General features: G+C 40.0%; 6 protein-coding genes across 11 annotated transcripts; 3 read left to right on the top strand and 3 right to left on the bottom strand.

The window, feature by feature from the left end:
* Positions 1-42,319: 42,319 nt before the first annotated feature.
* Positions 42,320-70,133, bottom strand: nnt (nicotinamide nucleotide transhydrogenase). Its single transcript, XM_029444449.1, is given in 22 exon segments — positions 42,320-44,884; positions 45,793-45,908; positions 46,325-46,443; positions 48,565-48,646; positions 50,491-50,650; positions 50,945-51,124; positions 52,159-52,319; positions 52,919-53,152; positions 53,766-53,961; positions 54,118-54,263; positions 57,141-57,251; positions 60,794-60,955; positions 62,065-62,218; positions 64,157-64,348; positions 64,427-64,560; positions 64,887-65,074; positions 65,515-65,603; positions 65,766-65,853; positions 65,977-66,194; positions 66,475-66,602; positions 66,605-66,703; positions 69,980-70,133. Coding segments are annotated over 22 exon segments (3,261 nt in total). The 3' UTR covers positions 42,320-44,734.
* Positions 70,134-76,148: 6,015 nt separating this feature from the next.
* On the top strand, positions 76,149-82,162 carry ccdc80l2 (coiled-coil domain containing 80 like 2). Its single transcript, XM_029444451.1, has 11 exons — positions 76,149-76,212; positions 76,933-77,106; positions 77,234-77,385; positions 77,635-77,958; positions 78,153-78,393; positions 78,551-78,707; positions 79,597-79,733; positions 80,191-80,342; positions 80,503-80,606; positions 81,174-81,254; positions 81,384-82,162. The coding sequence occupies exons 1-11, from the start codon at positions 76,180-76,182 to the stop codon at positions 81,683-81,685; spliced, it is 1,857 nt and encodes a 618-aa protein (XP_029300311.1). The 5' UTR covers positions 76,149-76,179; the 3' UTR covers positions 81,686-82,162.
* Positions 82,163-84,126: 1,964 nt separating this feature from the next.
* Positions 84,127-99,786, top strand: fyb1b (FYN binding protein 1 b). Of its 3 annotated transcripts, XM_029444339.1 has the most exons (20): positions 84,127-84,346; positions 88,076-89,003; positions 90,763-90,898; positions 90,990-91,066; positions 91,476-91,498; positions 91,911-91,972; positions 92,331-92,463; positions 92,606-92,765; positions 92,947-93,067; positions 93,435-93,454; positions 93,558-93,630; positions 93,776-93,862; positions 94,318-94,358; positions 95,125-95,203; positions 95,342-95,441; positions 95,528-95,690; positions 95,845-95,878; positions 95,979-96,010; positions 96,126-96,157; positions 98,867-99,786. In XM_029444339.1, the coding sequence occupies exons 1-19, from the start codon at positions 84,344-84,346 to the stop codon at positions 96,146-96,148; spliced, it is 2,295 nt and encodes a 764-aa protein (XP_029300199.1). In that variant the 5' UTR covers positions 84,127-84,343; the 3' UTR covers positions 96,149-96,157; positions 98,867-99,786. The 3 variants fall into 3 exon arrangements, with proteins under 3 accessions (XP_029300199.1, XP_029300200.1, XP_029300201.1); XM_029444340.1 differs by lacking the exon at positions 98,867-99,786 and having other exon boundaries at positions 93,791-93,862; positions 96,126-96,357; XM_029444341.1 differs by lacking the exons at positions 93,776-93,862; positions 98,867-99,786 and having other exon boundaries at positions 96,126-96,357.
* A 126-nt stretch (positions 99,787-99,912) lies between these two features.
* On the bottom strand, positions 99,913-112,482 carry pde6b (phosphodiesterase 6B, cGMP-specific, rod, beta). 4 transcript variants are annotated; one of them, XM_029444337.1, is made up of 25 exons: positions 112,329-112,481; positions 110,837-110,885; positions 110,003-110,254; positions 109,506-109,817; positions 107,842-107,994; positions 106,732-106,821; positions 106,492-106,632; positions 106,316-106,390; positions 106,113-106,177; positions 105,715-105,781; positions 105,559-105,606; positions 105,291-105,440; positions 104,926-105,069; positions 104,638-104,703; positions 104,335-104,484; positions 104,145-104,252; positions 103,793-103,902; positions 103,498-103,585; positions 103,314-103,414; positions 103,080-103,187; positions 102,940-103,003; positions 102,734-102,808; positions 101,888-101,971; positions 101,495-101,639; positions 99,913-101,185 (listed from the first exon to the last, which is right to left on the bottom strand). In XM_029444337.1, the coding sequence occupies exons 3-25, from the start codon at positions 110,159-110,161 to the stop codon at positions 101,136-101,138; spliced, it is 2,553 nt and encodes an 850-aa protein (XP_029300197.1). In that variant the 5' UTR covers positions 110,162-110,254; positions 110,837-110,885; positions 112,329-112,481; the 3' UTR covers positions 99,913-101,135. The 4 variants fall into 4 exon arrangements, with proteins under 4 accessions (XP_029300197.1, XP_029300195.1, XP_029300196.1 ...); XM_029444335.1 differs by lacking the exon at positions 110,837-110,885 and having other exon boundaries at positions 112,329-112,482; XM_029444336.1 differs by lacking the exon at positions 110,837-110,885 and having other exon boundaries at positions 110,003-110,252; positions 112,324-112,481.
* A 3,370-nt stretch (positions 112,483-115,852) lies between these two features.
* Positions 115,853-117,664, top strand: rbp4l (retinol binding protein 4, like). The gene is made up of 4 exons (XM_029444933.1): positions 115,853-116,331; positions 116,434-116,570; positions 117,006-117,118; positions 117,208-117,664. Exons 1-4 carry the CDS (start codon positions 116,215-116,217, stop codon positions 117,429-117,431), a joined length of 591 nt encoding a protein of 196 aa, XP_029300793.1. The 5' UTR covers positions 115,853-116,214; the 3' UTR covers positions 117,432-117,664.
* Positions 117,665-129,191: 11,527 nt separating this feature from the next.
* On the bottom strand, positions 129,192-137,013 carry LOC115016920 (keratin, type I cytoskeletal 18). The gene is made up of 10 exons (XM_029445028.1): positions 136,885-137,013; positions 135,214-135,486; positions 134,929-135,054; positions 134,369-134,451; positions 133,784-133,940; positions 132,360-132,524; positions 131,859-131,984; positions 130,800-131,017; positions 130,433-130,461; positions 129,192-129,307 (listed from the first exon to the last, which is right to left on the bottom strand). The coding sequence occupies exons 2-10, from the start codon at positions 135,475-135,477 to the stop codon at positions 129,192-129,194; spliced, it is 1,284 nt and encodes a 427-aa protein (XP_029300888.1). The 5' UTR covers positions 135,478-135,486; positions 136,885-137,013.
* Between the last annotated feature and the right edge of the window lie 7,166 nt (positions 137,014-144,179).

Genomic DNA, 144,179 nt, shown 5'->3' with positions numbered 1-144,179 from the left:
GTACACATGGCAAACATGGCTTCCTGGAGGATAAACACTGTCTTTTATGTGATAACAACAAAGACGAAACAGGCTTTAGAAATGGCCGACACGCACATACGCACGCACGCAGAGACACACTAGGGTGGCTGGGTGTAGAGGTGTGTGCATCAGTGTGGTCCAGCAGCTGGGAAAAGCCTCCTCCTTGACCTTACTTGTCTGAAACCTGTTGCTGTGCCCCCACCCCCGAGATAGAAAGACACATGGAGCAGGGCATATGGTATAACGTAAATATCACTCCCTTGTTTATCACCTGATTCTAATTAACTATGATGTCATGTTTTCTTTAGTCTTCTCTCGCTTTCCCTCTCTTTTTCATAAACTCCCTCTCGTGTTGTTGCCGTCTGGGTCCTGCCATTTTTTTCATTGTTTTTCAAACTTTTGTCATGTCTTGGTAAAGTTCAGAAAGATTCCAGCAATTAGCGGGATCAGACCTGGAGCAAGGTTATCACACAAACACACACACAGACTTCCTCTGCCCAGGGCTGCAGCAGTTGTAATTTGTTCATTGCATCCATCACTTTCAACTCTCTGCCATCTGTTTCTGTGTGTGTGTGTGTGTGTGTGTGTGTGTGTGTGTGTGTGTGTGTGTGTGTGTGTGTTTGTGTGTCTGTGTGTGTGTGTGAGGTAATTTCTGAGTTTGATGGAATCCACCAGAGTCCGTCTTTCCCGCTGTGTTTATTACTAAAAAAGGTCCTAGATCCTCTTTTTGTGATCAAGAGTCCTCAATGCTTAACACTCGTGTCAAAACGTGAGTAAGTCTGATGCATCAGAGGGAGATTCAAATTTCCTTTCATCCTCCCAGGGCATCTAGTCCTTTGTTTATATGATTACTTGGGTGTTCTGTAAACGACATATCAAGTACAATTACTTTGAAATGTGTTCAAGACACTGATCACCCCCCCTCTCCCTCCCTCATAAAGTTCAAGGGCTGGCATTCCTAAGCCAAGATTATGGTTTAACGTCACAGATCTACCTATGTAAAACTTCACGTACAGTATAAGTCCTCATTAGAACATGGGACTATGGAGTCGAAATGTTGATACAAATTTGTCCACTTGTTCATTCAGGGAACTTGGAATCAAGTGTATATATCATATACCTCTTGGAATATCTCAATGTATTTTTATTGCAACTTTAACATGACTTAATGTGCTCTTGCCTTTACCCGTAATGCATAACAAGGCCAGACTTTAAAAGCAGGATATTTATCCAACACAGATGTTTCACACTGATTATCAACCCAAATGACATCTGAATTAATCTGTTCAGCGGCACCAAGCCACGCATCATTTCTCCCATTTCTACAGTGCGCCTAACATGTTTCTCAAAACTGTTTGCCAATGTCATTTTTTAGTGTTGTGCTTGGGTATGTTTGGTTAGTGTTTGGTTTGTTGAGGCATGTGGCGAAGCTCAGTATGCGGTTTCTGTTTTGACTACATCAGGAACTATCGGACCTGTGTCGGACCTCAAATGAAACGTACACCATCGGCTTCACACGTTCACAGCTCCTCTGTTTGCTCAGAGAGTCTTGTGGCCGTGTGACCTGACCGCAGCAGCAGCTGTGAATATTTTACTTCCCGGGGAGAGAGAGAGAGAGAGAGAGAGAGAGAGAGAGAGAGAGAGAGAGAGAGAGAGAGAGAGAGAGAGAGAGAGAGAGAGAGCGAGAGAGAGAGAGAGAGTTTGCGAGCTCTGAATTGGAGAAGGACGTGTGGGTTTGGAGGAGAGGTGAATAACTGAAAGAACCACAGTCCTGGGGGCATTTACGGCAGTCGAGGGGGGGGGGCGCGAGAAAGAAAGGGAGGAGGGGAGATGTTTGCTGAGAGGGCAGCAGTTTGGACGGGATGCCAAAGGGTGGAAGGAGGGGGAGAGTGGTTGAGAGGAAGAAGGGGTGATGGGGGCGATTAAAGGAGTTGCCAGAAGATTTGGGGTTGGAGGGTTGGCGGGTGGTTTGAAGGGGTATTTGCAGAGGTAAAGAGGGTTGGGGGGCAAAGGGGATTGGGGGCAATTATTGGAAGCAGACCAAGGGAGTTCCTGGAACCCAGGAGGTGAACCAAGAGCCCTCCTCCTCCTCCTCCTCCTCCTCCTCCTCGCATGTTCAGCTCCTTTTACTTAATTTCTTTTTTTTCCACAGCATTTAGTCCTTCATAGCTGGACCATTTGTCATCGTCTTTCTTATCAATAGCACCTTTACCCCTTGCAAGAAAGCTGAATAAATGAATAATTTGTTCATTTAACAATGAATCACTATGTGTAAAGTAAATGGGGTTGCTTGTACTGACAAACCCACAGAGAATTATCACAAAACTCTGGAGCTCCAAACTGCTTTTTAGCCTCACATATCTCACAGTTTTCGTCTCACCGCTCCAACCAACACAGTTTAAGACAGACACACTCACACACGTAGTAGTTCACCCCCTGCCTGTTTTACACAAACACACAGCTTTTCTGTCACCCTTTCTGTTCTGGTTCTGAGGCGACTTATACCTGGAGCACAGCTCTAGCTCCATCTTCACATCTCCTGAGGGCTTCAAGTTTCCTGCAACAGGTGGCTCAAACATTTGCCTTGGCCTGCACTGAGGTGAGGCCTCTGTTTATCAATTCGGAAAGAGCGAGGAGAGTTAGGGGAGGGAGGGAGGGAAAGACCGAAATAAAAAGAAAGAGGAAAAAAAAAAAAGGTAATACCTGTCAGCAGGAGAGAGAAATATTCAGGAAAAGTCACAAAATGTGAGCCACTCAAGTAAAGTGTTTCATGTTAATGCATTTGCTTCATGGAGATAAAAACAAGAATGTAAACATGTATTTTGTACTAATATTTAAGTCAGGGCTTTGATAAACCTATGAAACATTTTCCAGAGCCTGAGCCAGAGCAGCTAAAATGAGTCTCCTCTCGCATGTTTCTCTCATCTCATTCCTGCCTCACTTAATTCAATTTGTTTCTCCTTTCTCTCCCCGTCTCTGCTTTACCTCTCCTCCTCTTTCCTCACCTTTACTCCTCCACCCCCCTACTCTCCAGAGGTATATGCCTACAGTCTAAATGAAAATATATTTGTTGTTTTTGTTGGCCTTCTTTCCTCTAACTCCACTGGCGTGATTCAGCCATAGACCCAGGGTCGCTGGAAGCGGCTATGGCAGCAGAAAGCCTCTATTAGTCCTTGATCACTGGCTGCCTGACAGCAGAGTCAACATGCAGGGCATTAGGGCCCGACATGGGATCAAATGACGGCTAATTTACTGGGTGTCTGTATATAGTAAAACCACATTAACCTCTCCCCCAGTTTTGTTTTTTAATAATTAAATTAGTAAGAAATGAATTATTTAAATGAACAAGAGTGGCAGTTATTTTTACTGAAGCATTAGACAAACAATTATTTTGTATAATATATTCTTACAGTGATTAGAGAGACAGGCAGCTGATTAAAAATGTAACATTTTATATAAATAATGATGTTGGTTGAATTGACTGCCAACCAGGTTTTCTTTTTCCAATGGAAGGCGTTTGCTGATTTAAAAGAGGATTTGGTTGAATGTCATGTTTACAATGCAAGGTAAAGATCTTGATTTGAAGCAGTAGAAGATGTTATGATAATGAATACCTTTACCATCTGCTATTCATTTATGTGGATTTCATGTAAGAAAAGTGTCATCAAATCAGAATATGACTTTTAAATGCACAGACCTCCAAACTTGACGTGAAGGTGTTTGTAGGACGGATTAAATGCATGTAGACGGCACAGCTGTAAACTAAAATGACCATTAACTTACAAAGTGATAATGCTTATACAAGGTCACTGTAATTGCAGTACCGTATCTGTTCTTCATCACAAAACAAGTACCCCGTATCAAACAAAAGTACCTCCAGTGCACCTTGTGGTTTCAATAAACTTTCTTAGCCAGAGTACCAAATATAGCCAGAAGTACTAGCTTTTATTCAAACCCCTGAAGTGTAATGGGTCCAGAGTGCTTCAACAGAAGTCGTGTGGTTACACTGGCATCTGAAACCCCCTCCTCCCACATATTTCCAATGTCAAAAAGCGGGAGTGAATGGCCAGGTGTGCAGAGGTGAGAAAGAAGGCTGGGTTCTTTTTCCCCCATCCCATCTGTCGCTTTTCATTTGTACAACCAAGTGCATCCTCATACTTGCATTAAAAGAGAAGACCGTCTGGAAATGTGTGTCGTTATCCCAATATTTAAACTAGCTTTGGCTTCCCACATTGTGAAACAGCCAAGTATCACTCAACGTGAGATTCCTTGGTCCAGCATATATGGTATCTATCCATGAATGGTACGCCCTTTTCTGTCAAAAAAAAAGATTTCTGCTATTAAGAATGTTTTGTAAAATACTGTTTTCTACCAATCATACCATTCACCAAATCTGGTACAAAACAAATTTGAATGGCATTTTTCCTGAAGGTGGTGATGCAGCAAGTTACCAAAGCTCTAATATTTCCTGCATGTACAAACAGTTTATGTACTTTAATGGGAGTCCACATCAATAACTTGTAAACCTTTTATATTATAAGATTAGGATGGTGCAAATGTTGTGGATATGTAGTTGTGAGAATTATAGCACTATGTCATTATAGCATGCGCTTTTTCTGGTCAGAGCGGTGGTAATATGAGGGGTTGCGGATGAGGTTGGTGGTTGGTATGTTATGTGTGTGGTGAGAGTGTTGTAAAGTAAGAACAGGCTGAATGTGCTCAACATGAAGTAAGGTGACATAAGGAGCAAGTGGGTTATTTTGTGGTGGTGTGAGGGAGAGTAGTGTGGTACAGGCCTACAACAGGGATGGGGCTGTGTGTGTGTGTGTGTGTGTGTGTGTGTGTGTGTGTGTGTGTGTGTGTGTGTGTGTGTGTGTGTGTGTGAGAGAGAGTGTGAGTGCTAAAGCTCTACATTTACTTGGAGTTAGTCTTATACATTGTTTGAAACTGTAAAATGCAAATACATGTGTGAAAATATTTCCCATTCCAAACACAGAAGTGCTTTTTAATGTTAGTTATTAGCAAGAAAGACACTGCAGTGAAGTTTCTAGGTCTTTTTGAACCCTGTTCCAGTTCATTTTGAGTCTGACCAAATATTAAATGTAATATATTAGTTTTTCCATCACATACTTTGCTAGTAATTACATAATGTACTTGGGAATCTCTACTGCCTATTTAATGTCTGTGTGAGTTATTAAAAGAGATTTATTTTTTCAGTTTCTTCTCTTTTACTCCCCCTTGAGCTAAACTCCCACTGGCTGTTGATACAATTGAGCTCATTCTTGGAGACTCTTGGACTACTTCATGACACACAAGCCAAGAAAATCAACACATTAGGAAGAAAAAAAAAAAGAGACTCAAGTGGCGAGTCTTGAAACCTGTCATACATGATCATTTGCACAGACTGTTGGTCCCAAGTGTCCCTCGATCCCACATTCAGCTCGACGGTTGGAATGTCTCAGTCTGCTATGGCACAGGGTTAAGATTATGTGGTAATAAGCAATATTTGGTTTTGCACTGAGAGGGGTCTGTGTGGGTTCACCACATCAGGGGGTTTAGATGGCATAATGGAGTCTACAGCCTGGAGCCTGGAGAAACATCAGCTTTGTTATGTATGCATGTATCAGGAGGGCTGTGTATCACATTGTATATCCAAAAAAAAGCAATGAAGACCAAAACTATGTCTCACAAATGAAACCGGATTTATGGTCAACGCAATGTGTTAACAGCAGTATTTACCTGCTGCGTAGTTTTCGATTTGTAGTTCAGTGTCAGATCTAACTCGTTCATAGCGGTACACTAGATGGGCATTCAGGCTGTACGGTGCTTTCATTTCATTACTCAAAACTACTGCGTTGACATTATTTAATTTACTCTGTGATACGAGCAACACTGGAAAGATCTGCCCATTTTGTTTTTGAATGAGACCATTTGGTGCAATCGCATTATTTAAGCTGTTTCACGCATTCTCCGTGAAAGATGGAGGGTGTTGCTGTGAGCAGTTCTGCAATGGAAATTGCTTAGCTGTATTGTGTGTGTGTGTTACAGAACAGGAGAAGATAATTCAGCCTTTTTTCAACATGCTTCATGCCTTCTCCAATCCAAACAATATTTCCATGCATCAGAAGTTTGAACAGCCTATGCTGACAACAATCCCTGCAAACAAGTTTTAGGAAGGCTATCATTAACTTGTACCATCAACTCAGGATTAACAAAGTAGAAACATGTGATTAAGCATTTGTTTTTGCCTCGATTCAATGTTAATACATACTGCACTCTGGACCAGGCCTGGAATTGAATAATGTAATCACTACTTGGTCTTTGGTGTTATCAATGCAAAGGCAAATGCCAGGGCAGCAAAGCCATGAAACAAAACAATGATATTCTGTCAACAGAAATAATGAATCTAATTTAAGGGTTGGGTATGATTTAGTTTTTTAATACACAATAAAACTATCAGAGAAATAAAAAATAGAAATAAAGCTGTTTATTTCAAATATTTGCGCTTCCACCATAAAGTAAGTAAGCCACGTAGTTGGATTGGATTTCGGACAATTTAAAACAATCAAAAACACACAGTCTCAACATAAACTGCTTAGGAATAGATTTGTTGTGTAGTGACCAAGATTAAATGATCTGTTTCAGCATGAAGTACCACTATAAAACCAAAAAGGTCAGGGTTAAGCCGTAAATTAACTTGCTAACCCACTAATCTTACTTGGTGAGACGGGACATGGCATCGACAAAACAACTCCACCCGTTTCTCTTCCCTCCTCTCCCCTCAGAATAAAACAACGTCTGCTTCATTTCAAACGAGCATTCTCTTGCTGGGCCTCACAAAAGGGTAATCATGGAGAAGATGAGTCTTGTAAGGGTTTGGTTTTAGTGTGTGTGTGTGTGTGTGTGTGTGTGTGTGTGTGTGTGTGTGTGTGTGTGTGTGTGTGTGTGTGTGTGTGTGTGTGTGTGTGTGTGTGTCACCAGCACAGAGCCTAACAGTGATGAGGTTTTCAGGGATCCACTTTGCCTTTCAGCACAGTAGAAGACGTCCCCTTGATGTCATAATCTGTAAATGCTCCATGCCAGTGTATCATCATAACGGATCTGCATTATAAAAAAGGTTCAAGATGCTAAGACTGACAGGGACACTTAGGGGGTCTTTATAAGAGTCGAATTCAGTAATTCATCAGGGAAAAATGTTTTGGCTATGTTGGGATCCTGAACCAGATTTGTTTACACTGACATGATAGTCAACACAGCCAAAAACCTTTTACTTGATGAATTATAAACAGACTCCAGCCATCCTCATGAAGGTGAGCCAGGACTGTAATGCCACACTATGACTTTGTTACAGTTTAGATTTTACTTTGTGTGTATCAACATCTGATCTGCACCAATTCATTACAAAAGAAAACTGTAATTTCAAACTGTAGCAACACAAGAAGGATACAATTGTGCAGCCAATTCAAGACAAGCTTTCATTTTCATTTCATAGTTTTAGTATTCATTTTACTAACAAATGATAACGGTGCAGTAAAAGCAGTGTGATCATGGCTTAACGGTAAGAGCACCCTGAGTGTACATATTACAGTAAAAGAAAAAAGAAATCTCCTTGTAAATGTGAAACACATGTTGGCTCCATATGAAAGCAATAAACAGCTTCTGGCCCCATGTCCCCAATTCCAGCCGTCATACAGTGTATGATAATAGCATTGATGACTGCCCAAAACACATTTATTGCATTTAATTATTTAGTATGGTGCTTTCAAGTCCCCAAGGTTATATGAGACACAATCATACGCCATTAATCACACGGCTTGAAATCCAAATCATAGTCATGTGTGAAAGCTTAGTGTAATCTTAGTAATGAGTTTATGTTTCCATTATATGATTGTCAGAAGTTGTTGATAGTCTTACTGGCTTTTGATGAGAAACTGCAATGCAATATTAGAATTAAAAAATGTTGAATATTCCATATTTCTTTATAGTTAATTTTTTCAATAATGCTATGTTCCACACAAACACATCTTGATCTTAACCCATAAGAACCCACGGTGACACAGATGTCACGCAACCTTCAAATGTTCTGGAAAGTTCCCTATACAGCTTTACCCTTGATTTTAACTCATGAAGTCCCTAAGTGACACATACTGAACATCCTGATGATCTGCTCAGTTCATTTAGCTGATTCAAAGATATTTAGTTAATACATTTTATATTGTTCAATTCAAAGAATATTAAAACAGACAAACAAGATGTTCTACACTATAACGGTCATATTTCAATGTCATTTCATTTATTTTCTGTAGTATGCATAAGAAGAAGCAATACAGTGTTCAGTGTTGATATGTTTCGCAAACAATGCCTAGAGATCACCCCAGAGGAGCACAACTCCATTGATGAGCAAATGGTGTCTTTCAGAGGGACTCGCAGCCCAATAAGGCAGTATGTCAAGGGCAAGCCCCACCCTTGGGGATTGAAAATGTGCGGTCGCTGCACTTCCTCTGGAATCCTCTGTGATTTTTTGGTCTATGAAGGTGCCACTGGGAAAAAAACCTCACTTGGCATGGGAGGTGACGTTGTGGTCAAGCTGTGTGAAACTCTACCATCAAACCAAAACTACAAAGTGTTTGCAGACAACTTGTTTTCTTCAGCACCACTGGTGCTCGAGCTTCTTCAGTGACAGATCTACTTTGTAGGAACACTCCGCAACAATCGCTTAGCTGGTTGTCAGCTGAAAGATGATAAAAGTCTTGCCAAGGGAGGCAGAAGATCTGTTGATGCCAGGGTGGTGAAAGAGGAACGCATGGCCAGTGTCAAGTGGTATGACAACAGATCTGTTACCCTAATCTCATCCTACTGTGCAGTTGAACCTCAAGACAAAGCTCAACGCTAGAGCAAGTCAGACAAAGCATTTGTGGAAGTCCACAGGCCACACATTGTCAAAGAGTACAACACATTCATGGGGGGCTTAGACCTCCTAGATGCATGCGTCGCAAGGCACAAGTACCACATGAGGTCACGGAGGTGGTACCTCTACCTGTTCTGGCAAACTACAATGCTGGGCCTTGTTAACGCATGGCTGATCTACCGCCGTGATCGTAAACTACTCGGTAACCACAAGCCACTGAAACAAAGGAGGTTCCAGGCAGAGATCGCAACTAGCCTTATTCTTCTGCATTCACAAAGGGGTCGTCCATCACTCAATGCTACATCTCCACCACCACCTCCCAAGAGGGTTCGTGCTGGAGTTCCAGATGATGTTCGCGCAGACCAGGTTGCACACTGGCCTGTGAAACGTGACAAGTGTGACCGTTGCAAATTCTGCAAAGTCAATGCAACCACCAAACTCTGTCAGAAATGCGATGTGCGTCTTTGCTTCACTGAGGAGAGAAATTGCTTCAAATGTTTCCATTTGGCCTAGGCTAAACTGCCACACATGCTGGAAACAATGGTCTTTTGCTCAGTTTTCTAAAAGGCACAGTAAGTTGTTAAAAAATAAAAGTTTTTTTTTGTTATACCTAAGAAGTAAAGTTACAATTTTGTGAAAATGCAAATAAAAAGACTAATCTTTGTTACCAAACATAAAGAAACTCTTAGGCTGATATATTTTCAAATAAAGAATAACGTTACCATTAACGCCCAATGTGACATATATGTAACTTTTCAGATCTCTGACACTAGGGGGGGGTATTTTGAAAACAATGTCAGAAATATGTTCTATGTGGTCTATTTAGTCTGTGTTATGTTCCTCTTAATCTTCCCTAAAGTAGAAATGGGTCCGGGTTCTTATGGGTTAAAAGTTTTTCCTTTTTAATAGCAGCCAGATTTGCAGGTAAAATCAGCACTTAGTCCATGCAGATGACTTCACTATAGCTAGTGTGCTTGCGGCTATAGTAGCAATATTGTTTCTAGGACTGGATCCGAATATTCGGAAATTTGTTTGTTGTTTATGTATTGCTTTTTAATTTTTAATTTCTTTTAGGCATTGGATATTCGTTTTTTGTTTTTGTTTATTACCCTAAAAGTAAAGCTAGAAACATTTTGTCAGCACATTCTTATATTTATACTTTTTAATTGCACTGTTAAAATGTGGAGATATGCTGTACACCAACTCATGGACGTCACGCTGTGTGGGAACACTTTAATTGAACGATGACAGGACAAAGATCCTCTGAATGCTGAAAAAAAGTGGTAAATTAATGTGTTTTATCTAATAACAAAAATACAAACAAGAATACTGTAGAATAACTTAATTGTCAGAACTCATAAAAGTTAATGTCTTAAATTAGACCGAAAGACATCTCAGCCGAGAAAGGAGAAATATCAATTCCGCAAAAACCACATCCCCCACATGCCCCCACAGCCGCGGCCAAAGCTTTGACTTTTCGCTGTCAAGTACTACCGATCCTCAGCCCTGAAAAGCCCTAGTTGTGTCCTTAGCAGACACTGGCTGGCTAGTGTCCCAAGGGTGTCCCACAGTCTGCCAACCTGATTCACACATGGACACACAAATCATCACTACTACAGCTTTAACAAATAAAATTAAGGACAAACCGTTCCAACAGTACATTCTTCATATCTTTCTAGACACTGTGGACAATAGCATCAGACATTAATTTCAGAACTAAAGCTTAAGACAAGAGAAAACAAAAGGAAAAGCCCTTCCTGAAAAGATTTGGCTTTATTAGACTGTCAAAGATGATGGCCAGCTAATAGGAACCGCAGGTCGCTGGAGACTTTGCGGCCTGAGACTAATGCAGTCAGCCTTACCGCCTTTTGTTTTTACTGGTGGTTAAGGCAGAACAAGAGTAGTACGGGCAACCACACTGTCACTCACAACACTGTGCCCAGACTGTGTGTGAGTGTGTGCTAAAAGCAACCCAAGTCTTCTACAAAAGTATGTTCCCATACAAGTAAACTGCATTCTTAATTATGTTACGAGCGCAGTGTATATTCTCCCGGATTACAGTCGCCGTTCTGAACACGTGGTTAATGTTTTATCTAATTGAAACGAAACAAAAATGCACGAAACGACTTGGCTTTTTATTTTCGGTTCAGTTATGTCAAAAACAAACTTAGTCAAAAAGTAAATTGGCAAAAGCAGTTTTTTTGTATGGGCACATTATGTGCTGGCGAAAAGGCAATTCTGTGTGTTGTAAAAGCGCTAGTGCTGCATGTACATCTGTGAGCATCGCAGTACGTGTGTGGCTCGTCTCGTCCGTCATTGCTGAGCTGCAGTGGGACGACTAATCATCCAACCGTTTGATCACTATGGCAAAGACATTGTGCAATGACAGTGGTGGTTTAGACTGGTGTTCTTCGTCTGGACCCTCAGGTCACCTACAGATCCAGATGTGAGATAGCTCGTAACCTACAGTGACTCTGGTGACGTCTTGTGGGGGACCTCCAGCAGTTCAAAGTGTTTCTAGTTTGCAGCTGCTGAATTTGGCGGGAAATGTTATTTTTCTGGAATTAGTTAACCTATGATGTGTGTGAAAGTTGAGGTTGTTTTGTGTGTGCGTGTGTTTGACATCCTTTCATGGGACCCACGCGGACTATTTCATTAAGGGCTTCTAAATGCCGGGCTGCTGCCGGCTATTTGTTTAGAGAGAAAACAAGCCGCATGAGACAGAGGAAAGAGACTCTTCAATTTCCTTATCTCTGGTTCTCCCTGGTTACTGTCCAATATCCTTGGTGTGTGTGTGTGTGTGTGTGTGTGTGTGTGTGTGTGTGTGTGTGTGTGTGTGTGTCTTCTCCTGCAGAGTCCAGTCTGTGGGACCTGCATTCACAAGCAGCCTCTTTTGCTTTTCTTTCTATATATATTTTTTTTTTTTCTTGCATGAAATGGATCGAATAGAATGGATGACGGTGCTAGTTCTTTTCCAGAGCTTTCATGGTACTTTATGTCTCACACACACACACACACACACACACACACACACACACACACACACACACAAAAATATACATTCAAACACAGACTAAGACACACACATCAACAACCAATGCTTGCTACATGTTTGGCCTGATCGTGCTCACTTCCATGTGTCTTTCATAAGGTAGACCGACCCCCGACTGTGTCTCACTCCGACTCCATCCAACCTCCCATATTTATGATCTGACGACCCTCTTTTGTACCACAGACTGATCTGAGATGAGAGTAGAAGATTTTGAAAAACTTTTAAACTAATGGTCATAACAATTGTTTTATTTTTTCAAGAAAGGTTCCTTAAAGAAAACAATATAAAGATTGTAAACAAGAAATACACTTGGTTATGCATTCTGATACCTCATCGTAATTATTTTTAAATTATATTTGAACAATATTTAAGTAGTGAAAAGTCACTAATCATTAACCCTCTTCACTTACATTTCTAGTTTCCATTTACATCCTGCTTCTTTGCTCTCTTTGCAACCAGCCCCTCTTCTCATCGCTCGCTTATTCTGCTCTGCCTGTAGCTGTCCTCATTCAGACATCTTACTGGCTCCCTCTCCTCCTTTCTCTCTCTCTCCTGTTGTTTTACTAGCAGAGCTCTCCCTGCCAGATGTACTATATAGACAAAGTTTATCTTACCTTGGCTTTAAAACTCGGTTCCTCGACATGATTAAAAAGAGACAGGGACGGAGCGCAGACTTCAAAAGAGGAGATGAGGGACCTCAGGGAGAGAAGGAGAGAGGGACGGACGGGCTAATTAGTGCCTAATGATGACGAATTATTTTCATGCGTCTATTCACTTACTGCACTGATACTACTTGCCATCACCGACAAGAAAGAAAGTAAATCTCACTTTAGAAATGCAGCATAGATGCAAGAGGTGCAGATGTTTACAAGAGTATAGGTATATAAAAACTAATGTAGTCCAATACAACAGTAGGCGACACGTTAACAGGATAAATCACTGAACCAGAGCGTCTCTGCTGAATGTTGCCGTCTGCTTTATAATCACACTAAAGTCTCTACAGAATATTGCCCATTAAATCAGTTCGTACAAGTGTTTTACCACCCCCAGAGTTGAAGGAGAGCTTTAACAAAACACTCCACAAAACAATTTATGGATTACTGCAGTGATCCATAAATCCATGCACAAGGACAGCCAGAGATAAATGGCAGGATCCTGTTATTTACGGTGCGGGAGGTACCCTCCGGGGGCTTTCCCCCCTTTGAATTGTTACATGTATGTGGCCACAAACCTTGAGGTGTCTTTGACCTATAATTAAACAAAGGTGGGTGAATGAATGGTCCAAGCCCCGCCGCCACACTGAAACTCCCCACAGGGTTGTGATGTGGTCTTGCTCCTAATTTCTGTTTGAGAACAAGTTCTTCAGGAAGAATGGAAGCAAAGCTGAACCTGGGAGTAGTGGATGAATCCCACAGCGAGTGTTGCAACTTTGTTTGTGCTCCAGCATGATGGCTCTGCATGCTGCTGTGTTGCAGTATGGCTTCAGTTAATCTTATGCTCAAGAACCAATTAATATTCAACAGTGGATTTGACTAAGAGTTAATAGCAGGTTCATATATTGCAACAAGTGAAAAACAATCTTCTTGACATTATGTGGCTTGGACAAATTCTTCACACGTCTGTTCAGATGTTGCCTGTGGATGGAGAGCTGCGCAATTAGGTTTAATTATGCCTAACACCACTCTTTGTAATGGATTACACACTTACTAAACGTAATCCCTTACACCTATTCATCTTACAAAAACAATAAAAGAAAGACTAACATTGATACAACTAAACACAAACAGACAGACCGTGAATACCACTTTGAATCCACAAAGATTCAACATGCAGCTGCATGTGCAGTATAAAAGTATTAAAAGCTTTTACAACACGTCCAATCCGCACGTGAATAATGAGGGCCAGGAGCCTGATTGTGGATTTGAAACCCAAATCCTCTCTAATGCACCAAGTAACACACACGCACTTCAGCTTACTGTAATAGGTAAATAGAGATGTTTGTTGGCTGAATATGACAGTGGTTATATGCAAATGAAGAGAAACATCTGGCGAATGTCATGTGAACTGGTGGAAGCCAAGAATATTTCTTTTGTGTGATGATGATTGACCTCGTGCATCTGTTTGTGTGTGTTCAGGTACACCTGCATGTGTTTAAGTTGTACAAATGATACCTTATATCTGATATCAAGCAATGGCTCACTCTGTACATGTGGGAAGACTGGAAGTAAAAACTGGGTTTGGAAAAAAGACCAGACTTTATTAAAAATGAACAGGCGAGAGGGTGATCATGTTGGGTAATTCTGGCCATGCTGTTGTTGCGTTAAAGAAGGTACATAAATAATATCCATTATTCCAAAGAAAATCAAGTATAGACACAAAGTGTAAACTGATCTGCTCCAAAGTCAGGAAATCTTATGGTCAACGATATGCAGCTGCATATTCAAATGATGTTCTCACTCAGGTAGCATCACAACTTGGAAAAACTGAGTGTTGAGACAGATGTGACCCCTTAAAAACTTAAGGAAACCGAACTAGGTCCTTGGTGAACTTTGTAGCTCACCTTGTTTTTAGTTTATTGTGTTTGACTTAAATGAGTATGGATCCTGGCTCTGCAGAATGTGGACTGAGAGAACAGGAGGACTGATATCGTGATGTTGTTATCCACCTGAAAGTGGCGTCACGTTAGAGACGGTTGTGGCTCTTTGGAGCACAGCATTTGGGCCAGAAGAAAACATGCTGACAAGTTTTGTCTTAGCCAGCTTTATGAAACCAGTCATTTTAAAATAAGTAAGGCTTCAATTAACAATCATTTTTCATGATTGATTAGTCTGCAGATTTCTTTTTCAGATTTAAACAGATTTCAGCATTAACATAAATAAATGTCTCCTAGGACGCTGATATGAACTTGTGTCAACCAGCAGTTTTTCCAACTGGATGAGTGCTCCTTAAAATAACAGACATGCTTAAAATCAAACTGGATGTCTTAACCTTTTTGTTTCTGGACCTTGGTTCATTTTCTTAGAGTCTGTTTCAGCTCAGGTCAGATTGGATCAGTTTTTCTGATTTTCAACTTTTCTGGCAGCAAACGACTTTTCAGAATCCTCTGTTACATATTTGCTGCAGCGCTCTGGAGAAGATCCAGTCATATAAAACCGAATATGACGCAAGGCGTGCAGACACCTTCAACAGACACAATTCTAAAACGCAGTGTGTAATATATTACATACGGTAGATAGTGATATATGAACGGGATAGAGTGGAAATAAGAGTCGATGACAGGCGACAAGTCTCCCACACTACAAGTACCACAAGCCTCCACGCAACCATACATACATCAAGTTCTCCGTATTCTTGCAGTCTCGCTTTTGACATGGCACATGAGAGACAGAAGCAATGCGTGGAAAACTACAAACACCAACGTATCATCCAAGTGTGAAGCCTCTTACAGAACTCCGCCCAGAGCCTTGGACCAACCTGCTCATCAAAGACAGAAGGGGAATTACCCTGGCCTGGTGAACACACACACACACACACCCATATACAAACACACACACACACACACACACACACGCACACATTCAGACAAACACAGACACAGGTCTAATGAGTCCCAGCTGTGAATGGTTGCGTGATACAGCAAGACAACAATTATTGTGGAGAGGAGGCAGGACATGTTGACCTACTAAACAGAGACGGAGAGAAGAGAGGGTGAGAGGGAGATGAAAAGACGAAGGAAGGTGAGAGATATGAGGAAGAGGTAGAGTTAGGAAGAAGAGCAACAAATAAAGACGTTCACATACGAAGTGACTTACTACAGTAGAAAATGATAACCGTGTGTGTCCGCAAACGGATTACACAAAGATTACTTCATATAGTCTCACTCCTCAACTGCTGTTGGTGGGATGTAAGTCAATGTCAGCTTAATCTTTCTTGATAAGCTTCATACTGAAGAGAAAAGCCACTCTAAACAGAATCATCATGTGTTATTCTGAAGGTCGTACGCAGCTCAGACGGTGAACGGGGATACGTCTCTCACAAAGCTTAAAACCAGAGAAATTAAGAAGAAACTGAAGGCTGAATGTTTGTGTGTTTGAACTTTGCATCCTTTATTTCACTGGGGTGTTGACATCTCCGAACCAGAGAATGTGCCCATATCCCCATAAAAATGTCCCTCTGTACCGACGGAGCCTGTAAAGTCAGTTTTTCATTATCTGTCAAAGGAGCAACTGTTGGCTTTGTGAGTGGAAGTTTCTTGACTTAATATTAAATACAGCAGGTTTGTGGGAATTTAATTTGAGTGTGTTTAACCTCTGTCTGGAAAGTGGAAAGGATTCTGTTCACAAGTCAGAGTGAAATATTTGGAGATTTAATTTTCCTAGAAGGAAGTGGTCAAATAAAAGTGTCTCCGCAAGAAAACAGATGACCAGTATTTTTCTAACCCTTTCACGCTACACATGGCAATCAGGTCCAACCCCATTTAATGCAGGGTTTACATGTTGTGGCATTTGGAGGCCTCATGCGGAGATTGAGGTGAAGTTACTCAACTCATTTAGGAAGTTGCCAAGTACAGTAATAGGTGAACCATTTCATGACGCATCATATTTTAAAATCTTTTCATTTTAGCCAAATTCAAAAAAGGAGCAACTGATTCGTGGCAATGCCTAAAAATAGAACAAAAAGATCACGCTTTCACAGTATTAGTATTAGTATCATTATTAGTTACAATGACCCTTAAAGAGAAGAGAATTATAAAACTGATAAAAAAATACAATGTAACTTTAACATGTTTAAAAACTCAAGCATGCTAGTTTACATCTTAGCATGTTTGCAATACCTCACATAAGCACATACACAGTACGATACCGCCGTATACCATTGTATCCGTCTACCGTTATAACCCTAAAGACCACATTTCGAGTTCGACAGCCATATCCATCTCTCTGCGTATCCATCTGAACAAGTTCTGTCAGAATGTCCTCTGGGGAGCGCTTTGGTGTCCAAGCGGTTACAGCGCAAGCAACCGCAACGTCCCTGGTCTGAATCCAGCCTTGGGTCATTTGTTGCATATCATACCTCTCTCTCTCTCTCCCTCCTATTTCTACACTGTCATCTTTCAAATAATGGTGCCAAAAATACCAAATATATCTCAAAGAAAAGAAGAGAATGTTCTCTGGACTCACTCTCTGATTGGGCTGGGGAGAGTAAAAATGAATACATTTCCTGCGCTTCAAAGAAGACAACAGGAATGTACCAGGGTAAGAGTGTTATTCTCATTGAGAAGACTGGATGTGGTTATGTCTAACTGGCAAACAAGAAGGGAAACCAGAGAATGTGGATCTCACTCAATAATGCATCGTAAAGTTGCATTTGAATGACGATGATTCAACCTGTCGGTCACCTGCTGAACGTTTCTCTATCACTGTCCATCAACAGCTAATCATACCTACTGTCATGATTTATTTCAGCAACAATATAATCAAGTAATAGCACCTAATTAACTGGCTATATCAACTAATAAAAAAAGGCCATGTTTTGAAAGGCAACTTAAAGCATAGGTCCAGAAAAAAAGCCAAGCTGCATGTATGAATGAGGAAAACTACTTGGGAAAAATGTACTTTTTTCCAACGTGAAGAAGTTGCAAGAATAGACTTGGTGACATCATTGTGCTATACTGAAAACGTTTAAATGATTGTTCTCATGGATGGCTTTCAGAGGTTTTGTCCACCACAAAAACTGTTGCAGTAATGCTATACTCTTTACATCAGAACCCATTAAAACTCTAGCAGGCCAGTAAAAGCCCTGTGTGTCCCTTAATGTACATGATAACAAAAAAAAAGGAATATGTTCACTTGTTCAAGAGAGCTCTACGATGCTTTGACTTTACACAAGGATCTCCTCCTCTTTCACTTTTTTAAAATAAAAACACAAAAAACACCAATAAGTAAAGTATGTATCTTAATGTAGCACTACACTGCACCTGTCAGCAGGTGAACACATAGCTGGCTGAGAAAAACAACTGCCTAATTACATTGCGGACTCTGTAAAACAACAAACAAATAATGCAATAATCACCTACCCACGAACATTTTAAGAGGTGAAGTCAACCACACCACAGCAGCTGGTCAAAACTGGTCTAAACACACACATGAGACATACAAGCAGGCAAGCACATAATTATGTAATCTCCCTGTTACAGGTTCTTATGCTCTCCATGCACACACACACATTCATATTTGGCCACCCAACACTCATCTAGCTAATAAAACTTTTGGGTCGCAGCCCAGAGAGGGGCTGGGTTTGAGGGGCAGGGTTTGTTTGGGGCTGTGCAGAGTAAACAGAGCTTTAAAAACAATAACAAGTCACTTGTGAAAGATTCGGAGTTTGCAGCGGCTCTGTGGACTAATAAACTTTGTATTAGCAGGTGACTTTATTGAGACCTCGAGGGAAATGTGTGGAGGTGTTTGCTTGTGGAATACAAGAGGGATTAGACAGTATGGTGCCATTACCCAGGGAGGATGATAAATACACATGCACAGTTTCAAAGCAAAGATTGCAGTGGATTTTTATCTCCTGATGCTCTCATGTTGTGTTTCTTGCTGTGACAACGCTAAACATGGTCCTTCGATAATAAGCTCAATTTGTGAATCTCCAGAAAATAAATGAGAAACATTTTGAGAATATGCAAACAAGCTGTAATAACTCAAAGCATAGCTCAAATTTGGAATAAAAAAAAGCCACACCACGCACACACGCGCACAAACGACTGGGGGAGAGATTAAATAATGTTCACACTGACAAAGAAAAAACTAACTCTCCATCCAAAGAATGAGCAGGAAAAACAGGCAAGCGGCGCAGCAAGTGAGGTGGAAAAGTATTCCTCACACAAAGAATCAGCGCAAAAGGCCCGGCACGCTGGAGACTGCAAGATGTAGCCACAGAACTCTGGCTCTGTTGATCTTTGTAGGCTAGAAATGAAAGAATATCAGCTCCAAATGTGTTTTAATGCAAAAGTAGTAAAATTAGAATGTCTGTGTAGAAATATCTGCTGTCTTTCTCCTAATCCGACAGAGCAGTGCCAATATTAATACACCTCTTAAGAGTATGGAGGCAATGTTATTTCATCTGGATGTTGAGTGTCTGCGTGCCCGAGTGCTTGCGTGTGCACGAAATTACATCTCGGAATAGCCAAAATGCCCCCGAAAGGCCAAGTTTTAAAACCACAGACACACAATGGAATCTGTGCTATGTTTGTTTTGTTTTGTTTTGTTTAATTCCAGACCCCCAGTACTAGGGCTGACAGGACAGTGAAACGGGAGCTGAACAAGGGCCAGACACAGCCAGGAATGAGACCAACAACTACTCACTCACACCTTCCTAAGCCTCGGCCGAGGTGCACTTTACCTGTCATATACAGCGATCTTGAAACCATCTCTCAGCAGAGCTTTCTTCAACAGACCGGGGCCTGGTCTGCACGAAAGAAGCTGTTTTTAAGGTCTTCTTGTGGTGCTGATTACTGAACACTTTGAGTAACTAAACCTTTATTAGGGCAAAAGTCCTTAAATAGCCCTGTTCACGGGCAGACATTTGGACTTGTCATAGCAGGAGACGCACAGGTGTTACTAATAGCATTAACAATGGTGCTGTTCTTTTCAAGTGTCCCAGTAAACCATGACAGCGCAACCGTGAGCCAGCATGTACAATACCAGGACCCTGAAACCGGAGCATCTAAATGGAATTCAGCAAACATTCATTTCATTATTCACACTTGTGCTTTTCCTCGTACGACATGTCACAATTGAGCCAAGCACACTCTTGAGCAAACCAAACTCAGACCGTCTTCACATTATGGAAGCTGAAGACAAACAACTGTAATTTCACTGGACCAAGTTACAATTTGAGGACGATTACTGAATTCCACCTGTATTTATTTGAAATGCTGTCAAAAATCATGCACAACATTTAATGAACTACTCTCTATTGCTGACACGAGGTGGTGTCTAAGCCTTCAAGTGTAAATATTTGGTGATAATCGTAGAGATAGCTACATTTATGATATAATATTTCATGTTTTTTGGCCTCTTTTCCGTCAGTTCTTGGAATTGTTCAGCTTGCAAAGGGGGCTAGCTTTGGTCCTTAGCGGTTACAAGCTAATGCAAACAACTTTGATATAATTTCAGGGAATAACCCCAACAGTTCTCAGGGTTTCTTTAGGCAAAAGCCTTGTGTAAAGTCCTGTGCAAAAAATGTTGATTTTGAACTACATGAACCGTGATTACTGATGGGAGAGCAGAGATCATCAGTGCTTCTCCACATCCAAACAGACAGGCAGGTAATTTTAGACCCTGGGAGAACAAATTGGCCTGTTTCACCCACTCAAGTCAATCAAGAGAGTGAGGGGGAAGGGAGAAAGAGACAGACAAGACTGACAGTGAACCACTGAACAAGACATAAGGGAGTGAATATCTGAGATAAAAAGATGACTGTGCTAAAGAGACATTTATAGAAAATGGGTAATCATAGACAAATGGTGAAAGAAAACAATAAGGATGGGATACAAAACGTGAAAAGAAATGTGTATCCCCAATCCTCCCACTGGTGGTCCATGTTCCCACTGTTGGTTTAATTGCCTGGTGTAGGAGTGAGATCAGAGCAGCAGTTCAGCACTAGGCTTCTATCAGACTTGAGAAACAACAACAAGTAAGAAAATTAAAGAGATGAGAGAGAAACAAAGAAAGAAAACAGACGAGTGAGGAAAGAACTAGAAAACAGTGAAGCATGATGAAAAGGCACATAAAAGCTCACATTTAGAATACAAGGAGGACGACTGAGGGCACAGAACGTGAGAGAAAGAAACAGAAACAAGGAGAGCTGGTGGTCCATTTCCTTCTTTTCGGCTATATTTAATTACCCAAGTAGGAGTAAGTTCAGTAGATCAGGAGATCAGCAGTAGGAGTAGCAGGCCTTCATCAAAGCAGCAGTCACTGCTTATTAGAATATTATTACAGAACAGCAGCAGCCAGCCAGTGGGCTGATTACTGACTGGGTCCAATGGGAGGCCTCATTTGACTGGAATGTACGGAGGCTGAAATGGAGAACAGGGATAAACACAGAAATACCATTTATAGACTACACGTTTTGATATGGTTTTATAAAAACAACTTTGTGTCCGTAGGATAAAGACTAAAAGACCGTCAATTCTTTGTCATTATACTGCAGAGCTTTTTCCATTGGCTTTCATTAATCTCTTGAACATTAAATGTTGCTTTCCAAAGTTCTTGTGAAAAGTGCATTTAGGATTCATTAAAAAAATAAAATAAAAAAAAAACAGAATTTGAAAGTTATAGCAGCAAAAATCTGTAACTTATCTTTCCAGTTATTAAATAAAGGAATATATTAAATTCCTTAAGAAAATGATGCCGATAATCAAAGGAATATTGTGTTGTTCGTGCCATAGTTTATGGGTGATTTCACGAATATGTGTATAACTTTCTTACAAGAAGTTTATGATAGCTTAACATACTTAGGAGTAATCCATCTAGCAGATCCTTAAAAGCCGCAGAAGTCATTGTTTGTACAATGACCACATTCTTTTGTAATTCATTCACTATGAAAGTTGTATGAAAGTCATGATGACTAATGTTAAATGCAGGGACGGGGTAAATATAACAGGATGAGCAATATGGTACAATAGGAATCTTTCTCATTAATGTACATACAGCCAACATTTTGGAACATGTGCCAAAATAAATGCATTGCTTAGATGATGGGATGGGAAGATAGTTACAGTGGAGTAGGGATATGTGTACATGCTTTGACGTTTTTATTTAAACCATTCTGCCTTGGCCATTTTGCTTTTTTTTTCCCTTTTACACATTTGGTTTATTTCAACAGATAAAGTCGTGCACATCCGGGAAGATAAACATTTTTTAACTTTAGTTAGACATTCGAGCCTGAACAGGGACCCGATCTAGGAATACCAATTCTGGGATGAAACACAAGTAGAACAGCATGCTGGGTAATTAGCATTACCAACAGGAATTCAGATCACATCTCCTCCAATCAGGACAGACACTGAACTCAGGTTGATTGGTTGGTTGACTGCGTGAAATTAGGCAAAGCGATGCCTATTATTTATCCTCAGATTTGATATGGCTGGCTGATACGGAGTCTACCACACAACACACACAAACACAAGTTAGCACGCAAGCCGTATGCCTCTGCAACACACACCAACACATTTCATCCCTCCAAACTCACGCGCACACGGAAACATACACACACCTAGTGTGGTCCAACCAACGACCACCGTGACTGAATGAGACACAAACACACAAACCACAAGCATCCAGTCATTCCCGACTGAGAAAATATTCATGTTAAAGTTTGATTTGGTACAATGCATAACGTGTGTGAGCATAGATTTAACACAGGGGACCGAGTGCAAGTAAAGTCACTTCTACATATTAAAACCACAGTTTTTGTTAAAGCCTGTGGTTAACAAAGGCTTTGTCTATTTGTAATTATGCTCACCGCTGATTGTACTTTAAATCTAAAAAACGCTTCAAAATATGTTTTTATATACATTTAAAAATAAATATATATATATATATGTATATGTATGTATATGAAGGAATGCCATTTAAAAAAGAAAATGCAGATTTTTATTCTTTTTTTTAAGGTCTCCTCGAGTTGGATATGTACTATTTTGCATGTTTGTACCAATATGACTTGGATCACAAGTTTAAGTCTCATCCCTGCCAAAAACCACAATGGTGTCAGCCAGGGTGGTGTGGAGGATTGTTGGAGAAATATGTCTGGGATTTCTGGAGTCCTGGGTTTAATCTCTGCAAAAATAACACCATGAAGCACATAATACAACTGAATTAAAAGCAGTACTTCCAAGGAAACTATTCAAATGTCCCTTTACTTCTTTCCTTCTTCATCTGTTTTATACAGACACACAGTGCATCATCAAGAGTACATACTCAATATGAGATGGCAGAGTGTGTGTGCATGTATGTGTTTAAAGTACAGGCGTAGAGTGAGTCAAGGTTGGCCTAATTGGAGGTTGTTTGTATGTCTGGGAGAACGTGTAAATGATGGAGGTAAGAAAAAGAAGAGAAGGGAGGGAGCAGGTGGCCTCCTTCATCTGGACCACAGCTGTACGCAGCATGACTCACACACTCCTACCTTGACCAAAAGATACACAAAAACACAGGCACGCATGTACAACACACAAAAGCATGTGCACATGCACACTCAAACACACGTCTGTGACTGCATAAAAACCCTTAAGACATCTTGAATCAGACTACGAGGACCTCCATGTCACCCACTAATACACGCTTTGATGTTGCCGAAAACACATAAAATTCATAATTGAATTACAAAAAGAAAATGCAGGTTATTCTTCCTACATAATTGCTCATTATTCAACCAGGAATGTCTTATTATGGTACGTTTCTGAAAATTACCCTCTGGAAGTGCTTCACTTTGGATTCATCGTACATTTTTCTTCGAGTGGATCTACAGTTTTATACAAACTGCGTTGGTCTAGATCTGTAAGATATGGCCATTATTTTTGCGTACCATCATCCTAAACTTTTAAAAAGTCAAACAGTGCACTTTTGCTGGGGTCTTAGCCCTATTATCCTAAAGCAAGTTGATCATTAATCTCACCGGTGGTCAGCTGTTGTCAGTGGACGGTCAAACAACACCACAAAGAAATAGTACAGTGTATAAAATACTTGATTCATGTTTACTCTGCTACCAAGTTAAAATGGCTTTAATGTTTCTTTATGTCATTTTGTTTCATTCACTTCTTCAGTCAGGCTTTACGGGCAGCTGGCAGCTCTGTTCTCTCCTCTTTCAGGTTTGCTTATGGGCTACAGGTTCATTTGCTGTGTGTGCGAGAGCGCGTACATGTGGAGGAGGGGACAGGGGGCTGCAGCCCTTCAGGGCGTAGTTAAGGTCCTTTGGAGCTCTAGCTTTTTTTCCCTCTCATTTCACTTTGATTCCTGGAACACTTAACGTTGCACATGCATGAGCACACACACACACACACACACGCACGCGCACACACACGCACGCGCACACACACGCACACCCACACCCACTTTGGGCAACAGCTCAAACGCTGTGACACACTTACTTAACACTCCCCCCCTTTCTTTCTCTGATACACTGGGAACTACGTGAATGTTGCTTTGATTTTAATCAAATTTGTAGGATTATAAAATAAAGAAGGCATAAGAAATTCTGAATTGCTATGATGAATATATTATGTGGTACAAAACAGTATCACTTAGCTTAGGGGATGGGCTGAGGCAGAGGTGCATGCCGTGTAAAATTAACAGGAAGTAAATTATAGTAGTTTGGCCCATTTATCAAGATGGTCAGTACTTTAAAACTCTTAGCGTCAGATTAACGCAATTTTGGTAATTCTCTGAGTCTTATCTTAACACACAGACAGTATATTTTTAGATTCAGTGTGAGCAATATCCCTGCACTGGTCTTCATTGTTTCTTAGTGGCCTGGGTTTGGCTGGGGTTAACGTCAGGGTAACCCCCTGCTGCTAGTAGATAACATAAAAGTTAACACAACGCTGAACCAACATTTGTGTTTGCGTTGCGTATTTTAGTGTAAAACCGGGCACAGTGCTCCTCCAGACCTTCTCTGAAGATTCCTTTCTTTCTCCTGGTAGACTTTTTGTCTACTTATTTTACGGTCTTCCTTTTCTACATTCTTCATGGCTTGTTGAGATTCCATGTCATGGATTGTGGTTTCCCCTTTGCCATGATGGTTATTTGACTGAACTTGGCATTGCTCATATTCTGAATTCCTAACATGCCCTTTTCATGGCGGGAGCATTAGAGAATGATTGTATTTTCCATTGTTACAGCAAGCCAATGAATGCTTGTTATGAACTGTGTTTTCCCTTCTTTGAGAAAGGGCAGGATCTTAAAATAATTGGAATTTGTAGTAATTGAGGCACCATTAGTCTTCTCATTAATGAACGTGGTAGCATGGGCCAAGATAAAAAGCTCGACAACCTTCTTTACTAACATCACACTGATAGAACTCTGCTGATGTTGATTACATTTACAGGGATGCTGCTGCATTTTCTTACTGATTGGCCAAGGGATGAAAAGGACGACATGTAAACTTATTTAACCTGGAAAATTACAATATAAACAAAACAGATATAAGTGAAGATATATAAAAGAGTTTATGTCTAGCTTGCAAGACAAAACTGTATGACAACATACAGATATGAACAAGAAAGCATGTGCATAACACGATAATATAGACTTGGCAGCCAAACACTCCACCCAAGCCTGGATATACTCAAGTTATATACAGTGACATTAAGGAACACAAACAGGCCAGAACAGCACCACCAGGAATGTAAAGATACGGAACAGAGAGCCACTATTATCCAAAATGTCACGCATATTAATCTGGGATAAAAGAGAATGCTGCTTTGCATAAACTGTTAGTATTTTCTTCCTCCTTTTAAGGGAAAAACTTTGACTTCTTTTGCTGTTACTGTGCCTGTTTGCAACTACACATAGACTCTGCTTCGCTGTTTGGTCTTGGAGAAGTCATCCTAAAACTTAAGAGCTAAGTTTATGTTATGGGATATCAATCACCCCCACAGCTACAAAATCCTGGTGCACTGGCATCCTCTCATGGAGCGAGCGATCAAGAAAGAGCAAGAGAGTGAGTGAGTGAGCGAGCTGGTCTGTGCACATCCATCCTCTCCAGGTTCTACAGCTGCACAGTAGAGTCCATACTGACCAGTTGCATCACCGTGTGGTACGGGAGCTGTTAAGCTGCGGAAAATGTGTATTAATTAGCTATTTCTTCTGTGGATTTTCTCGAAATTCTGTTAAAATGTCGTCTACATTAGGATGGAAACTTGACTGTTGTCAAAGTATCTTTAAATAGATGATTTGCTGCGTTCTTGATTTGTTTTCAAGCTTCTCTTTTGAGCTAGAACCTGCTGCTTCCCTGAACTCTCTGAACTCTCCCTGTGGAGGAATTGTTTAACTGATCCTACAGCACCAGAAGCTTTTTCCCTTCAGTAGAGTATTATCTGCTACTATGATAGGATGCATGGACACACACACACACACAGCAACAGAAATAGATAACCAGGCTGTCAGCTGTGCTTTTAAAGAATTCCCCCTGTAACGTGACGTCAGTAAAACATCTCAACATTCAAACGCTTGTTCCAGTAAAACATTGTGCAAAGAACAAATAACAGACTTAACTTGAAATAATTTGTTTGTGTTTAATTTAATCTCATGGGTAAATTCTGCACTGACCTTTCTTTCGTAATAGAAGTCATTGTAATCACTATCATTTAAAAGTGTAAACATCGCTACATCTCTTCACACTCTTGTCTTGCTGTCATGGAAACAGACTTAATTCGGGCTTGGTATTAGGTTGTGTATTAGACAGCAGCAGTCACCTACTTTTTATCGTTATTCCCTTCTCAGAATAGTAAAGGTAATCTGCCTGAAATCAGTGTTACAGACAGTTTTATCAATATTGATATAATCTCAAACTAAACACCACTGCTGGAATGGAAAGTTTTCCCCTTCCAGCCTCCTTCTTTCCCTTAGCTTCTTCCTTTTCACTCGTGAAAATGAAACTGTGGCGCAACATTGGAAAATGAGACAGAATAGACTGAAAACATTTTTGTTTAAACATTTAGTACGTTTGTTACATTTTTTGATTTACAAAAGGCAGCATCAGTGTCCATCTTTGTTTCTTCACCTGCCTTTTCCTCGTCACATTTGTTTTCCATCACACAATCAGTTTTTCCGTCCTTTCCTCCCACTCCCCTCTCTACTCTTTGCCCTTTACCACTTTTTCATCCTTTCCTCTTCTCTCTCTCTCTCTCTCTCTCTCCATCTCCCTTCCAATATCTCTCCCACCCACCCATTCTTTCTCCATCACTCCCACAGACCCATCAGTGCGTTTCTGAGTCCAGGCTTGTATATCCATTAGTCAGTGTTATCTTCATGTCAACAGTTCCTCTCAAATATTTACAATAGTCCCCAGTGGGGAGACATTTAGCTAGGGGTGGGATGATTCACCCTTTGTTAATACAATAACCCCAAAGTAACTCTGTACCACTCAGAAATGCATGAACCTTGAGTAATAGGTCCAAAGTGTCCAAAAACATGTTTGGTACACTGAAGCACTTGATCTTTGAGAGCAGCTTTTATAATGTAAATTAAAGACGGAAGAGATCAAGCTTGAAGCGATGGGCACCTGTGTGTATCTATAATAACATACTGTACATGTATTAGATTATAGGGCTGCAACTAATGATTATTTTCATTGTCAATTAATCGGTTGAATTATTTTCTCAATTAATAGATTAGTTGTTCTATCTGCTCTATAAAATGTCGAAAGACTTTGCGCAGTGTTTCCCAAAGCCCAGGAGGAGGTCCTTTGTCTTTTACATGTTTTTTTGTCTACACCTTAAAATATATCCAGTGTCATGGAGGAGTAAAGAAACTATATACATATAAAATATATGTTGCAGTGTCCTCTTCATCCTCTGTATGAACAACTCAAGCTCTTACCCTCCAGGTGGTGATTTAGACCGTTACATGCTCACGACGACCCAACTAATTATTATTTTCCATTTAACTATCGGGGGTGTCAATGACGATGGTTTTAGCGATGACGTACTCTAGATTTTCTGTCGTCACTTGATGTATTCATGTATTTTATTATAGTTATTTTGTAGCGAGTGCCATGTCATTGTACTCTGTGTTTTACCTGGCCTGCAAGATACATTTCCTTTCTCGTGAAAGCTAAAGGAACAGGTATGGAAGAGGTAGAGCGAAGGGAGATTGTCCACTAGTAAATCGTATAAATAATAAATAGTTAATGTGTGGGAAACCCAGAGGCTGAGAGATAACCATATTTTCTTTAACCACAAGTCAGGCAGCAGCAGCAGCAGTAGCTGAAGCAAGGAAACAAAACTAAACACACACTTTGAAATATATACTAGCTACCAGCAGTGTCAGGCCACCCCAGGTTAACCACAGATATGTTGCATGTGTAACGCTTCCATTTGGGCACACCCACTCACAACACACACATAATGTAAATGTACATACAAATGTTCACGTGTCACACACGCAAACTTGAGCTTGCTTACACACACATACACACAAGTGCAACAACAAGATATACTCCGAGTGAGTCACCAGTAAACGCTGATAAACAAGATGTTGGAGGCAGCGAGTTTATTTGACATTTTTCTCTCTCTCTCCCTCTCCTTCCCTTTGTGGTGTCTCTGTTGGCCCATCTTTAACCGTGACCTTTGCTGTATTTGTTTTAGAGTCGGGACACTGCAGGGCTGTTCAGGGAAACATAGAAAACACACAGACGGACACACTCATGTATGCACCAGACACACATATTGTATATGCACACACAAAAACACAGACATTGCTTAAGCGAAGGAGGAAATGTAGTAAGACAGTCTGACGTTAGTGAAACACTCAAGCGTTTCCTCATGGAGTTTTTTTTTTGCAGCAGTTCTGTCTCTATCGTAAGATCTTGGATATTAAGTCAGCAGTCAGATAGTGCTTGAACTTGAAGGGCTTCTATTCTGAGAAACAATACATTCTGTCTGGTTAAGCTGTTCTGGATCTAAATCTAAACGATTACAGAAACAAGCATGTGATCAGAAGCATGACTGCTACTTGGAGAGGTCCCAGTTCACCTCCTGCCCTGCCGTGGTGCCCTTGAGCAATGCACCGGACTTCCCCCTTCCCCCCTCACTCCCATTGCTACAACTACACTATCACAAGGTAATAACATCTCCCATCTGTCCCCCAGAAAATTGTCCACCAGAAAGAAACAATGCATTGATGATGGGTTGGTGGAAAGAAGGAGCAACTGCTCCATAAAAATTAAGTTTTTATTACATACAGTAAAAAGACATGGAAAAGAACACAAACAGATGAAAGTAAAAAGTCAGTATTTCATATTACTGTCATCATGAAGTCATCTGTTCAGTCCTGATGATGATGATGCACCTTCCTGGGTAGTCTTTCAGCCAATGCTGCACTGGTAGTGAACCTTATACCTCAATAGAGCACAGAGTAATCAAGGAACACCCACACATCAGCACACACACCCACACACATCAGCACACACACACACACACACACACACACACACACACACACACACACACACACACATCAGCACACACACCCACACACATCAGCACACACACACACACACACACACACACACATCAGCGCACACACACACACACACACATCAGCACACACACACACACACACACACACACACACACACACACACACACACGTTCTCTCGGCCTGGTGATGAGCTGGCATGTGGCGCAATCCATGTGCACGCCGGGGTGTGAGGGGTAACGTTTCAAAAAACACTGCCAATTCTGCTCAGAAACAAAGATGAAGTACCCACACCCACACACACACACACACACACACACATCTTGCACTGGGGGAAAAAAATACATCAAATTCCAGGTGTGTGGAAAATTTGGAATAAACATCCTGAACTAATGTGAGCAGATGATGGAAACAATATCTGGCAGCAAACAATAAACATCGGTCTTGCCTCTTAGTTATTAGACTTTATTGATAGTCCTAATAGCTACAAAAAGCTGAATGCATTTAGTAAACAAAAACTCAAGTTTGGAAATATTGACACATGCATGAGAGTGCAGTAAATGAAAGAAGTCATCTTCCATTTCATTAAAATGAATTAACTTGGAGTTTGTACAATCTCCATCACAGCTTGGCTCTGTCGGTCTTCATGCTGTACGGTACATCGATTCTATGATCACATACAGTGTAATATCATATTGCTGTTTCTTTCACAAGTTCGGAACCTGTCTCTCAAAAATATTATCAGGCCTATCTCGTTTCAAGTCTTGGGAGAGAATTGCTCATTTTGAAATATCTAGACTCAACTTTCCAAAACCATAACAGTAACACATGTTGATTCTGTTTGTGTACTCAGTGACCTTCTGCTCGAGTCATCACAGGGGTCCGATACTAAATGAATTGAACTTCGCCTTAAAATGGCCTATCTGCCTTTCCTGTGACAAAAGGCATCTCACTTTGTTACGTGGGTGGTTTTGCACGCAGACTGTGTTGAATGCGAGCTTTGACCGCTTTCACGTCTGCTTTTGAAGAGCCAATAGCCATTGTTTTCTAAATCTGATTTCCGTGCCTCTAAAACTCCTATTGAAAAAGAAAAAGAAGTGCAGATCAGGTCTCAAGGATTATCTTAAGACCAACAAGAATTGATTGTGGTCTCTGGGTTCAGACTATCACCAGGAAAGACACTGGAGAGAATTTCATGATTTAGTGCATATTTTATCAGGCACCCAGACAAACCACATTCAAAATCAAAGTCAAATGCACACCCATTGTGAAAGCATAATATTCCAACGCTTGGGAAAGACTCCAAAAGGCTGGAAAATATTGAATTCACATGCTTCACTGTCATGTTTTCTCAGCATACACCAAAATACGGTTGTAATTGATTACCAAAGTCAGTAGGATTCATCCACTAGGGACCATCGACGTCTGTACAAAATGATTGCAATCCGTATAATGGTTATGTCAGTCTGGACCAAAGCGACGGAACAACCGACGTCGCCATCCCTAGAGTCAGAAGTGAATCTGCACACATTGACAAACCAAATGTGACCCTTCTTAACTAAACCATGTTTTGTGTGTGCAAGTGGAAAAACAAAGTTATTATAATCTCAGCACTGCTTTGCATTCAATCTGTCTCAAGCCCTTTCGGAGCTCAGGTATGGCGAACATGGTGTGCTTGGTCCACAATTACACTAACCAAAACAAGCCTTCAAAGCAGAGCCCTTAAAAAAAAGACATACCATCAGTTTTTTTCTTTGAACCTGCTGGATTGAATCAAAAGTAATACTTGCCATTAAACAGACCCGTGGCAAAAAGAAAAAGAAACATGACCTCCAATCTTCCACTGCAACAGCTGAGGAGCATCTGATGCTGTAACATACACACATCTGAACACACACAATTATAAACCCACACATACTTTCAAACACACTTAACATAGCATGCACGAACACACACAGGCAAGCAGGTCATGGCCTCTTGTTCATATTACCTATTCTGGTGTGTTCTCTTGGCAGACCGAGCGGTGCTGCTGCAGTGTGTGGCCTGAACAGACACATCAGAGTTTCTCTAGGCTAAATTAAGTTGTATAATCATCCCAAGAAGGGGTGACTCATCGGGCTGTCACGCTAATGGAGGGGTTCCCCTACTTCTATCTCATTTCATTTGTCTTCCTCTCTCGATTACATAATCGCTTCATTGCGATTATATGAGCTGACTGACCATTTTGAGTTATAGCTGGAGTGGATTTGATAGTTGTTTAATCAAGCAATATAATTTAAAGCCAATGTTACAAATGTGCCAACAAATAAAAAGTCAATTAAGTGTTTATTCATTCGTTGGGTAAATAAAGTATCGATCTGAGCGGTTCCAATGCAACGTGGAAAAGAGAGTTGGCTGTAGATCTTACTGCTGTGGGACAGGTGCTTGTGTTTTAGCCTGTATGAGACCACATCTGTTGCTAAGCAAGACAGTGTCAGAGAGGTGCCGATAAAAGGTCTCACTGCTGCATCTAGCTTTTCTTTTCTAATTAGATATTTCACATAAAAATGTTTGGATGGAAACGTTGTGTTATAAGATTAGCGTGGCTCCTTTCATGGATAGCAATGTGTGTTGAGTCGGTCTACACAACAGTTTTAGCACAAGCTATTTGGAATCAATCTGTGAAGCAGAGTCAGAGGTTGCAAAGCCGAACACAACAGCACCGCTGTGTGGCATAAAGTTAACAGAAAGACAATGAAATCGTTAATTGTAATTATTTGTATGACAATTGATCGATATATCTATCGACCGACAGACAGACAAATATATATAAACAACATAATTCGTTGGTGATATAAAGCGGTCTCAAAGGAGGAAGTACCGTGACGTTATACTGCTGCAAAGCCTCTTAGGGGGTAGGTTGGGATAGATGGTTGATAGTCCAAAACGTCTGACTTGCGGACTGCGGGTCATATCCTGTCCCCTACATTTAAATTGATTTATTGGCAGCCCCTCTCGTCCAAAGTGACATACAAATGAGGTGCAATCCAAGCCACAGTCCAACTACTTTAAGCCTTCAAACACATGGATCCACTTCTCTAACCGGCCTTTCTTGGATCGTAATTCGTCTCACCAATAACAAAGCAACTTAGCCCCAACAAAGCAGCACCTTTGCCATTTTTTAAAGCAGTGTCGTTTTCAGTCTGAACACCCTGTACGTCTCTGTATTACTCTCACTTAACATTTAGCCCTGACATGGAAGTTATGAAGATGAATAAGTGAAAGACAGCTAGACTGATTGAAGGGAAAACAGGAAAACAAATCAAGTGCCAGAGATCCTCTTTGCCATCGAAACTTGTGATTTAGAGGAGAATCCATTTTTTTTGGTTTTGATCAACTATTGTAACAACAATCCCAGAGACAGACTGGCTTGTATTCGTTACTCGGCACATAAATCAATTCTGAAAATATCTGCAAGGCACAGCATCTCTCTTGTCTGAGCGATTGATTTAAAATGTATTTCTCGTCCGGCCCCATGTAACCACCGTTATTTTTCTTTGCCTGTAATCAGTTCATTGTGTCAAAGTCTGTCACATTATTCATGCCCGTTTAGCTGGCAGGGTATCGATGGCTTTCTTTCAAACTGTCATAGAAAATGTATTTATACACTCACCATGTAGTGTGATAATTAATGGGGTGAGGGTAAATAAATAAATCCCAGAGTGTAACTATGTTTTTGCTGATTAAAGTATGCAAGACATGGATAGAATGGAAACAAAAAGAGACTAATATATATATATATATATATATATATATATATATATATATATATATATATATATATATATATATATATATATATATATATATATATATAAAAAATTCAAGCAGGGACAAGACAACCGTGTACCCTCTCTCCTTCATCTTTTCATCCTTCTTCTGCAGTGGCACGTTATATCTTTTGTCCATCCCTCACACATAGACATGAGACACCCACAACAAGTGTTTTCCTGTGCTTTACAAAACATCCTGTATTGCTAGAGTGATGATGTGGATTTCACAAGCGCTCCACCACTGCCACTAACAACATGAAATGAACCACCCACATCATAATACTTTAAACATCACTATAGTAAGACATTTCCTCAAGTTTGTCATCTTTTTTTACAGCACACAATTTGACTTGCGATAGCTGGAAAAGGCACAGGTGTAATGAATAACTCTTGCCATTAAAGTGCATCAGTAAGCCTGGTCAGAGAACCAGCATGCTCAGAGGTAGGGCACTGAAACTAGTAAAGCTTAATAGAGTACAGCCCTGATTAATGTAATTATTAACACCTGTTGTTTTCCTTTAATGACTCTTTGAACTACAGCCAAGTGAAAAGGCCTTTCCTTGGCTGATATAGTGCCATCTAAATTCATATTGGTATATCTATTGCTCCACATGTTGTTAAATAACTTTATGTATCTGGTGTCTCAGTAGTAGAGGCATCGGTGGACTGGTCCACCTGTGGGTTGATGATATGTCCATGTAGCAAAACCAGAAGAGAAAGAAAAAGTATCTGTGCTGCTCTGTGCTTGATTTTGCATTACACTGATTGACTAGTCCAATAGTGTGTGAGTGTGTGTGTGTGTGTGTGTGTGTGTGTGTGTGTGTGTGTGTGTGTGTGTGTGTGTGTGTGTGTGTGTGTGTGTGTGTGTGTGTGTGTGTGTGTGTGTGTGTGTCTGTGTGTGTGTTGTGAACTTGTGAAGTTATATGTTATCACATTTCACAAGTTTATGTTCTTTTCACCCCTTGCCAAGCTTACTCTGGATCATGCCACACAAATCATCATTACGTTGCCTTCGGGGCCTTGATGAAAATACCAACAATACAACTTGTTCCTGCATAAACAACATAAAAACAGGGTAAATAAAAAGGAAACAGACAGGAATTTCCTCAATTCATTCAGCATTTAAATAACTTTGAAGTGCAGGAAGGCCTCTGGGTGACAAACACAGGACTCATCATGGGGGATTAATATTACAGCGTAGTAAAATTACGGTTTAAAAAACAGTTAGTGGTCAAACAAAGTGAGAGGCTGTTGTTGCAGGCTGGTGGTTGACCTGTTTTTCAATTTTTAGATGAAACACCAATATCAGTCAAAAATATCAGCAAGCCAACACGTCAGTCTCTCCCCAGCTAACAAAACAGGTTTCATCAGATACCCACTCAGACTGTGTGATCAAACACTTTGTGCAGGCCACTGATCACTGAATGGGCCACCATACAGCTGGGGAGCGTTCAAAGGCTCTCAGGTAGGTAGGCAAGTGAGGTATGCTGGCTGCGGCTGGACGATCTCATCCAAATACTCAAACATACACACAGCCTCACACAAGTGGCACATTCCTCCTATGACATAGTGCTCAGGTGTTTCTCCCTTTGTAGTTTTGCAAGCACTAAGAAAGAGACAGAAAGTGAAAGGGAGGGGAGAGATGTGATGTTTTCTTTTTCCTGCCTTGTCTGTGAAACCCTATCCCTCTTTCATTGTGTCAGTCGCTCTTTTGTGTATGTTGCTGATGAGGCCCCCTTGACACTGAAGAGGTTATGCAGCCGATACCTGATTCCCATTGAAGACACTTTTCTCTCAAACACACACACACACACACACACACACACATACATGCACTCATCCACTACCCTGTTTTCTTCCGTTTTACTACACACAAGCTTCTGTCTTTCGTCCTTTCTTCTTTGTTCCTTCAGTCTTTTAATCACTTCTCTGCCATGCTAACACAGATATGGAGGTCACACCACAGAACGATACCACAGGAGAAGTGTAGGAAAACACTTACATCACCGCTGAGAGGGGGACAGGGAGGGAAAGAAGAGTGGGAGTATGGAGGGAAAGATATCTTTCTCTTCTTCACATCTGCTACCATCTGTATGTCCCGGGTGCCTGCCTCTTGTGTACACCGTTTCATCTCTTCACCCTTGAGTGATATTGTGGTATTGAAAGACCTCTTATTTCTTTTCAGTGTTCTTGATTAGACCATATTTCTATCATTACGAAAAATTAGTACATTTTCATCACCTGGAAAAGAGTCACTAACCACCTCCTAACAGCCAGACACAGGACACCACACTAGGTCAGACCCTGAGGGACTTAAGCTTCACTCCAGACCTTCTTTTTGGTTGTTTCCTCTGTGACTCTCACAGAAAGTGCTCGAGTTCCAGATTTAGATAAAAGACACCTCAGATGACCGAAGTGGCCACCATTTCACTACAAAAGGCTGGGTGTGTTTTAGGGTGCTGGGCTGGGGACGATGAGACAGAGGGAAGTAGTGTGTCTGTGTGCAACCAGTCCAGTTGCAGTTTACATCCATGTCTGTCAAAAATGACATCACTTCATCATTTTATCCAAATAGACACTTGTGTCAAATACATGTTTTGTGAGGTCACAGTGAGCTTGACCTTGGACCACCAAAATCAAAATCAGTTTATCCAGTTAACCCTGTGTGTGTGTGTGTGTATTTAATAACAAGACAACTTTACAGCTGATTTCCTCTCTGCTAGGCCAACAGCTGATCTGCTCTCAGCGCATCTCTCTTTTTCTGTTGCTCATCCAAATACTCTTTACTTGTGGTGTAACGGACCGTAGTTGATCCGTGATCGGTACAGATCAGGTCTTAAAGATCATTTCTGTAACGGAGCACTGATTTAATCTCCATCTTTCATGTTTTCATAACCTGTCTTTTGCAATCATAAACTAAAAACTTCTACAAATGTCTCATTTTAATGAACCCTTAAAAAAAAAAGAGTCCCAAGAAACCTTTTTACTTTAGGGTGCACGGTCCTGAACCGCCCTGCCGCAAATGTAAACGCATTCTGTCGCCAAGTCCATCCCAGTCAATATACTAAACCTGTAGGCTTAGACTTAATCCACAGCCAGTAAAAAAAAAGGTCCATAAAAGGCATGAAAGTAAACACCAAGTGAACCTTCTCAAAGTGTCAATTGATTGACGTCCTTTCTGGACAACTCCACAGGACACACATATGTAAACTGACAAAAAAAGAAAAGAAGAACGGCTTAATGTACAATACACAGTCTCCTGTTGACAGAACAGCCACTGACCGCTGGAACAGCACTGAGTGTACATGTGCACTGTGTAAGCAGATCAATCTATGATACAGTATGCGATTGTGCAGTGACTTGGCGTCAGACGATCCAGGACAATAAACATTCAAACACACCAATGAGACGGGCCGTTTCCTAAATGAACAAAAGGGACCACAATAGCAATTACTGAAGTGTAGAGACACACATAAACACACACAGAACTGTTCTAGGTCATAAACTACAATGCTATACGATCCATTTTACAGCCAGACTGGCCCAGGTTCAGTCACTCATGGTTTGAACGCAGTCTCAGACTAACCTGTGTAGGATATAAACCTTAATGCAATGAATATAAGGTATGTTTTCTCACATGAAACAAAACAAACAAAGCGGTTAAGACAAATATTAAACACATTTAGCATAGAATACAGCCTTGTTGAACCACAAATGCACCTTGCGATTGTCTTATTTCTGGTTTACACTATAAATATATTTGTCTTTAGTCAGCATGCAGGATACCTAAAGTGCACACCTACAACAGCTTCTGGGATATCTACTGCGTATGAGAATGTGTATCCAGATCTCTCTTAAAAAGCTATGCAAGGCAACTTATGTATTGTATGCTCTCTCAAGACGAACACTCTATTATGACAGGCAACACATACATATCAGACAACACAGTTGCATAGCAGACATATTTTCAAGGATTTCCATCCCAGTGTTTGTGTCTGACACCCACAATGGGGAAGCATCAGCTTCAAAGTCTACGAGTGTGATTCCCCCTCTTCATTTGCATAGGCTGGATTTCCTAACCATTCAGTATAAATACAATTTGTTTCCTCTTGCATTTCTTTTTGCCCCTACAACTCTCTCCTAGCCACAAGACAATAACAAACTGATGCTAAGTGGTCTGGGAAGATGTTTCAATAAACATTTTGTTTCTCTGAACTTTGTGATGCCTCTGCTTTAATGGCACACACACACACACACACACACACACACACACACACACACACACACACACACACACACACACACACACACACACACACACAACACACAACATACAACACACCCTGCCTTACTTCAGAGAATATCCCATCCCCTCACTTTTTACCACTACATTAACCACCCCCTCACCTCTTTTCACCCCCACCTTATTCCACTATTCTCTCATCCTTCCATCCCAACAATTTACATCCAGGAGGTTGAGAAGCAGCTGGACAATAAAAGCAGCTTAAAAGGACACACTCCCACAATGTTTACGTTAGCCAGCCATGAGCAGCAATGAAATTGAACAGTAAAGGGCCAGATGTGTTGCACGCTGGCCAGGTTAGTGTGTCTACATTTATCTCTGGCTGTCACAGTCCAGGGCAAACATTGTGTAGGTTGTCCATGGGACGATGTATCCAGGAGAGACCTGGGTCTGGGGGCTTTTAAGACACCATTCAATAAAACAGTTTCTCCAAACAAGCTGTTAGGTACGATCAGATTAGACATTAAGGAAGGGAACATGGTCCAGATCAAGGATGAAAGAGATTCCCCTCGTTAAGATGTCCACCATTCCTAACACAGACTGATGATGCACCATCACTCTACCTGTAGCTATAACGAGACCAGTGCTGCAGTGATAGATTAGGATGATGGATCTCCTATGTGATACACTTTTACTCAAGAGATGATGGTGGTTTGCTAAAACAGACAGTAAAAACATATTATAAAAGCAAGACTGCTTTATAATGTTGTAAAAAGTGTGATTTCCATGTGTTTTTCGATTATAAAGGTCAAGGTGCTAGGGAGGGGGGCTAAAAGAGACGTGAACACAGGTATATTCAAACAGAAAGTATGAGAAAATAATGTGTTTTTGAACATTAAAGCATGTAAATATGTTCTAATAGAAACCCAAATACAAGTATGAACTGGAAAGTTAGCATAATATGTCACCTTTAAGCAAGGGGAATCTGGCAAGACAGCATCATAACAACACAGCAAACAGTTAAAACACATCTTTGCATGGTAGATTCATTTTTCAACTGCCAGTGTGGAGTTTCACTGTGCTTTTCCCAGGACCCGTATTTAACCTAAAGATAACTACTAGCAGATTACAAGATCTTTATGAACAATGTAGTTTAATGAGAATGTGCCATGGGGTTACGAGAAAAGATTTCCCTGAATTGCGATCAGAGTTAAAATGATTAATAGCGCCACCTGAGGTGAGCTAAGGCTGTTGCAAGTTGCATGTCAGTTTAGTAGCAAATACAGTATGTAGTTCATGTTCAGACTGACAATTGGTTGAAAGACATGTTAAACAGATGTTGATCCTGGTAGAAAAGGCTTGTGGAGATGTTTTTATCCCGTCGCACAGCCACATCCTCTTACTTACTTCATCTGTGGTGGGGGACCAAGCTACAAATCTCTCCAATCACACATAGTTTCATCTGCACGCCTTTCAACAAGGATTACTTCATGTACACAAGGCTATGCGCTCTCTCTCTCTCTCTCTCTCTCTCTCTCTCTCTCTCTCTCACACACACACACACACACACAAAGAGTTAACTAGGGTCTGTGGGTTTGGAGCTGCAGATAGCTTTGAGGGCTGCAGGGTCTGAGGTTGACGTTCGTCACAAACACACAGCAGAAAGATTTGAGCCTTTATGTGAAACGTTGATTTAAAATGTGTTTCTTGAACTAACAGTGCTGGGAAAAGCTTGGTTCCTATAGTGACGAGTGAGGGAGAAGATGAGATGTTGCTGTTTAGCATTCAAACACTACTTGCCCATAGTTTCAAATTTAGAATATGTACAGAGTTGATATATGTCCTCCACACTAAGATGAGCACAGCTTTAGTGATTATACTACTAGGATGATGTGCCCCAGCATGCAGCTCATTCCCAAACACAGCACCTTCAGACATTGCAATAAAAACACACTATCAAGTGAAAGGAGATGAAAACAATCCACCTGATATTCAGTATCAGGCCAAGATAAATCAGCTACATGGAAAATCAGTGGCTTGATGCTGACAATCTCCTTTTGAAACATTTGCATACAAACCCATGATTATCAACATGGCACTGACACTATGTGGTTAAACGGTTGGGATTGCAGTTGAGTGCAACAGCAGCATGGGGTCAGCATATTATGAAGAATAGTAAATAAAATCACACAAAAAAAACAGTATTGTTTAGTAACATCCATAAAGCCAACATGCCCTCGTCATCATACACTTGGATAAACCCAAAAACTTCCCAAAACAACAGCAATAATCTCAAGGCCAACCAATGTAGCCCCATCAACTCAAAAGTGAATCAACTGCTTCAATGCACACGTCAAACAACAACCAAAAGGAAACTTGAACCACTACAACTTTAATTAATTCACAATAGCAACAAGCAGATGACATACAGATGGTATACAGAGCAAACACAAGTAGCACAACTAAGCAGCAGTAACTTGGGTACTTAGCTAGGTGAAGTGAAGCAGAGTCCTCCGCATCTCAGTCCGTCTCAAGATAACGCACACTGGACAGGAAACTCACTTTGCACTTGAAGTAGCGTTTGAGTCCCACACCTGACACCAAATTCTCACTTTGTTTTGGTAAACACATTATTTATAAACAGTGATAACAAAATTAAATTACAAAACGAGCGAGCTTCTTTATTAAATGCTACATTGCGCATTTAGCTAACTAAATTAATGCGCAGTTTAGCAGCACCGGAGAGGCTAATGAGTGGGCGGGGCCATGACGTTTTAAATGGATAGTTATTGACGCATGCTGCAGCCAGTGGTTAGTGAACATACTGAGAGTTTTGTACTGGTTTAGTCTTTTGGTTGAACATCACATGCGTGTGTTTCAGAGACATATTTAACAATATTTGACGCACTGTGTGTTGTATTGTATTTAAAGTGCTGTAGGCCTATTTAGGTATCATTTTTAGGTACTTGGTGGGTTGAGATTTTACATACAAAACGCGATCATATATATATATATATATATATATATATATATATATATATATATATATATATATATATATATAAATAATTTATACATCATATGATGCATTGTTATAGATTAAAAAAATTGAGTATGAAATGCTGTGACAGTTTTGAAGAAAGAAAACATCACCTATGGTGGATTTCACAATAAAGCCAATAGATGGCATCAATGGACAATCCACATTACAAAAAACTGTACATGTCTCAATTTAAAACAATCATACATTCAAGCCAGCAGCATGGATGAAAAAACTATCCACTGGTGGCAAAGCTGAAGGCAGAGATATGGGAGCATTTTGGATTATTGCAAGCACCACAATGTCTAGAGTCATGTAATATGCAAGACATGACTGCATTTTAAGTGTTTTAAGTTGTGTGATCGCTGTCAAAGATAATAATAATAAAGACAAGCTGTTGTAGTAAATTCTGTGTAGAACATAAACATTATTTAAAATTGTGTATCACTATACGTTTTGTGGCCTCTTTATTGTGGTATATATCGTATCGTCAGGTTGTAGGCATTACTCAACCCTAGCAGGTTCTGTTTTTTCTAAATAAGGACTCAAACAAAGGGTCAGTTGGAGCCCAGATCATTTTTTGCACACATCTTAAAGTGGACATTCTGCATAATCAGAATACTTTTACTTTCCATACTGTAGTACAATGCTGTGACACGTAATTTACAACAGCATATCTTCTTCTCACACATGTACATGCATGCTCCCTGACCTTATCAAACATGGAATCCTCATTATACAGATTCAAAAACATTCACTAACCAAAACAGATTCTCGTCATAAATAATTAAATTACCTCCACGCCAAATTGCATGCAAGGCCAGGCAAAACAAACTGTTTTATTTTTTGCAGAGAGGACAGACTATCCCTGTAGGGTGAAGGGATGGAGGCTTATTGTGTCTGCAACATGCTGGCTATCCTTCAGCACTCTGGGTAAATGCTGGCGGTGTGACAATAGACCAGCTTGAGCTGAGGAGGCTGTCACCTCAGCACTTATCATGCCGTAGATCTTCATGATCTCCGTCACACGCACACACCTTAGACCCTCCACATCCATATATTGAAATAAACGTCTGCATGAATGACATTTTCTAAGTTAAGACATAAAGTATTACTCAGATTCAAGAGGGTAACAATCCCGACAAATGCACACAACATTAATTTTTCAACCCTTTCTTTTATCATGATCGCTGCATCTGGCCTCTGCTGTGGGAGTGACAGTTCTCTTTAGATCTCCTCCAGCCTGTGAGCAGATAACAGCCTGTCTGAGTGCTACTTGTTACAGAATGAAGCCACCCTCATCTTGCACACATGCAATCCCCATTCTCACAAATACATCTATGGTCTAATCTAAGCAATCAATGTAGGCACCCATCCCTTTCTAAGTACCTCCAGTTCCCTCTATGTGATGAATAGCAATCAAGTGCCGCTTGTAGGTGAAAATGTCACACAAACCATTATTTACATTTCAGTCATTGTCACAACCCTCATGACGGACTCATGCAATCCCATTCTGTTGCACTTTGAGGTGGCTTTCCTAACCAGAGTGCATCTTCTCCCCACTATCCCTCATCAAGGCGGAGGCTATCAAGTTCATCTCATAGCTTCATTTTCAGAATCTTTTTTGAAAAGTCTGCCTGATGCACCTGCAGATTTTTCATCTTTTACTCCCGGTCAGTAGCTTCAACTGGCCTTGAAACCTCACCTATCAAAGTGCTGGTTGGCAGATTTTGATATAGCTAAAAATTCTTTTGCACAAAGTGTTTACATTATTTGGTCAACCCTCTGTAAAGCAGCATTCCTCAGATGAAGTATGTGTGCAAGTGTGGATACAAGTCTTTCCTCTCATGATCCTTCATCCAGGAAATTGCTGCAAATATTTGAGTTTTCAACCGCGCCGTATAAAATTGGGCAGGTAGCATTACAGTCAAAGCTGTGGTAGACCTCAGGGAAAACCTTGCAGATCAACTTGTTTATTATTTAAGGGAATTCAATTGCACCTTTAAGAGTGTATCAGGGAAGGAATGACACCCTCAGGCAACTTCTAGTGTAAATACAGGTTTATTAGGGATGAAAATGCTCCATGATAAACAAGAGGAAAAACATTCACAGTACATTTCATCTCTCTAACACGGTGCATTGACACATTGTACAACTTCAAAACCCCATTTTTGCTCTGCACAAATACGCTGCCTTTTACAAAAATACTTTCCTTAAGAAGACGAAAAAAGGGGCATAGGAGGGCACATAGGCAAAAATATTAATATTCTCCATCTTCCTTAATTTGATCATCTAAAAAATGTCAAAAAGCTACAAATAGTAAGCAAACATCTTAATCCAACCGTCCCTAAAGACTGCATTTGTGTAAATTGACATGGAAGAACAATAACCCTCATGAGCGCTAATGACATCTGCAGCTCTACACTTGCATAACATACGATAAACTAGCCGGCGGCAAACTGAGGTCTGATGGTTAACAACGTGAGAAGAACACATAACAGAAGGCAATTGGTCAGTTTTAGGATACACGAGAGCTGATTGGTTGAATTAAGGTATGCTGATGGAAATTAGAAATCCTGTGGTAGATTCAGTCAAAAGGTGATTGGTCAGATTTGTGTCCTCTGGAAAGTTATTGGTCGTTTTATGGAGAGGTAGGAGAGTCGTCCTAGTCAATGCATCAGGTCCCGGGGTGAAACAACTACTACTAACTTCTTACAGTACGAGTAGAGATTGTACAAGCATCGATGACTGCTGGCCTGTCATCTAAAGACCATTTTGTTCCTCAAACCTTGCAACAGGAAAACTTATTTCCAATTCAGCTACTGTATCATGACCATCAAAACAGAAGAGGGAAGTAATACAATTGATGGCAGCAAACACTTTAAACTTGATGGACAAAGTTCCTGGTGTTTTTAGTTATTAGTTAGATGTGGAGTGAGAGCTATTGTCATTTTGTCCATGATCGTTCAAGAATTACTCAAGTGGTTATACAGTGATCAACTCAATCTATATTTGTGCCGTAACATGTATCCAGATTGAGTGTGAAATTGAAACTTTGGCACATTCTTAAATTCATGGCAAAGGAAGTAAAGGACTATTTCAATACTTAATAATAATAATGTTGAACAATTCATGTATTCTGAAATGTGGCGAACAAATTGAATGAATTGAATGTTGCTTTAGACTCTTTACACAACAGTCAGGTTAACATGTGCCCCTAGTTTACAAACAGTGATCCTTCATTTCCCTCTAGAAACATAATGAGGACACACATATTGGAGTAGAGCCACATTCACAAGAAAAAAACAACACCACACCCTTCTTTACCATAAAGGCTAGCATCACATGCACTGTAACATCAGAACCACCCAGCATGATGTGATGCACCTGGTTCTAAAACATCATAAAAGCCATTGAGCTACAAGAGTGATTGTTTGTAGGAGTAGTACAGTCTTTACTAGCATTACATGACAGCTGTGGTATCAAGTCAGATCCATTTGGTTTAAATGCTTCATAGACGAGGTGTGAATGGATCTTTAATGTTTTTGGACCCGTGTGTGACTGCTGCCCTAGAGGCAAAAGGTGGAGTTCACAAGACATGAGCGCAAGTGAAAAGAAAAAAAGCAAATAGAATGACTAGATTTTCTATAAGTGGCTCTGACTTCTGAAAAAGTGATTTTTTTTTAATGTTTTATAATAATAATCATTATTGATAATGATAATTATTAGACCAAATACAAAAAGCTCTCAATACCGTATAAAACTGGAACTGAAAGAACTCTACAAAAATGTTGCACTATTCTGCTTTTTTTCTTCTTACTTGTACAGAAAAAGAAGGTGTGACATTAGCGTCTGATTAGCAAAGAGCCATCAAGGGGACACGATAAAGGAAACTCACCAGGGTAAGTTGCTTTTGTGCGCTTTCTTTTGGGTTTCACCTTTACGTCTCTGCTTTTGTTCCTTTGTTAATACCAATTCATCTAAAATCTCCTTCAACTATTGAATAATTCCTAAAATATCTCAAGATAAATTGAACATATCTAATTTCCTAATGCATCTACATTTCTGTTTATCGTTTTCACATTAATATGAATATTGACACCGTCTGTTGCTCCCTAGATTACACAGACCACATGCAGATTGTTGACGCACCCTTCCTTTAATATCTAGAGATAAAAGACATGCCTGTACATTACCACAGTGGGAGCACTAAGAGAGAAACTACAATATCTGCATTGCTTGGCTCCTACTGCACAAGCGTATTTTCTTTGCAATCTTTCTTTCATTTATAGACGATAGGAAGGGCGTGCCAAAACCTTTAAAATCATCTTTGCTGAATTCGCTGAGTCACAATTGGACAACGATCATCTTAATGTGGAGATATTTTTGGAAAAACTTTTGACTCATTGTCTTGGACCTTCCTCGCTCCATGTGTGCTCCGACTGGAGGTGTCCGCCTTACTGGTTCTGGGATTCGCGGACTTTGGCTTGCAGGGCGTCACAAGTCTTCTTGGCGTCGCCTAGCAACATCGCAGTGTTGGGCTTGTAGAAGATGGGGTTGTCAACAGCAGCGTATCCCACACCCAGGGAACGTTTCATCACAACCACCTAGAGTGGGAGGAGATGGTCACAGACACACACTCTTTAGTCTCTAATTGGATAATTACATGCGACAATAGTGAAGACGACGCTTTGAAAAGACATTGTGGGGAGATGCAAATTCTGTTTCAAACTATGCCAACTTTTCTAAAGTAAAACCAGATATTTCCCCTCATGAGCCTCTCTCCTCAACGACCATGTCCATTGACGTTGGAGCTAGAAATAGAACTTGGATGTTTGAAATTAAATATTAAGTCACCAACGGCTGCTGTATTAACATATTTAACAACATTGATTTCATTTAAAATACTGGGATTCTATCAATGTAATGCTAATACACACACACTTTTAATTATAACCTGAAACTCCTTCAGAATTAGTTTAGGACAAGTTCAACTAAAGTCTAAAAGTAGTGTATGTAAAAAAAAAATGTTTTTGTCAGTGTGTGTGCCTATGAAGGATTTTTTGTAAACCGAGTTTTTATCTGTGCACCTGTATGTGTGTCTCTGTGTGCGACCATACGAGTGTGTGTGGTTAGGTAGAATGTCCTCTTTGATTTCCCCGGGGGAAAGTGTGTGGAAACAAGTGGGAGCACTGTATGAATCCCAGATCTCGGAGCGGTGCCAGTGGGATGCTCTGAATGTCGTCATTCCACAGCGACACAGGCACCACTAATGGGATCAGGATGGGACTGCACCTGGAACTCTGTGTGTGTGTGTGTGTGTGTGTGTGTGTGTGTGTGTGTGTGTGTGTGTGTGTGTGTGTGTAAATGGAGGCCCCTCTAAGGGTGAGGACTCCAACATTCAGTTGTTGCGATAAAAAGCAGTTCACTTGTTGTAAAATCTTCCATTCCGCTGCATTTTTTTTGGGCTTCAGGACAACCTCATTATCACACATGCATGTACCAGATGTCTCACCTGCTTAGACTTCCAGACCTCCAGCACAGGCATACCAGCAATGATAGAGTTGGGATCTTCCTGGGAGGCTGAGTTTACTGTGTCATTGGCACCGATCACCATGACCAGGTCCGTTTCTGATTGGACAATCAACAAATTAAAATCAGAAACCGTATCTCAATCCTTTAACTTCATGCTTACTAGACTGATTTTCCGCATTTCACTCTTATCAACTCAAGGTGTTTTATTTGTTCTCGTTTTCGCCCTGATGGTCTGAATAATTCGCTAAATTGGTTGCTAGTAGTAGGCGGGGGGCTACAGCTTTCCCCGGCTCCAGTCTATATTTAAAAAAAAAAAAAAAGGAAATAAGTCTATTTCTTAAATTGTCAAACTATTCCTTTGACTATTTTCAGATGGCAACTGCCCACCCTAAAACATTTCTAAAAAGCTGCAGCAAAATCAGACATGTCGGGTCACAACATCTTCTGGATGAATCAGTTAAGAAATTGATGGCAGGTACAGAATGTAAAAGACAGAAAGGACTAAGTCTTACCACTGAAGTCTTCATTAATCTCTTCCATTTCAAAGACAATATCATATGGGACACCAGCTTCAGCCAAAAGCACATTGAGCTGACCAGGCATACGTCCCGCCACAGGGTGAATGCCAAACCTGCGAAAACAAAATATAAAAAGAGTCCTTCAGCACAGTCCCTCCTCTATATACCTGGTTATTGACCCTCATCTACTATAACCTGACTTTATTAAATGAGGGAGAGAAAGAGACAATAAGATGGAGATTTTGGACATGTGTGGTTGAGAGATGTTTCTGATTATTGTCTGGTCACACACACACACACACACACACACACACACACACACACACACACACACACACACACACACACACACACACACACACACACACACACACACACACACACACACACACACACACACACACACACACACACACTGCAAGCCTCCATAAGGTTTTATTTGTTAAGCGTGTACGCATGTGTTTGACTGGGTATACATCGCTCTCAAACTCAATTAGCCATGTCATGTAATCAGGATAGGAAATTAACACCAGACCCCAGGCTCTCTCTGACTGACCACCGTTTGGAGGTTTATTTACCGTTTGTTGGGCGAGTTAAAGAGGATTCCGGGTGCAGATGGCCCGTCGGTTCTGGGATCTATTAGTGACTGTGGCTGCCGATTGAAAAAGTAATGTTCTGCCCTTCATGTAATTCCATACAGTCTAAATGCATTAGAGGACACAGTGGGAAGACGCAAAGGCTTTGGCCTTGTAGAGGGAAGAGAGGAAGTGTCGTGCTTCCAAACTTCATACGGTTAATATCCTCTACAGCAGGGGTCACTAACAGGCGGACCGCGGTCCGAGACCCAGACCTATCCGGATCCGGACTTATAATCAATAAATTATTGAGGTATTTTCAATGTTGACGGGGCGTTTCTATTTTAACCGGCGCAGCTTTTCTCGTTTTTACGGCACTGGTTTAGCGGTTCAGGAAACTCACAGACCAATTGCATGCGAGTTAAGCCATCCCACGTGATGCTACTCAGCCAATCAAATCTGTGCATTCCAATCGGCAAACATTGCGACTCTGAATACAGACAGATGAGAGGCGAGTGACAGACGGAAAGCGATTAGACGAGTTAGCGATACAGGGAGAGAAAACTGAGAGACAAGTGAGCCACAGACAGGGAGAGAAACATAACTACACATGGCGCTCTCCAAGAAGAGAAAAGTGAACAACGTTTTTTGACCAAACATACCCTCAAGTCTGAACTGAGGTCACAGAAAACCTCAGAGCACATGATGATGAATTCACTGCCAACAACCTGCTCATGTTCCCTCAGAGCTGCTTGGATTTTGGGTCAACACAAAAAGCTCTTCTATTTATTTTCTCTTTTATTTTTAAATGCAGCTCGAGAAGAACATTATACATATCTACAGTATTATATATATCTGTATAGTTCAATGTTAAGTGACAATAAATATTGTCTAAATGTTTTTGAATTGTACTTTCTTTATTAGATTTGACAGTCAGTTGATTACGTGCAGACGTTGATATGATGCTCCGGACCTTTGCTCGCGGAAACTTTCTCTAACTGGACCTCTTAGAATTTTAGTTGAATACCCCTGATGTAGAGTATAAGGAGGAGGAATACGGTTCAGTCAGACTGAGGGAGAGGTGTAGAGAGATTACGCAGGCAGATATGAAGAGCAAGAAAACAAGTGACAAATCAAGAGAATACACTACAATACACAACAGGGCAACATAGGAGAGAAAGAGTAAGAGATCAGGGTGAAGGTTTTTTTTTTTTCTTTCTTCTGACCACCCACTTTCCTCTAATCAAGTACAAATGCTCTAAGTAGCAGCAGCTGCAACAGCCAGGATCAAACGACTGAGGCAGGACAATTACACAAGCTTCCGCTGTACCTTGTCCTTCCTTTCACATTTCCTTTCTCTCATTCTTTCTTCGCACACAGGTCTCTTCCTATCTGTCTTGTCCCATCTTCTTGTCATCAAGCCCAAAACCACAACTCCTCTTCTCCGTCTCTCATCTCTGTTTACATCTTGTATTGGGTGAAATTGTTGAACTTTATTTCCTCCTTTCCTTAAATCTACATTTACATCCATCCATCCATACCGTTTCTATCCTTCTACAGCCATCTAGTTATCCATCTGTAGAAGTGACAGCTGACTTATTGGGTTTCTTTCGATTAAATGAACGTAATGTAGAGGAGTTAGCTTCATCAGCCCTTTACCTGACTTTCTTGCCAGCTTCCAGAAGCATCTTCACCAACTCAGCGATGGGGTACTGGGCCTTTGCAGCGCAGAGTCCATAACCTGAAAGAGAGTTTAAAACAACAACAGGTGAGAATTATCTGATGACAAAATGATGAATAGATGAAATGAGAATTAATTGGAGACTAATCAACAATGAAAATAATCATAGTGGCACACGCAGAAATAGGGTCAACTGCTCAACAGCGAGCAAGCACATGAAATAATAACAAGTTTGTTTAACGAAAGGTCAAACGAACTGACCAAAAGCACACATTATGTAATAAGCAGCACGTGGCAAACAAAAACTAAATTATGATTGACAGGTAACAGGCGTTTGAAACTTGGTTGTCCCGTTGAAAGTTGCTTTCTACAAACAGTTTTGGCCAGACAAGACCTTTTAATCATTTAAATGGCCTCTTAGTAGACAGGATACACACACACACAGTATATTTTCTCCAAGCTTGAGACTTCTTTCATGTTTAATATTGCTGGTGTGCGGGACTTGATCTTTATCACATCGTCACACACAAACACATGTCAAACGGTCCAGTGGTGTTTACTAGCCTTGTCACAACAACCAGTCAGAAACTGTGTTACATCACACCGGTCAAAATGACAAGCTTTCTAATTCAGCATCGAGAAAGGAGAAAAAATAACTCTACAAGAAACACGGTCGACTGTCTGCAGTCCAGCTCCACATTTTAAACGATCTTCCCTTTTTTATTTTCATCACTGTTTCATTCCTTGTGCTTCCAATATTCTCTCTGGAGTTTCTCCTATAAAAAAAACAAAACCCAAGTGGACCCAGGCCATGCAGAGATGGGCCAGACGAAGCCAGGAAAACACTTATGTTTATCAGGCAGAGTCTTAACCGTTTCCACAGATGTCAATCAGGCAAAGTGGCTGTGACGGCTCCAATTAGGGAGAATGGTCAAAATGGAAACTAGGGGGCTCACTGAAAGACGGCACTGGATAACAATTCTACTCTGACTTTGCACTACAACGGTAGAGAGGAGAATTATTCATTTGGATGGTACATCCATTATTAAAAAAAATTAATAAACACGTTTTCATTTCCGCTCTGATTTCTCCGCCTTTAGCCTGTTTTTGGTTTCAGCAGTCAGTCGTGTTCCTCTTTGATCTACATTGGATGCTGCTACATGGATCACTTCTTTTCCACTTGTATTCTTCCTTTCAACCATGTGACCATTTTAATTCTTGTAAATTGCAGACGTTTCCTCTGAAGAGTTCATTTTTGTATACAGGCACTCAGTCAGCACTGTGACTGGAATCACCAATTAGCAGAATGGATGCCTTTAGTCTGTGTTTACATATACCCACGTGAGTAAAACAACTCTTTGGAACAGTCTGGCGAGAGGACTGAAATATCACCGGGACACACAATGATGGTTTTAGGACAGCAGCACCAAGGTGGGAGGTTCAGACACGCATTTAGAGTCCGATATTGAAAACATGTGATACTAAGACAAGCATGTACCTGGAACAAAGGTTGGACCCTGCGCTCTAACCCCGACAAAAAGGAACTAGAAGCCAACTTTGAACGTAGAACTTGAATTGTCAACATAAACCCAGCATGCCCTCATTTACCCTTGACCTTGCATGTATATACGCTGCACTGTAGAATGTCTATTTACCTGGGACTGACGACCACACAGAAACTTGAGAGTGAGTGTGTGTGTGTGTGTGTGTGTGTGGCCACTTTACCATGACTTGTCAATTAGCCTAGCAAAATGGTGATGTAACATGGGTGAAGAAAAGGTTAAATAAACAGAACAAGCACTTCACTAATGCTGAAAAAAACCAAAACATGACTGGCAGAGTCAAAGTACCATGTTTTTCCACTCGCGTACAAGATCTCTGAAGTGTGTGTGCGCATGTCTTACCTGGAGTGATGATTATGGTCTGAGCGTCGTTAATCATCTCAACGGTCTGATCCACGTTGACCTCCGTGTGTGTCCCTGTGATCTCCATGGGCTTTCCTGTACCGGTGGAAGTCGTGCCGTAGCCTCCCAAGATCACGTTAGCCAGTGAACGATTCATGGCCTGAGAGGGGAGAAAGATATTTGATTTTCCTTTTTATGTGATTAAATTACCTTTTGCTTTTATTGTATTGACTATTTGTAGAAAAATACAGCAATCAGAGGAAATGTGAGTGAAAATCCCTCAAAAAACACATTTGTGACCTGAGATATTATTTAGAACAGGAATCTACTGCAGTAAAGTTAGAGTTCCTCCTGGTGGACACAAGAGGAACAACCACATCAAACTTTCCTGATCTACAAAATGCATGAAATGCAACAACAGTGTTGCTGTGACTCAAAACTGTGCTTCACTCACCACACACATAATGTACGACAGAATGGCTCCAGACGACCCGATGAGAGCTCCGACGATGGTCAGCAGGTTGTTATTGAGCAGGAAGCCCTCGGCACACAGGGCCCAGCCTGAGTAACTGTTCAGTACTGTGATAACCACCGGCATGTCAGCGCCTCCAATAGCTGATGTCAAGGTTACACCCTAAAGGAGAGAAGAAGAAAACAGGAGAGCAGTTTAATCCATTGCAGATGTGAGGACCAGCTCCTGTACAAGCGATTTGTATAGAAGAAGCGAATTCTCCCTCCATAATAACCGAAACAAGCTAGCTTAGTGATGTACCGATTATGAACCCCACCGTGATGCCTTAAAAAAAAAACTATAATTTCCATAATTCTCCATTTTCCTAGCAACGTATGGAAATATGCAAAGCAAGCAAAATGCTGAAATTGTAACATGTCACTTTGTATACAGTAGTTACATTAACTTATGCTCCCTGCCTCCGTCTGCTCTGCCAAACTTCACTAGCTAAGCTACCAAAGCCTGTGAACACAGTTCACATACAGTATGTCTGATGGCGTCATGATCAGGGGGCATTTGACTTCTACTGTATATTTTTATGTCCTTGAAATTAATAAACTTCTTTAAAATGTTTTTCCTGCAGATGTCAATTACAATGACCTACTGTAGAAATATTACAACATGTAGAACTAACATTTCCTCGATAATAAAATGGTCTCCAGAGGTCAACAGTAACTGGAGTTGCTGTTTATTCTTTGATGTTTGCCACTCATGCAAGAGGTTGATCTGGCACGCACGCATATTAAGGACAAATTATCTATATTGTACTGCTGACCATGGACATCTTTGTCTCTGACACAACTCTGTGGCACATTATCAAAAGTTAAGCATGACTTAACAATAGTGGAGACTAATATAATAAGTCTTACAAAGGCAAGGCTGCCAGACTGTTAACAGCTCTCTGCTCACCTCTTGACTCTGACCAACTATCTGGACATCTACTGTTACCTGTGCAAGAAGCCTCTTCTATAAAACCCCTAACCCCATTCCTGTTTTTATTGGAAGTCTTTTAACAACCTTCTTACGTGTTCTGCCTGTCAGCATGGATGAAAATTCCAATCTGCAATATTGAAATACATATTTTTCTATTGACGGGCCTCACTGAGTGCAAATACAGACGCTAGAAACACACGCACGCACACACACACACGCCATACCATGACAGCGGAGAGAGCTGAGACAGAAGCGAGACAGGTGATGCCTGTGGTGTAACTGGGATCCAGCATGTAGGGAATCATCCCACCAATACAGGCGGCCATGAGAGTGGCGTTCAGAGCATGACGACCAGGGAGCATCAGGGGAGAACTGCTCAGAGAACCTGCATGGAGAGAAGAGGGGAGGGGGGGAGGGAGGGAGAGAGAGCGTTTAATAGAGAATATAAATTCAAAAAACTAATAGCTGCTCATAAATACTTGTATTTATTTATTGATCAGCTGTGAACTTGTCTTAGAAAAGGTATGAATTAAGACAGCGTAAAAAAAAGCTTGTAGAGTTAGATTCATCCTTCAGCAGCCACCATGTCATGTAGAAGTTACAGGAAATTACAGCCTAGCTGCTGGGACTGACATGAACTCAATGAACTCTACTGAAGGCAGCAGTAATTCCAAACAACCAACCAAAACATAGTATTAATCCTGTTACTGAGTGATTTGGTCGTTTTATTACCTCTAAATATTTATGTGCAATAAAATTCACAGCTCGCTTATCAACTGGTGGTTATGGACTGTACGAAGAATCAAATGATGATTGCAATTACTCAGAATAATTAAATAACTAAGAAGTTGCAAAAATATTCTAAAATAAAATCATTTCTAAAATCATAACATCAAAAGGATGCAAGTTCTGTCGGTGCATCAGCATCTGGAAGAGTAAACGTTTGCTCTGCAGAGAATATGAATACGACTGCGTTCCTCTCACCTTGCAGTTTTCCATATGCCACCAGAGAGCCACTGAAAGTGATTCCACCGATGTAGGTGCCGAGGTACGCGACTATCTTGGTGAGGTTGGCTGCAGGGTCAGTGGCGAAGTGGGGATACTCGATCATGTACTCAGCCACACAGGTGAGCACGGCAGCCATTCCCACCAAGCTGTGGAAGGCAGCCACCAGCTGGGGCAGCTCAGTGATCTGGATCTTCTTAGCAATGACCAGGCCTAAAAGGGGGGGGGGGGAACAAATAAATAAAGTGTTGTGATCCTACATTAATAACATGCAAATCACAAGCACGTGCACACATGAACACACGAACACACAATCGGAGGACTGCTGGGAAGTGGGTCCATCTGAGAAACCAGGTGTTGCTGATGAGGCCAGTTCTGGGAAATTCCAGGTTTTTGAGTGGGTCTACACTTTGTGTGCGTGTCCTACAGGAAGCCCTGCAACATTGCTGTATCTGGAAACAAGAATTACTGTCTGTGTGGATAGTTTAGTCTAGGTTGACGCTTTGTTACTGGCACAATTAGCATTTAAATGATCAAACTGTCCTGAACGAGCGAGAGAAAGTGAGTAATACATGCTGCTGACCATTTGACAGACCTCCCGAGTCTGGAGGGGAGTTAGTCACGTTGCGTTTGATGTAAACATCACAGAGCTGTCTCTGCGCACCTGCTGCTTAATTTGGCCAATCTTGGAATACATGCACATACACACACAAACAATGAAAAACAAATGGCCACTAATTTGCATCTGCTGCAACACAATTGTAAAAGTATTACAGTTTGCCTGCAAGTCTGCCTTCTCCTTCTTTTGACCAAAATACACACTCACCAGTAGTACCACCCACAGCCATGGCTGCACTCATCTGTGCCAGGAGCTCAGGACTCGGTTTGAGGGCACCCAGAGTCGCAACGATTCCCCCCATGACTCCCATCATACCCAAAGTGTTACCCAGACGGGCTGTTTTCTGGTTGGAAAGGCCGGCCAGGGCACCGACACAGCACAGTCCTGAGCCCAAGTACATTATCTGTGAGAGAAAAGAGACCCAGAACAGAAAAGAGGGTTCAAGACAAAGATTGAGGAACCATAGGTAGATGGCATTAGGCCAAATGATTTACTTGGAATGTCCTGTACTACATCTGGGAAAACACAGGGGACCTGGCATAAACATCCTCTCTCGCACCTGTTCAATGTTGTATCCAGCCTGCAGAGCAGCACCATAGCCACCGACAAAGACACCAGCAGGAAGCAGATAAAGGTAGTTATACTCTGGAGGATCAGTGGGACGCTTGAACATGTCCAACATCTTCTTAGTGACCATGAAACCACCTGGATGAGAGAGAAAATGAACACACCTGTACTTACAGTGGCACAAAAATCCTGGTTTAAAAGCAGTTTTACAGAACAGTGTTCATAAAAAATAGTTTTTAATTATATAAAGAAAAGTCCAAGATGGCAAAAACAAAAGAGAAAGTAAGAGGTCGAGGCACCTGAAGTACACAAAAAGTATCTATTTTTAACAGGTGTTTCAAAGTCGATTGCTAAAAACGCTTGCCAAGCCTAATAACCAACGTTAGGAATTTAATGAGTCTACTTTATTTCAGTGTAAATATTTTAAGTAGAAAACCTCAAAAGCGTCAAACCGGGAGCAGACTGTCTCACATTACTGTGTAGGTCTCCTTTTTTACCTCCTGGCATGATCGTAGCAAGGCAGCCATATGTACATGGTGAATCAGAGGCTAGCAGCTGTTTGTTTTTACCAGTTCCATGTCATTTTAGTCATATGTTAAAACATGCAACATAATCTGATTAATATTATTGCTGACCAATCCGAGTCAATATTTTATATATTTGGAGGAATGTTCATGTATTTAAACAACGCAAAGCCAGTATCCAATCACTACTTTATTATATTGGTTATATATATTTAGATCATTTGCACTGGCCAAGTCATGAGGTCTAAGAGTCTGCAGGCCCCGCCAGCAGCTCTGAGAGACTGTACTGTACACAGCAGCGCTTAGAGCTAAATGCTAATATCAGCATGCTAACGTACTTACAGTGACAATGCTAACACAATGATGTCAAGCAGGTATAATGTTCTCAATGTTAACCATTATAGTTTACGTGTTAGCATGCTAACATTAGAAAATTAGCAGTAAACACAAAGTATAGTTGAGGGTGATGGTAACATCATTAGATTTGCAGATATTTAGGTATTTGGTCCTGATGGCGTCATCGGTCTGTGACCTTCAGTAGTCACTGGATCGGTTCGCAGCCGAGTGTGCAGCGGTTGGGATGAGGATCAGCACCTCAAAATCTGCGGCCATGGCTCTCAGCAGGAAACCGGTGGCTTGCCTATTCCGGGTAGGGAATGAGCCCTTACCCCAAGTGAAGGAGTTCAAGTACCTCGGGGTCTCATTCGCGAGTGAGGGGACGATGGAGCGAGAGATTGGCCAGAGAATCGGAGCAGCGGGGGCGATACTGCATTCGCTTTACCGCACCGTTGTGATGAAAAGAGAGCTGAGCCAGAAGGCAAAGCTCTCGATCTACCGGTCGATCTTCGTTCATACCCTCAACTATGGTCATGAAGGCTGGGTCATGACCGAAAGAACGAGATCACGGGTACAAGCGGCCAAAATGGGTTTTTTCAGACGGGTGGCTGGCATCTCCCTTAGAGATAGGGTGAGAAGCTCAGCCATCCGTGAGAGACTTTGAGTAGAGCCGCGACCCGACCCCGGATAAGCGGTAGACGATGGATGGATGGAAGGAAGGAAGGATATTTGGGTATAAATCAAAGTTTCAATTGGACCTGATGATGGTGCTAGAAAAGTCAGAGCATCACCAAATTCAGCCATGAATGAGGGAGCGAGACATAAATGTCTAACAAATGTAAATGTCAATCAATTTTGTTGTTGAGACATTTCCCTCATAAACAACCAATCTCCACTTCATGGTGGCGCTAGAGGTGAAGTCAGGGGATCATTGAAGTCATCAGGATTCATCCACTTTCCATAAATTATAAAGATTTCAAGGCAATCCATCCAATAGTTGATCTATTTCAGTCTGGACAACTCATATTGCCATTAACTTGTCATCCATTTTTGCAGTCAAACGTTCAACAAAAGACTTTCAGCTGGTCTGTTTGGCGCATGAATGCATTTTATTTTAAGCCACTTATAAAATCAGAGTTCATGATAAGATTGAACTCAATAACTGAAACAAGTAGCAGTAAAAACAATGTGGAATGTGGAATCTGATAGCGCACAATAAAATGTGGATTGTGAGAACATATTCATCTCAAGATATTCAACAGGCCCAGGTGTTTTCCATGTATTCCCACATCTTACGGCTGTGAAGACACAAAGGGAACAAGAAGCTACGGCCAGGAACCTGTTCCTCCAAACTGACAGACTAAAACATTTCAGGGTGCGTTTTATTGGAGCTAAATTTCACTATTGTGTTTCGTCCCTTTCCATGGAATGTTTTTTTTTCTGTTCCCGGGGGTTTATGGGTAATGTGGTAAACCTCTTAGAAATGTGCGTGTGGAAACGAACCCATGTAGAAGATCAAAAATGAAACTAGGTATGTCGATTAAAGGCTGTGGTATTTTAGCATGCTTTCGTTAAGGGAAATCTAAAAGACTAATAGGTGCTTTGAACAGTAATGCCACGCAGCCTAGAGGGCCTGATTTGTGGCAGGATTCACAGCCTTGCCTTGAACTTTAAAACCCCTGCATCTCACACACAAGTCAAAGAAGCTTCGCTGCATTGAACAAAAACAAAACAGGCTGAACTGAGCCATTATTCAAGTTAACTATTCATTCTCTTGCGTCAAAGTCTCCCCTGGTATATAGCTGTGAGCTAACCAGAGAAATTAAAACAAATTCCTGGCTCTGCCCTGGAGGAACACTACATTTTCCAGGACTATTAAGAGAGTGATGAGTATAAAAATGACTCCAGAACACTTTGGCATTATAATGGGAATTATTAAGGTTAATAGCAGGGATGAATGTGTGTGTGGTCCAAGCCAGAGCCGCCGACTCTGGTCTGAACAGGTGGGTAGAGAGGGCAGCTGCAAAACTTGGTTCGAAGCATGTTATTTTACAATCAATACAAAACACTTCAATCGAAGTAAGATATTTTATTGGCTAAAGGTTGCTGTAACTGGCGGGGATCACTGTGAGGTGTCTATGTGCGGGTGACTCACCAGCAATGTTGACTGAGGAGATGAAGGCAGCCAGCACAGCCAGGGTATCGGCAGTAGTTGTTGGGGCGTAGCCGCCTCCCATCAGGGACAGACCACCCACAGCCGTCAGACCTGCAGAACGTGGATATTTTAGAATTCATGAACGTCTTCTTTCATAGTTACTCATGCAGGACATTAAAACCTTTGGTGAATGTTAAAGAGAGGGCAGTATAGGATTGTATCACAGATCGCGAGAAAAAACGTAAAGAAAGTTGATCAGTGAATTTCTATTATCGGGATAATCGTGAATATCTCTCTATGGTGCCATCGTTGTAGAAAAGTAAAAACAAATAGAGCCTGGTTTAAAAAATAAATACATGAATCATCATGTATAATTATTTTGTATGTATCCTTATTCATGTGATTTATGATTACCTCATTTCAGATTTAGTTTCAAGGGCATTTTAAGAGTTTCAAGCAAATGTTAACGATCAGGAGAATTTGTGAATCGCACTAAAAATAACTTCATGTCAAATATCGTGTCACGGGATTATCGTGACATGACATTTGCACATCGTCCCATGCCTAGTGAATATGTTACTTACAAATCCTTAATCTTAACACCCAGTATCATTGGTCACAATCTACAGACATTTTAGAGTGGCCTTCTTAAGCTCAGAATACTTTGCCTGTTTCCCACATTGGGAAAAGACAGAAATAGGAAGATTTAGAGATAAAGAGAGAGGGAGTGTGTGTTTATCAAAAGAGGCTCAGGAAACCTTGATAACTATCAGCCCTGTAATGACTTACAGGCAGCAAGTTGCATCACACAGCACCCCGGGAGCCTGTATTCACATGGAATTGTGTTTGAGTAAATGTAGTCGACCAGCAAACAGAGAGTGCATGTGTGTGTGAGCATGTGGGTGCTTCAAGTGAATAGTGTTTGACTTTTCAAATGGGAGGCAAATATAAAAGTTTGACCTTCTCTCTCTAGCCTCTTTTTTTTTCACCGACAAAGTCAACTTTATAACTGGTGCGTATAGCAGATCCTAAACGAAGCACGTTTCAAATGCTGCCAAACATCATTTCATAACTTTTACTATGTAAATACAGGCCAATTAAAAGTTCCACCATTATAAGAGAGATGACGACAGCAGGAAACATTTAACATTTGTTTGTGATGAGCATATAATAAAAACAGATTTCACAGGAACAACAACATGTGTAGTATATTTTCACCTAAAAGTGTGTGAGGATGCCACTGATCAGCAATTCCCTCTATAGGCTAATGATAAGCAAGTTGTGCTCATAAACTAAATTGGCACAAAATTACATACACACCTCACATCTAATCTGCACACTTGTTCAGTACGCTTTCAAATACACACGTTTTGCAAAGTTCACTCGCTGCATTGCTCCGCCTCTCAATTTTCTAACAAACTGTTTGGAAATGCAATATATAAATAAATCACAACTTAAACTTCTACAAATGCCCGCAATGTCCCGATATCTCTTGTGTTTTAGCCAATCAAATATTAGCTTGATCTTAATTACCTAACACTTCTTTATTTCAAATTAAACCCCTGTACCAGGACTTCCTTAATTACATTTTTTTCTTTCTTTTCTTTCTGTAAGTTGTTTTCAATGCTACTAATGTCTGCAAGTCTATGCTGATATTAAAGCCTTTGAAATCTTGAAGAGCTTTGTTCTGTTGGATACATAGATCTCAACCGATTGGATTAGTAACATTATATAGACTGTAGATATATATGATATATACATATATGATATATATGTAGATATGAGTTATTGGCTCCATAAAACATGGTATTAGGAGTTTGTACATTTGGATATTCATGTTCTTTTTGGCCTCTGTGTGCAGTCGATGCCTCTCTGATCACTGAATATGGTGCTTTAGTGTATATTTCTAAATATGTGTGTATACACTGCCAACTCATATTTTTAAGCCTCTTCTTGCTTTTCTGAAAAGAGACTTTTGAAAAGATTATTAGGGATGTCCCAATATAAAAAATGTTTTGGCAGCTTTTAATATTGCACGTCTGTGATAAAGAGTCTGATACTTCATTTACCTAAATGTTGATTAAACATTTATCTGACATATTGAAATAACAGATGTACCCAACTTTGGCACACTTTTTTTATGAGCTAATTGAAGCCAAAAAAAAAAAAAAAAAAAAAAAAAAAAAGGGGGGAGGTTCAGTTACACCATTTAGACAGAGATCAAAGGCAAGCCTGGCCACCACAACTAATATATTAGCCAGCAAGAAAGCCAGTAGGCATCAGTGGACAAACACACACCACCTATGACACACACATGCATGTCCTGGGTGGGCCAACGTCCTGTAGGTGTGAGACAAACATCTGCTGCCAGGCAGAGTGCGACAGTGAATCAGTGCTCTCAAGTAGATTAAAGGGTTTCTATCAGACAACAGATATAAAGATGCATCTCAATGAGCCACTGGATATGAGATCAGTGTCTGAAGAATTCAACATGAGCCACCAGTCAGAGTCACCACTGCTTGTAACACTAATCTCCCCATGAAGAATATAACTGTCCCTCACTCAAAAACTAAATTCCAATAGGATTCCCTAATGTCTGTGCATGTGTGTGTGTGTGTGTGTGTGTGTGTGTCTTTACGATGCCTGGCACAACCACAGTCAGTAAGTGACAGAAAAAAAAAAAAAAAAGGTAATAAAGTAACACCAAATATAAAAAAGGGAAAATACCTCAGGAGAAAAAGGAGCAACCCTTTGAACTTAAATGTGTATTCATTTTCTTTATTTGCAGTCTCATATTCTACTGATCTTCAGTGATGATCTGGTGAACAAAGTTTTGCTATAAAATGTGGAGAAAGAAAAAAATAAAAGAGTAAAAGATAGTGAACTTCAAGAAGACATACCGGGGCAGAAAATAAAAAGGACACAGTCCCAGAGGAACAAGTAAGATGTGTGAAGATGGGAAAGCGAAAACAGGGTAATGGTGCGAGTAATAAACGTTTTAAAAAGGTCTCCTAGTTGTTGCACTGCTGGGCTCCGCAAACCAGTTCTTATGTCCGGCTGTGTGGACGAGTAAACGAGCAAAAGAGCCCTGACCCTCAAAAATCACCAACGGTGTATTACTTCCTACCCTAGTGAGGGTCTTGAGAGTGATCAAAGCCTCGGGAACACACACATGCACTTACCTCTCTAACCTCTTAACCCCTCTGTTAAGCGGCAGCTGACAATAAGGACACAATCTTTAAAGTTTTTATTTGGACTCTGAGAAGCAACCAGCGTGGCTGCAGGGTCCTGCTGGACTCACATGTGACATGTTTGATCCTATAGCTGGGTCTTTATTTTATTATACTTTGTTTATATTGTCTACTAGTATACTGCGTGTTAAAATGTAATCGTGTATGTTCATGTTGTTCTAAAGATACGTTTCCTCTCTGATGGACCATAACAATATATTCTCCTCTATAAACGTTCATCTTACTGAATTCAATAGTAAAGGATCGGTGTCTATGGAGGGAAAATAATGCAACACTTTATCTTGCTGCAGACTTCAGATCATAATGTTGAGCGCTACCTTGTGCCTGCGGCGAGCAGCGGTGGTGTACTGGATTGCATTCTACTGAAAGATGTTTGTAAAAGACACACGAAACACAACCAACCTGAGATAGCGTTGGTGACAGACATGAGTGGAGAGTGCAGAGCAGGAGTGACTCCCCACACTGTGTGGTATCCCACGATGCCAGCCAGACCGAAGGTGGTGACGATCTGAGTGAAGGCGGCGTTAGGAGCCGCCAGACCCAGACCCAGCAGGGTGGCAGCACCTGGTTAAAGGGAGAAAAAGAGAGCTACATTAACAGTAGATATCGTGGGGGGGGGGGGGGCAGACTTTGTTAAAATAATCCGAAAAGCAATGAGATAATTAACATGTAGTGTAAAGTATATTTAGAAGCATACATTGCAGCACAGTGGTCCCCAAACGTTTTAGCTCATGACCCCATAACACAAGAGGTCATTTTCACTTTTAACCTTTTGTCGCAGGTTGAATATATCAGTGAGCCCTAAAACAGAAAACTATCCAATGTCACACTAAACAAAAACCACTAGAAAGTCAGGTTCTTGTGTAGGCGAAAAGTTTTTCCCTTTCCTATCCTGTTATTTGTTCAAACCCTTTGATCTAAAAGTAGCAGCTTAATTAGTATAAGGGAGCTTTGGATATGCAACTATAAGCAGATTTTATTGACTGCAGCATGGGGTAGGCACCTGACCACCCAAGATGTCCTTATTTCCTGTTACTTCAACAGACTGGCGTAATTATTAGTTGAAGAGCAATTTGTCTGGTACATTTGCGAGAGAGGTGGCATGTTACGGGCGCATCTGGTGTAGCAAAATCAGTTATTAATATCCATGACAGCCACTCAATTACCATAATTAAAACGACTACATTCCATTGCACGCTAACAAGCACAAAGAGAGTTCTCACTCTTTAAAAAAGAGCATCTAACACGAGCAGCTGTGTGGCGGTGTTAAGTAGGAAACTACTCGAACACCTAAACAATGTGTGAACAGCATTAACTGCATGTGGCGCACTTACAGAGCGCTGTGTGGCACCATGGGAACCACTCACTACAGCGCTACTTCAAACACACACACACACACACACTCAGCATGGCGCCATTTTTTTTTTACAATGCACACTTCCTGACACTAACAGGGTGTCTGTGTGTGTGTCACTTCTCGCCTCCTGTGCACCGTCCAGCAGTGACCTAAAAAGCTGATCATTATTAACTTACGCTTCACCTTCTGGGAGAACCTCGACATCCCTGAAGAGCCAATGTAGACAATTAACACTAAACCTTGTAACCGAGCTCTCAGAGCATCTTCACAATTTCTTTACTTAACCAGAAAGTCTAAAATGGCACATTCAACTAACCTCCAGTGTACATGCCAGCAGTAGTGAGTGTGGCCTTGAAGGGGGAGATTTGTGCAGCCTTCTCTTTGTTTAGTTCCTGGACAGACTTGGGTTTAGGAGGAGCTGCAGTGGGCACATTGTTAGGCTGGGGAGCGGGGAACAGGTTTGTTCCATCCTGGAGGTGACAATGATGAGGTTAAAGTGAGAAAGAGGGGGGGGGGGGGGGAGAGAACAAACAGAGTTCAATCAATCTTCCCTAACCACCATATTAATGGCTCGGCTTGTAGTTACCTACACCTTATTGAGAAGAGAGAACCGGTCGCACGGGAATAACAGTAATCATTAGTTATATCAACAATATCAAATTACATTTATTAAGAGCAAATATGATCTCTGCTTTCCCCCCCCCCCTGATCTCATCACCTGATGGTGTTCAATATCCTCTGTTGCATTCGTAAATCTGTGAAACGTTAGACTATGCTGTCAAGATCAAAGTAAGCAAATTAATGATCAGTAAGAACAGTAAGTAATATGTGCATTTCAGCATCATTTGTAAGATGTGTGAGCATTACTGCGATCAGACATGTGATTGTTTACTCTACAGATTGATTACAGCTAAAATAATCTCCCTAAAATATAACACCAATACCTAGAAATGATGCGAGTCCACCTTACTGACTGGATATTGAAGAAAGGCCAAGAAAAAACCCCCAAAATCAATATGGTATTCTTATTTTAAATTAACACATAACAACATTTTGTTAAGGATCCGTTACATTTTCAGAACCGTGACCAAGATATGTTGTGAGCAGGACTTTTCACAGTTGAAAAATGAACTTGTGCAACACGGTTTCTAAATTACCACACAAAAGAAAACAGGGGGGAGCCTTTCAAAGTAGGAAAGTTTGGAAATATAATCGGTTTAATATGTGTTCAAATGCAGAAAGAAAAAAAAAAGAGGCACAAACAACACAAAAAGTAGCATCTGCTCTGGACTGCAACGTGTTTTAAACTGGTTGTCAGATGCCCTCATATTACTCATCGGCCGACATATACACTGACACCAGCGAATTTGTGACAAGCAAATATTTTTCCAGGCTCTTTTTTTAATTTTTATCATCTTAAATCCTGAGAATGATAGACTGTGATATTAGGAAAGCATGAGCAGACCGTCATATATTTTAATTGTAATGAACTAACAAAAACTTGTTTCGGGACATTTTTGTCTCACAGTTGGACAAATTAACTGATGAGTAATAAGAAAAATCAAAGCATTATCAAAAGTGGTAATAAAATGATGCAATGGTTATTAAATCAGGGGGGGGAAGAGCAGAGAAACGTAAAAAGTCAAAGGGAGTAAACCGGTTGAAAGGCCACAGGGGCCCATTGTTGAGTTCATGCTTTTAAAATATGGCTCCGATAGTTTTCCCGGCACAGATACGGAAACTTGGCATGATTTCCAATGCTTTTTCATACTATTTTTAATGCTATTTCACACTCATTTACATCAACACTGTGATTATTGTACTGTAAATGCTCTTATTCTGTCCTTGTACTAATTGTTATGTTTTTGCTGTGAAGCACTTTGGGCTGCAATTCATGTATGAAAGGTGCTATACAAATAAAGCTTATTATTATTATTATTATTATTATTATTATTATTAATATTATTAAAGTAAAGTAAAGTAAAGTAAAGTAAAGTAAAATAATGAGGGAGTGAGAAGCCCAATGCATTTTTAGATTATAAGTATCTTTGCTATGTCTTCTCTATTCTGAGTGGATGTGGTTGCATCTTTATTATCATCATTATGTCAAAGCCACAGTTTTCTAAATGTCCACATGGAGAAGAAGGTTTTACGTTTATCGAGGGGACATCACTCGATTGGCAACTGACTTGACTCTAGATGCTCTAAATAGAAAGTGTAAGAGGAAAAACATTTGTTCTTAGGGTGACATCTAGTGACAGTGAAAGGGACCTGCAGGTCATTTCCAATGTTCTCTCTGACTGCATGGATGCAACCTGCGTATCAGCTGAGAAATGTGTGTGACATGTCAGCTGTACACATGCATGCATGCATGTTTGTTCGGCTGCTGCCCACATTAGACAACGTACCTGCATGACAACGGATCCCCTGACGACATGATCCATGGTCCCGTAGTCAAACGCTTCCTTGACATTGAGGAAAAAGTTCTCCGTGTCGGGGCTGATGGCCCGCATCAACTTAGTGATGTTGTTGGAGTACAGAGTGCTGGACTGTGTCGGCAAACGGCTGGGCAGGTCTGTGTAGCCGATATGCGTCACTCCCTAACAAAAACAAATAAATAAATAAAACAATACAACCAAAAAACGTTTCGTCTTTTTGGTGCGAGTATGTTCACTGACCGTGTGTAACGACAGCTCTCCAGGTACTGTGGTCTCAATGTTTCCTCCCGCCTCAGCAGCCAAGTCCACCACCACTGACCCATCTTTCATGCTCTCTACCATTGGTTTGGTGATCAGGATGGGTGCACGCCTACCTACAAATGTTGCATTGGAAACATCAAGGCATTCATAAACACTTTCCCCAAGAAGTGAAACATATTCAGTACAGCTACTGTGGACACACGGCCATACAAAAGTACAACAACTCTTGAAACAATAATGGAACAAATGTGGATTTGTTGTAAAAATATGTTCTGGTAAAATTATTTTTCATGTTCAATTTTCCATGACTGGTCCTTTTTATTTCTATCTGCCCCAGAATACATAATCCACGACCTTTCGTTTGCTTGCCTTAGCAATGTGTCCTTCACTATTCACATTTACAGTCAGTGTTTAAAGCTGTGCGTGAGTCTGTGCATACCGGGGATAAGAGCAGTGGTGATGACAATGTCGACCTCCTGACACTGTTTGGCAAACAGCTTCATCTCTGCTTCTATGAACTCCTTTGACATTTCCTTGGCGTAGCCTCCCTGTCCCTCTCCTGACTCTTTAAAATCCAACTCCAGCGGCTCTGCGCCCAGAGATTTAAACTGCTCCAAAGCTGCAGCTCTGGGAGAGGAGGGAGAGGGGATTCTCTTAGTCAGGCAGAAGGAACTTTGTCAGACTTCTTTATTAAAACAACGTATATCTGTTTGGCATTCAAGAATTGCGTGTCGCCCCCCAGGACTGAAATATGATCTATAGCAATCAAATAATGTGGAAATTATACAATATTGTTGTCACTCCTTCATTACCAACTCATTGTCCCAAAACATTTTTTGTGATCGTCTTGAACAGTTTCTACCAATGCTTTAATTACCATGATCACATGCACAGCACAGCATATCCTGTCATTGCAGTTTTCAATTCAATACATCTGATCATATTAGCAGGTAACAAAAAAATACAATAATTTCATCCATTTCTGCTCAAATACAATCTTTAAAGCCTGTATTCATTCCATTAACAATATATACACACACACACACAGTATAATATTAAAAACAAACCTGGTATCAAATCCTCTGACAATAGCTCCCATGGACCTGGCAGAACCAGCTGCTGCCAATCCAGCCACGCCACCTCCAATGATCAGAACCTAGCATAACATGACATACAGGAAATAGTTTGGCATGGCCGATGCAGTGATCTCGCATGTTAAAACTGGCATAGACACATCCACACTTACAGCACGATAATACTTCTCTTCTTTGCCAAGAAAAGAAACAGAACTACAGAAACACACACTCATACTACACACCTTTGCAGGTGGCACTTTCCCAGCTGCTGTGATTTGTCCAGTGAAAAAGCGACCAAAGTTGTTGGCTGCCAGCACAACTGCCTTGTACCTGAAGGGACGCAGAAGAGTGAAACATCAAGCAATATGGCTGCAATGCATGCTTCTAAACATGTCCAATTAAGACATTAGAAAATATTTGAACAGACACATTTGTCAATATTTACAAACATACCCTGCAATGTTTGCCATAGAGCTCAGTGCATCGAAACCCTGGGCGATGGTGACTCGGGGCACCTGGTCCATAGCCAGGACGGTGGCCTTCTTCTGGGACAGCATGTCCATCAGCTCAGGGTTCTGAGCCGGGTAGATGAAGCTGATTAAAGTGGCCGCGTCCTTCATCATCTCCACCTCATGGACACCCAAGTCGGGGTTGAAAACGGGAGCACGGACCTGGAAGCAGAGGTATTGGTTGAAAGAGTTCAGGACAGCGAGAATGTGAGCCAAATATCACACTTAACAGCTGTGCACGTAAAATGTAGGATGTTCTATCGAATCTATTCAACCTAGGGAGGGAGTTGGAAAGGCAGAGAGTGTGAAAGGACGTCATCTTTAGATTTAGATTATGCATTACAGCCACTAACCCTAACCAGTTACCACCTCCTCCCTCACTCTGGCCTTGGTGAACCATCAGACCCCCCCCCCCCCACGCAAACACACACTTAAATCCTACCTTGACCAGCACATCAGATGCCAAGACATCTTTAATGTCTTTAATTGTTGCTCCAGCCTGGGTGTACTGCTCGTCAGGGAACTTGGAAGGCTCTCCGGCTCCAGACTCCACGACGACGTTGAAGCCTGCTTGATGAGCGCCTGGACACCAGCGGGAGAAATTGCCACACGACGTTCATTCTGGAAGATTTCTTTGGGTACACCGACTGTGAGTTGTTTGTAGGGAATACCTGCAGAGGCAAAGAGAAACAATACGGAAGAGTGACATAAGTGACCGCTGTAATTCATTCATTTAAAACATTCAGAAAGAAAGACAAACTATTGTACTTTACAGTTACTTTGTTGATTGTGGATCGTTGCTACTTTTGCCTTTCACAAGTCAGAGCTCATGATTTGCGACATAGATAACTCTGCAGCGTCAAGGAGAATCTCTTCCGGAAACGGCCATGAGTCGAGTTAAAACTGTGTTTACCATAAATACTGTGCTGTATGTGCAACGGCCTTTGTAGACGGACAGACTAGGTCAGTGTCAAGCAGCAACAGTTAGAGGCTACAGCCATGTTAGTGGCTCTTTGAGGCTGTACTTAGCATGCTATTTAGCTCTGAACACAAAGTACAGCTGAGGCTGATGGGAATGTCTTTAGTTTTGCATGTATTGTTGTGCCACTTCATGGGGAGGTAGATACTATGAATATACATCACTTGATAATTGAAAACATTGATCTGCTTTTAGCACAAGAAGAAAAGTCTGGGGGGGAATCACAAAAATAGTTAGAATGTATCCTTTGGGGGACGTGAATGTCTGAACAAAATATAATGACCGGTCAGGCCTTAACCAAATGTTGAAGTGAACAACTGACATTGATATCTCTAGAGCCCCACAGCCAGCTTGGCACATAAAAAGAAAAAAAGGAAAAAATCCCAAACAGCCAGCTTGTTTTATTTAAAGTCAGACAGTAAGAGTCACAATGTTGCTGTTATTTTCAGCCAGTTCATTCTGTGTCTTTTAGTTCAGGTCTAGTATCCAACCGCAGGTCACATGTCATTTTAGCTCCTATGGAAAATTCCACTGCAGCTCTTTCCCTGCTTCTCCGTGTCTATACATAAACACACGAGCCTCTGACAGGCTGCCTTTGCTCTCACCCTCAACTCTATACACCAAGAGTCACCACGTGCCACCGTGTGTCCCGGTTGTTTCTGCCAACACATGTAGCACTCAGGTAGCAATCAGCTGAAGTGATTAGAGCCAGAGAGCCGAGTAGTCTATCCCATGTGCTGCCTGCCCATCATGTTACACAAATGCAGTTTAGATCAAGTTCAAATTAAGTAGATGCCTGAACAACTATCATAACCCTAAAAATGTATGCTCTTGTGTTTTAAGAGACTTGTACATTAAGAGCAGCTGAGAATCTCAATGTAGAGATAACACAATCACCTACGAACCTCAACATGTAGATTAAAGAAAGCGTGCCCGACCACGAGGATACACATGCAGTTGCACGCGGGCAGCTCAATACACTCCTGTTGTTTCACGTGAAGAAGAAGACTGCTAGCAAGCAAACAAGGATGTACAATTGTTCAGTTTATATATTTCATTTTTGTATCACTCACTCTGTCAAGCGTCTTTGAGTTTCTAGAAAAGCACTATACAAATCTAATGTATTAGTATTATTATTATTATTATTATTATTATTATTATTATTACTACTACAATGTAGGACTTATAAAGTTTAAAAGATATTCTGAGGAAGGAAGTGCATTCAACACTTTTATTAGGCCTTATTCAGGTAACAAACACCTCAAATTAAATCCACCTTTAAGGCAATGGACAGGTTGAGAAAAAAGTCCCTCCCTCATTCATACAATTACTGTACTCATGTCACTAGTCCCACAAACAAACATCAAAAATCTGAGCTGGTAGTGCTTGCCAGTTTGAGAATGTCAGTTCCTAAAGCGCAGGGTCATTTTGTCATCGACACACTGCGTCAGTCTGTACTGTATGTCTATAGGCTCCCTAGAGGTCAGAGCATAAGCACATGCATGTGCCTGTAAACTTATACTTGTGTCCAGAATAGCCGCTGCCAGCTGTTACTGGAGCTAGCTGCACTGCAGGAATGTCAGCATGAACCAGGTCACAGGCACCCCTTAAACACCCACCTATACATCCAGAGACACTACGGCCAATCATAAACCCAGCACACGCAGACCCGAAGCACCTGCAACAAGCTGGTACTGACTTTTAGCACACACCGCACGCGCTAAATGTGACCTTGGGATTGAAAGCAAGTGCAGGTAGCAACACTGACCTCTATGGTAGACTTTTAAAAAGAGTTAAAGGAAACGCTACAGTAGAAGGTTAAAGGATGTCCTCTGGTTGTATTTATCTCTACTTTTCCTAAACAGGGGTTAAATCTTCTTCATAACAAATACAATAAATAACAAATAACAAAGGAATAAGCATGGGGGGAAAAAAGAATGAATGGGTAGCGCTCTACTCTACAGCATATTCACATCACAATGATATATTGGTTTTACCAGTTGCCAAGGCCAACGAAGGACAACGGTATGAATAGAATACTTCAATGCAGAGTCGTAGTAGATTTATGCGATGAGTTTGTCGCCACCTGCCATGTTGCACCTGACACACCGGTACATGAGAATGTATGCAGAAGCTACAGGTGGCGTTGCCATCTGTAGTAAAACGTGGTCTATAAACCTCAACAGCTGGATAACAAGTGACTTAAAATGTCACAAAGGAGCTATGTCACAGGAAATGTGGTTATGTAACTGCTTGCACATAAACAAGAACATCTTCACATCTGGAACCAGAGAACGTTTGATTAAACAAATGATTCGATCTTTACATTCCAGGTCACTTTGCAGCTCTTGCTTACAGGGTTGACCATGTAGCACTAGAGTGACACTTAACATGCATCATCTAACCTGTACAATCCCAACAATAGCAGCTTATAGGCTGTAACTATCAGCCAGGTGAGCGATCAAAAAAGAGCAACATTTAAACTCATTTCTAAACTACAGCACCACTTATACATGGCAGCTGTACAAGCTACAGTTGATGCAATTCTCAGTATCTTATAGCTTGCAAACTAATGTAGGCATGCAGTCAATAAATGTCCAACAACTGGCACACTATCAAAATATTTACATTTGGAACCGTTTCATTTGCTCAAGGATAGTTGGAACATATTAAAATTGACATCACAACCTCTATGCCTTCCATACATGTTGTACATATAACATCCATGTTGTAATTTACCTTTTGTCACGCTGTGTACTTTAAAAGATCATGTGACCTCAGTGGGAAACATTGTGTTGCTTTCTACTGAAAGAAATGTCTGTTTTCATGCATTGTCTTAATGTTGCTACTTTACCGTTCGTAAATGTTAAATTATTATTTGCACAAATGTAGCATTAGATGCTTTCTGTAAGTCATTCTATTACGTATGGCCTCGCCAAAATCACAGTGTGTGTGCAAAGTGTCTTACCTGGACTGGCACATCGACCGAGCGCTTGATGTGTCTGGAAAAAGCGAAGGCAGGAGGATTTGATGCCACCGCCGCGCTGCAGCTTCACACAGGAAACACCGCTGAACACAGGGGCCGAGCAGCTGGCCACCACAACACGTAGGAGGCTCGCCATGGTGCACACACACACACCCGAGAGTCACACACCAGGAGGAGCTCAACAGGACAGACAGCACTCCTCCTGGGAAAGAGACAGGTGAGAGATAAGGGCACCAGCAGAAGGAGGGGAGGGGAGGGGGTTATGGGTAAATACCATGAGGATGAAAGTGTGTGAAATAAAGAGGAAACAATATCTGTTAGTGTCAATATCTCTATCCATTATTATCAGCTTTTAACTAAATTGGACACTCACATTTGAAAAAGAATGTACTACAAGTTGTGCCCTCAAGTACTAAAGCAATATGTCCTACCCTTTTACCTTGAAGATCAAACGCACACATATGACCTACGTTTTTGAAACGGGTCACACAGTCCCCTATATGCATTTGCTCCAAATCCAACACATATTCTGGCTGTTTGAGCCACATTATGAATCTGTCCAAGGTGTTTGACCTCATATAGGCATGTGTAGTCCCATTTTCAAAGACATATTCTTTCAATTGTAGCCCACTGAATGACTCAGTAAACAGCGTGACGAACAAAATGTTTACTTAAAAAAAAAAAAAGGGGAGATAATGGAACTGGGATAGACTTGGCTGGTGTAGTAGGGTTTAAACTGGAACTGACTGGCTATACAATCCACAGAGTGCACATAGTAAAAGGGACCGTTTTAGGTAAAAAGGTCAAAACAGACATTGATTATTACAACTGAAAACAATGAACACCACTCCTCATTAGTGCTGAAACTACAGAGGAAGACATGTATCAAGATTTTGTTTTGCCAATTTGCCATTTCCAGCATATCTAAAAATGGAATTTTGTTGCTTTTCTCTCTCTCTCTCTCTCTCTCTCTCTCTCTATCTATATCTATCTATCTATCTATCTATCTATCTATCTATCTATATATATATATATATATATATAAAATTGGATATTTTTGGGCTTTAAATTAGGAACTTGAAACGCCTTTTTTGACATGTTTAAGAAAGATTGTCAGTTGCAGCCCCAGTAGCTATTTTCCACTTTGCAAACTATCACAAAAGGCAGAATAAACTGTTAGGGTCATTGCAAAAACTATGTTGTGAACCAATTGTGTCCCACTTAATGCCCCTAGTGGCGCCTTTGTGGCAGAACTGACCTACTTGGTAGACTTCAATGTAGTTGATTCAAAGGATCAATATAGAGTATAATGACATTTAGTCCATAGTATACAATCAAAGTGCAAAGGATACAGTCGGTCTAGTCTGTAAGCATTTTAAAAATAGGTTGTCAATTATGAAATATTTGGATTTGTCATTTAGTCCTTCAGAAAAAAGCAAAAATGAGTCCAAGTTGACTTCTTAAAATGACTTATGTTGTCTAACCACCAATCCAAAACCCAAACATATTAAATGAACCTTCATGGAAAACAAAGAAAGGAGGCCAAATGTTCCCTTTTTGAAATTGAACCAGGGAACGTTTCGCTTGATAAATGGTCTGAACGATTTACCAGTTATCACAAATATAATGAACAATTTTAAAAAGGGATTATTTAAAACAAGCTGTTTGTAGAACAGACAGGTTTCACACTATTGACAGCTTGGTGTGTTGTGAGAGTATATCATGTCATAAAGAAATGAAGCTACCACGTCATCAAAAAGTATCACAGTCTTAATAAAATGTGAATCACACAGTTGCAGTCAACATGTTGCTAACACTATAACGTTAGCTCATAATAAAAGAGGATGAACGCAGCATTATATTGCAAACGTTAGTTGCCTGAATGTACCGGATTAAACCCGGTTGGGGGCTTGAACTGCTCTCATAATCCTGATTTGCGGCATCATTTAATGATGTGTATGACACAATAAGACACCAATAAATCAGAGTCTAACAACTTAGTCATCCTATTGTGTCATCCACAGAACCCAAAGCGTCAAAACTGGTGGATTAAATGTGTTTTTGGTGCTCAATAGTTTCTGTGACCCACAGATAAACATGATTATTATCCTGCCAGCTGCTGCCTGCCACTTGTCTCCTTTTGTCTGCAAAACATAGCTGTGACTGAAAGCTAACTTAAGCTAGCTAGCGCTTTAGCCCGTCAGCTAATACACATCTGTCTCGTGCATAAAGGCGACGTAAGACTCAAAAGGCCCCGTACAGACACACAGAAATGCAAAAAGAAACAAATGCACGGTGAAAAGTGACAGTGAGACTGGTTAGCGGCAGGCAACCCGACTGACCTTTGCAAATAGTCCTGGTCTGTGCAGCGCAGGGGAACTCTCCGTCGACCCGGAAGATGTCTGGTGAAAGCGGCCGATACCGGAGTATTATTGGATCATAAGAAATTATGAGGCGTCAGGTGACTTTTGACGTGTTGACATTGACGAGGCATGACAAAACCATATAGATATATATATATCTATATATATATATATAGATATGGTACACACTTAGTAAAAATTAACTCAACATTTTATCAATTGAAAGCACCATCAAGTTTCATATGTTGTATTATGATCCCTAACATTAACAGTTAAGGCTTGATTTAGGCACATATTTTGTTTAAAACTCTTTGTCGGAAGCTTTATTCACAAGTATATTTCTAAATAGACAAACCATGCAAATACATATGCATTGATACATTAATTAACCAATGAGCCGATATACGTGTATTCTACTATATCATAAATGGCGTCCCAAAATGTATCGAAGATGCAACTCTGTGTAGTTCCACTGAGTAGCGCTCTTTAACCATTTGAAATCCACCATTGCACTGTGGGATAAAACATTCAAATCCATTTGGTGAATCATTATGTTTTATTAGGAATCATTTTCCTTCAAAACTAAACTTGACTAATAAAAATGTAATCGCTTGTGGACTTGTGGGAAATTCAGCATCCTTCCACATTTTGAGCAATGCCACAGTTGTTCAAACATGTGGTGCAAGTCTTACATTTCTCCACTAAGGGGTGCTTTTACACTTCAGCATTTTACATCGTGTCATGGATTAATTTTCTTTAATTTTTGTTTATTTTTCAGTTTCATTGCTGCTGAAAAGGAAAATCTGATAATCTGCTAAAACTAAATACAGTAATTATTAATTAAGTAGAATTACATTGTTGTTTCAGGTTTTGGGCAGCATGTTTATGGATGCTTGATAACTTCCATGATACATATTGACATATGATATAAGATCATTGACGTGGAGGTGGACATGTGTACAGACACATGGAAGGTAGTTGGCTTCCTTTTAACTTTTAAAATCTTTAATCTTTGCTCATGGGAACAGGAGTATCAACTCTGTTCTTCAGAATATTCACTCTGCACCAGCACATCCCTTCACTTACAGTGCAATACATGGACTTTATACAGTGTGTGTGTGTATATATATATATATATATATATATATATATAGACTCTCGCTCACACATATACTGGTCATCTGGTTCTCTTTAACAGGCTCAGAGTGGAATGCATTGTTGCTACGTCTGGTTCTTATTTCAGTGTTTCACCCTAAAGACGGCTCTTCTAATGGCATTGGCTTTACTTGAGTGTCTTTGCTTTTTTCATTTTCTATATTCTCCCTTGATTTCTTCTTGCTCAGTGAAATTAAAGCTGTAAATTTAATCAACACGTGTACTTGTGAGGTCAGGGAGCAGGTGGAAGAACATTTCTGATCGTAACGCCCTTCATTGTTTTCGGTCATTTCAAAGTGTGTAACGCTACCTGTCGCTGTATCTCGCTCTGTTTAGTAGATGCTAATGACACATCACTAGTTGCATATCCATTCTCTATTCTAAAAAAACCTGTCTCCTCTTTCTCTTTTAGGTCATATGGGTTTTCCATGTCATTATTTTGAGAAACAAGGATAGAATCAAGAACTTTTGCAATTGTCAAATAATGTGGATTGACTGTTGAATGTTGGATGATTGTACATCAAAGGCCATCAAAATGTGGAATTATGGTGACTGACCCTGGCCTTACATTAAAAAGGAGTAAAAAATAGGATCTTGGATCAATCCCATTCCCATATGAGTCGTATTAGGACCCACTCATCTCACACAAACTTAATATATTTCTGTTTTTTGCTTCAGGTTTGGGCACTGAGATGCTTAGATTGTTCCCTTCGTTGCAGAATTTTTCTATATATAATAACAGATTTCTTTTTGTAGACCTATAAATCCCCGCATTTTGGACATTTAAGTGTCTAAAAAGGCTATACATAAGATAGTCAAGTTTATGGTCACAGGTTTGTGGAGCCTTGTGGTCTTATGCTAACATCAGGGACAATTTTAGGTTTGATTCCTGGTGGGAATTGATAGTCTATTAAGTGATAGATTACTAGTTCCAGGCTTTTGTTTAATGTGGTAAATATTTTAGTTGATGGAGCTTTTAATGGCGCAGCATTGGGAGGGATGAATACCCTTTTACTGGCAGAGAGTCTTAAGGGTTAACTCGCCTGTGGGCACGTTTGCCGGAGATTAACAACTTTGAACTGGGGTGAACTTTTCTAGACAGCAGAGTCTATTGGCCTGTCTGGGTCATTTATTGTCACAGCCATTACACACGTTGAACAAATGGCTTTAAACTGAACTGCTATTACTCTAATCTCCCACTTTTACTACATCATTCAGTCAACACTCCGGTTTTCTTACTGTTTTTACCTTCTACATGTGTGAGGCAACCTGCAATAGTCTGTCAGTCTCTGATAGATAGTGACACATGTCAAAATAAAAAACTGTCAAATATGATCAATCTTCACTAGGTGTTATAATGCAAGAGTTATTGGATTTTACAGGGATATTGTCTCTTCACTTACCCCACTCTAGAGATGTCAGGAGTCAGGATCAGCCTCACAGCAGCACCCCTGAAGCAGATGCGCATTCACTCTCTTGATCAAAGACTCAGTTGGGCAGTTGCCCCCACACCTACTATCCTACAATGTATGCAACAATGTATGTGTGCATGTAAGTGACTGTTTTTTATTGACTAATGAACAACAAAACAGTCAGCTGTGGGACAAATCAGCACCACACACGCGTGTGTGTGTGTGTGTGTGTGTGTGTGTGTGTGTGTGTGTGTGTGTGTGTGTGTGTGTGTGTGAGAGAGAGAGACATACACAGAGAGAGAGAGAGAGAGAGAGAGAGAGAGAGAGAGAGAGAGAGAGAGAGAGAGAGAGAGAGAGAGAGAGAGAAAATAAGGAAAAAAATGCTTTGAAGTCCCAGAAAAAAACAGGAGTTTCCTGTTAACGATCCTAGGGTGTAATGTGAACCAGGAGTGTGTGTGTGTGTGTGTGTGTGAGAGGGAAGTCTCCCCAGTCAGTCTCTCTCGGCTGGTGAGAGGGGTTAACTTCAGTGCAGTCCTTTTACCTTTGAGATTCATGTCAGATTTGATGCACCAGTTTTTTTAAGGATACAGAACTCTTCAGCCTTTAATGGGGTTTTGAATTTGGATTCAACATATGGATTTTGCAGTTTTGTGACTGAAGATCTTAAGCTTTTACACTCTTAAATCATTTTTAAACAGCTGGCGAATCTGTCTTCTTTGTTTCAGATGCAACACTGCTGTTTACGATCTAGAACAAATTTATTTTTTAACCAGAGGATTTAAGAGTCGCTAACCAGTTCCAGCTGATTAACAAACCAACCACTCAATCGTGTAAGTAAGGATGTTTCATTTCTATAAGTCACACTGGCCTCTGCTGTTGTTTGCTGCTCTATGGAGCCTCAGCTACCCAAGTTTGCTCACCGCCTGGCCGGGCATCAGTCGCAGCAAGCCCAAGGATCAGCTGGACATTAATGTGAGGGACTGGGGAGACTATTCAGACCTCCCTCCGGGGATGGAGCAGGGGTTAGGGTTGGACGAAGAACATGGAGACAACAGAGGAGTTGGAGAGTCCTCATCAAGCCTGGCTCCGGAGCTGGATTTCCTGGCGGACTTTGCAGGCAAGACAAATGAACTTATCAGCTGATGTATCTACTTGTCTGTTTTCCTACTTACCTCCACCCCCTTTCTCCCATCCAGGTAAAAAGCGACTGTGGGTGATAACAGCCCCATCACACAATGACCACTACCTTCGTATGATGGAGAAACAGCTCGAAGACATGGAGCAGGTACTAAACTGATTTATATTCTCTTCCGATAAAACCTTTAGAGATAGAAAAATATCACAAAGGATTTTCACTAAAAAACATCCCCCTTTTACACAAGCTCTGAGAGACCAGTGAGAACCATTTCTAGGTCTTATCTTAATTGTTTTAATCTCTTGGCTTTGTGACTTAAGAACCGGTGGAAGAAAAAAAGGTTTTGCCAGGATAATCTCTCTCAATTCCTTAGTTGTCACCTGTAAAAACAGGTGGAACAAACAGTTTGTTTTGGTCAGGATCATTGAACTGCTTGTTGTTGTTGTAATACTCATTTCGTCCACAAGAGGCTGAAGTGCACCACAACTTATGTGTTTAGAGTGCATGGAGAAATTAAAAGTCATCTGGAAGAAAACGTAAATGCTTTGACTCTATTTAGATCATGGGGTAGTTTTCACAGATGGAAAAAGAAAAGTAACCAATGAAAATGATGATGGCAAAGCTTCTGTTCCACCTGTTTCACAGATGAACTTTGTTTTAAGGAATTTATGAATATCATTCTGGCAAAACCTTTTTTTTTTTACCTGTTAAGTCATAAACACAAGAGTGAAAATCCTGTAGATCAGACTTAGACAATGGATGGCCAGAATATTTTTCTCACTTGCCTCGCAGGGCTTCCGTACCCTTTCAATCTCTTCTGTAATTCCTTTTTTTTATTCTTTCTGTTGCGTCTCTCCCGGTCTCTCTCAGAAAGGGCTGAACTGCCGTCTTGCAGAAAGAGACACATTCATCATCACCATCATTCAGAATGCCATGATGGAAGGTCGAATCCAGAAAACAACTTTCCAAGGAGACGCCACAGTGGAGAGCCTGGACCCTGACACTGTTAGCAAACTGCTGCACTACATGGATCTCACCAGCCAGGTAACCAAGATATAAACAGACATTTCAAGTCTTTCTTTTAATAAAACTTTTACTGAAATTGTCTGTTTCTCCTTTGTGGGTACTTCCAACTTGACTTATAGTTTTCATACTGTACCAATGGTTTCAGGAGCAAGGCTTCACCATGCTGGTTCTGAAGAAGAACCTTCGGGTCAGTGAGCGCTTCCCTTATCCGGTCCGTGTTGAGGCGGTTTTGGAGCTCATTGATCAGTTCCCAGTGAGGAAGCTGGAGAAGATGACCAGAAAAGGATCCAACTTGAGGTTCCATTATTCTACCATTCCCTGTATTAACAGAGAACGGAGGCAATATTTCACAAGTTAATTCGGTCCACTTTATATTTAAAGTGGTGCTTTTTCTGGGAACAATTACAGTTTGTAGGAGTGGTTGAAGCCCTGATGGAAAGGATGTGTGTCATATTCACCGTGAAAGACGTTAATGTGTCATTTTGGTTGAAGTTTTGGAGGAAATATCTACACAAATGGCAAATGTTGTTGTTTTCTTTTACTCAGGTGTAAAACCAGTAAAAAGAAGGTTGTGATGAAAAGAAAAAAGATGAAGAAGAAGATGGTACTGAGCCCTCAGAGGCGAGGAAATGTGACTTCCATTGTGGCTTTACAAAGAAAACCTTCCGTGGACAAAAAAGCTGCCCTGAAGAGTAAGATACAGGATATACTGAGCGGACGGTCGAGGTTTGTTATCCGTAAGGTGTCTGCTGTGGGGTCCACGAGGGGAAAGGACTCCAGCAGTGGTGGTCGGGCCACTTCTAATGTACAGCAAAGAGTGCAAAGCCCTCCATCTGCGCCAAATACCAACGAAGAAGTGAAGAAAAACAGGTGCTATCTTCATATTTATGGTCAATTATGATCAAACACAGTAGACATAAGAGTGTGGATGTTTGATTGATTACACTTAAACACTGCTTAGAATGTGTGTTCCCATGTGGTATGTCATGCCTCCTCATCTCTTTACACCAGGCAGTGGTAGTGCTGGATGAACATCAAAGTCATTTTTTTCTATTCTACTGCAGGCCTGACTCTGCTGTGGAAGAAGGGAGGAAAACACATGGCGGGAAAAACAATGAAGATAAAAAAGAGCAGAATGCAAAGGATGACACACATGAAAAGCAGAGCTCTAAGAAAAAGGGTAAAGGGAAAAAAGGAAAGAAAGGGAAAGGAAGAGGGAAAAAGTCCAACAGAGAGGCCAATGAGAATGATAAAACAGCCCTGAAGGAGTTTTTGGACCGTTTAAAGGGGTCAAGAAGGTTAATGGTGAGAACTTTCTCTTTTTGCATTTTGTTGTCTGCCTGTTTCTCCCTGTCTTTTATCTCTAATGCAAAACATTGGACTTTTAAGACATCTGGACCTGATCAACCATCCTATCATCCATTTAAAGTGATGCATCTTTGTGTGTGTTGTTCTGGAGTAGTTGATCTCAACGCCCAGCAGAGATGCAACACTGTACATCCAGCAGAAAGACGACAACGAGAAGCAACAATGTGACCTTGCTATTAGGAAGATCTCCGTGGTAACCGTTGTGGGAGAAGGAAGTGACGCCATGCTCACGCTGCAACACCACCAGCTCGGTAGGAGGTGTTTGTGTGTGCGTGTGAGTGTGAGTGTGAGTGTGTGTGTGTATATGATGTTGTTTGTTTGAATAATTTCATCTAAAACATTTGGTTAGGTTCTCTCTAGGAGTTCTGTTCTGGGAAATCTAGAGCAGATATTATCTATTTGTTTTTACATACACAAATACTGTCGGAATATTCTGAACCAAAAGAGGAACATGTTGTATATTTCAATAAGGCGTGATCAAAGGCAAATATGGTGATTCCATAGTTAAAGCAGCAGAGGTTTCATTAACTGTGAAGTAGTCTCAAACAGTGAATTTCCATACTCTTACTTTCTTACTTACTTTTTTGTAAGAACCAACTAGTCTTTTTCAAGCTTCTTCCTGTTTATTCATTTGTTATTGTGTTGTGGTGTGTTTAAATGCTGTATGAAGTACTTCCAAGAGTCAGCAGCTGAAAAAAAGCTGTGTTAATGGAAAACAAGAGTCTACAGCCAGGCAAGTGGCTCTGTGAGGTACTTAGGCACTAAAGCCACAGTGGAGCTTTGAGCTAACTTACAACATATCTTAGTTTAGCATGTTAGCATGCTAACTTTTGCTAAATTAGCAGTAAACACGTACTTAGTGCTTCGGCTGATGGGAATGTCGTTTGTTTTGTAGGAATTTGGTCATAAACCAAAGTTCTGAAAATCCCACAGAACAGCCATGTAATAAATACTTTCCTTGAAGGTTATAAGATTCAAACATTGTTCAGAGGTGGTGTTTCAGCTTTATGCTAGCTCTGAGTTATAGTTAATGTTGGTGTGGTTTGACTGGGTTGCATTACAGTACGGGTTCCCTGGTGTTTTCTCTGCTCTCTTTACGTCCATGCAAGCGCATTGATTCATGTATTTTGTGTGTTTCAGAGTCGGAGCCTCCACTCAGTGACCAATCAGAACATTTCTCAGATTCAGGCCTGATCTCTCTGTTGAGAGCAGAGCTCGGCCTGTCGTCCTCTGACCTTTTTTCCATGACCGTCACAGACTACGACATCAAGCCCAATGTAAGACAGTCTCTTCTGCATTTTGTATTTGGGTTTGATGAGCGTGCATTATCATTATTCAGCACAACCCTTGCTCATGATCACACCTGGAAGTCGTCTAGTTCACAGCTGCTCAGAGTGTCGAGAACAATATTCACCTCGTCTGCCAAGCGAGTGCAGGAGTCAAACAGGCAAAAGTTATTTTTAAACTACAAACCAAGCACCATCGTTTCTTTATTTGAGAAAATCCAAAAGAACCCAGCACCATTTAGTAAGAGATTTAAAAAAGAATTAATTGATTCTCTTTTTTTTTTATAATCCAGCTGTGACAGATGTGTTTGTACAATTATTTTAATTTAATTATTGCTGTCTTAGGCTGTCAGGATCCACTGAAATGCAATTCCATGTCATACAAATACACAAATACACAACTTGATGTTTTTTTTTGTTGCCTAATTAGCTTTTATTTTTCCCCTAGAGAGTCTTTGAGGCTCCTCCATCGGGTACTGCTCTGTTTGAGTACATTGACAACTTTCCCTCCAGGCGCTCAGAAAAAGAACAGGAAAGGAGGAGTCCTCCGTCCTGCCCCGGTGGCAAGCAAAAGCCTGGAACTGAGAATCTACTGCTCAGGTACTGCACTGTAATCCAGTGCTCATTATAATCTAATACTACAGAGAGACAAAAGGCATCTGGAGCCTCTTCAGAAATCATATAAGAGTGTTCTCACTGGGAATGTCCTTATTTAACGTGACCTAATTGTCATACAATACTGACTTGTACTTTTTGTTAGGTTTATGTCTAAGAGGAGACTGCTGCTCATTTCTGCTCCCTCTGAGGACGACTACTTCTTCCAACAGCAGCTCTCTGCTCTCAGAGGACAGAAGTGTCACCTGGGTCAGTAACACGCTACACTTACTGAACAATACACTGTCTGTATGCTCTGCACTTTCTGGTGCAATGAGGAAATGAGTAAGGTTTTCTCTGTGGACTTTAAACCAACACTTTGTTTGCCTAAGTGGGCAGAATTACATAATAAACTAATTTACAAAAAGGTCATAGAGGTAAATAAGTGTATTGCAATATTGTACTGTATTAGGCTGCCTGACACAGCTATTTGCAGAGGTGGACAGTAACAATGTACATTTACTCAGAGTACTGTGTTTAAGTATAATTTGAAGGTACTTTACTTGAGTATTTAAATTGCATTTGCCCTTTATACTTCTACTCCATAACATTTCACAGGGAAATATTCTAGGCTACTTTTTACTCCACCACATTTATTTGACAGATTTAGTTACTAGTTACTTTGCAGATTCAGATTGATACAATATATAATCAAAAAATAAACAATGTATTTTCAAAGATTAAATTAATAAACAGTATATATATATAATTCTGAAATGAGCCATTCTGCAAAAAATACTTTTGATGCTTTTGACTCATTTGTGGGTTTTTCCTCAGGCATTCGCCACTTTGCAATGCTGAAGCTGACTGGAACTGGAGACAAAGCCTCAGGAACTGTTGAGCTATTTCCCCTAAACGGTGGGTCGCAGTCATGCGGGGCAGAGATAGTGATGGAATTAACTCTTTTGGGACTCCCAAATTGAAATCCCCTTTAACTGTGTTTAGAAAGTGCACAACTTACTTTTAAACTCGTCTTTCTTCTTCCAGGTCGTAGTCAGAGTGAAGTTGAGCCGTTATCCCGTGACATGGTCAACAATCTGAGAGAACAGCTGAAGATCAGTAAGGACTATTTCAGCATGCTGGTTGTGGGGAAGGACAGTGATGTCAAGGCGTGGTTCCCATCACCCATGTGGTCCCTGGATAACATCTATGACGTAGTGGACTCCACGGAGCAGCGCCTCCAGGAGGAGAAGCTGCAGAAGAGACTGGGGATCCAGTGTCCTGAGGACAGAGGGGGAGACGCCAGCGAAGGGGGGCACTATCCCGGCTATGATGAAGACGGGGCGTAGGAGACGTACTTGGTCAGAGGAATGATGAGAAAGAAGGAGGAAGAAGAAAGATGAGACAGCAAATACATTGCACACACGTAAGCAAGCTAATAAACAAAAATCTCAAATTCCTCTTCAGGACTCACGGGTGCAGGACTCACATCTTCACCACATTAATAAAGCTGTATATTTTATGTTTGCAAGAAATACATTTAAAAAGCAGAGCACACAATATTGGAATGGTTTCATTCAAGAATTCTTAATGAAAACACATGTGCATCCTTCAACTGTTTGATTGTTTTTAGAAAATATGATGAAGGCCTTCGCTAATTACAGAAACAGCAAGAAAGTCCATCCAAGGTCGAGCAGATTGTGCTTTCTGGCAACACTTCTGTCCACTCTTTTTCAAACACTGTGTAAAGAATAAAAATGGAAAATCACTTGTGATGCTGAAATTGAAACTTTACTTAAATGAAACACATGTTATTTTCTTTAGAACCGGAGCTAAACATCTGTTTTTTAAAGAGCTGCAGTCTTCAGACACCACAGGGTCAAAAAAACAAAGAGTTATTGATGCTGGACACGTTACATGCTACAGGGCATTCTTTTATAACAGGTCTTTAAAATAAAAATAAGTATAATTTAACTTGTCTGCGAAGGCTTTCAGTGTAGAAAACAAAACAAAACTATAGTCCCTTACATTTCACTGTCCAACTAGGAAAACTTTTCTACATTTGTCTACAATTAGAACACATGACAGGTCTTCAACAAACACAAAAACATCATTTTATATAAAGGAGAGAGCGTTTCATTTCATATAGACAAAGTCAAGAGAACAGTGAATAGTCATGACATGGCAGCAATGTAAATATCTTAAATAAAAGCTTATTAAAATCATCCAGATGAGAAGATATGCAGACTCAGATGACTGGAAATGTATCTGTGTGAAAACACCACACATGCCTAAATGTGGATGTTAGTTGTTTTTTTGCAAGTGCAGCAGCATTTTACAGTAAGGGAAGTATAAGTTGGTAATTGTAGATTTGGAAACCTTCTGGTAGGCAAATAACATAAAAAAAAACACGAGAACACTGACAACTTTTTACAAGTAAAAAATCTGTAATATACTTTCTTTTAATAAATATGAAAATTGCAGAAATTAAATATATATAATTACGGTTTGTTTCTTATCAACCATGTTTGTTTTATTTACAGTACTTTTTCTCTTGTTTCAATTCACATCTAAACTCTTCATATCTAGTTGGATACCTTTTTTATTTGACTAATTTGGCTTCAGCTATGTAAATTAAACAAAATCCTCCAACTCTTTCTACGTGCTGCAGTACAGCCACAAATCATAAATCTGGAGTCTATATTGATAAAAGTCACTTGACCTGTCCTGTTAGTGACCCTAAATACACCTGAAAGTCACAGGTTGCTACAATGAGTGACTTACTCTTTACTTCTTAACGCCAAATTTCCAGTTGAACCTTCATTTTGATGCCATTCTTTTTCGTATTTGGTTGTTTAATTCACTTATTTATGTGTATCAATTAAAAAATAAAGATATTAAATAGCCACCAAAGTTTGCATTTAATTGCAAGCTTACCCACTTTACATACAGAGTAAACACCTCGTCACAAATGAATACTGCGGCAATTAAACACTTTACAGCCTCGGAAGTACAAAAAACAAATAGCTGTGACATTCATGAGAAGGTACAGTAAGCCTTGCCAGCTTGCTCTGATTTGCCAACACATGTCCCATGAAGTTCACCATGCAAAGATAATATAACCATGACATCCACTAGGAGGACTGCTCAGCTCTCTTTAGGTCCACTGAGGTTGAGATCTTTCTCACAGGAAGTATCTGTATGTGTATGACCAAATACCTGTAAAATCAATTCCCATCAGCCTCAGCTGTACTTGTTTTGATGAATACATATTAGAAAATCTTAGCATGCTAACACTCTAAACTAGGAGGAAATGGTAAACATGTAAGCTGCTAAACTTCAGCATGTTACCATTATCATTGTATGTTGCCATGCTTGTGTTAGTATTAAGCTCTCAGTATAGCCTCACAGTCTTGTTGTTATGTAGACATATTACTTATTGTAGCTGTATTGTATTTAGTCATTTGCAAAATCACTCATCATCATATTTAAAATGTTTTATACAGTTGCTGAGGAACATTTCTCAGTGTTTTTTCTGTTGACCTGCCACCGACTGAGTGGGCACCAGTTGTTGAGCACACAGGGAAACTGCAGGGAGTTTGCCAGGTATAGGCAAATCCACAAGATGAAAACAAAGAGATAACAGAGGCTGTGAGAGTCACACACACACACACACACACACACACACACCACAAACACACACACACACACAACACACACACACACACACACACACACACACACACACACACACACACAAAACACACATACTACTAAGAGAGGAAGTAGTGAAGTAGTCTGCTTATGTCTCCAACAGAACTGGAGTTTACATTCCCCCACACAACAAACGCACACACACACACACACTCTTAATGCTTTGCCACACTCACTCTATCTCGGTACCTTTCTCTCTTCGACAACAAAAGAAACTCACACAGACACACTGAGCAAACACACTCCGCTGCACCTCATACGCCAACCATTCGGACGTAGCAGAGGCAGCTGGTATGGTGAGTACAACTTAACTGGGAACTAAACTTATTTAAAATTCACTTTCTAGATATGAGAAGTTGCTGTTGTTCCTTTGTACGATTAAATAAAAGATAGCTGTAATTGGAAATCTTTTTTTCTGAACATTTTACAAGACTTATTGTTATATAAGTATTGTGAATAATATTACAAGTATTTCTTTGCAACAACTTCCTCAAGTAGCCAGTCATTCTTCAATGTGCCAGTGCAATTTAGTTGAGCAAGTTACTGCATGTATGATTAGAGAGTATCTGTGTTGGTTAAATTGTAAGCTTGCATTCAACAGAACTTGGACTACAAAGTCACTGTAGCGATTTGTGGGTTTTTAGATGACCTAATATACAGTAGTGTTAAAGACCCATGAGACTATTTTAATTACATTAGAAGAGGTTTCTTCCATGTTTCCTCCTTTAATTGTGGAGTTTCTTTTAGGGAGTTCTTCTTGTATTCTGTACAGTCTGTAAAGCCACTGAGACAAATGTGTAATTTGTGATATTGGACTGTATAAATACATTTGATTTAATTAAATTCTTATGTTTTCTTCATATGTACTGTGTAAAAACAGGAGTCACCATTAGGGTAGCTTTACTTTGTGGTTGCGTGTTAACTTGAGCAAGACCACTTTTCATCACACTGATAATAGTCATCATGGTTCCTCTTTGCTTGGATCAGAAGATATTTTTCTCTCTTTCATTTCTCAGCAGTTTAATGGACTTTAAATGTACTTGTACATAACAACTGCATAGACAACAGCATTTTTTATTTATAAATGAAATAACAGGGAAACTAGCATAACACCTAAAGCAGGGGGGGGAACCTTTTTCATGTCAAGGGCCATTTTTTTTTTTACAACATCCTTCGAGGGCCAAACTAATTGTTGAACTCATAACCTCTGCAAACATTTTTTAAGACACAGCCCATTCATTTCACCTTTCTTATATGCTGTGCAAAAAAGCAACTTTTTTATCCATGTATCTTTCTGTTTTATCAGAAATCCTTTATTAGTCCCACAACGGGGAAATGTATCTTGTCACAGCAAAAGAACATATGAAGGTAAAAAGGCAGTACACAATAATTATTAAATAGAATAAAAAATAATATAAGTACCAAGTGGTTGATAGAAAATAAAGTGAGTATTGTACATGGCAGTGATAATTGCACTGCAGTGGTGGAATAGTCTGTTCTTGGTGTGGTGGTCTACCTCTCTATCTCTCCATGTTTGTATGTTACGCTCTGCAGAGACCTGCTTGTTGGGCCAAACTCCGCCGAAGAGCGTTAACTTTATCCAAACACACTCGTCCTTTCAGCTCGTGCAGTTTGGCATGTTTCGTGCTGTAATGACGCTCGACATTATTATTAATCACAAGCAAGTACAGTCCGCACAAACTAGACACACTGGCTTTTTACTTCCACAAAGAAATAATCGTTCGTCCAATTTCTCCTGGAAAGTGCGACATTCCACCTTTCTCTGTTTTACACTCGCCACTGCTGCGTTCACTGATGTCAATGACAGTCTTGTTTAATATTGAAGTTTTTTGACATGACACGTTCCGCTCGTGTTGTGTTCAAGGACCCTGACCTTGGCCAGGAAAAACAGTCAGTCGCCCGTTTAAAATATTGCCGTCTAGTTTTTTTTTGCTAGTTGATTTCTTTTGCAGGCAGTTTTACGAATTACCTCGATCAAATGGTCCGGAGGCCGGAGGTTCCCCAACCCTGACCTAAAGGCTTTGTGGCCAACATGGCAATACTGTGGTTCTCACTCCTTTCCATGAATTTACACATAATAAAATTGACCCTGCACTAAAACAATGGGATTGTGTACACAGGGTAAACCAGAATGTACAGTCTGTTGCCAGTGTATTAGTCAGACCTAGCTGAAACCAATGCAGTCTAATTCAACAGCCCTGCATTAGTTGAAACTCTTATGTTTTGTCATAATGGCTGCAATTTCTGATTCTGTTGCATTGTGTTATTCTGAGAGGTGTTTCCAAGATTTTGAATAATTTTTTCAGGTTTTTCCGAAATTGCAACTGCACAAACATTTAGAGAAGCGATAATTGCAACTGTCTCGTACAGAACATATTGGGTAATTTTTTAGTTTACTGCGGTTGTGAAACAGAAGCCTGATGAGGGAACTTTCCTGTGATTTCGTAGTTTGGAGCCACATCATGTCAAACTTAGTGTTATGCCACCCCTGCATCGTTATGTTATCGGCACCATTAAAGTGATACTGCACCCTTTCCTTTGAGCTGACAAACACGGAACCTCAGATGGCTTAAAAAGGTGGTTGATAAAATGAGAGACTTTCCATTGAACGTAATTACATTTCCTCTTAAATAATATATAAGCCAAAAACAATTAGCAGGTTTGTCAGAAGACAAGAACCTTAAATCTCGACATTCAACTTATTTAAAAGCGCACCGTAAGCTTGACGTGGCTTTTCAGTCCTAAACTTCATACTGAGATCATTAGGGTTATGAAAACACACTGTAGCTTCTTGTTTTTTGGTGTAGGTGTGACTTTTTTACAAAATTGTAGCTGAGTAGTTATGTTAAATATTGTTATAAGATCTGACTTCACTTCACTGTGTTCATTTAACTTCATGCAGTACATTTGTACTTTCCGTCACAGTTTTCCCTTACTTTCACTGCTCTGCTGTATGAATAGCATCAGCTGTGTGTGCTCATGCTCTTATCTTTGCTTCCTGGTAGGGTGCTGACTCTAGTCACACCTGCCTCATTACAATAGGTGTGTCTGCTACCTGGTCAGCTTATTGTGGCACTTTGTGAAGCAGCTGCATGACCTTTAGAGATTTTGGATACATTTGGATGCAACATTCTGCACACATCTGGGTGTTTGAAGGACAGACTTTCATATTCTAGATTATGTTCAGTGTAATACACTTTAATCCATTGTGGATCATTCAAAGTCAAAACAGGCCTATTGTAAATATCTCTGCCTCTCTTCTTCAGCAATAAATATTTGACAGAAGTACCTTAACGAGCTAAGATACGCCAGGGAGTCAATACAAACTGTGGTGTGAGAAGTAATAAAGCTATTTACCTGCAATGATGAGTTTATCTATTTTAGTACTGTATAATTAACATGTCTGCTTATTAGAACATTCTCTTTTGAAACAAAACATTTGCTTTTATTTATACATTTTAATAGCATGTAATGTGCACGTGAATTTGGTTCACAGTTCTCATCTTCGCAGAAGATACATGAAGGACAATCTGTAAACTAGAATACTGGACTTTCACTTCCGTCTTATTTACAGTGTAATGGGGAGCGCCTGGTTTATGCAGTAAAGTGTTGAAAGTAATACTTTCCTGTTAAAACCAAAGAGAACGACGAGATATTATTGATTGAGGATCATTTAGCGTCAACACCAGCCCTGGATGGTTCAAACATTTTACAGTTAAAGCTAGGCCTGGTAATCTCTTTAAAAACATTTGTTTGTTAGAATTGTTGAAATTCTCTTTAAATCCCAAAATCTGCTTTCTGTTCCTTTCATGTCAGTCTAATAATGCTGATCATTTCTTTGTATTCCTCTTTGTCCAGGAGTTTCAGTTTCGGTGTTATGATTTTTGTTTGCCGAAGTCATTTTATATTCTGTCATACAAAGCCCATCCTAATCTTATTTTCTATTCGTTTTTTTGGTACTCTTATTATTAACTCTCCTTCTGATCCTCTTCCACTCTTTTCAGGAAAAGAAAGGTGATATAAAGGCCATGATGGCTCGCTTCCAAACGAGTGAGGCGAGCGCTGACGAGACTTCTTCCAAACCGGCTGTGCACTTCAAACAACCCCTGCACGCCACCGTCTCCTCCGGCCCCACCATACAGACGAAGAAACCAGTCATGGACAATCTTTCAGGCAGTGGGAATAATATTCCTCCTAAACCCTATTTTCTGAAAAATTCAACTAATAGTGACGCAGAGGCACATGAACCAAACAAAGCTAAAGCCCTGGCTAGCAGGTTCGGAAGCATCCAGGAGGACACCAGCAGAAACAACAAACCTTTCATTGTTAAGCAACCTTTTGTAAGGTCTCCTGAAGCCAAAAGCCCTCTACAGAAGCCCCCTCTCAACAAGCCTTCCCTGAGCTCCACCCTGTCCGAGCCCAAACCTGCCTTTCCTAAACCCCCACCAGCATTGAACTCTAAGCCCAGCTGGGTGAAAGAAGACAGTGGTGGAGGTTTACATCCAAAACCGAGCAGCAGCATCGTAAGATTACGGCAGCAAAATGAAGAGGTGGCGGGGGCTGGCGCGAACACTGCGAACAAACCCTCACCTCCGGCAAACTCCGCTTATAAACCCCCGTCCAACTTCAGGACTCCTCAGAATATCTTCTGCAAGGAGTCAGATAGTGGCCCGACAGTAGACGGAGCCAACAAACCGCTCCTCACCGCCACTAACTCCGCCCCTCCTCTAAAACCTCCAGCAAGTAAAAAGCCCAGCTTCAAAAAACCTCCAAAGTCTTCTCCGCAGTCGAGCAGCAGTGATGCCACTTCAGGCCCCAAGCGTAACACCCTCCCCAACAGTTTAGCGTTGGGCCCTGCTCCTGTCAAGCCCAACCGACCCCCTAAAGTCAACCTGGAGAGCTTTAAAAGACGTGCCGGGGCCTCTGATAATAGTAAGTAGGACTTCATTAGGAACTGACAGCTTTGATTGTGACACCATATTGTACGTACATGAACCGATCCAGTGAGTATCAGTTTTTGCACAAATGAAATCAATCCCCACTGTGGTGCATTGCAAAACAATAAAGGCTTTTTGAAAAGTTGTATAGCAGTGCAGTCTGGGCCCCCACCACTTTACCACTGAGAGTCTCAAAGGTCATAGCACTTTTATTGCCACGAATAAACTCAAAGCCATTCTTCATTTAGACTCAGCAGAAACGTTCTTACTTCTACTTTCGCCTCGGCTCCACAGAGCTCTAATACAGGCGGCCCTTTGCTTATTTATCTGCTTAATTTCACCCACTCCTTTACGGGTGTTGCTAGATTTAAAAGCATAAAGTTGAAATTAAAAATATTACTTCATGAAATGATAACGTTTGGGATTGCAATTTAACAGATCTATTCAATCTAATACAAAACACGTTTTCTTTTCTTTCTCGGATTTTATGGGGTTTAACAACCTGAAAGGGATATTCTGATATATTGATTATTAGTCGAAAAAAGAAAAAATATATAAAAAAAGGGATGTAGTATTTCTCCACAATAATTATATTCCTGAAATTGTTGAGGATTCTATAAAAACATTATTTTGACCTTCATGTAGGGGATTAAGTTGAAAATATATTTGATCTGTGAGAGAATTTAAAAGATCTTCTGAATTAAACATTTCTTAAACAGCTGCAGGTCTCGTTACAGTCTGAAAAGGGTTCCTCTTGCAGAGTTCTGTAGTCTCAAGTGTATTTCACTAGCAACGCTACTTTGAGCACTATCTGTGAACGCATTTCAGAAGTGTGAAAAAGGACTTCCTTCACAAGTTAATGTGGTGTTGTCAGTGACGTTAGCGGTTTTTGAGTTTACTCTGGGTTATCTGACCTAGCAGCAATGCAAGCAACTTCTGCTTTAACCTTGAAAAGTTAATTATTCTTAGCTATTTAAAGATGTATTCAAACAGCATCTACATTTCAAGTCCGTACATTCCGTACACAATTAGTGCAAGGCTCAGTAAAGCTGCTGTGCAGTTGTTCAGAGCTTCAGATAAGAGAGCAAAGTCACAGAAACACACTTAGTTCCTCCATTTCCCCCAGCGAAGTTCCCTGTCCAGTTTCTCCTTTCACTCCCCACACCCCCACCCTCGCTCTTCACTCTGACAGATTAGTTTGTTTCACCACATGAGGAAGTAAGATCCAGCAAACAGGAATAGTTTTGAGTAAGAGGTTCTGTTTTTAGACACACACCTGACCTGATATTCAGTGAGAGGTGAGGGATGACAGACTGGAAGACAGAAGTCCAAAGATAACCATTTTGATGTTGCTTCATTTGAGAAAAACATTAACCATAGTTAGTTACATTTACTCAAGTACTGCATTAGGTACAGTTTTGAGGGACTTGAGTATACTAGAGTATTTCCGCTTTCTTTTTTTGAAAATTTTTACTTCTCCTCAGGCACATATTATACTTTTTACTCCACTAGTTACTTTGCAGACTGAAATGTTTCAACAGTATATAAAGTAGTTAACATTAGCTCCACCTCTGCTTACTACAACAGTAAAACAAATTGTACACACAATATTGCACCACTAATCATAATCCCATAATTTAAGATATAACACTGACATGAGCCATTATGAGTACGACCATACTAGTTCCCCCCCCCCCCCCCTGGGGATTGAAACAGTAAGTTTTCTATTTTAACGGCATGTGTTTTTGTTACAGGTCCGGGCACCTTTAAGAACCCCATCATCCAAACTCCTCTGGCCTCTCACCCCAGTAACCATAGCAACCACGTGACCCCGACTCAACCCCCTCCGCCTGCGGTTCCTAGTCTTCCCCCACGACACCCCGGAGCCATGTAAGCACCACATTCATGGACACACACTGAATTATACATGTACTTTATGGTTTGTGGATAAACTAAGGTAAATCCTGACTGTGCTTTTCAGGATCCAGCAGGATGAGTGCTATGATGTTGTGGACGAATTTAACAGCGCTCCTCCGCCACCTCTGCCACCAACTACAGGTACAGTGACGGTCACTATTTGATCAAATAAGATGTGTCATGACAAACCTGTGGCAAGGCGTTTTTTTAGCACAACAAGAAGACAGAATAAAACTGTGTGAAGCTGAACCTTGTACCATATTTACATGAAATAAACTATATTAGTCAGTATATCTTGGCAGTGAATAGTTGGTCTTACCACTTTTTGACCTACTCTGGGGTGGTTATCTTGGTTATGTGCAGTTTTTGTCATTTTTCTCAATAGTTGTCTCTCATTGGTTCTCATTGTGTGGAAGTTCAACACATAAATGTTGTTTCACATAATTCAGAATCAAGACATGAAATGTTTGAGAACTCTCTGTGACGGTTACTAAAAAAATTGCACAAGGATCCAATTCTGTTGTAATGTTGATTCATCGTTTCTTCTTAGGTCACCCGAGTCACAGAGCAAAGGTGAGACATGCTGATTTACTTTCACATGCAGACAGACTTGTATGCAGTTACATGTGCAGACACTAGAGAGATGCAGATATTAGTTTTCAAAGTGAGTTGACTACTGCTGAGCTATTAACCTCATGTTAAGTGATCGTGCAGGCTAGTTTTGCACACACTGAACATCTTGGACTGCAACTACAACAGAACTTATTACTAAACTGAAGACAATCAGAATCGCTGCTGAACTTCGGGACGTATGATCAGAGAAAAAGAGAAATTAAAGGAATATTGGGCAAATATGTGCATTACATATGTCATTACAAGGATCTACAGAGGTACAGGAAATACAGTATGTACTGTATGATGTGTGAAAGTGAACTAATGTGTAATAATGAACTAATTATTGCTGTTTTAAATGATGTCTTCACAGACGCAGGAGGAAAATGATGATGATGATGACGGAGAGCTGTATGAGGATCTTGATGAACGATGGTGAATCTTTACCCGTTTATTCCACACCTCGCTGATTCTGCCCTGTCTTTTTAATATAGTGCTGTGGAGTGTTTTTATCCATCTTTAAAATTAGGCAAAGGTACTATGATAAATGCCATTTTTATAAATGATCTAAATTAAATAGATGAATTATATTTTGGCACTTTTTCAGCCAATCGGTCATATTGACATTTATTTTTGCTGTCCTCTTTGTTAAATAGTAAAAATAAGTTTTGTAATCTCAGGAGCATCTAGTAGTCTGTCACCGAATAAGCGACATCCAGCCGGTGCATTTGTTCATCTACAAATGTGTCGCAATTTATAATTTACTGTCTGCTCCCTCTCTCGCTCTCAAAAGGGAAGAGGCTGAACAAAAACAAGATAAGAAGAAAGAGAAAGACGAGAAGGAGGAGAAGAAACGACTGGAGGCCGAGAAGAAGGAGCAAAAGGAACGTGAGAAGAAGGAACAAGACACTAGAAAGAAATTCAAAGTGAGGAAACAAGACTGGAACTAAATATTAAACTGGACCCAGCAGGCTGTTAGCTTAGCTTAGCATAAAAAGTGACAAATCATCTTAAATCATTAATAAATATAACAATTACTTTTTGTGCATGGCTGTGTGTGTGTGTTAGTTGGTTGGCCCCCTGGAGGTCGTCCACCAAGGGAAGGCTACTGTGGATTGCCGAAGCAATAAGACCGACCTTGCTATGAAGCAGGGAGACTGCGTGGAAATCATCCGTGTCCAGGGCAACCCAGAGGGGAAATGGTTGGGACGGACGCGGGATGGATCCAGTGAGTCCACACATTGCTCCTTTTCTTCACTTATATTTGCCTTGACATCCTTCCAGTACGACATCTCTTATTGGTGTCTACATATTCTTTGTCATTTAATAGTTTATATTTGAGCTACAAACATGGAATACATCATAACCCAAAGACTAACAATAAATCAAATATTCCACTTTTCTAACAGTTGGTTATGTGAAGACCACTTCAGTGGAAATTGACTTCAACTCTCTGAAGAATCGTCAACCTAAGCAGGCGTACGACCCTGAGGTATACGATGACATCGACGTGATCACTTCTGATAACAGGTGCCTAATTATATACTTGAACTCTACATGACGTGGAATGTGAGGAGCCACTGGTACCAAAAGTATTTCTTCTCATTGTAAACTGCCAATAAGAAATCATTTATTGGCGAGAGTTAGATGACCTTGTATCTGTCCGCTCAATATGAAGCTAATGCCAGCAACCGGTTAGCTTAGCTTAGCACAAAGACTGGAAACAAAGGGAAACAGCTAGCCATGAAAGCTCACTAATTAACATGTTATATTCATGATAGTGGAGTTTTACTTTTGGAGCCAGCTTACCACAATGTAACAATTCTCCAATCTATAGTGAGAAGAAAAAGTTTACTAAATGCTTTAATGTTTATCTCAAAATCTTCTCCCTCTACAGTGGGATGAAAGCACCAGGAGGTATGTTTAAAACCTAACAATGAAAAGATTACGTTCATCATATTCAGTTACAATCTTTGCATTCAGTTATTGTTTCCATAACGTATCTGCTGTCGTCCTGTAGTTGTCCTGCCCCCGCTACCAGGAGACGGAGAAGAAATATACGATGATATTGTTGATTCAAACCCGGAAGTCAGGTGGGAACTGATTTGTTTATTTACAAGAAATGGGTAAATGGAGTATGAGTGATGTAGTAAAATATGGTTGAGATGGACAGGAAAGATTTAAAGATTTAAAAAGAAAAAGAAATGGAGGTCTTTTCATGCTTGCTTGACTCTCTAGTCCTCTGGACTCCAGGTCGTCTCCTACGAAGCCTCATAGCTTCCTGCGGATGTTTGACCGGAACAGACGTCCTGCCAGCACTAAAGTGTAAAATACACTCAGTAGTAAGACTGATCACAGATCTACTGTCCGCTGTTGTTAATCAGTCTTCACTCCCCTGAACACTTCCTCTGAGATGAAGTTGCTTTTTACCATTGATTTTCTTTCCGCACCAAATCAGATCGCACACTTCTGAATAACACCGAGAGGATGTCTAATCTAAATGTGGTTTCCGTGATTACAATCAGTGGAGCTGATTATCTGTGATTTTATTAATCTTCTCAAGTCATTTGCATGTCTGTATTTGATGCTTATTGACAGAAAATCAAGGCAACCTCCGCTAACACCGTCAAATATACTAAGTTAAAGATTGTGTTGCAATTCATGAATATGATTATTAATTTTGGCTGCTCTGAATCCTATTAACCTACTCTTCTTAATTGATGATATTGTAATGATATAATTGATGTAACATTTTAACACGTTTTCTTCTGTTGTGCCAGAGTGCCTCCACCCAGCCAGTTTACTGCAGATGGGAGTTCAGGTATCATTCACTGTGATAATATACTTGTTTCTCAGTATTTGTCCTTACTTGGATTCTTTTTTAAGCAGACATGTGCTGGTTTGAATCTTTTGAAACTCCAGATTTGCTAAAGAAAAACGTACGTAAATTAATGTGGAAGTGCCCTTTTTTGAACAAAGTACCTTATGCAACTGGCATTTGGTCAATCATTTATTTACCCAAAGCCTTGGTCTGCATTATTAAAAGGCACGACTACAGTATGACTACATATTCTTCCTATTACAAATAAGAAATAAAAGACACTTGCTTTACTCAAAACGCACAGTGGTGTTGCTCTATTTGGTCTGTTATGACCAGTAGCTCTGGTGGCTAATGTTAGCAAACGTTTAGATAGATATTGTTGTACAATTGCCATTAATGAGTCACTGACTTTAACTTTTCTCTACTGTCATTTTCGCTTGTTGCCATTATATTGTCATTGTAGCCACAATGGCTGGTGTTCAGCTAAATTGACATATTCGCCCTTTAATAACACTCCCTCTACACGTTGCATTGTATCTCTAACAGGTTATGTTTGTACTTGTCTGAATAGCATACCCTTTAATGTCAGTTTGTCTCACCAGCCAAAATGCAAACGCACCTCCTCTTTACATCCTTTTTAAGATGACGACTGATGTTCCTAGTTGTATTATAATGCCCCCCCCCCCTCTGGATGCACGTTATTGTCAGTGGTCTTAAAGTATAAAAAAAATGACGCATCGCTGAATTCTTCCACGTATTATCGCAGATCAAGTGGGAGAAATTGATGAGGACATATACGACGATGTTGACTCTCAAAATGTGCCTCCCCTTCCTCCCACCAGCAGGTAAAATTGCATCAACCTTAAAACTAAATAACCGCACAATAATCCCAACGATTTAAATCCACGATTTGAAGAGTATTTTCAAAACTATCAGAGGACACATAAGCAACAACCAAAGAATCATTTGTTTTTGCTCTGCAGCATTCCGGCCCTGAAAGGCAAAAGCAAGACTGAAGAGATGGACCCAAGGAAGCAGAAAAAGTTTGATAAAGAGGAGAAGGACTTCAGAAAAAAGTTTAAAGTGTGTCGCTCTTTTATGCCTTTAAGCTTGTTCATTTGACTGTTAGCAGGATGTCAAATACAAACAGTGCTGTAATTCTCTTTCAGTATGAAGGGGAGATACAGGTGCTGTATCAGGTGACCATCGCTCCGACACTTACTAATAAGAAGTGGAGCGTGAAGGAGCTTCCAGTCAAAGCAGGAGAGAACCTCAACGTCATCGTTAAAGCCGTGGATAACAAACTCATCTGTCGGAATGAGGAGGGCAAATGTGAGTATCTGCTGCTTGTTATTGTCTGTGTTTGTTCCCGCACGTTTTTCTTTTAGCAACACATGTATTCAAAATTCCAACACTAATGCTTTTTCATTGCACCACAAAATTGGACCATCCAAGTGTAAAATCTGTCTCTGTGTGTTTCTTACAGTTGGTTATGTTTCGACCTGTCACATATTTATGGAGTGAGTAGCACAAACATTCACACATTAATACACACGATGACTAAGAAAAAAACTATTTACAACGTTTTGTCTGTACTGATCGTTTTGGTTTTCTTTACAGTGATGGTGACATCTATGATGATATTGGAGATGGTAGGTTTTTCAGTTCATTTTTTATGAGCTCATATATAATCTGTAAATATCAACACAGTGGACCTAAATCACTATTCATAATAGAATGAATAAATATTGTTTTTTTTATTTTCAGATTGCATCTACGACAACGATTAGAAACACTGGGTATATTGTTTCACACTGATATTGTTCATGTTATTTATTATGTTTATTGATAATATACATTGGGAGCTAGTTTTGGTTAAGGCCCTGTCACACATATCCGTATGGTGGAAACGTATACGAAAAAATAGCTCATAATTTATCAGAGTCCAAATACGTCCAACTTTTCATCGGATCGGAAAAGTGAACATATACAGATACGCATGTCTAACCTGTTGATATCGCATCACTTACTAATACAGAATGTATCAGACGAATACCCAACGAATGCATAACGTATACAAACATATGGCGTATACTATATATCGGCAACACGCTGGTGTACGTTGATATAAGGTAAGGTATAAGTAGTATTCGTTAAGAGCTCACTGTGTTACGCTGGGGTGCGTTGTTGAACGCTGATGTTTTGAGCATGTTGAAAATTACCGGACGTACCGGACGTGTGCTTCATAAGTTATGCAGACGTTACGCATAAGTTACGCTACGTTAGACATACGTGAATACGTATGTGACTACGTTAGAGGTACGTTAGATATCGGCTACGTCGGCTGACGATGAATCCTACAGCCAACTTATTGATAATGAGTGGATAACCTATTCCTACCCTATGTTAAGATGATGCCTGACGACGGAGTAACTTATTGAACGTGTTTCTACAGTACAGCTAGCGTTCAGCTAGCGTTTTGGGAGTTTATTGGGGTTTGAATATAGTATATAGGGTCCCTGTGAGTAGCTCATCCTCACTTCTTCACAGCACGTCTTGATGAATACATCAACCAGCATCAGAGAGCATGGAGGATGCTGAGAGGCTGCGACAAGAGTACATTCTGTTCTCCAGCATCAGCATGACGTGAACCAGATGGCACTTTTCCAGCTCTGTTGTCCAGACGCTCTGATACGTTTTGTATAAGTAAGTGATACGCTATCAATAGGTTAGACATACGTATAATAATTTGTTATGTATACGTCAGCTACAACACCGTTGTGGAAAAGTTGGACGTATTTGGACTCTGACACATTTGGAGCTACTTTTCATAAACGGCGGCATGTTTCTGCCATACGGAACTGTGTGACAGGGCCGTGTGTCTGGCGTGTCGTCTGCGTCCTTCAAAAGATCACAACTTACCCTTAATTTATAACAACCTATTGCCGATATTTCGTATGCGCCGGCATACGTTTCTGTCATACGGATATGTGTGACAGGGCCTTTAGCCTGAAAACCATTTAATTTCCTCGTCATTATTTATTAATCAACATTTGAATTGCTAATTAAATTGGACATGCAGGCAGCGATTCAGAGATCTGAAATCCGGCCAGCTTTAATTCCTTTAAACAATGTAATCCTTTAAAATTATGCTTCTTCAAAAACAGCAAAACAATTGAATGGGATCATGTTACTTGCAACATTTCAGCAAAGTGGGAAGCATTTGTAACAAAACAGTATTTGCGTTTAGCCTTGAGAGCACTGTATTTACATGTATGATTCTAATGTGCTTTGAAATTGTTTTAAGAAGATATACGTGCTGCAAACATTACTTTCTATTTTAAGTTTTATTGTGATGATATGATACTTTATGTAAACTCCATTCCAGCCTGTAAAGACAAATATTAACAGCTCCTGAACTAACTCTGATGTCTTTGTCTCAAGTTTCAACATGTAGACTAAACAACTGTTTTAGTGCCAACGTTCTCTCTAATACTGTACATACAATTATGAAATACAATTATTTAATTAAAGTAAAATTTTTGTCTACACATCTTAGTTTGTCCTGATGTTAAAGTAAAAGCATATCTGCAATAGAGAGTGCTCCTGTTTTATGAGAATATCTTACAATAACAGGCACAAAACACTGCTGTGTGATGCTTGTAAACTTGAGTGACATGTTTGCATGTGTATAATGTACATACAACATCTTTTAAATTGATTTTTTCCAAGTCAAGAAATCAGCAGCAGAGAATCAACTCCTCAATCATGACCTTCTCTGTGCTTTTATGTGCAAGGAAGCAGTGGCATCTAGTGGCAGCTATCAGGAACTACAACAACACACTTTACACTTGGATTTGGATTTATTGTAGAAGTTACATGTTCTCTGTCAGTTATAGAGATTGGAGATAAGACCTAACAACAATAAATACTATATATACCCAGCGTTATTACGCTTACACTTATTTGTCGAGGTTTAAATGATTAGTTGATTAATCGATAGGTTGATCAACAGACAATGAATGGGCAACTATATTAATAATCTCCCGCTCATCAAGGTAATAACATACATTATTTTCCCTGCAGATTGTCTTTGTTGTGATTTTGTCAATTTAAAGTATAAACTCTCTATATGTCCAGCTATTGGCGAACTGGCTATAGTAGCATGTTAGCAAATGTCTGCTAGCAATGACATTGACAGGCTGTACAGGTAAACATGTCTCCTCACAAACAGCTGTATGTCAGGGAGAAAGTAAACTTTGATCCTGTTGTGTTACCTGTTTGTGCTGTTGTCTTGCATCATATTTTGTTAAACGGTGACCAAACACTGAGTATCTTTTAATATTTAGGTGCTGCAGTGGAAATCCTATCTTATTTAAACCAACCATTATTTAACCATTGATTCAAGTTCTAATGTGCCCATGCTCAGGCAGAGCATGAGAAATCAAATTTAAGAAATCTGATTTTGTTTTGAAATAATGGCCGGTTTTGGTTTTATGGTTGTTCAGATTACCTAAGGCCCGTTGCTGAGGAGGAATAGAGGGCTGAGGAAGCAGAGAAGAAGGCCAGAGAGGAGCAGGAGCACATATACAAACAACTGTCTAAAGGAAACACAGGACCACACACTGTCTTTGTTCCTGACTGTCACACAAACACAGCTTTTATTTTGTGTGTGTGTGTGTGTGTGTGTGTGTGCACCTGTCCTTCAGTAGGAGATGAGCCTGGGGGAAGAGCATGACTGTAATCCTAGCCTAGTTTAGCAGCAATCCCAGGATTGGGGTCAGGGAAATAGTAGAAAGTGCAGTGTGGACAGTGTTCCCTCAATACTCTTTTGTTGTGTAATATTATAACCTTCATTATGTTCATTCCTCAGACACAATTCGTTTTTGTTTTCAGTAAATTAAACAAGTGATGTCTATAAAAGTACATTTCTTCAGGTGGGGGTTATGATTAGTGATTAGTGAGTTTCCAAACAGTAAGTAGTTTCAGTCATTTTAGTTTGTAAGCAAGTTTCAGGAATCCCTGATCCAAGGAAATGAATTCACTCAGTTACTTGATAAAAAATACATTTGCTTTATTTGGGTCATCATTGTACAGAGCAAGCTTTAAAAGACTGACCATTCAGTAAATTAAGTTTACTTAGAAATGTTAATCGTATATCCACAGCATATTATGGTATAATTATTATCTAATATTATATGGTCATCTCTCACACACCCACACGTGTACCTGATACATGAACGTCATTAAACATTTCTATCATTTTAGGGAATATGAAATTACTTGACTCATTTGCTTAAAATTCACACTACTTTCACTATTTATTTAAAAAATAAGCATCTATATTTCAATTAATTTTTTTATATATTTACAGGGAGGAAGGAAGTATGTACAAGTCAATAAAAAAATTATAATTTTTTGTCTCAGACAGCTCTGTCGGCAGGAATTGTGGTTTGCACGGTGGCCTCACAACAGTCCTGGATTCAGATCCTTGGCCTGATCCTTTTCCTGTGGGATTTGCTTGTTATCCACATTTGTGTTTTCTCTTTCCTCTTTCATCAATCTATTAGTCCTGCACTAGGGCTGATCCCTGCTCCTATTTAGGATGGGTCAATTACAGAAGATGAATTTCCCCTCAGAGATTAATAAGCGGTAACTTTTTGCTGCAATTGGAGAGAGATGGTTGCTCCTGCTACCATATTATGCTAAACAAGTTGGAATTACCTTTGAGGTCCAATCAGTCAGTTCATAGTCAAATTAATCTGATCTGGAACCAACTAATTCCCAGATTTTCAACATACTCTCATTTGTAATTTTAACATTATCTGCTACTCTCTCGACATGTAACGTGTGAAGGCATCGTGATTAAGCAACTACAGGCTTGTTTGTGGAGAGTAAAGCTACATTTCTATGCCACTGCCTTTATATTCATAAAAAGTAACCATACTCTCTACAAATGTGATTTTTATTTTTTTACTGCAGCAATCTCAAGCTTGTCATCTAACTTTGGCTCTCTGCAATCAAGGTAAACAAACTCTCATTTGTAAATGGAAGTGACTGGAAGGAGTGAACATGAAATGATCATTTTGAAATATATGTACAGCAGTTTAATTATACTTCTATCTACCCATCATCTGAATTTACATTCTGAACCCCTAAATAAATATTACATTAATGTACAATTATACTGTACAGTATGTTTGAAAACAGAGCTCCAAACACGATATACAATCTGCAGCAAAGAATTACTTGTATAATTTGTTTACTCTTACATATTACAAATACTGTGCATGGGTATCACTTACTACGCAGATATATGTACACATGTTATCCTCTCATTTTTACATTAAAGAAACAATAACAATAAATGTAAAAGTTTGTCCCACAACAAGCACACACAGCATCTCTGCACCATCTGAACTAACAAGGAAGCTGACACTGTATGATGAGTGTTAACCTAATATTCAAAAATCCCCTTTACTCTGGATTCATATTTAATTAAAATAGAAGTAGTCATGATTGTTTTTGTTGTTCCTCAGTGATGTTTTTCCCAGATGTGGTGTCCTGCCTTGCTCTGAATTCATTTGTTTGGCTCACCTGGTTAGCGTCACTTAAAGTTACATTTTTCCTTGGTGAGGTTTCTCTCCTCATTCGGGTTTTTTCTGAAAAAATACATCCCCGCTGTGCATTCACTCACTTATCCTTCCTGACTTTATCAGCAGTTTTTCCTTGGCGATGAGATGTGCACTCCCATCATGTGCACAGGTTTTTGACCTGTTAGCACACCGAGCAGGTCTTGGAGCCTCCACCACTGTTGTTTGCAGGAGCTGGTAGACAAAGACATCAAATAAAAGAGTCAGTGTTGTTGTGGATCAGCAACATTTAGTAATTAGGCCTGTTTTTGTGATTTGGCCAAAATCCAGTATTCAAAATAAACAATAACCCAACTTTAACATTTTAGGTTCAGTGTTCCTTGTGATGGTAGTACTAGCTCCACATAGTCACACTTCTAAAAAGCCATCAGGCGATACAAAATGGTAAACAATGGCACACAAATGACTGAGATTGGGCAAACATCAGGGCAGCGGTTCTAATACATTTCACAGTTGTGCGATTATTCCAAACAATCACTGCACCTTTACTGGGCTCTTTAGCGGCCTTCTCATCCTCTAGGGCTTTGAGAGTAGCCTCATACTCTACTTTTTTATTATTCCACTCCTTCCTGTTATTTAGGATGCCATCCAGCATGGGCTGGATTTGTGGGTGGAAGCGAGAAAACTCCTGAAAAGAGTCAAAGACAAATCACGTTAGAAAAACGTTTGTAAAGAGGAAAACAGATGATTGATGCTCCAATGACAATAAGTGAGCGAATGTGCTTTTGTTTTTGGCAGACCTATCATAAAAGGTATATGTACAAAATTACACAAAAATAAAGCAGGAAACCTCCAAATATATACTAAAGAGATGATTTGCTATATGTAAACTGAAAAGAACCAGATAATCAGTCAAAATGCATTATTAAACATTACCTTATAGACAAACGTGCAGACAAAGTCAATGAAACCACACTGTAGCTTTGGAAGTTCTGCTGACTTCTTCCTGTCCATCATGGGCTGGTGGGAGGGACATAAAGTGTTTGAGTCAAAAACACAATAACATCCAGGAAATCAATAACTTGCTGCTCAAGTGACTGGGAGTAGATTTGTGTTACTAAACATCCTGCCTGACCCTTTTCTCCTTGTTTCTGAGAAGTTTAAATGATCTCTGGTTAGTTCATGTTTTAACATTCTTGTGTTAAGGAGCTTAGTGAGCACAATGCCTAAAACGGGAGCGGTACTTTAATCAGGGCTCAATCAATACTTGATATATATAAATGTAGCTGTAGGTTGGACAAAGACACTACAACAAGCCAGATGCCACTGCATTTGTCAACAAGGCAATATGCCACTGGATGGTCCGAAGCTACGAGTCAACAGAAGCAAAAACAACAAAAGTAAAACGACATGTTCTACATATTTCACATTTTAAATAGATTAGTCGATAGACAGAAAATTAAGCAAAAATGCCCAAAATAATCTGGTTCCAGCTTCTCCAGTGTATTCACATCTTTTTATATTAAACACTTTTTGTGTTTTGGACAGTTGGTCAGATAAACATTGGATATATATTTATATTTTTCACTATTTCCTGACATTTCATAGACCAAACGATTAATAAAAAGGGGAAAAAAGGCAGATGAATAGATAATGAAAGTAGTAATACGACACCACTAATAGCCTACACAGATATTCACTGATACTAACGTGCTTTCACATATGCACATTTTCAACAAAGATACAAATCTAAACATTCACTACAAAAACGAGTAAACTCACAATAGGTTCTTGTTCCAGTACTGTCCTCTCCAGGTCACCTTGCTCCCAAAACTCTGCTGCTACAGACAAGGCAACCTGAAAGATACACACACAAAAAACACACACACACACACACACACACACAGTTATCTGTAGAAACGCTGCACAGTCGTACGTATACAAACACTCAGCGCTACACTAATTTATTATATTGTTGTGCTTCTCACCTTGCTCTGCACCTCCCAAGGCTTGGTGATGGCTGACAAGTCACATGCGGTCATCATCATAGCCCTGAAATAAAAAAAGATTTAGAAGATCAGAGATTTTTAAGGGAACAAAGAACAACGTACATGCTCGTTGTACTCACATGAGGATTTCTTTTCTGGTAGTTTCTAGAGACATGAAGTCGACCCACTTCTTTTCATCCTCATATGTGTGTGAAAGATCTACGATCTTCTGGAACATCGTTCTTTTCCTGGCAAGGTACGAGGAGAGGAGCCATTTCAACATTTAACATTATGTATTTTTACAGTGTAAAGATAAGAGAGAGCAAAATAAGGGAATAATCAAATAGAGCAAGTCAATGAGAGATTATGCTGACTTGAAATAAAGAGCCAGGTCGGTGGCAATGATGGCAATGTCCGTTAGATGAATCACATGGTCTACCTGTCGCCTGTTAAGGTTCTGGTAGATATTCAGTGACTGCGGATGAGATAAAAGAGAGATGGGCATCAGTCATAGTTAGTGACAGGGAGACATTTCAGTAACGCTCAAGTCTAGTTCACCTCGTCAGCCAAGAGGAACTTTCCCATCTCCAGATGGTGTCGTTCCAAGATGGAGGAGCCATGTAGCTTGGCCAGAGGGTTGGCAGATCTTTTGGGTGTAAATAAGATTCCTCAGATATCATCAGAATTAAACAAATAAACAACAATCACCATCGGTTTCAAGTCTAAGGCTTCAGCATAGCATATGACTTTATTGGTTTTAAGGATCATTGACCCATGTACTACAAATAGTTCCAAACTTTATCCAAAAAAAAATGTTATACTAAGAAATGTAACAGTTTCCAACAGCACTTACTTGACTTGGTACAAGTTGTTGGTCCCTCTGTGATCCAGATCATGGAGGAAGCCTGCAGTTATCATGGCCATTACCTCCAAGTCAGTGTAGTACCGTTTCAGCATTCCCGTCTGAACACACACACACACACACACACACACACACACACACACACACACACACACACACACACACACACACACACACACACACACACACACACACACACACACACACACACACACACACACACACACACACACACACACACTTTGTAGATACTTTTCCATTTAAAAGAAGAAGCTTCCAGGCATTGTAATGGAATAGTGCTTTCAGAAATGTAAGCAGGGTAGAAAAGAATAAAATGCAGTACTGTTAAGAGTGTGAACATGGTTTGTCCCACGTTGAAGCCATGACGCCAGTTGTGGTAGGTGATTTTTCTGTAGCCTTTACTGAGCGAGTACATGAACCGGACCAGCGCCTGAGAGGAGAGAATCGATTATTCACATGTGATTGGTGCTTTATAATAATGTATAATAACGTTGTATGTGTCTCTATATCACCTCTTGAGGGACCTGGAACTTCTTGACCACCCCGACCTCATAGTACATCTGGACCCCGCACTTCACCAGTTCCATCTCTGTGCAGTTAAAATCCGAAAAGCGGAACTCGTAGATCTCAAACTTCTTGATAAGTGGAGGTAGGTCTTTTTTCTAAGAGGCGAATAAACATAACAAAAGCAGAGTAAGATAAAACTATGTACACAACATTCATGGCAGACAGACAGACACCTAATCTTTTCTAAAGATTAGGTGCTACTTACGGGACAGATTGAATGTGCGGACACTAAATTACAGACAAGTTACCAGGAGATCTAGGAGCTCCTCCTCTTCACAATCTCTGGGTTCACGGCCATAGACATCTCTGGTGTTCTAGGAGAAATGAGAAAAAACATTTGAGGTTGAAATGCAAGTACAGAAGTAGTTATAGATAATCAGACTGAAAGGAAAGTGTGTAACATGGATGCTGCTTTGTGGTGGTCCAATTTTAATTTGAAATCATTTATTTCAAACAAATTAAAAATATAAAATAATTATAATAAAAAAATATTCCAATGTTTTTTAAATAATTAACTTTAATGATACAGTACTGACCAGGACATTCTGAATCTCATCGTCCCGACATTTGATATGGTAGAGCACCATATCCTGAGCGATGTCTTTACGATTCTCCAGCTTGTTCATCTTATCGTAAGTGTCCGTGTTCAAAACAGACCAGCCCAGGAACTGGGTCAAAGCCTGAGAAAAAGGGATTAGAATATGAACTTGAACTTCATTACTCACAGACAGTCCCAACTAAATAGCTTGCTAGACTTTTTTTTTATCATACCAAGATGAGCTGAATCACTGTTTCTAATTTAAAACTGTATTTTTGATTATTTTAGTATGAGAGACTTTATAATGTAGAACTATTTGATGCATACAAAAATCTCCCAAAACATTTAATTGTGTTAATATACCTCCATGAGCTGCTCATCCTGATCATCGAAAGGCTTTCCGTCTTTTCTGTTGTAAAAAGTGGCCACACCGACTATCTCTTCTTTTTTGTTGACAATTGGCAGCGAGAGAACATTTTTTATTGTCCAACCACTGCTGTCGAGTGGCTCAGTCTGCAACATTGGAACAACAAGCATGTGGTACAGTGTGAACATCTGAGTAACCCTGGACTGGTTTTTGTAAAGTCATCTCTTTTACCTTTCAGCAGAGCTTAGCCAGCTAGTCTCTTACCTGAAACTTGAACATCTCGTCAGCAGCTGTATTCATGATGTTACAAATCTGAGGAGCAGAAAGAAACAGACGGATTGAGATGGAAGATGTGCAAATACATTCATTAACTTCCAACGGATTCATCAGCTTGTAGTAATATAATGAAAAGAAACTCACAAAACCACTCTCAGCAACATAAGTAGGCAGGCCGCTACTCAAGGCCCAATGATCTGGAGTCGGATTGCTGTGTGACAGATGGGAAAGAAGATATGTTAGCAGATATGAGCACACATTATGTCAAAACCAGCAAGAAAGCAAGCAAAACTTTGATAAAAAATTATAATTTAAATGAAACTAGGGTTCAGTACTCACCCTTGTGTTATTAATGTTTTTAAAATGAATATCATTCACAATTAAGTAACATGCTAAATAAATATATCAATTCTACTTCAATTACGCCGCTGCCCTTTTATGGCATGGCTGTAACCACCTGGCTATCAAGACGCTCCCCATGACCACATTTAGAAATACTGTTCAGACTAAAGCAAACAGTCAATTGAAAAACAATAACTCACGGTATTACTTTGATGTCTTCTTTTCCATGTAGTATATAGTCAATCACTTTGTAGAAAATTATCTCCTGAAGGAAAAAATAAAAACAAAAGGGATTAGGTTTAAAACAGAAAAAAGACCAAGGGCAATACATCTACTGTGAAGCAGAGTGTTATAATGTAACTGTGATAATAATGTTAATGATAAATGAAATAAAAGAATGTACCCTGCCATCAGGAGTGACAGGGCCAGAGTAGGGTGCCTGCTCTCCCATCAACACTGGCCAAATATCAAAGAACTCCTGGAGGAAGATAGACACATTGGATTTAGCACTTCATGGTAACAAAGGCATGAACACAAAACACAGGATATTACAGGCAAAGACACAGAAAGACTCCGTACCTTCTCCTTTGTCATGTCCAGTAAACCAACAGAGTAGCGGTCACAGTTGAGGTAGGCTCGGACTGTGTACAAGGCTTTGTGAAACTGTCGCTCAATGTCTGTCAGCTCTTCAAATACCTTGTTGGCAGACCATAGCAGCAGCTAGGACACATAACACACATACAACTTGTAAAGCATTCAGTAATGCAGTGGACATGCAGTAATTCTGTATTTGAGTAGAATGAACAGCCAAACTCTCACCTGTCCTTTACGGGTCTCACAGCTGTGGAGGTAGCTCAGGTGGTAGATCTTCAAGTTCAAAGTGGCAATTTTCAGATACTTTAAAAAAAGCTAAACGGACAAATAAGAAAAAAGAACGCAATATAAAAACATGATTTGAAACACAAATGATATATTATCAAACAGCATAAGCTCTAAAATGCCCCATCAGTTTAGATCTCTCAAGCTTTTTGCTAGTTGCAGAAAATAATGTGCAAGTAAAATTAATCTTTGCTGAATAAACACTATCTGTGCTTTGACACATAACAGACTAATTGACTGACTATATATTAAAGGTAAGTGAATCTTTAAACTCAGTGTGCAAAACAGCTACATGACTCAAAACCTACTTCAGAATTATAATAAGCATTATGACAAAACTGAGGCACGTGAAATGTTTGATTTAGTCGTTCTTTGACAAATCTCCAACAAATCAGGGAGCTTCCTCATCATTTCGTCTCCACTCTACTTTTCTTATCCTTTCCTTTCTTCCATTATCTTTTTATATTAGACTTGTGAGATGTCAGATAATGCTCTTAAATTAATTAGATTGGCATTTTGTAAGTGCAAGGTAATGATGATATTCAGGCAGATAACAACCCTGGCAAATACAACTACAATGTAAAACACACATTTCCTTGTGAATCATATTCTATAAAAATGTTTTTGGGAATATCTTGATTTCTGCTGCTGTCATTTAGATAATATAGGGTACTGAACTTTTATTTATTCATTTTGTGGCTAATGATGTCATACCCTTTCTTATAGTTACGTACTGTTAATGAAGTCATCAACGTGCTGCAGATCTAAATCCATAAACACTTGACCACCTCAAGCTTATACTCCTAATTGGGATTAATGACCTGCACAGTATACTGAACACACACTCGTGGCAGTTCATCACAATTTGAGATAATCCAAAGGTTTTAAAAGGGCCACAATTAAAAAGCTGACAGGAACAGATTCCGTACAATAGTTCATGTTGAAGAAACTATGATTTAGCAAGATCTCTGATCATCTGACTGCTCTGAGTTCATATGTGCTGGAGCTGTGAGCGCTTTGTGCATCGGTGTTTGTGTGGTCGGGACTCACATCTTCATCCTCAGCAGTGAAATGTGGTCCTGTGGTCTTGTTTAGAGCCATGATCACAGCCACCAAGTCTTTGCCGTTGAGGATGGGGGTAGCCATAATGTTCTGGGTCTTGTATTCTGTGAGATCGTCGACGAATGAGCTGAAGTGCTGGCTCTAAAAGGCAGAAGATACATTGCAAATGCTTCATTACTATTACTATGTACATAAAACGGAATTGAATTGAAAAATACATTTGGTCCAAAACTACATTTATAGCTTCTTTAATATGCAGTAGATTTAATGCAGCTCAATAGGATTCCTAATCAAATCATGAGATAAATTACATTAATTGCCTTTAAATTAGTACTTTTATGAAGTACAGAATAAATGTCTCTTTATTTAAATGTCACGTGGTAGGTAGGTAGTTCTAGCCCTCTAAAATATTACAATTTGGACCGAAACAAAGACCATTATTGTAACAGTAACCCAGATGACGACTCACTTGACAATAATCTATTTGGATAAGTACCAAAAACATCTAATGAACTGGAAGATAAATTATGCAAACACAATGTCCCACAATGAAAGGATCAACCAGCTGTTTCCCACTGTTTGATTATCAAGGTGATTTCCTTATGACACTGCAGTTCTTAATTAAAATGGGCATAATATGTAGTTTAGTCTGTATGGAGGCAGTGTAAAGTAAAGTTGTTTTGATCTGTTTTAGATTCCTGCTGACTAAATGCCAGAGGCGTCTAATCCACAGCTAGAGCAGAGGCTGATGGGATCTGGAAATAACTGGATTATGTCTGACAAGGGGATTTACACTCTCACTTGGTAAAGTATAGATACATGTCACTAACTCCTCCTTTACTTACTTTATTTACATCATAGGTTTAGTGTCAAAACTTTACATCGGTTGAGTTTGATATATTATTGTTCCGTTTTTACTGCATAAACAGAAGAGTGGGTGTTAAATCTACACAAACTAGGTTTTAGATCTTGGCTGCCCAATACTGTGCTTTCACACCAGTGCATTATTGACCACCTCCCGAACTAAAGCTGCATCAGAGCATAGGATGTTTCTAGATTGCATCTGTTGTACTTTATGTTGTAACTATAGCTCATTTTCTATATTGGGAGATGTAGAATACATTTCCACAGTTTGCATCATTGTAAGAATTTAGTTAAAAGTCAAAAATGTTCTAGCCACTCCCAACAAAATACAATTTGAAGTTGGCTCTGTCTCTTTTCATTATTTTATATTAAAACCATGCCCCACCTGAGATTAACAATTCAGTTGTCATGGATGCCATAGCCTTATTACCTTTTTTAAATGCCAACTATTAACATTTATCCATCTGCAACATGCTTTTAATTTAATTAACATTTAATTAATGAGTTAATTGTGTGACACTTACGAGCTACAATGGCGTTCAGAAACAGGATAGCTTGCTCTGAGATCAAGATGCAATTGTTAGAAGATGAACATTTAACTATTAGTTAAAGCCCGATGTGTGGGATTTTAAAATTGAAGGCTGTGGCGTCATCGGGTGGCAGTATCAGGAATGACGCTGTGACAGACAGCAGTGCAGATATGCTCAACATCTGCACCCCATCCAAATAGAGCTTCATCATTCTAAGTTTAAGATTACTGTTCATTGATGCATTTTTTCCCCACTAACCTCTGAGACATCTTTCACGTTAACAGTTTTCTTGGTCAGGGCCACGTGGCCGACTATTCCCATGTCCAGCGGATAGACGATCTCAGAGTCCGGTGGCACCACACAGTCATCAAACTCTGCCTCTGTGTTGACATTGAAGAGCCTTGTGGCGAGCTCTCCGATGCCGTTCCGTTGCCGGTACATGAACAAGCTGCACCGGTCGGCGTGGATGAGTGCACTGATTCTCTTTAGGATCTTGAAGACCACCTTTTCCACGTTGATGTTCTCCTGCATGTCTTTGATCAGGCCATACATGATTTGGCTTTCTTCGACCTTGAAACAGAGCGAAAAATAACCCACTTTTTAGATTAGGACATTCATAATAAGCACAGAAGTTTGCCAGAGGTTATATTGTATATAGATACATTTATGTGGGGTAACTCTGGCTGCGCAACTATGGCACTATCTGCTCCTTTTTTTCTTAATAGAAATAAAGTAGTGAAATAATAAAAATGTACCTGAGTGAGCTCCTGGAACTGGCTGAAGTCGATCTGTTTGTCTGGGAGTCCTGACGCCTTTGAAATGGAGGCAGGGCTCATCTTCTTGGCAAAGTACTGTTTAGCAAAAGCAGGGTTCCCCTTGAGGAACTTTTCCACGTCTTCCTTTTGCACACCCATGGTTCCTTCTTCCTCCTCTTCTACCAAATGTTCCTGTCTTCTTCCTCTTCAGCTCAGTGATGGAGCTCCCTGAACGAGCTACTTTCAACTCCTCTAAATAGAAATTCAAGGAAGAGAATAAGCACAACAAAACACAAAGCTACTGGTTTATCCAGCTATTCACCCTAAGAAAAACAAATCTTACCCAGGTATTACACACAAAGAGCAAAAACAGAAATGGACACATTCAAATGCAGGTAAAAAATAATCCCCCCTGTTAATGGGATGAGCGGACGGAGTGAGGGAGAGCCCTGAGGAGAAGGCAGAGGGCTGAATCCAAACAATCCATCTGTCATCAGCAGATAGTGCTGAAGGTTAGCAGGGATTGGCCTATGCTAAACTTGTCAGCTGATCATCTTGTAATGGATATGTGGGCGAAATCCATCCAGCCTCCAATGTGCTTCAATACATTTAGTAACTTTGTAACAGCACAGAAATATCAAATATATCTGCATGAAAATATACTGCATGTAAAGCACCAAGACTTTCTTTTCACTGCACTTTAGGATGTTCAATGTAAGCATTGAAACAAATTAGCAATTCCTTTCCACATATTTCAATTGAAACTAAATCAGCAAACATCAACCATAGAAAAAAATGAAGTTGGAAAATATTTTTATTTTTTTGGAAACTTACAAAATAAAAGCTGGAAAATAGGATAAATCTGAGGCAGGCTTTGGGTACTCTGTAAGAGAGAGGGATACAAATGTAGTAATCCCTGTATTTCTGATACATTTCCTATTTAATGAATGATAGAAGTACAAAAATGTATGATACACAATTATACATCCATGAGTATTTTTAGTTTATCTAAAATCTTCCATATTATTATGTTTCAGTTGTGATGTGTCATCTACAGTACACTGTTTCTGTCTATCTCTCTCACACATGCTGGTCTACCTGTACAAGCTCTTTAAGTCCTTATTAAACAAGGCCTCGTCTGGCATAAGCCCTATTTAGTTAGGACACTAGCTGATTATCTCAGCACCCCAACTCTCCATCTTTCTCCACGTGCAATCTTTAATAGTCTACTTGTAGTAGACTAGTAGTAGTAGCTTTCTGAGTTTTTCCATAGCAGTCCATTTTCCATAGCAGGTCCATTTTCCATGACAGTCGTTAACATGTTTAAGAGACTGATGGTCAATGATATCCTGAGAAGGCTGAGGGAGTAAAACCAGCTAGAAGCTAGACACTAATTTAACATTATGTTTGATAGCAGTGTCATCAAACATGGAAAAAGATGTATGTGCTTCTGTAAGAAAGTTAATCCTTTCGTTCAGAGCAGGGAGGACCGGTCTATTATAAGGTTCCATAAACACCTTAAACAAAAGGTCAAATCGATAATCTGCTTCCACTTTAATAGACGTAGGTCCAGAGTGTTTGTGTACACATAGAATGAGGGAGGGAGGGCATAGAGATTTAACTTATTCAGTGTTTGATAAGTAATAATGTGGACCTGTGGTGTGTACAGTGTAAAACCCAAGTGAACACTTGGATGATCTCTGTGAATGCTGTTCTGTACAGCAACATGTTTTCTTAACTTCATTGTGATTGAGAAATAGTTCCAGGTTTAGAAACTGCAATCAAAATGTGAGATATTTTTGCAATTGTTATCTATGTGCATCTTAATGGGGAGGCCTTAATAGTTAACATTTCCATCTGTTAATACAAGCCTGCATATCACAGTGGATCAGATTGCAGTAAAGAAAAGTCCACAGCCACGATAGCTTTACGCACAGTAGTGCTTTCAGCTTTTAATTGTATTTATTTATTGATTTGACTTATATATTATACAAGTCTATAAATGTGCCAGTATTAGCCACCCAGCTAATTTTCGACTACAGTCCTTTAGCAAGATGTGTTGACACCAATGAGTTGCTACAAGCTAAAGTTAATGCTATCATCTGGTCAAACTCACAATAAAGCAAACATGCTAATAAGCATGCTAATAACAAAAGCAGGTGCAGTGGCGTTGTTGGGTGGAAAAACTAAAGTATAACGTTATGAGGAAAAATTATAACTTAAGTGAATTCCTTCTCAATTAAACATCTGCTCTGTCAAGCTCATGGTAAAGCTAATTCAGCAGTTAGCCATTTCTTCCTGGTGTAACGTTACTACTCTACCTTACATCTGTGTTGTTTTCTTTTTGTTGGTCTGGTGGGTTAACCTTTCAACTGTGTGATGTCGAAGATAATAATCCGCGTTGTTCATAGTGAGGCAGTTATCTTCTTTAAAATAAATACCGTACTAATTTCTGTCAAACAATGTCAACGGTTATTTGGCAAATAGCTAATCAAGTTGCACCTGGGCAACAGGCAATCAACTTCGGGCATGCGCACTGTTGGTTCCCCACAGCATGAGCGCGTGAGACGTAAGCGATCAAAACACCATTTTAAAACGGTTCTATCCTGCCACTGACCTTACAATAGTGATAAACAAAAGTTTTAGAGAATTTTCATGTCAGAATTATATTAATTGATATTACTCAGAAGTTCAGAACCACTAAAACACAATATGTTCTGCCGCCAGCAGGTGGGGCTACATTAAATCACACTTACAAATACAGTAGGCCTATGTCCCTGCTTGTTATCCAATCTATTTGTAACATAAGGACCACTTTGAGTTTATGTAGATGTTGGACTTATTTCTTCTGAATATGGTTGATTAGTGTGTTTACAGCGAATCATTTTCAAGCTTCTAAAATGACATGACTGGCTGTTCATTTGTTACTCAACCATCACTTGCTTTCATTGTCTGAATTCTTAACAGATGGACAAAGGAACAATAACATGACCATACATATGGGCATGTAAGTGTTGTTTAATGATGGACTTGAAAAAATGTGAATATATGACTAACAACACTAAGGCCAAATCTTCAGTCAGCTAGTGTTGTGAGTCACTAGGCTACTATCCTACAGTTATACCTAATGTACAATGTACTTGTTGCAATGCTAACATTCACCACAAGACAGCAGCAGTCCCATATCGTTGCACCCGTACACATTAAAGCCCTCACAGCCCTGGTCCTGAAGAGGGAATAGGCTACATGATAATGGATATGGATGGATATGTTCGAAAAATCAATGAAGAAGGAAGCTTTATATTGTGTTTGAATGTTACCAAAAAATGGAAATATACAAGTCAGATCTCCCTAAACCTCTCCAGCCCAAGGCTGGGAAAAACTGTCTTACCCTAAAATGTCTCTCTCTTATTTATTTTTACATATAATATACCAACAACACAACCCTCAACACCATCACATGTCTCCATGTTTTGTGAATGGGATGTATAGTATAAGCTTAAGGTTTTAAAAGTTGTGAATGTTTGCACAGTCCCTGAATGTGAGAGGATTTAAATAGATGTAAATACAGTAGTCATGATGGTCAACAGATGGCTAATCGTTGGGTCAGCCTTGCCCCGGGTCAATCCGAGTTATCAGCCAATCAAATTCAGCTGATGATCATGACCTGAGGCTTGGAACATGCTCTGTCATGCTCTGTTGATGAAGCAACCTTTGGGGTCACAGGTGTCTTCAGATCACAAGTTCATTTATATAAATAGTTTCACAGGATCTATAGATCATCATCACACATTATCTTGACAGTAAACAACCTCAAGAATGGAGGTCGGGTCACAGAATGACTTTCTCAGAATGGCATTTTTTTATGCTCTCATATTAACATTCACGTTTTAATACTTGTAGTTAATGTAGTTAATTATTACATTTTGGAACGTAAAATATAGAGATACAAAAGTGTGTACAGTAAGTCTATGTTTGTGGATGATCCATTTCAGGCCTTACAAGTAGGATTAAAGTAGAGGAGCACAGTCAGGTTAAAAAATAGATTGTCTTTATTGGCTTGTCTGTCTGTCTCCCCACTGATAACACTGTTTACTATCACTGTGGGGTGAGTCTGCGGTTAATCATTTTGGTTTTATTTTGAATCTAAAACAGATTAACAGATTAATTAAGCAAAAGAAAATGCATAATAGAAGAACAAGTTACACATGAAGAAGGCTTTGGGTGTTATTACATGATACACAGTGTTAAGCCAGCAGTACTCTTATGTGACCGGGGTTAATCCAGGAAATAAGAGTTCATAGCAGAGAGAGTGAGAGAGGGGATGTGTGTGTTTGTCTGTGTATGTGTAATTACATAACTGCATTATGGTTATATTGATTCTCACTTCCCCTTTTGTTATTACATTAAATATACAGTACACGGAGGTTGCCAACGGGATCTTTTTTTGTGGTAAAAGCCTTGTCAAACATAGTACAGTGTACAGTAAATAAACCCTTATCTAACTGTATTACAAGTGTTGATGTTATTATAAGATGATCATCCCATTATTTAGGCTACTTCTTAAAGGATTACACACTGATTGCTCAACCACAAGAAGAGAAAATAACCAGGTAGTCCATATCTATTTATTCTCTTAATTGGTGTTAAATATTGTTCTTAGCCTTAACCTGTGCTGAATGTATCAAACACTTAAACCCTGTGCAGTTTAACTTTGGCAGTAACAGTATACTGTATGTCTTTGTTTGCAACATTCAAAATGTAAATAATATTCATTACACATTGTCAAGGTTTTAAACAGTCATGTGTACTTCTAGAGTATTATTTTTTATTATATATTATTATGGCACTTTGAGTAAAGTGTGCAGTCCTGTTATGGTTTGGATGTGGGAGCCTCGTGCATGTAGAGAGATAACAACTCTAAGCAAGGTGACCTCTTTATAAAATAATACATTCTTGCTGTCTGGAATTGAGTCTGACTCATGAAATCTTTCAAATCATTTTCTGTGACTTTGAAAATGTCCGAGTAGTTGAGGAGATTAATTTGTTACTTAAAGAAATATCATACATATGTATGTGTTGTTCAGTATATAACACATTGTTGTCTAAATGTCTAAATGTCCTTAAGAGGACACTGAAGGCCAACGTGTTGGAATTACTTCACTATTGACTCAATAACTTTTCACCAACAAATAAAGATATAGGTTCTATATTTGAACGTTGCAGTATTTTAGTTTGTTTTCTTGTTGGTGTTTTGCAGGTTTGTAAGTTGTTCAAGCTTAATTTCACAAGCAGATTTGTGCCTTTTGTACCGGTGTGGCACTTTGCCGTAAACATTTAACCGGCAGTGGCTTTTTTCAGAAATTCTTTTGTCTACAAAAATGACAGCACTATAACCTGCAAAATCTAATTATTTCTTGTCACATGTAGTGAATATTGTTATTGTGCAAAACTTATTTTTTATATAATGCTAACTGTGACACAGATCATTTGCATTTACAAAATGATTTTTAAGGCCTGTATAAATCATACGATTATTTTTTTTTAAAGTCAGACATCAGAGAACAAAGCTCAAAAGTTTCTGTTGCTAAACTGTATAATTTTGTTTTAAGTCAAGATTGCATTTAGTAAAGAAGCAATTTATTTAAATTATTGATACTTAAAATTGGAGGCAGTTCAGTAAACTCAAACGCAGATCATCCGATATCAGATATGTGTGTGTGCCTGTATTATTGTGTTTCCCATCAGTTACATAAAGGTCTAATTGTTTTTATAGTAAGTCTTGGACAGGTTTCAACATAGAAGCCAGATTACGGTAAGTATTTCAACCCAACAGGATTACCTCTAGATTTAAGCACCTTATTTAGTTCTAAGCAATGAAAATAAGACATAAGCTTCTCTGTGGAGTGTGTATATAAAGGCTGCCTCACACACCTAAGAACAACAAACCGAATCTGGTGGATAACCACGAACAGTAACGAATTTTAATCACTGTTGCTTCTTTGACTCAAAACAGGTAAGACACTGACGTTTTACTCATTCTACCTTCTACTTATTAGTTTGTGTATTTTCTTCAAATTCAATCAATTTAATGTTTCTCATGTCAAATGGTACAATATATTATTGGTGCATTTATAGTATATTAGTATACAGCAGATCAGGGATGTTGTCCCAAGACTCAAACATTCACAGTTTTGTATGTTCATTATAGAATGGGATCCTCTAAGATGGCCCTGCTGCTGGTGCTGCTCTCCTGCGTAGAGCTCAGTCTGTCTGCCTCCTGTGTCGTTGACAGCTTCACAGTCAAACAGGACTTTGAACCCAAGAGGGTGAGTGAATTGAAGTACACAAAGAGCATGCATGTTGAAAAAAGGAAGTAAAAAAGGAAGTAAAATGATTTGACCTGTCTTCCATGTTCCTTTTCATCGCAGTATGCAGGAAAGTGGTACGCACTGCAGAAGAAAGACCCAGAGGGCCTGTTCCTGCAGGACAATATCTCAGCTGAATACACCATTGATGATGACGGCTCCATGATCGCCTCCTCCAAGGGACGTGTCACTCTGTTTGGGTAAGTCAGAGGGCCGGCGAGTGATTCTTTGTATTTACAGGGACGAGAGACTTCTTATAGTGTTCACTCATTATCGACAGACACGATTACATCATTTAAATGCAAAACTAAGATAAAACAGTTTGGTCACAAAGACCTTTTTAACTCTCTAGGATCTCAGATATTCAGTTTCCAGGGTCAACAGTTAGGAACAGATGTTATTTACAAACCTGGTTTTCTCTGGATTATAGAGGATTAGGAAGAAATGGTTGGAAAGGTGGGTTTTTACATAGGAATGAGGGCTTGAATGCACTTTTACAAACAAACAAACTTAAGAAGTTCAGCTGATTTAAGTATTTTGAGAAATTAAAAAACATACTGTGTGCGTATGTCTATACTGTATGTTGTTACATTGTCTACTTTCATATTAACATGTGTTTTTCTATCATGTTGCAGCTTCTGGGTTGTGTGCGCTGACATGGCTGCCCAGTACTCTGTCCCCGACCCCACCACCCCCGGCAAGATGTTCATGAACTACCAGGGACTGGCCAGCTACCTGTCCAGTGGAGGTCAGCTGTAGTGTGCACACATAACCCCCTTCAAACCCCTCTTACTTCTCCTCATTCCTCTTCACACTAACCTCTCCCTTTCTAACCAGGTGACAACTACTGGGTGATTGACACCGACTATGACAACTACGCCATCACCTACGCCTGCCGTACCCTGAAGGAAGATGGCAGCTGCGACGACGGATACGCCATTATCTTCTCCAGGAACCCCCGTGGCCTGCCACCCGCCATCCAGCGCGTTGTCCGTCAGAAACAGGATGACATCTGCATGGCCGGAGAGTTTCAGCCTGTCCTGCAGTCTGGAGCCTGCTAAAGAGAAAGAGAAAGAGAAAGAGAGCGTGAGAGTGTGAGAGTGTGAGGCTGAGTGAGCCAGCTAGGAGAAGAAGAGGGGGAAAGGAAGAGTGCATGTGACAGAAGGTCTGTATGTGAGAGTGATAATGTGAATGGAGAGATGCAAAAAAATAAAAAAGAATGAGAAGAGGAAAAACATGAGGAAATCATTAAGCAAAGACAGTGAAAAACCTGCATACGGCCAAGGATTCTAACATTTTCATTAGTTTTTGATTAATGTCCTCCTCATTCACTCTGTGTTCATCCATTGTTTATCCAAGGAAAATGTTACCGCTGCTGTGGCGAATGAAATGAATTTGAAAGACAAAAATAAAAAATATTTTTCTAAACAATATCACTGGAATTTTGTCCTTTTTGCGCTCACTTTCACTTTCAAAACATGTATATAAATCCATTCGTAATTCCATTTTGTTTTTATAAATCTAAAGCATAGCATCAAAACGAATGTTTGTCAGCATTAGAGTTTTGAAAACATGTTGCACTTTGGCCATGTGGCTGTTATCCCTCCTGAGCTCAAGAGAATGCAGCCAAAGCCAACTCAATACACACTGAGCTCTAAAAAGCTTACTGCTGGTCTGATGTTCAGAGACCTTAGTCCTATTATACTAACTAACCTGTTAGCCGTAACATACGGTGGAAATGCGCCAGAGGTCAAGGATCATATCAGAACATTTCTGAGGCCACGGATTGTTTGGAATACAAAAGCAACTTTTTAAATGTTACACCACTAAATAAAATGTAAAATGGTAAATGTTGTACATTTAGGGAAGTGAAGGGAAAAACAAGATGGCCGACAGTGAGAGATGGAGAGAGGCAGAAAGACAGATGGAGACTGTTTGTTTTTATAGCTAGTGTGTAATCCTGTTCATGTTATGCAACAAGCTGGAGAGCAATGTGCAACTATTAATGGTCAAGCATTACTGTAAACCAACATAATGCACCCGATGTCCTGGCTTACGTCACAGAGAACAGTCAAAACAGTGTAGCCCGCTGCGACACAAAACTCAAAACCAGAGATGAAACTATTACCGTGAAGATTTAAACATTGAACTTAGATCTTTAAACTTAATTTCTTTTCAAACATGCACTGGAAACATATTGAATTATTCTACTCTTTGCAGCATTTATTATTATTTTCGAGATGTAAAATCACACCAGTCAAATCAAAACATGCTAGTTTGATTGCTAAAAGGCCCTTTGTCTACAATGTTTTACCCATAAGTACACCATGACAATGATGTAACCATGTAAAACAGAGGCTTGAACACACCTCAGTACTCAGGGTTTACTTGCATTTACTGCACTTGCACTTCTAAAATTGATATAGAATACTTTATAAGCAAAACAATTGCTCAGTTTAATTTGGAGAAGCATCAGTTGTTTATTGGAAATGGGTGACAAGGGATTGTGGATAATCTCTGTGAGTGAGGACACTGATTGGCGAGACAGTGTGTAAAGGGCATCAGGAAAAAGCTACTGTCAGTCTGACTGTACACTAGCTCAGCTCTAATGGGATCAGCTGATGGACATTACTGGAAATGACACCATCTGTGATATGTAGTTCAAAACAGCTAAACCAGAGCAATGTTTTATACTTATGTCAAGATGTAGCCTGTGGGACTGATGTCTTCTATCCTACAGTAGAGTATACATGTTCATCATATTCTTTGATTGCACGCTAAATTAACAATAATAGAAACTTTGCATCACTTTAGATGGAAAAACAAAACAATCCACCAAATATGTGATATGTTCTCACCTTTACTGCAGACTCATACTTGCTGTTAAAACCAATAATGTTTTCACGTAAATAGTCTACAAGCTTGAGGTAAGAATATAAGTGGATTTAACTGCTTAAGTCTGGTGTGCCTCCAACTCAAATATCCCACGCCTGGTGGATGCCAGAGTTAGCGGTTGGACAAATATCTACTCATTGCTCATAAAAAATGCTGGTTGAATCTAATCTAGTTTTATTCAGCATTTCAAGTTTCAAGTTGTATTTGTCATTATGTACGTTAACACAGGGTCAACGGTACAATGAAATGTGTCTGAGAGAGACAGCATGTCAGCTCAGCTGTCAAAAATAAAATAAAATATTTTGAAGAAAAGAGTACTATATACAATTTAAGTTAAACAATTCTCTGTCCATCAAACTAGTGGCTTTCCCTTCATGCTGACTTTTGAAGTCTCTGAGGGAGAAAACGTTTCAATGTCCAAACAGAATCAATCTGTCAGAATCAATCTGCATTCAAGCAGAATAACCTGCACTTATTGTTTAAACTCACTACTATAGAATACGTATTTCTACTGAATGAATTGTGTATTGAGTGCTATAACAAAGTATGTCCACTAGAGGACGGTCAAACCACACCAAACACTGAGCTCGAAGACCTTTTATAATAGTCATAGTTAATGACTATTATATACATTCGTCATAGTCATATAGTTTCAGTCATTTTCATTTTTCATTGGTGCTGATAAAATGTCTTATTAAAGTGACAGCTGATCACATTAGCAGGACAAACAGGTGAAGGGACTAGGGTGTAGGTCACTGAAATATTATTGGAGCTATTGTATTTGTGATTGTGGGCTCAGGGCGGGGGATGAAATGTGATATGACTGAAAGGATTTTACTTTAAAATGTCACACTGTTGTTCACAGAACCAATAAAGGAACAAAGACAAGAAAGTATAAATGAATATGAATGTAGATGTAGAGTTCCATTTAAAACTTTCAGTATTGTGTTGGGATATTCTAAATGGTGCATGAACGTATCGTCTGAGCCCTGGAGGTGTGCTTGTTTTTGAAACGTCCAATTGTCTGTCTGTCTGTCTGTCTGTCTTCCAAATACAACACCAGATGGTTGTGAGTTCAACACCAGGGCTGCCACCATTGTGCCCCTGAGCAAGGGAGCCAGGGAGACTGTCCCTGTAGTTAGTTCACTGTGAGTCACTCTGGATAAGAGCGTCTGCTAAATGACATGTAATGTAAAAATAAAACATACAGAGAGTGGCCGTTAGACGACTATTTGTACTTTTACCGCTTAGCACATGCACTAACCAAAGTCCGCCCAGACAGACTGGATTTTCACAGTTTTCTACAGAACTGCTGATCCAAATAACTTCACACGCAGCTCTGCTCTCCCTCGGGTCTCCAGCAACACACACGGCAAGTGTGAAGTAAATCGGTCCAAGGGTTGGCGAGATAATCAAAACTCAATGGAATTTCTTCGCTAAACCTGTTGTTTAGGAAACAAAGCTGCACCGAGAATAAATGTTGTAACTAGTGTTGTTAGCAACACTTGCTATTGCTGTCTCAACATGTACCATGGTCTCTAAATCTATATGCAATGATATTGTATTCAGTTTCAGCCTTCAAGATGTATTTCTATTACAACAACAAAAAAGGTAATTGAAGCTGAGTGAGTGAGATGATTCAATCTGTTCCCAGTGCAGTTTTCCTTGTTTCAGGAATGAGTGTCTGGATCTTGTTGTACTGCATTATTAACATAATTTAAAAGGTCCTAAATACTATTAGTCCTACAGTGCAAAGACAGATTGTATGTCATAGGTTCACTCTCAATGGTAGGATTCTGGCATTCATTACACAAATACTTTCCACTTGAGGGAAACTGTTCCTTTAAAGGGGGTACAGAGGGCATTCTCATTTTCTAAAATAGACGCCTTTACATGACATATCAGGCGTCAGCTGGGTAGAAGGGCAGACTGAAAGGCATTCAAATAATAAATGCTGCTGATACTTATTATTATGATCACAGGGCGCCAGTGTGGGAAATTCCTTCTGCCTTTATGACTTTTTGAGTCGTCTGACAGGGATTCTGCTCGAGGGATCTGCTGTGAACAGACAGCAGTTTGATCACAAAGTCTGGGGTGGGACAACAAGGCGCTCATGAGGACAGCCTGAGGCTGGAGTCAATGTGTTTCAGGATTCACATTCAGTCCCTCCATCCAGACTAACTCATCGTTTTCTATACGGGATATTTAAGAAAAAAATAATCTCTTTTTAATTCATTCTAAAACACCAGCTTCACTTTGTAGAGTAGAGCTTTAAAACCAATGCTTTTTGAATGTATTATGTCATGTGATCTCAGGGAGCCTGTAGATATCTTCATTTTGTGCGTTCTGCTGGTCCGTTTAGTTTGCTCTGTAAACAAACAAAAAACTGTTTTAATGTGGATGAGCCCAATATGATCCATCCAGCAGGATCCTGACTCTTTCATTCACTGCCCAGTAACGTGCTAATGAATGTTCCCTCAGAGTTGCTTGGATTTCGGGTCAATACAAAAAACATTTACTGATGGAGGGGCTGTGAAGGAGTGCCTGAGTGCAGTAGCTGAAACTTTACTTGAGGGAAAACAAAAAGAAGAGCTTTGTGACTAAATAAAGTAAATACCTATGTCAGCATCATCAGCCACAAAGTAACCCAGGATGTGCTCGTCCAGCTGGATGAAGCCCTTCATAAGGCACCATGTGGAGGTTTAGCTGTAGAGGAGTCCACTGATGTTTCTCACAATGCTCAGCACCTTCAAATTAAAGCTGACATTCTGCAATAATCATTAGTGTTATTTCTGGGTTTCAGACATCTAGAAAATGTACAACAAGAATCTTGTAAGTGCATTAGCTTCAAGTAGGTATAATCATTTGATAAATGGTAAATGGACTGCTTTTTATATAGCACTTTTTCCAGTCTTTGCGATCACTCAAAGCACTTCACAACATGTCAGCATTCACCCATTCACACACATTCATACAGAGTCAGAGGCTACCATACAAGGTGCATCAGCTCGTCAGTAGTGATAACCATTCACACATACTTACACAACGTTGGCCTGGCCATTGGGAGCAATTTGGGGTTCAGTATCTTGCCACAACCGCCCAAATTAAGTGCAGAACAATAGCTTCAAATAAGCCAAAACACCAAATCCTTCCCCACGTTAGCGTGTCGTTCCCTAATACTAAGCCTGTTTGTAACTGGTACCGACAAAGTGTCTTCACTTCCCCTTCCTCTCCTCTGCCCCTCTCCGTGTCTGTGTGGAGGAGGCTGCTTTCACTTCACATCAGGCGGTGGGGTGATGAGCGCAGCTGCACAGGGTTGTGTTGCGGTTGTGTCACTTATAGTAAATGACTCATTGATCACCTCAGAACCATCACAGACCCACTCCTGGACCCCCTGCAGTTCGCCTACAGAGCCAACAGGTCTGTAGATGATACTGTCAACATGGCCCTCCACTACATTCTCCAGCACCTGGATTCCGCAGGAACCTACGCCAGGATCCTGTTTGTGGACTTCAGCACATACCTGTCAACATTGGAATTTCAAAATAAGAGACATTTCTTGCCGGACTCCGCCCATACCTTAACAGCTCTCAGCCACCAATGTAAACGTAAACACATAAGGGACGGAATACATGTTTATTTAAAGTATGTATTACTTGTACAGACATGTTTATAAGATGTATGTATTTTATTTATTAGTTATTATCATCAATTTATTTGATGATGGATGAGTTGTGTGGCTTTTGTTTCCCCCACGAGGACTTCCTTGTGATGTCAGAGTCGGGAAACATGTCCCTCTACACTGCGACTGAAATCATCGCAGAAGCATGAAGGCTACATTATTTTTGCCGCAAAGCATTGACATCTTTCCCTCAGCTTTGGCCACTTGGTCTGCCTCCGACACAGTTCTTGTCACACATGAAGTCATTGACAGTGGATGTTTTTGTGCCTCTTGGGCGTGCTGGTGCTTGGACGATTTTTCATGCTGGCGAACATCGCTTATTCCGCCGTGTGCGATGCTAACATCTGAATGACACACTTTACAAAAAGTGTTTGCCCGACTCTACTTTTAATAAATAAGCGAAGGTCTCCTCTCATTTGGTACTTACATAAAGTTTGAACTTGTTTGGCAGGTACAACTGCGTCTCCATCTATCTTGTTCACTGTGACTCTTATCATATGTTCTCCTCTTCTTCTTCTTCGTCTTCTTCTTCTTCTTCACCTTCTGTGTTATTGTTCCTGTTTTCTTCTTTTGTGTGTTTACTGGCGGATAACGTTTTTCAGCTAAAGTTAAACATAATACTGCCATCTGCTCTACCGGAGGCCACTTTACACTTATTTTAATACGCCTATTTTTTATTTTTTGTGAAAGGTTAAAAATACGGGATAATTACGGGGAAATATTTAAACGGGAGAAAAACGGGATGGAAGTAAAAATACGGGATAATCCCGGGAAAAACGGGAGGATTGACAGGTATGACTTCAGCTCTGCCTTCAACACCATCATCCCAGCTCTGCTACAAGACAAGTTCTCTCAGCTGAGCGTGCCTGACTAAACCTGCAGGTGGATCACAGACTTCCTGTCTGACAGGAGACAGCAGATGAAGCTGGGGAATCATGTCTCTGACTTCTGGACCATCAGCACCGGATCTCCCCAAGGCTGCGTTCTTTCTCCACTGCTCTTTTCCCTGTACACCAATAGCTGCACCTCCAGTCACCAGTCCGTCAAGCTCTTGAAGTTCGCAGGACGACAGGTGGGGATGAGTCGGCCTACAGGTGGGAGATTGACCAACTGGTGACCTGGTGCAGTGTGAACCACTTGGAGCTCAATTCTCTAAAGACAGTGGAGATGATAGTGGACTTCAGGAAGAGCCCAGCCACACCTGCCCCAATCACCCTGTGCGACTCCCCTGTGGACTCTGTGGAGTCCTTACGCTTCCTGGGCACCGTCATCACCCAGGACCTGAAGTGGGAGCTGAACATCACCTCCCTCATCAAAAAAGCACAGCAGAGAATGTACTTCCTGCGGCAGCTGAGAAAATTCAACCTGCCAAAGTCGATGATGGTGCACTTCTACTCTGCCATCATCGAGTCCATCCTCACCTCGTCCATCACCATCTGGTACGATGCTGCCACTGACAGGGACAAGGTCAGACTGCAGCGTGTCATTCACTCTGCAGAGAAGGTGATCAGCTGCAATCTGCCATCCCTCCTGGACCTGCACGCCTCTTGGACCCGGAAGCGTGCAGGTAAGATTGCAGCAGACCCCTCCCACCCTGGACAAAGACTTTTTCAGTCACTCCCATCCGGCAGGAGGCTGCGGTCCATCAGGACCAAAACCTCACGTCATATGAACAGCTTCTTCCCCTCTGCAGTTGGCCTCATCAACAAGGCCAGAGACCCCCACTGACACTGTCTCTCCCTCCCCCCCTCTACACGTTACATTAACGTACTACTCAGCCGGCTGTCCTTGTGTTATGTGTTGTGTGTGTGTTGTACATTACCCCTACTGTATACTATATATTGTTAATTGTTAATTGTACATTTTAATTGTAATGTTTTTATATTTATGCACCAATGTTACCAGAACAAATTCCTTGTAGGTGAAAACCTACATGGCAATTAAAATTATTCTGATTCTGATTATATATATATCTATATATATATATATATATAGATATATATATATAGATACAGCAGAGGATTTTAATGATCGTATGAAACTTTAGCAGCAGCGCTCATCATTTTGAAACTACTAGTCTGTTTACAAGCAGCTCTCATTCCCTCTGACTGAAGCCGTATTGTTGAACATGAGACATCTAAAAGAGTAACACTTGAAATGTAACGCAGTCATTTAGGTGTTTTCTTATCGTTCTTCTTTTTGTTTTCAGGATGGCGTTTTGGTGGATGAGTTCGGTTTGCCACAGATTCCTGCCTCTCAAACAAGGAATGGATTAAAAACAACTGCACTTCAACTGAAAACACTTTTATATGTAGAGTAACATTTATACGTGCAAAACATTTGACCTGAGAACACTACGAGTTTGAAGCTGTCCTGGTGTTGGGTTGTGTATTATTACCGTGCTAACATGTGGCCTTGTAACATACTGAACCTTTTTTTAAAACATCGTTCCCCTTTTCTTCTAACACTTCTTCATCAGTCTCGTCCATCACCAGTATAACCAAGCTTATTTTTAATTGTCTTATTTGTATTCTAAGTTTGTGTAACTTTTAAAAGTGGAAGATAACTCCGACTGAGCCTGTTCAAATGTCTGCAGGTTATTTTAAACATGCAAAATAAATTGTGTGTTTTAACTTAACCTTGAATTCTTTGGTTAATTATTATATGTAATGTTAAACCAGGACCAGATTAACTGGCCAACAAAATCAACACCTTAACAAATATCTCTTTCTGTTCATGACGCTCAATTCCTAAAAAAAATGTGTGAATTTGACATAATTTATGTTTCTTTCCAACTTTTAGATGGATTACTTTTTTCCTTCACCACACAATGCCAACATTTGTGATATGAGTATCAATATATTTCAACACATCTTAACCACTATTTATGTAAGACAGTAATCAGGACAACTTGAGGTTTTCACTTCAACAGTTTTATTATGGTTTATACATCACACAAACAAAGAAGCGCAGTGTGGCGGTGGACTGTGGTCATGGCGTCTCCTGCTGGGGAGAGCCGGGAGTGGCTCAGCGAGGGCTCAGAAAGCTGCACAGAATCAGGTCATCAGCAACACTTCACAAGCATGATGGGAACCTGCTGCATTTCTCTTGCAGGGGACTGAGTCCGATGTGAGAGGCTCACAGCCGCACCATCCTCCCGTGCGGAGTAATAAACTGTTCCGCTTACCTGGCAGTGGACTGGACTCTTCCAACAAGTGTGGCAAGAGTCCTGTCCACAGCCACAGGAGTTTCCACAAGTGGCTGGTTGTGGAATACTCCTGTCCATAGCCAGGTGTGACCAAGTGACAGACGGGAGGAGCTGGGGTGTTTTCAGGGAGGTGTGACAGTGAGCCATCCTGCTTATATAGTGTCTGATCCCCAGCTGACTCTCTCGAGCAGGCGACACCATGAGCACAGTTCCACAGTAAATAATAAAACAAAGTGAAGTGAATTAGAAACTGGCATTCAAGGATGCTGTTTCTCTATGGAGAAAATCCTGCAGCATTGCGGTCGTACAGCGGGGGACAGTGGCTGGCCTGGCTGGCAAACAAGTTTTCGTATCGCTTCTCTGCCTTTTGCCTGCGCTTTTCCTTCTTCTTCTCTGTGTGGTGCTGGTACTTTTCAACCCAGTGTCCAACTTTCAGTCTGTCCTTCATCCACTGCACGGTCTTGTTGACTTTGGGTTCTTTTTGTTGAGACAAAAGAAGATAGAAGATAAAAGTTTACTTACAATTTACTGACAATTAAATACAAGGTCAGTGCAGAGGAATGGAAGGATTATGATACACACCGTCACATTTGGGGCTTGATTTAGCTGCAAAGAGGAGGTAGATGGAGTCGTTATGTTTAGCAGGTACACTGTCCATGTTTGTCTCTCCAACCCAGTTGTTGTGCAGAGTTTGCTTTTTTGTGTCAGAGGGCAGGCTGGCAGGGTAGACTTTGGCTCCCATCAGAGGGTAGAGGTCAGCAGATCTTGGTTTACTCTCTTGGTCTTCTGTCAGAGCACTCAAACAACAAGTGGGGCTTGTTAGCATCACCTGTTGCCGCTGAAGTTTCTCTGCTTTCAGTTGGCTCTGCTTTATTTCTTCCAGGATCTCCTGCCTCCTAGTCTTCTCCGTGTGTTCTTGCAGTGCCCTTTCTGTCTCTCGTTCCTCCTCCTCTCTGTCCCTTTTGCACTTCAGCAGGGTCTCCAGAGCGACTGCTTGTCTGCGCTTCATCTCCAATGCTCTCAGCTCGACATACATTTGTCTTCTGACCTCCACTCTTCTCTCCTCCAGGGTCAGTTTCCTCATGCTTTGAGCCCGCTCCATCTCAGCAAGGAGGTGTTGGCTTGCAATCATCTTCCGTCCGTTGTCTATACTCTTTCTCTCTCTCTTGGTTGTTTGATGCTCTCAGTTCAGTAGGTTTGTATGTTATGAACAGTTGCTTGTTGACGTTTGTATTTGAGATAATTCTTTTTATGACATCACAACATTCTGGAACTGGTATATTTTCAAAGAATTCCATATATTCCATATAAGGCATTACACTTTATAACTACTGTATGTACTTCAGGTTTATACGTTTTGTAGTCATTTTGTGTCTTTGTGGCTGTTTTGCTCCTTTCTTTGTTATTTTGTGTCTTTTTGCAGTTGCTTTGCGTGTCTTTGTAGTCGTTTTATATTTCTTTGGTCATTTATAAGTTACTTACTGACTTTGGTGATCCCATCACTTTACCCCTAGTGCCACCATGAAGTTTCTTTGGGTTTTAATTACATGTCGGGACAACTATGGGACGGATTGCTATGAAATTGTACACACTGATCTGTCATGTAATCGATATATCACCATAGATGCCATGTATACAAAACTTGCAGTCATATTTTTCATCAAAATACTAATTACCAAATTGTTGTCCTCGGCTTATACAAAAACTGTAAGAAAAACTTCTATAACCAACAGACAGACAGACAGACAGACAGACGGATATAACTTTATTTATCCCGAGGGAAATTGTTGCAATACACAGTAGGAGACAGTAGGGGGGTCAAGACATGGGGTCAGGAGAGAAGCACTGTCACAACTAGATTCAAGACGAACCTGGCCTTAAGCAATTTAAATCTTGTCAGGCACAACCCCACTTCGACACGGTCTCTCTCTAATATACACACCTAAGACATGAGAAAGGTCAAGTCTTGGTCTTGAATCTGAGGAGGACGGGAGGACAAGAGACACAGAGCAGTGAAGGAGTTAAAGCCATGAAGTATTCTTCCATTACACTTTACTTTTACGTAATGACATAACAGTGTATGCAGAGTGTTTGAAAATCTTCTTAGTGTGTCTTCTTAGTTAGTATTTTTGTTTTGTTTTATAAAGATCTGGGTAATAAATGTGTTTTAGCAACACTAAATGTGGCAATGTCGGTCTGTTCGTCGAAATATCGATTGGATGGATTGCCATTAAAAACAAAATGGTCCAATGTCCTGCTAGCATGCCAGCACACTAAACTAAGATAGTGAACATTATATATATATATATATATATATATATATATATATATATATATATATATATATATATATATATATATACAGTATACAGCAACATCACAACACCCAAGAACCGAGTCCAACGAAGACATTTGTAGATTTCAGAATAAAAGCCATAACATGTTTATTCTGAGTGACATAAGAATAGAAAGGTAAACACGACATGGATTAAAGACACTTTATTTAGACGGAGTATAAACACAACAACTGTAAAGACAATTAAATTCTATTATTTTAAAAAGGCAAAAGGTATTATATTTACTAAAGTAAAATGTTCCACACTAAGTAATACATATCCTGTTTAAGTACACAGCAGATTTTAGTAAAACAATGGTTTGTCAGTTGCTCTCACTCAAAACACACAGACTATTCTAAATTGGTATAAGCATGCATAGCTACAGCAGTACTGGATATATATATGTATATATGTAGACATATATATATATATACACACACATATATATATATATATATATATATATATATATATACATTGATAAGTAAACTGTGGGAAAACATTTCTCTGAAAACACAAAACCAAGAATTCCATATTCAAAACAATATTTTCTCAGTTGAGATGAATAAATGATGCTCCACAGCTCATGGGTAATATTCTGACACTCTTCTATTTTTCTCTTTTTGTTTTGCATATCCCTGTGTCATTTTTGGTTTCTTTCTGTTTTGATTTTTATCCTCGCTCCTTTCCTTTCCTCTTTTTATTTCTTGGTCTCCTCGATCTGCTCCACCTCGCTGGACTCGTCCACTACTTTGCCATTGACCATCGTCTGTGTCACCACCTTCACAATCTTCCTGGTGCGAACATCAGGCTCCTCTGCACAGACAGAGATGAGATGGCATGAGATTAAATGAAGTGACATGAGAAGGGATGAGATGGAAGAGGAGAGAAGAGAAAAAAAGATTAATTTGGAATGAGACTAGATAAAGTAAGTGGACATGCAGTAGTACGAGATGAGCTTTGAATGGCATTTACATAGGAGAGAAAGTAAGCTGATAGAGAGATGATACAAGATGAGGTGGAAGATATGAGATGAAAAGAAAAAGAAGATAAACAGATAGTGAGATGATGAGATCATATGAGAAGAAATATGAAAATATACAATGAGAAAATGTGATTTGAAGAGATGAGATGGAAGAGATGATATGTGAGGGGAGGAGAGAAGATAAATCATTAGTAGCAGTGATATGAGAAGGGAAATTAAAATGAGTCGTTTTAACCTCATATTCCTCTGTAATCTGGGTTGAATCATGTGTCACAGTTATATTGTAGTTCCATGTGTTGCACGCTGAACTTCTATGTGTATGAACTGAACTAAATAGGAAGTCATGTCTCGACAGATTCGGTGGAAGGACTGCGTGCAATTCTCACCAAAAACACTGTTTGTGAAAACAGTTTTAAATGCTCAACTGTGACTGTTAAAGGTGTAACAGTCTTTGTGTCTGTGCTGTCTTTAGTCTTCTAATGGTGAACAATACCAAGACACCTTGCAGTTTGGTTTTAATCCAGAACCGTGAGTCAGTCAGATTAAGACACCACAGTTACCACATGTCGTAACCAAATGTTTTCACACCCACATTTGTTGCTGTAGGGTCTGAGCGTTTAGTGGTGTTTGCATTGTTTTGACATTCATAAAACAATAATTAGTCGTATGCCCCTTGGGCGTGTCAATGATTATTATGTTTGTGTCTGTCTGTCTGGATCACACCTCACATTTGTGAACAGTTTGTTCTACTTATCTCCTTCATCATTACAGCTTTAGTCACTGTTTACCTGTCTGATGTTTCCTTCAGGTCGTGATAAGTTGCATTTAAAATGAATGAATGAGCAGTGCTTCACTCGTTGGTGAGCTAATGTGCTTTTCTAAAATTCTGTGCTTGGATGTCGTTCTGACATAAGTTATGACTTCGCTTTTTTTTTTTATTAGAAGCAAATACTTACTTTTTGGTGGAGGAGGAACTTCCTTGACACTGAGGAGCAGAAAAAGAAAATATGTTTAAAGGACATTTAAAGGAATAGTTCAGCATTACGTGAAATACACTTCTTCGCTTCCCTAGCAGTTAGATAAGAAGATTGATACCGCTCTTGAATATGTCTATACAGGTCATATGAGCTGGTTAGCTGAGCTTAGCAAAAGACTGGAAATAGGCGGAGATCAGCTAACCTGTCTCTGTCCAAAGGTAATACAATCCAGCAACTCTAAAACTCACTAAAGTCATTTGTTTAATCTGGATAAAAAGGTGAAAACTAGCAGATTTTCTCATCTAAATTCGGCTCTCATCCAGCCATGAGCCTAGTTAAAACTCACGTCTCCTCTCCCTCCAGCAGGCGCCTGTAGGTGGCAATCTCCATCTCCAGGTTCTGCTTGATACGGAGGAGCTGCTCGTAGTCGGTCTTTGTGCGCTGCATATCCAGCCTGAGCTGGGAGAGGTCGTCCTCGAGCTGGCTCAGGGTGGTTTGCAGCCGCTCCATCTCAGCAGAGTATTTTTGACCCGTCTCACACAGGTTGCCTTCCAGCGCCGCTATCTGAGAAGAGAAAGGGAAAATAAGAGCGCTGATCTGCCTATTAGAATACCTGGGGTCTTATATTACTAGTGTATGCTTTCAATGTTGCCCATAATCTTATCAGTCTGTAAGGTAAATGGCTGGTGAGCAGGGAAATGTCCAGAATTATTCACAATTCTCTTATGTAGCCTTTTAAACCTACTCACATTTACTCATAGGGTGTTTGCCAGTAGAAATCAAACCTCAGTGTCTCATTATTCTGTAATTACTTCCCAAACCACAATCAACACATACCTGAGCTGTCAAGGAGTTGGCATCCAAAACAAACATTCGCCGCTCAGACAAGATTACCCATTTCACCACCGAAACTCACACCCATAGACTTTAGCAACTGAACCTACAATGTCCTTGCGTGAGTTATCAGCGTGGGAGAACATGTTTACTGTCAACACAGGATTAGACAATACAGGAAAAACAAAATGATTTTTCTCAGACACTGATGTCAAGAACTAGTCCATGTCAGACAGCATCTGAACTTTTGTAAGGATTGTCTGTGTTGGCAGTTGACAAATCCCTTTTAAATCCAGTCTTTCTTTAACACAATGCCATAACTCATCACGTGCAAAGGTAAAACTCATAACCATATTTTGAAATCATGGTTGTGGTGTTTGAAGTGCTTTCTGTGATTAGATTGTGTTTGAATAGCTCCAAAGCTACACGGTTATTTAAAAAAATTATATAAAAACATAACCATTCAGAATTTCTCTTTCACCAAAGTTCTTCTTACTGAATGTAGAATAAAATCCTCGTTTTACGTCTCTTGCTCCAATTGTCCCCTCCCACCTCAGGTGTAGCAGCTCACCTGTTTGTGCAGACTCTCCAGCTCCACCTCCAGGCTCTGCAGGAAGCGCTGCCTCTCGATCAGCTCGCCCTGAGCTCCTCGCAGAGCCTCGTTGCTTTCCTTCACCTCATTCTGCACTGTTTCCAGCTTGTCGGGACACAAAAACACCAGAATGCACACTCACATGAAATACATGTATTTCTTCTCTGAATATAGCAATGATTTGAAAAAAAAAAATTTTACATACACTTTGATACAGTAGGATTACACTGTCAGGTGTAACTGACAAAATATTTCAATGTAGAGATGAAATAATTTGTTCATTCATTGATTAATCGATCGGCAGGAAAATAAATAAATTATTTTGAAACAGTATAAAATTGGCAAATATTCTCTTGTTCAAGCTTCTCAAATGTGGGGGTTTTGGTGTCTTACTTTTGGACATATCATACACTAAACAATGAAACAATTTATTTAGAAAAGTGTTGGTTTTTTAAAGAAAATCTCACTTTCTCCCCTCACCTTCTTGAGGTACCACTGCTCTGTTTGGTCCTTGTTATTCTTAACAATCCCCTCATACTGGGAACGCAGGCCAGACAGAATGGTGCCCAGCTCCGGCCCGCTGGCCGAGTCCACCTCCACATTCACCTCATCTCTGGCAATACGAGACTTCATCTGCTCCAGTTCCTGCGGGGGGGAGAAGTAGTGAATACTTAATACCTTGATGATGCTTTATCACAGTGTGTGTATTTTAGTTTTCGAGTGAAAAGAACATAATAGTTGCACTCATCTCTAAATAAACTTTACATAACATATGTGTGAATATACAGGCGACGTATGGAAGCAGGAATAGGAATAATTCTGTGAATCCTACACCGCGGGGTGGGGAGAGGATGTGAGAACATCTTTATAATTTACATGTTGTCCATTAATAGTTGATGGAATAGAGCTTATCTTACCTCACACACACTAAACTCTATTCATGCATGTTCGCGGGATCCTTTCTCTCGTTTCTATTGTGACAGTGTGTCATGTCACATCGTTTTTAATGCTCTTGATATATATATATATATAATGATAGATACACATACATATACAATTTTCTAGCTTCTGTCGGAGAATAAATATACTTTATGTTATGCACAGATAATGCGTCCTTGCTTGGGAAGGGGAATCATGTGAGATGTGATCTAGTTCCCCAACTCACCCCTAAAGATGTTGCTTTTCTATTTTAGTGAGGGGGAAATTCTATATTTTCAACATAAGTCATTCATAATTTATGCATAGATGAGAGCAGACAAGGTGGCAAAGACTGTCCACAGCCCACTTGTAAACGAGCAAATGTAAAACAAGGGTAATATGCATTCAGGATGTGCACGATGTATTCCAGGATTCACAAAAGCCAAAATAATCCAGTTTCATTTAGTCAAATTCCTTCTCGATATCTGCAGTAGGTCATGAATTGGATCTGTGCAGTTGTATTCACATCTTGTTTCAGTAAGTAGGATATGGATCGTTCTCTTGGTGAGAGGGGGTAAGTGTATCTTAGTTTCTTATCCCCCCCAGAGGACATTAGTTTGGACACATTGGATCAGCTGATTGGGCAGAGAGAGCAGGTTTGTGAAACCAGATCTACCTGCTCCTTTTGTCGGTAGTAACCGGAGGACCACCTCTCCCGCTCCTACCCCCTCCCTACACTTTATTTCCTGTCCACTTAGGCTCTAAATTAGACCTCTTGAGTCCACCAAACTGGGTCAGCCCGATATCAAACAACTTGTTGTTTGTGAGGGCAGGTTGGAAAGTAAGAGAGAGGGCCAAAATGAAAATGAGATGAGGCAAATGTTGAGAAATGGAGAAGTAAAGGTGATAAACAGTGTGTTAAAAGACTGGCATTCAATACACATGTGGATGAAGAAGATAAGAAGGCATAAGACATGAGGACTTACCTCCTCATGGTTTTTCTTGAGGAAGTACAGCTCTTCTTTCAGGCTGTCCAGATCTCCCCTCAGGGAGGCGATGATCTGCTCATGGTCGGTCTTGGCCTTTTTCAGAGCAACACAGTCTCGTTCCACAGACTGACACATCACCAGCTCAGTCTCCCACCTAGTAAAGTGCAGATACATAGAGAAAAAAGCTGAACAAATATAGTACACTTGATGTGTACATACAAAGTGCCTCATGAAGTGACATCTAAACTTTAAAGCTCTGATATGTCAGCAGATGGAAAATAAACATTTATATGTAAAAGAAGAAAAGTATTTGTATTAATCTAGTTTTGTTTATCTCATTACAACTCTATGTGTAACGTTTATTAAGCACAATACTCAAGAATCTCTATGCACTTTGGTACAAAAGTACAAAGTCTAAAATCAAAGCGATATGATGTTTTTCTAATAATAACAAATGTGCAGTAGCTGCTCCTGCATGACGCAGTAAAACCTCAATCAAAGACATGTTTTTTTTGTCATATATAAAAATGACAGTCAACCAAAACTTGTTTCATCTTCATACTGTAATCATAAATCACTCACTTGATTCTGAAGTCATCCGCAGCTAGTTTAGCATTATCGATCTCTAACATGAGACGAGCATTCTCCAAAGTCCTCTTCCTCACCTGACAAATATTAACGTGAGGAAACAAGGTTATGACAGACTTTAGCATCCTTCAATAAAGTCAAGTACATTTGATAATGCATGATTTATGTTTCTGTATTTGGTATACTAGCATAAAAAGTACTAAAGTGGCAAAAGACACGTGACAAGTTGAATCTTTGTCCAATAAGGTAACACATTCCATCTTCATTAAACTGTAACTTCTTGTGTTTGGTCAAAAATAGCAAAAATAATGATTGACTTCACTCGGGCTTACAAGTTAACTCAAAGATAAACAGTGGGTCAAATTCTGCCTCTGAAGAATCTACTGATGCAGCTCTGTCTAAAAAATGCTGCACATTTGCATGAATGTTTTGTCTATGTAAAATAACCAAAGTCATTATAAGCTTGATCTTTGTTCATTGACACAAAGCTTTCAATCCGGCTGCCGGTCTGAATTATGTATGTCTGGTGCGTTTGCATGTCTCTTCCTGCCTACCTCTTGCTCAACAGCATGAGCTTGGGCCATCATGGAATCAAGGTCATGACCTTTGGGGATGCGATCGTGCATCATCTGCTTGATCTTCATCTCCAGATCTGCGTTGGAGAGCTCCAGTGAGCGCACCTGGAGGAAGACAAAGAGAGAGAGAGACAGTTTAATGATTACAATCTTTCAGCTTGCTGCTCGCACCATTTCCTTGTCTGCATGGTGACAAACGGAGATACACCCATTTGGTTGCTGACCAACATCTTAACAGTGCTGCTACTGTTTTATGTATCAGACCTTGTCCAGGTAGTTGGCCAGACGGCTGTTGAGGCTCTGCATGGCTTCCTTATCGTTGGTGCTGTTGCCGTGTATGCCGTTAAGTTGCAGGCTCATTGGCCCGTTAAGCTCCTGGCTGATGGAGACTGAACGACTCAGCGGGCTGGCTGAGGAGAAAGACACCGAGGCACGGGAGCGAGGGCGGCCGGTGTCCATCAGAGAACGACTGGAAAAGGAAGACTGACGGCCCATAGAGAAGCTCCTCATCGACATGCTGGAGGCCATGATGCGTGGCTGTGAGGACACAAAGAGCAACACATGGAAATGTTGGTGAACTTGTAAAGACAAAAAGGAGGCAAGATGTGAAGAGAGAAACAGAGCAAGTGCATAATCCCACATGTTACATCCATCACAGCTGCTCAGGGTTCATCTCTCTGAATACATTACACGTCATAAGGAAAATACATAACTTCAAATGACTGTTTGACCTATTGCAGCCATTCAAAGCTAGTCTACATGAGATCTGGCGGTGGAAAAGCTCTTTTGTGGCCCTTAAGCAAATGTCTTTTATTCTAGCATTTCAAAGTAGGGCCTCATATTCAAGACCACTGAACGCCCCACTGAAAATGATGAAAGGAGTCTTTCAACGAGTATATGCACAGCCATCTAGTGGCTTTTCAAATGAACCATCTGCATTGAAGAGATGACTGACTTTACGGTCAGAGCCACTTCAGTCTGTCCGTCTCGGCTCCGTTCAAATGCAACTTCAACTCAAGTCAGTGTAAAATCAAAATGTAAATGAGGACATCTCAACCCTGGGTCAAAAGCGAGCCTCTTACCAGGACTGAGAACACACTTGTATAGTCTCATTATTATGATAACAAGGTACATTTTTATATTCAAGAAGAGGCTAATGGAGGATTCATAAAAACAGGAGGAGACAAAAAGATGCTTCATAAAAATAGAAGCTGTCCTAAAGGTTTAAACTACTGGAGGTTACATTTGATCAAATGTGGTTAAATGTAAAAGGTTGAAAGTTATGTTATGTTTGGATTTAATTCACCGGCAATTTATTTTTAAAATACCTAATGTTCTCTTTCCTGCTTTATTTAACCTCATTTGATACGGGGTTAACAGGTGTTCACATTACTTCCTGGATTTCAAGTGTAACTCGTTTGTGTATGGATGTCAAACATCGACAGTGTGTGTGTGTGTGTGTGTGTTTCTCTAGATTAGCGGTCAAGGGAACGTCTCTGTCTCTCTGTCACTTGATCCTTGCAACACCGTTCCCACAACACTACAAAGGATCCAGCAGGAGACAGACAGTCCTTGTTCAGATGAAAGATAAAGCTTGGGAAAATGATCGCGAAAATATTCAGGGTGAATTCCGGTGACACAAGGAGACACTTTGTTCTGCAGGAAATGGACTTTCGTTTCATTTTTTCATTTTTAAATCATCTTATCATTAGCTGACAAATAGTTGTGTTGACGACTGTTGAATGAAAAGTGAACAGGAAGATGAGATTCCTTTACTTGAAAGTGCTTTTTTTCAATTATACTATAGATTTAGATCAATGGTTCCTTTTTTTCATAATCCCAACTATTACACTTAATAAAATAACAAAGTAGTAAACTATTTAAATGATCAAAATATAAATCATAATAATAATTTCTTATAAGCATACTACTCACCAGGGTTTTCTTCAGATAGAGGCACAGTGGGATCCAGAGGAATAGCGGAGGATCTGTGCTGCTGATGCTACAGGTGAGCTTATATGCAGGTGCACAGGATGCGGGAGGGGCTAGCTCTGAACAGGAGGAGTGTTTACTGCACATGAAGAGATTGAGAAAGGTAGATGTGGATTCATGTAATGTAACATACCTTTCCATTTCCCCTGCCTACACCTGAGATACTCCATGCTCCCATTGTGCCTTGTTTATGAGAAGTGTACTGTACTACAATGATCAGCTGACCACCACTGCCAACTCTAATGATGACAGTTTGGTGCAACAGACTTTCATACAGGCAGTATCTATACTCTTCAATAAAAACTGTAGCGTCTTCCTATCGTATCTTTATTTTTGTCGGTTAACTTTTATTAGCAACAATACACAATTCACACAATTCTCTGCGCGGTACTCTTGACCTTTGACCTCGCGGCCATCCTTAATGCTAGGCCTTCTTGATTTTAACGGGTGTAAGACAACTTTTATTTATTTATTTTACTTTATTTCTGTGAAGAAAACTAAAATAACAATTATTTTTTTATTATTATTTAAGATATCAAGTTTTTCCTGCATTTTTTGCCTTCACTGTTTGGGTTAATTGTACAGTTTATCAGTTGCACTATAATTGTTAATTGTAAATGCTGCCAGTAATCAGCTTCCAGCTCGTTGATCACAATAAAGCATGCTCTCTCATGTATCTGTGCTATTAAATATCTCATTATCATCACCATCCCTTTACGGTTTGGAGCCTGAAGCCCTCCTGTCCAGCAGTCAGTCATCTCGCTGCAACCTGACCCTCCTTCTACCTGATAAAATATTCAACAAGTCACTCACAGAAAAAGAAAACCTGCCGGCCTATGCGCTTTGAAACAAACATGTTGTAAACTCAAAATACTTTACACGATGACACAACATATATTAATGCTTACACTGTACTGAAGCAAACGTGTCATTGTTATAAAAGTTGTAACTTTAAAGATGAAGCTGTATTTGAGCTACAGAGAACACGTTTACACTGACTTGTTTATGACAATGTTTATTGTCATTTATTTACTCTATTCACACACACACACACACACACACACACACACACACACACACACACACACACACACACACACACACACACACAGCATACAACAGATACTGTAGTTAAATCCCATAACTATTACTCTTTGAACTTTTTCCATGCAAAGTCTTACAGAAGCATACAGTGAGGTGTGATATACAAAATGTGTGGGTGTAGCTTGTGTTTCCCACATATTATCATATTCAAACTGAAGAATTCTTGTGTCTTTTAGCATTGCAAATGTCTCTATTTGCATTCACAAACATTCTGTATTCAGTTCCTGCAAATTGTATTATTATTATTATTATTATTATTATTATTATTATTATTATTAATAATAATAATAATAATAATAATAATAATAAATTAGTTGATACATTTTAATCTTTTAAGCGCTGCCACATTAGTAAAAAAAAAATCAGCTTAAATTTCCTCTGGTCTCAGTTTACATTTTTATTTTACAGCACCATCATAATTTTTTTTTAATATCACTGTTGTGGTGCTGTTGAAAGCACAGCATCCTAAGTGGAAAGTGGTAAGCTGAGGCGTTATTATCAAGAATGTTAAGAACACAATAAAATCAAAGATGCAGGAATATAATCTATAATGTGCAGCGCATAGAACAAAATAGGATGTCAAGCGTCAAAGATCTAAAGATTATTGAGGTTAATTGATAAAAAGATCTGTTTTAAGAAGTTGTTAAAATGAAATTAAAGTAAGATAATGATCTTATGTAATAGTAACATTGTCCTAAATAGTGATGGAAATGGACATCAGAGTTATCATGCAGCACAGGTAACGAGCAGAAAGAGGACTCAAATGCACAACTCACAGACAAAGAGTGAAAGTTAAAGTCTTTACTTGACGAAAACATAGTTTGGGACACAGGTGACTGTAAGGCAAAGGTTTCCAAAAGGCTAGACAATAGTGAATAACACTTGGAGAAAGTCAGGAAACTAAGGCTGGAACAATTACATGCAATTACATGCTTTACAAACACATTTGTATTTCATTATTGCAAGTCTTCCGATGTGCATGTTCCCATCAGACCACATATCATTCTCCGTCAGTCAGTGATCTCCAGCGTTACAGCTGTAATTTATCTCCACTCTGTGGTGAAAGCTGGTCAATACAGGTGAAGTGCACAACAAAGCAGGTGCCAGTACTTCCCAAAAGAGGGCAGCAACAAGCTGTTCTATTATAGAGCCAGTTTAAGTCTTGTTTCCCAACAGACTGTCTAAATGGATTTTTCCATGTTTTTAAGTGTTTGGCAAATTAGAAGTGTATTCATGTAACCCTTCAATATTCAGTATTGTCTTTTAATTCCACTTTAAGTAGCTTTAAGGTTAGAAAATGAATTTACACTGTCCGACATTATATAATATATCTGCTTGTTTCAGCTCTTCATTGAAGATAAATTACGTCTATGCCGAGTGAAATATTCAAACACAAGACTCCACGTTTCTTAGAGGCTGCAATATTTCATCAAAAGGAAATATTTGCATCATTTTATACACATTTCCCCTAAATCCATATTCAATTCCAAACATAGTTGGCATCTTTGGAAACTTTTGCATCTCCATCAGACTTTTAAAAATAATTCTATAGATCTGAACAGTGTTTGGCTGCACGGTACAAAAAACTAAAACCAAAACTAAATATGAGATGCACATCCCCTACATGAGATCAATCATGTATCCTCAATCAACCTCTCCTCTTACTGTCACTTTCTCATTCTCTCCTTCTTCTCACATTCTCTCCTTCAGCTAGTGTGGATCAGAGTTTGGTTGTTAAAAAAATAAACAGGTGATTAGACCAGCAGGATGTCAGGATACTACTCATGACCCCACTTGACCCCTCATGACCCCTGTCACAAGCGATCATGTGACCACGGCAGCAAAATGCACGCACCAGCAGAGAGGAGTGCTAACGCTGTGGTGCCGAAGACATCCAGGTCAGGTCATCACTTTCACAATATCACAAGATATTAAACCACACAGACGGGACAATTATGTGGTTTATTTAGATGGAAAATGTGAAATCCGCTCTGAAATCAGCGCGACAGCTTTGGACATTACACAAACACAAAGTCCAATTGTGATTTTCTTATTTCTATTTGTTTGAATAAGTTGTCAGTTTGGAGGGAATCATTGAACTGTAAGTTGATGACACAACATGACACGGAATAATAAAGTCATAACGAAGCACAAATACCCACAGCAAATAAAGAAGCATTTAAAGTGACATGACTCCTGTGGAAGCAGATTTGTTGTTATTTGGATCAGGTCCTGAAAAAGACTTCTTGGAGAAACAAATGCCTCCAGCATCACATTGTGCACCATCCTTGCTGCTCTGGCCATGAACATGACTGATGTCTCTCAATAGTCATCTTGCTCCTGAAGTGATCACTTCCTGTTACAATTCTGCTGCTGGCAGGATTCACGATTGCGTTCATGTTGGCTGGCTGACAGAGAGGCAAACAAACACAGACAGACAGACAGACAGACAGACAGAAGACTGAGCCACGGATGACCTAGCAGCGAAAGAAGAATCAGTACATTCCACAATTTCTCATTGTGTATTTAGTCTTATTCTACAGCATTGATGATGATCAGGGTCCCAGAAATTATGGTTGATTGGATAAAAAAATGGCTCTTTTTCGTAATAGAAGGCTTGCAATGATTCAAGTTCAAGCACAGGTTTTGGGAGCTGATCCAAGTGATGTAATTGAGACAGCAGAAACATCATCCCTGTCCTGTGAACAATGTATCTCCAAAATGTCTGCTGTGAAAAAGGCCAAGTGATACCCTTTGTACTTCTTGTTTATTTATTATCAATTGCTGTCTGTAAGACAAAATTACCCGTTGGGGTTTTTAAAGCTTTGTTATACTCCACTATAGTAGATGTATGTATTAAATAATTTACATTGTATTAAGAAAATCTGAATCGGATCACTGCGGATCATAGAACTATCAGATCATAAAGCTTGTCAATTGGCTGACCTTGTAGTCCACGATGGCGCTGTCATATGACTCCTTCAGATTGGTTTGAGCCTTTAAATGATGCATGCTGGACAAGAGAGGGGTCAGACATTTCTTGAAGTGTGATCAACAGATTGTGTTTAGCAATCTGTTGTTTTCAAACAGTTACTTTATTCAAATAATGAATGCGATCACATCTCATTTTCACAGAAATAAAGTATATTATTGAGAAAATCTTGCTGTAATTTATATGAGGCAGCAACAAGTTGCACGTGCAAACAAGCCATGGTGTCAACTGCAGGCTGTTGTTTTCCAACCAACTACACATTTAACAATATTTCTACAGTTTTTCTGCCGTCTCTGCTTCGTTTCCCACAGTAAATCAAAGGTAACAATTGGAAGTGGATTAGTTATTCCGCCAATTTAAAGAACTCAAAGCGCCGCTCCACTCCAGACACTGATTGATGTCGTTTGATGGGTGGAAGTCAGTACACCAGCCATTCTCTGATAAGAAGATACGAATCTGCAGCAGAGAAATTACACACTGATAACTACATATGTGAGCAGCTCTGGAGGTCAGCACCTGCACTCGCTCTTTCTTTTCCTTTAACTACACGTTTATTTTCAAATGGGTTTTTCTCCCCCTCTTTCTGACTGCAGGTTGTTTTTGTGTAACGGAAACACGTCAGACCGCTCAGTATGTGTGTGGAGATTATTATCAGAAGGGTTGGTAATATTTAAGATATGGATCTATATGCATAGCTGGTGAGTGTATGAAAAGTTGAAAGGGAAAGAAGTCTGTGTGTGTGTGTGTGTGTGTGTGTGTGTGTGTGTGTGTGTGTGTGTGTGTGTGTGTGTGTGTGTGTGTGTGTGTGTGTGTTAACCCTTATTTTAGAGGAAAACGTCACTAAGAGCACACTCTTATCCTGTTCACGGCCCGGGGAAGTAGCTGCAGAGGGAGGGAGGGCAGCACCATTGGGAGCTGCTTAGTGGTGTAACTACAGTCCTGTTGACAGCTGAGCCGCTGAAACAGTTATGTGAGTTTGGTCCTTGCATGGTGGCACCTCAGCAGTAGTTGCTTTTTACAAACTTACCTCTGTGAGGGTTTAAACAGCTGAGGATCCGGTTTCAAGCTCACAGTACAATACAGGACAAACTGCCCCATAGCAGCCTAACTATTATTACCGAGTTTTGTACATTTGGTTGACCTTGTTTGGAAATGTGCACCAGTAAAGTACAATATCGACTAATACAGATTCTGCGTTATTAAGTACATCTGTGGCCCTGTCATGTTACAAAATCTAAATATAGAAGCCCTAAAAATTTAAATCCTCAATCAGCTTCTTATATGAGCAGTGGAGTCCTACATGAACATAAACGCTTCTGCCAAAGTGGGAACAGTTTAATCTTTTTAAAATAAGATCTTTTGTGTTTCATGTTTTTCTCACTGGATTAAAGTGGGAAGGAATAGGAATTGGAAAAATAGGCTATCTCATATGTCTCTTATTAAGCAATGTTTGAATCAAAATGTGATGACGAAGCTTTGACTTTGAGCATTAATTATTTAGTCGTGATTATGTTATGTTATTGAGAAATGTTAGACACCAAATGTATAGGGGCTTTAACACCTTTATTATTCTTGTTTAAAAAAAAAAAAAAAAAACATTGTGGTTAGAAAAGAAAAAGTGACTCCCACATGATCCTTTAATAAACATTGGTCAGTGTAAAGAATGCTAAATATTATATCATGTGGGCAATAGTGACCTCTTGGATCACTATTCTCTTCGTAGTAAACCAAAAAATGACTCTGGGCAAAACATATAAATCATTTTGAACATGTAACTCTCCAGAATTTAAAATCTTGACTGAGGTCTAGGCTCTTAACCAGACTAGACACACAAGACAATAATGACACAGCTCTGATCCATCGCTAATGTGATCATTGGATGTTTGTTTTGAGGGAGAGAGCTCAAAATCCAATGTTGCTCAGCTTTCCTTCATTTGGTCCCATTAACCGCTGGCAGCACTCTTGTTTTTCCGTTGTTGTTGAAAGAAGCCCTTTCATATTCATATTCCATGTTCTGAAGTCGGCACTGCAGTTGTGTGTGAGTGTGTGTGTTTTCAGGAATTACTCCAAAAAAAGAATGCTCTCCAAAATATGAGTTAAATGGACCAAAATGAACTAAAACAGGAAAACATCAGTTGCCAGTGCTGAGGGGTAAAACGGGCTGAACTAAACTGTAACTGATTATATGTGGTGTGAAGTCAATTTGAAAAAATATGCATTACATTTAATACTCTTTCTGATTCTGTCCACTGTAATTGAAATAAGAGAAGCCTGACATGCACAAATCATCTTAAAAAAACGGAACATTTGTCAAGATAATGAACTTAAAGCTGCGTGTCATTATTGGGGACAGTGAATGTTAAGTGCAGTTAATAAGATAAAGTACAAGCAGGAATTAGCCTAATATTTGAATGACATATTTAATGAATGACATGTTTTGTCACTTCTTCTTGAATGTGACATATTAGCAATTAGCCTATACCTGTGGCTGATTAAAATGAACACTCCTTCCTTAGTTAAAGGGCTTGTCCTGCTTGATGCGTCAATTGTGACAAAGGGAAAATGAAGAATATTTTTTTAGCACTGACTGAGCGACATGATACATTTCAGTGCTTCTTGCTTGAAGTAAGTTGTTGATCAATATGCCCAGCGGGTGCGATGAATATGCACGAGGCGTCCACCGTGGCGGCCCGGTAATTGCCGGTCGTCAGGGGTGGCAGGCACGGTAATTTGCATCTTGGGGATCCTGCAATCAGCGTTCTATTCATTAGCGCGCCAGCCGCTTCATCTGCTGGCCACTCAGAGCTGCCACTCTCCCCTCTGCAACCAAAGCATTTGAAAAAAACAGAATAGAAAAGTTTCAATTACAAGCCTGCGGGTAGTGGTGTAATAAGTCTTAAACCCTATATTTAGGCTTTTTTTTGCAGGTGATTGACTGTTACTGCATTGAAAAAGAGAATTGGGGGAAAAGCTCAAAGGAACAACCATAATCTCATGTATTGTATATCACCTTTATCTCGGGGTGACTGTCTGCATTCACGGGGGGGGGGGTGGCTTCGACATCTTTGCCAGTCTCAAGTGGGCCTTCAGCACTTCCATCGAAACAGAATGGGGAAAGGTTACATGAAAGAAAGCTTATTAT

The sequence above is a fragment of the Cottoperca gobio genome, chromosome 12 (genome assembly GCF_900634415.1).
Source record: "Cottoperca gobio chromosome 12, fCotGob3.1, whole genome shotgun sequence".
Lineage (NCBI taxonomy): Eukaryota > Metazoa > Chordata > Actinopteri > Perciformes > Bovichtidae > Cottoperca > Cottoperca gobio.
Note: the sequence above shows the minus strand (reverse complement) of the source record. Positions and strands in the feature narration are given on the sequence as shown.

Excerpts from the sequence above, each read along its gene's own strand:
- pde6b (XM_029444335.1), bottom strand. The coding sequence starts at position 110,161 with ATGGGTGTGCAAAAGGAAGACGTGGAAAAGTTCCTCAAGGGGAACCCT. Across the intron at positions 106,822-107,841 it reads TCACTGCTGAGGATGAAGAT|CTTTTTTTAAAGTATCTGAA; the intron begins GTGAGTCCCGAC and ends TTGTCCGTTTAG. Across the intron at positions 105,607-105,714 it reads ATGTTGCTGAGAGTGGTTTT|ATTTGTAACATCATGAATAC; the intron begins GTGAGTTTCTTT and ends TCTGCTCCTCAG.
- LOC115016920 (XM_029445028.1), bottom strand. The coding sequence starts at position 135,477 with ATGGCCTCCAGCATGTCGATGAGGAGCTTCTCTATGGGCCGTCAGTCT. Across the intron at positions 131,985-132,359 it reads AGCAGTGGTACCTCAAGAAG|CTGGAAACAGTGCAGAATGA; the intron begins GTGAGGGGAGAA and ends TGTCCCGACAAG. Across the intron at positions 131,018-131,858 it reads TGGAGAGTCTGCACAAACAG|ATAGCGGCGCTGGAAGGCAA; the intron begins GTGAGCTGCTAC and ends TTCTCTTCTCAG.
- rbp4l (XM_029444933.1), top strand. The coding sequence starts at position 116,215 with ATGGGATCCTCTAAGATGGCCCTGCTGCTGGTGCTGCTCTCCTGCGTA. Across the intron at positions 116,332-116,433 it reads AGGACTTTGAACCCAAGAGG|TATGCAGGAAAGTGGTACGC; the intron begins GTGAGTGAATTG and ends TTTTCATCGCAG. Across the intron at positions 116,571-117,005 it reads GGACGTGTCACTCTGTTTGG|CTTCTGGGTTGTGTGCGCTG; the intron begins GTAAGTCAGAGG and ends ATCATGTTGCAG.
- fyb1b (XM_029444339.1), top strand. Across the intron at positions 91,973-92,330 it reads GAGGATCTTGATGAACGATG|GGAAGAGGCTGAACAAAAAC; the intron begins GTGAATCTTTAC and ends CGCTCTCAAAAG. Across the intron at positions 95,879-95,978 it reads ACCTGTCACATATTTATGGA|TGATGGTGACATCTATGATG; the intron begins GTGAGTAGCACA and ends TTTTCTTTACAG.
- ccdc80l2 (XM_029444451.1), top strand. The coding sequence starts at position 76,180 with ATGATGGAGAAACAGCTCGAAGACATGGAGCAG. Across the intron at positions 77,959-78,152 it reads GAAGAAGTGAAGAAAAACAG|GCCTGACTCTGCTGTGGAAG; the intron begins GTGCTATCTTCA and ends ATTCTACTGCAG. Across the intron at positions 80,343-80,502 it reads ACTGAGAATCTACTGCTCAG|GTTTATGTCTAAGAGGAGAC; the intron begins GTACTGCACTGT and ends ACTTTTTGTTAG.